At 38.6% G+C, this 144,179-nt stretch overlaps 2 protein-coding genes across 12 annotated transcripts in view; both read left to right on the top strand.

Annotated features, from left to right (window-relative positions):
• The window catches only part of LOC139757171 (sodium-dependent neutral amino acid transporter B(0)AT3), a 242,905-nt gene extending 206,018 nt beyond the window's left edge, over positions 1-36,887 (top strand). For 2 of the 6 annotated variants that reach the window (XM_071677294.1, XM_071677298.1), the window contains 2 exons: positions 6,765-6,871; positions 32,472-36,887. In XM_071677294.1, coding sequence (XP_071533395.1) covers positions 6,765-6,857 — 93 coding nt within the window. In that variant the 3' untranslated portion in view covers positions 6,858-6,871; positions 32,472-36,887. Of the gene's footprint in view, positions 1-6,764; positions 6,872-30,682; positions 30,726-31,166; positions 31,226-32,471 lie in introns of those variants that run through there. The other 4 variants (XM_071677293.1, XM_071677297.1, XM_071677296.1 and 1 more) reach the window with 3 other exon arrangements.
• Positions 36,888-72,137: 35,250 nt separating this feature from the next.
• On the top strand, positions 72,138-137,876 carry LOC139757170 (DEP domain-containing protein 1A-like). Of its 6 annotated transcripts, none has more exons than XR_011714524.1 (13): positions 72,138-72,345; positions 75,197-75,378; positions 75,830-75,916; positions 82,685-82,844; positions 83,720-83,934; positions 100,723-100,913; positions 109,974-110,068; positions 110,198-111,971; positions 114,585-114,812; positions 120,103-120,272; positions 121,829-122,005; positions 131,572-131,699; positions 133,844-133,942. XR_011714524.1 is itself a non-coding variant. In XM_071677290.1 (13 exons), the coding sequence occupies exons 1-13, from the start codon at positions 72,298-72,300 to the stop codon at positions 134,527-134,529; spliced, it is 3,612 nt and encodes a 1,203-aa protein (XP_071533391.1). In that variant the 5' UTR covers positions 72,138-72,297; the 3' UTR covers positions 134,530-137,876. The 6 variants fall into 6 exon arrangements, 5 of the variants coding, with proteins under 5 accessions (XP_071533391.1, XP_071533393.1, XP_071533389.1 ...); XM_071677290.1 differs by lacking the exon at positions 131,572-131,699 and adding an exon at positions 134,389-137,876 and having other exon boundaries at positions 114,585-114,746; positions 133,817-134,026; XM_071677292.1 differs by lacking the exon at positions 131,572-131,699 and adding an exon at positions 134,389-137,876 and having other exon boundaries at positions 133,901-134,026.
• The last annotated feature ends 6,303 nt before the right edge of the window (positions 137,877-144,179 follow it).

Raw genomic sequence — 144,179 nt, 5'->3', positions numbered from 1 at the left:
CTCCATTTGACCAAACCATTTCAAAACACCCTCTTCTGCTCTCTCAATCACACTCTTTTTATCACCACACATTTCTCTTACCCTATTATTACTTACTTGATCAAACCACCTCACACCACATATTGTCGTCAAACATCTCATTTCCAGCATATACACCCTCCTCCGCTCAACTCTATCTATAGCCCACACCTTGCAACCATATAACATTGTTGGAACCACTATTCCTTCAAACATACCCATTTTTGCTTTCCGAGATGATGTTCTCGACTTCCACACATTCTTCAACACTCCCAGAACTTTCACCCCCTCCCCCACCCTATGATTCACTTCCGCTTCCATGGTTCCATCCGCTGCCAAATCCACTCCCAGATATCTAAAACACTTCACTTCCTCTAGTTTTTCTCCATTCAAACTTACCTTCCAATTGACTTGTCCCTCAAGCCTACTGTACCTAATAACCTTGCTCTTATTTACATTTACTCTCAGCTTTCTTCTTTCACACACTTTACGAAACTCAGTCACCAGCTTCTGCAGTTCCTCACCTGAATCAGCCACCAGCGCTGTATCATCAGCGAACAACAAATGACTCACTTCCCAAGCCCTCTCATCTACCACAGACTGCATACTTGCCCCTCTTTCCAAAACTCTTGCATTCACCTCCCTAACAACCCCATCTATAAACAAATTAAACAACCATGGAGACATCACACACCCCTGCCGCAAACCTACATTCACTGAGAACCAATCTCTTTCCTCTCTTCCTACACATACACATGCCTTACATCCTCAATAAAAACTTTTCACTGCTTCTAACAACTTACCTCCCACACCATATATTCTTAATACCTTCCACAGAGCATCTATATCAACTCTTATCATCTGCCTTCTCCAGATCCATAAATGCTACATACAAATCCATTTGCTTTTCTAAGTATTTCTCAAATACATTCTTCAAAGCAAACACCTGATACACACATCTTTACCACTTCTGATACCACACTGCTCTTCCCCAATCTGATGCTCTGTATATGCCTTCACCCTCTCAATACAAAACATGTAAACAGAAATATAGTTGGGCCATGCAAGATCAATATTGTCCAGGAATAGCGTTAAGGTCAGGTTAGGCTTGTCTTAATCTCTTTATCCTTCATAACCCAGAACCACACAAAGTGGAAGATACCAAGAGAGAAAACATTAGATGAAAAGAACTTGGAAAAAAACGTTTGTAAAGAGTGAGGTAAGATTAAGAGTTCATTAGAAAATAAAGAACATTGGTAAGAAGATAATGAAATCTAAAAGATAAGAAATAAGAACAGATGAAAATAGAGATATGCAAAATTAGAAAGAACCTGAAGTTTCCATTCTTTTACATGAACAAAGAAAAACAAGAAGCCAGAAACTAAACCCTTAAAGTGAGAGAAAATCACAAAAATGGCACTAAGGTAACCAGGATGTATTTAGCTGAAAATGCAAGGTGAAATCACGTGATGAACGATTAAACCAAATGTCATGAATATGCAGTCAGAGATACTGAGATGTAAGAAAATGATACAGAGTAATTCGATCAATTGATCACATGGAGAAAATTCAGCTCCAGGATTGGATGGAATCCCAGCCATCTTTGTAAAGAAGAAAAAAATTACAGTAATTAAACCAGTAAAGATAATGATGAGGCAAAGTTAGGATGAGAGCAAAATTACAGACATTCACAAAATGGCATATGGAGGATCTAAGCTATTACTAAAGCAGAATAAATCACTTAGCTTGACTTCACATGCAATAATTGTCTTTGAAAGGGTGATAAAGTTATACAGTGCAGAACGTCTGATCAAGAACACCTACATAAATGAAGGTCAACATGGACAAGGAAAAGTAGTCTGTCCCAGATTTTAGATCATTGCAGTGGCATAATACAAAGCTTTTCGCTAGGGAAGAGAATGGACACCATTTACTCAATTGTGTTAAGGCATATGATAAAGTAAGGCACAAAATTTCTTTTTTGAAAATAGCAAACAAAACATTGAGGGTAAGATTGGAAAATGGATCAGTTTTTGCATAATAGAAAATTAACTGTGATAGCAAATGGACTCATGACTGACACACATGTTTTGTTGAGGAAACACTGTCATCCTCATCTCCCTTTATAATGGTGATATCAAATATTGAGAGGGAAGTAAGAGAAATTATTGTCAGGTGCTTTTCCAAAGACACCAGAGTAAGCAAAATAATAGCCTACACATGGGCAAAAGTGAACTACAGGTACACCACTGAATTTCTGGCAACTGATGATTCGGCACCTCCTTTAGTCTGGACAAAATTACATGAGGGAACTTGAAATTACCGCGGCCCTAGACTAGTTTACTGGGCGGCCACAGATGGCATTGTGTGTAGAGCACACTTATTCATATTCTTTACACTGCACTTGATGGAGGTGATACTGCAATTCTGTGAAATTCTTAGCTTATTTTTATTAGATTTAACCTTAGCTATGGCTTCTAAGACATATGAGAGTGTCATTCATGTTGTCAAACATAAACACCAGTCCTTATCGATCCAAGATAAAGTAGAACTGTTGAAAAAATGGACTGTGGTGTTTCAGTGTGTAAGCTGTGTGACATCTACAGCATTGGTTCATTAACTGTTTATGATATAAAGAAGCAAAGGGAGAAAATATTTAGATTCTATGTAGACAGCGATGCCAAGAAGCTAATAATGATTAGAGAAAGTATGAAAGATGGTAAGAGTACTGAGCATGATTGAGTGATGATGGAATGGTTTCAACAGCGTCAGAGTGATGGATGGACTTGTTAGGTAGCATGATAATGGACCAGGCTAAGTTGTTCCATGAAGAACTTAAATCACAATATGAGTGTGACTATAGTGAAAAATGGCTTCAGAGATTCAAGAAGCCTCATGGAATTTCCATGAATAAAGTGTGCGGAGGAAAGTGGTCTGCAAACCACGAAGGAGCTGCCGAGTATGTGGACGAATATGCAAAACTCATAACTGACGAACACCTCAGTCCTGAGCAGTTGTATAATGCAGATGAAACTGCATTATTCTGGCATGCACAATTAGGAAAACACTAACAACACAAACAATCTAAGGACAGACTTACCATCTTAGGGTGCTCAAACATTTAATATTTGTTTGATTTAAATTTCTAGCAGTCCTTGGTATACTGTAGACACATGGAAGATGTATGATAAGTGGGTTAGAGGTGTGTTGATGAATTGTCATTACATGACCATGGTTGGTCCGGAAAAATGGTTAATCCAGTAAGGCTTTGGAACCAAGGGTGCCAGAAAATTGGTGGTGTACCTGTAGCTGGAATTTGAATCACAGAATTGAGTAAATAGGTGCAAGTAAAAATGCTTTGAAGAAACCATACCAAACCTAACAGGGAAAGTGATAGAAAGTGAAACAAACATCAAAGATTTAAGGATGTACATTGAGAAGATAGCACTTTGGAGCTAAGAGACAGATATTTATTGATAAAGATGTTTTATGTATGCATAAAAGCGAAATTGAATATTGCTGTGTGTGGTCACCAACCAAACAAATGGAAATAGGTAAGTTTAAATGAATTCATAAATACTTAATGAGCAGAACTAAGGGAATGAAATATATGAACTACCATGAGAGAGACTGAAAGTACTGGAACTTTTTCATCCTAAAAAGAAGAGAAAGATACATATTAATCTACATATTGCAACAAATTGATATGGTAAAGGAAAACTTCATGAACTTCAAATTCTTCCAATAAGGAAGAAACAAAGTTGACTGCAAGATACCATGGAATATATCAAAAAGATATCAGGTGGAAATATATGAGAGTCCTGTAGGAAAGTTGTTAGGGTTATTCTGTATTCTACCAGGAGAAATAAAATTCTCAGATGGAAGACCTATGGAAACATTTTAAAGAAAATTTGATATTTGATTGAAATCAATCTCACATGGACTCAGAATAGATTTTGATTTTATGAATTTGGCAGCAGAGTGAAATAGCATACTTCATGAAGCAAGATGTGTAATGAGCACTACATGCTAGCCTCGTCATTTTGGCAAAATCTCATCATAGGTATGTAGGTTGGATACAGATTGAAATCAGGTATGCAATAGTGGTGACATTTGAATTTCAGAAGCGTGCAAGTACTTTGAGGATTGTTAAAAGAAGTGTTACTGTTTAGTCTTTATATTTTTTAAGCAAATCAAACAAACAGCCTTCATTTAAGAATTAGAGTGTATACTAATCATTTGGATTTCTTGAAAGGTAGATATTCTATCTATTTATCTCTGTCTTTGACTCCTGCTCCCACCTGGAACTCTCTCAAGTGTGTGGCCACAGCAATAGTTTCCATAACTAGTGAACTCTAGTGCCACTCTTAAGCCTTTAGTGCGTCACCCTTAACAGACCACTGGCAGAGGGCAACTCTAATGCAGTGTTTGGAGAGGCTTCTTCCCTAATGTTCCTTCTGACTATGTCTTCCTAATGCTCCTGCCCAATGTTCCCACCTACTACATTCTACCTAATGCTCCTGCCTAAATGTTCCTACCTACTACTTCCATCAGTTGCTGCTACCAGTTTGCCAAAAGGCAGGGCTAGCACATAGTGCTCACCACAGGAAAATTTAAGAGTTATGAAGAATGATCTGTGTGAGTTAAGCATTGTCAAGAGTTATGCGTGACAAGGAGAGATTGTATGTTTCAGACGGAATGCCAGTAATCCATGTGTAGGTGAGGCAGAAAGAAAAGACAGTTACCTGGGTCAAAAGAGTGTAACTTGACAACCACTGGCTCACTTTTCACTCATCACTAATCCTTCTGATACCCAGGTGGGTAGTACTGGTGATATACCACCCTGGTCATTGGCTGCTTATCAACAACTATTGAGAGGTAGACATGATGCTTTTTTAGCAAATAGAGTTGATAATGATAATAAAGTAAGAATGCTGCATGAATATATAGAGAATGGAATTCACTTGTAAAGAATGACCGAGTGTGGGAAAACATGTACAACATACAATGCCTGCCCATGAAATAGGTGTGAGCGGGCCATCCTACCTAAGATAGTGATAGTGTATGCCAGTGAAGTTGGTGCCTACTCGCAAGCAGTGGCATCTATATGACATGCTGCTACATGAACCCACCTCATTAGCAGTTTAACTGTTGTTGGAGGAGGGAATTCCTAGTTGTACTCCCCACTTCTGCCCTAGATGTTTGTTTTTTTTTTTTCCCTTTTGTACCTCTGCCACCTGCTATAGTTGGAAATACTGATCTTACATGTGACAGAATAGCTTCTATAGGTGCACTTTACATGGGAAATAAAACATTTATGGAAATTTCGTATATTACCTATGTAAGCTAGAGATCAGTACAGCAATGTGTGAAGAAATTTAATGATGGTGGCAGCACCACTATACCGACCCATGTGAAACACTTTGGGAAGGCCAGAAAAATCTCTCTGTGTACTTTGAATGTTCTTAAACATCAAGTTATTGCAGAGCCATGCTTTAGTGCAAAAGAATTAAAAGAAAAAATCCTGGGCTGCTCAGCGATATGTCAGTAAGGACAAGTCATCACTGCTTCCACAACGACCTTAAGCACTAGAGCATCAGGTTGCGTCCCAAACTGTTCACAACCCATAGACACCAGAAGATAAGAATTGATTTTTGCAAAAAACATGTAGTGTGGGATATGGCTATGTTCAGATGTCTTGGAGAGTGATGTATCCACCATTTCTATGATAGGTAGCCTTGGCGGACATGTATACAGTCGACAAGACTGTGATGCATTTGACCCCAGGTACATTACAGTGCTGTAAAGTGTCCTACTTCACTTATGGTCTGGAATTTTTTCAGATATCTTAGTGTTAGGAACCTTGTAGTGTTGCCAGAGAATGAAACTATGAACAGACAGTTAATTCAAGCTACTGTGTGACTATCTTACAGACTCATTCAAAAAGTGCAAGCCCGAAAGTTCATGCAGGATTGGGCTCCCTGCCACACTACCATATTAGTCACTGATTGGCTTAAGGATTATGTAGTGGAGTTTTCAGTGAATTCACTGGATCTGAATCCAATAAAAAACTTGTGGGCACTTATGAAGATGAAATTATGTAACATGGATACTTTGTTGCTACTTAAGCTAGAGGTATCCATTCTTAAAATTTGGGCAAATATGGATCGTCAGTGGCTTCAGAACCTTGCTGATTCAGTTCTTGGTCATTTCAAGAGTATATAAAAAGAAAAGGGAAAGTAACGAAATACTAGTTGGTGGTGAATACACATTTTTATGGTTTCATTTCAAGTTTATCATTGATGGTTGTACCATAGCCCCCTTGCACCCACTTCATTGGCAGGCACTGTCTGTACACATTTTTGGGTGAAATGAGTGTATCAAAAGAAAGATGGAGGGACAGAATGAGGAATATATTTGTGAGTTGGGTATTAGCATGGTTGAGTGTGCGTTAACCATGTTCAATTGAGGTTCTTCATAGACGACCTTGGAATTCTTTGAGAAATGGCACAAAGAATAAAGTAGAATACACAAAAAAAGTTTTTAGGGTAGCAAAAGAAACTCCAAAATAACTTGCAAGAAATAAAGAAAAATTTGAATTTTTTCTCATGAATCATAACTTTTTGATAACCAACCCTATATATATTCTTTTGCCGAGAATGTATTGATAAAAGAAAGAAGATATCAAGGCTTATGCCATACCTTAATCAGAAGTTAGTATAGAACGTACCAACTCTTTCTTACAGCCAATGCATCGAAGTGACACTTCTGATAGCGAGTGGACTCGTCTCTTCCTTGATAGGGTAGACTCATCCAACAGCCTTGATGATAACCTCTAGTCAGAGAGGTTGAGGTGTGTGGGGAAACTGTAGATGATAACACCTAGCAATTTTTGTCTTGAGGACATGAAGAAGTGATGCAGTTAGTGAAGTGCCGAGCTTACAGAGATTTCAGCCAATCAGTTATGGAAAAGTACTAAAGTATTTTTCAGACATTAGGTGAAAGATTCCCAGGTGTAGGACCCTTGATTTATTCTTTAAATTTCCTTACTGAGGATGTTGTTATGATTGGCTGTGTAATGTAGCTTGGTTCCTCACATGAAGCCAAATCCTCACATAAGATGCTTGCTTAAAGTGTTCTAATCCTAGATAAGCTTATTGTGGCTGTTTTCCTCACAAAAGTGTTGAGGCACTCACTGTAAGTGTTTTGCAATAAGATCTGACTTTTTAGTGTAGTAATAATCATAACTCTTTATTCAGATATGTTACTCCACCCACACCAAATAATTATATATCATATAGATTTAATGCTGGCAAATGATGACTTACTTTGATATTTCATTTAGGTTTGTTTTAACATAAGCAATGGCTCCCTCTACTAATATTTCTGTATATGTGTATGTGAAATCAAACTTAATTAATTGCACATGAAATGAATGTGTGTGTGTGTGTGTGTGTAATACTTGTTTCTGTATATTTGTGATTACCAAGGTTATGTGGGTGTGTGTGTGATACTATATGTGTATCATAAGGTGAGAGTGTATATACCATGTATTAACCCTATTTATACACACATATACACACCCCAGTTCATATGAGGTACCTATTCATTGACTAGCCCTTGAGGGGAAGATAAACACCTGGGTTAGCTGTAAGTCAACTCCCCTGTCTGGGATTTAAACATGGGCCTGTTAGGGTGATGTGTTGTAACACTAAACACTGCATTATGGAGGCTCATGTGTAATTACCTATTTTTAAATACAGAGGGTTATTGGCTACCATGGTTTTGCCAATGACAGCTAAGAGTACACATGCTTAGAATAATGTTTACCATTTACTGTCCATGGTATAACTTTTGAGTATCCGTGGATTTCCGCAGCACCACCAGTATTTTTTCTGCACATTGGGCGAGTATCACATGGCTTCAGGCTGCTTATAGTCCAGCCCAGCAGACCACCATTGCTAGAGAGAGGCTGTAGGATTATCATAACCAGTTGGTGTTGCAAGGATGAGTTTCAGAGTAGCCCTTTGTGTAACATAGCTAGCTGGCTACTTTTTGGGAGTATGGATGTGTGGCATTACGGATACCATGCTGCCATCATATTATTGAGTAACAATTTTGTATATCATTTCTTTGTACTTTTGTAGAATAAGCATAACATGCTCAAGGCTCTCAAGAACCCAAACCTCCCATTTCATATATGTCTTCTACCTTGCCTACCACAGTTATCCTGACCATGGAGTCTCTTAGGAGCATAACCTCAATGGTTGGCAAGAGACTTCTCATCCTGTGTGGGGAGGGTATTTTACACTGTTGGGGCCCCAATCTCTTGAACCTTCTCTACTTAACATTTACTGCATCCTCATCCAATCTATTCCATTAATTTGTCATTCATGTATTATAAAAGTACTTATGTATATGCTTTCTTTAACAATTTTCCTGCTTAATTTCTTATGTCTTTTGTGTGTTTTATCTCTACTTCTTTTGAAGAAGGTTCAGTGTCTACATCATCAACCCAGTTTGAAAATGTAAAGTTTGTCATCAGGTCACTCTGCTTTGTCATTGTGGGCAAATTAAAGGCCTTTAGCCTTTCCCTATAACTCACTTTTTTAATTCTGGCATTATATTCGTTGCCCTTCTTAAGACCTTTTCTACTAGCTATTTGTGCTTCTTTACAAGCAGTGACCAACCTTGAGAAGCATTTTCTAGTTTTGGCTCTCCATAGGATGTGAACAGCTCGCTGAATATTTTCTGTTTTGTGAACTTGAACATAGTTACGATATTTACTAGCAGACAGTCGGTCTCCTTAACTATTCTAAGGTGGGACTTTCACAACAGGTTAGGGGTAATGTCTTCTCCCAGGTCTCTGTCACACACAGATTCCAGCAACTTATTTCCTGTTAGGTGATATTTATAGCAATGCCTTCTGTCCTTGTGACCTATCCTCATTGCATTACATTTATTTGGGTTAGATTTTATCAAACATGTAACAGACCAACTGTGGAGTCTGTTTAGGTCTCTTTGTCAGTTGGTTCAATCCTCCTCACATTTCACTTCCCTCATGACCCTTATGTCATATGCAGACAAGAATAATTATGGTCCCAGCACTGAACCCTGTTGCACTCCACTGTTGACCACAACCAGTTTCAAAAACCTCTCCCATGACATGCATCCTTTCTACCCTTTCACCAAGATAATCTCTCCCTCGGAGAAGCCTTCCCCTTATACATGCATGGTAATCCAGCTTCCTAATCAGCCTTCCATGAGGAACAATGTCGTATGCTCTCTGCCAAACACAAATGGTCCATCCATTTTTCTCTTTTGTCTGAAAAAAGTTCATTATGTCATAGAAATGTGAGAGATTTGTTGTGCTTGGCCTCATTTCCCTACACCCTTGTTATCTCTCACTTGTTAAGGAGACCAGGCTGTAGTTCAACACCTTTTCCCAATCTCCTTTCAGGTAGAGAGGTATCTCATATGCCCCTTTTTCACTCCCTTGTCACTTTGCCTTTCTCCAGTGATATCTTGAATGATGTTTTAAGAGGTTTGTCAAGTGATTCTGATGTATTATATTTGATCTATGATGTATATAGCACAGTATTTATAATTTCATAAATGCTGTAGAACGATACACAATTCATGTGGTTGAAACATTGTTTACATTTGCTGCATGCCCTTTAGCTTTTGCTGTTTCACTGCCATGCAGATGAGGTATCCCAAGAGCACTCTCAGGCATGAGTAGTGAGATATGTGATATTTTTGGATTTTTCTTTGTCACAGACTAATATCATTACTTTGGGTTTTCATCACCAACATGTATGTTCTTGTGAGAGTGTCAAAGCTTCTCAAAGTATTACATAACGTAGGGCCACATATCTCCAGCAGGTCTCCGTACCATCTCTATGTAGAGTGACCAGCATAGGGAAAAATTTGGGGTTTTAGCATCTAACAATAATGCATAGGATGCTGTTATAAGCATAGCTGGTTTTATGGGGATAGGGGAGAAAGAATACCTCACACGCATTCCTCACGTGTCGTAGAAGGCGACTAAATGGGCCGGGAGCGGGGGGCTAGAAACCCTCCCCTCCTTGTATTTTAACTTTCTAAAAGGGGAAATAAAAGGAGTCACGCGGGGAGTGCTCATCCTCCTTGAAAGCTCAGGTCGGGGTGTCTAAATGTGTGTGTATGTAACCAAGATGAGTAAAAAGGAGAGATAGGTAGTATGTTTGAGGAAAGGAACCTGGATGTTTTGGCTCAGAATGAAACGAAGCTCAAGGGTAAAGGGGAAGAATGGTTTGGGTATGTCTTGGGAGTAAAGTCAGGGGTTAGTGAGAGGACAAGAGCAAGGGAAGGAGTGGCACTACTCCTGAAACAGGAGTGGTGGGAGTATTTGATAGAGTGTAAGAAAGTAAACTCTAGATTGATATGGGTAGAACTGAAAGTGGATGGAGAGAGATGGGTGATTATAAGTGCTTATGCACCTGGGCATGAGAAGAAAGATCATGAGAGGCAAGTGTTTTGGGAGCAGCTGAGTGAGTGTGTTAGTAGTTTTGATGCATGAGACCGGGTTATAGTAATGGGTGATTTGAATGCAAAGGTGAGTAATGTGGCAGTTGAGGGAATAATTGGTGTACATGGGGTGTTCAGTGTTGTAAATGTTGGAAATGGTGAAGAGCTTGTAGATTTATGTGCTGAAAAAGGACTGGTGATTGGGAATACCTGGTTTAAAAAGAGAGATATACATAAGTATACGTATGGCCAGAGAGCATTATTTGATTACATGTTAATTGATAGGCGTGTGAAAGAGAGACTTTTAGATGTTCATGTGCTGAGAGATGCAACTGGAGGGATGTCTAATCATTATCTTGTGGAGGCGAAGGTGAAGATTTGTAGAGGTTTTCAGAAAAGAAGAGAGAATGTCGGGGTGAAGAGAGTGGTGAGAGTGAGTGAGCTTGGGAAGGAGACTTGTGTGAGGAAGTACCAGGAGAGACTGAGTACAGAATGGAAAAAGGTGACAACAAAGGACGTAAGAGGAGTGGGGGAGGAATGGGATGTATTTAGGGAAGCAGTGATGGCTTGTGCAAAAGATGCTTGTGGCATGAGAAGCATGGGAGGTGGGCAAATTAGAAAGGTTTGTGAGTGGTGGGATAAAGAAGTAAGATTATTAGTGAAGAGAAGAGAGAGGCATTTGGATGATTTTTGCAGGCAAATAATGCAGATGACTGGGAGATGTATAAAAGAAAGAGGCAGGAGGTCAGGAGAAAGGTGCAAGAGGCAAAAAAGAGGGCAAATGAGAGTTGGGGTGAGAGAGTAACATTAAATTTTAGGGATAATAAAAAGATGTTTTGGAAGGAGGTAAATGAAGTGCGTAAGAGAAGGGAACAAATGGGAACATCAGTGAAGGGGGATAATGGGGAGGTGATAACAAGTTGTGGTGATGTGAGAAGGAGATGGAGTGAGTATTTTGAAGGTTTGCTGAATGTGTTTGATGATAGAGTGGCAGATATAAGGTGTTTGGGTCGAGATGGTGTGCAAAGTGAGAGGGTAGGGAGAATGATTTGGTAAACAGAAAAGAGGTAGTAAAAGCTTTGCGGAAGATGAAAGTCGGCAAGGCAGCGGGTTTGGTTGGTATTGCAGTGGAATTTATTTAAAAAAGGGGGTGACTGTATTGTTGACTGGTTGGTAAGGCTATTTAATATATGTAAGACTCATGGTGAGTTGCCTGAGGACTGGCGGAATCTTGCATAGTGCTATTGAACAGAGGCAAAGGGGATAAAAGTGAGTGCTCAAATTACAGAGGTATAAGTTTGTTGAGTATTCGTGGGAAATTATATGGGAGAGTATTGATTGAGAGGGTGAAGGCATGTACAGAGCATCGGATTGGGGAAGAGCAGTGTGGTTACAGAAGCGGTAGAGGATGTGTGGATCAGGTGTTTGCTTTGAAGAATGTATGTGAGAAATACTTAGAAATGCAAATGGATTTTTATGTAGCATTTATAGATCTGGAGAAGGCATATGATAGAGTTGATAGAGATGCTCTGTGGAAGGTATTAATAATATATGGTGTGGGAGGTAAGTTGTTAGAAGCAGTGAAAAGTTTTTATGTAAGGCATATGTACATGTAGGAAGAGAGGAAAGTGATTGGTTCTCAGTGAATGTAGGTTTGCGGTAGGGGTGTGTGATGTCTCCACGGTTGTTTAATTTGTTTATGGTTGTGGTTGTTAGGGAGGTGGATGCAAGAATCTTAGAAAGAGGGGCAAGTATGCAGTCTGTTGTGGATGAGAGAGCTTGGGAAGAGTCAGTTGTTTTCTGCTGATGATACAGTGCTGGTGCCTGATTTGGGTGAGAAACTGCAAAAGTTGATGACTGAGTTTGGTAAAGTGTGTGAAAGTAGAAAGCTGAGAGTAAATGTGATTAAGAGCAAGGTTATTAGGTACAGTAGGGTTGAGGGACAAGTCAATTGGGAGGTAAGTTTGAATGGAGAAAAACTGGAGGAAGTGAAGTGTTATAGATATATGGGAGTGGATTTGGCAGCGGATGGAACCATGAAAGCGGAAGTGAATCATAGGGTGTTGGAGGGGGCGAAAGTTCTGCGAGTGTTGAAGAATGTGTGGAAGTTGGCTTTCATCTTCCGCAAAGCTTTTACTACCTCTTCTCTGTTTACCAAGTCATTTTCCCTAACCCTCTCAGTTTGCACACCACCTTGACCAGAACACCCTATATCTGCCACTCTATCATCAGACACATTCAACAAACCTTCAAAATACTCACTCCATCTCCTTCTCACATCTCCACTACTTGTTATCACCTCCCTGTTAGCCCCCTTCACTGAAGTCCCCATTTTTCCCTTGTCTTACACACTTTATTTACCTCCTTCCAAAACATCTTTTTATTCTGCCTAAAATTTAATGATACTCTCTCACCCCAACTCTCATTTGCCCTCTTTTTCACTTCTTGCACCTTTCTCTTGACCTCCTGCCTCTTTCTTTTATACATCTCCCAGCCATTTGTATTATTTCCCTGCAAAAAAGTCCAAATGCCTCTCTCTTCTCTTTCACTAATAATCTTACTTCTTCGTCCCATCACTCACTACCCTTTCTAATCTGCCCACCTCCCACGCTTCTCATGCCACAAGCATCTTTTACGCAAGCCATCGCTGCTTCCCTAAATACATCCCATTCCTACCCCACTCCCCTTACGTCCTTTGTTCTCACCTTTTTCCATTCTGTACTCAGTCTCTCCTGGTACTTCCTCACACAAGTTTCTTTCCCAAGCTCACTTACTCTCACCACTCTCTTCACCCCAACATTCTTTCTTCTTTCCTGAAAACCTCTACAAATCTTCACCTTTGCCTCCACAAGATAATGATCAGACATCCCTCCAGTTGCACCTCTTAGCACATTAACATCCAAAAGCCTCACTCTCACGTGTCTATCAATTAACATTGTAATCCAGTAACGCTCTCTGGCCATGCTCACTTACTCTCACCACTCTCTTCACCCCAACATTCTTTCTTCTTTCCTGAAAACCTCTACAAATCTTCACCTTTGCCTCCACAAGATAATGATCAGACATCCCTCCAGTTGCACCTCTTAGCACATTAACATCCAAAAGCCTCTCTTTTGCGTGTCTATCAATTAACATTGTAATCCAATAACGCTCTCTGGCCATCTCTCCTACTTACATATGTATACTTGTGTATATCTCTCTTTTAAACCAGGTATTTCCAATCACTTGTCCTTTTTCAGCACATAAATCTACAAGCTCTTCACCATTTCTGTTTACAACACTGAACACCCCATGTACACCAATTATTCCCTCAAATGCCACGTTACTCACCTTTGCATTCAAATCACCCGTCACTACAACCCGGTCTCGTGCATCAAAACTACTAACACACTCACTCAGCTGCTCCCAAAACACTTGCCTCTCATGATCTTTCTTCTCATGACCGCATGCATATGCACCAATAATCACCCATCTCTCTCCATCCACTTTCAGTTTTACCCATATCAATCTAGAGTTTTCTTTCTTACACTATATATATATATATATATATATATATATATATATATATATATATTTTTTTTTTTTGACGCTGTCTTCCGCGTTTGCGAGGTAGTGCAAGGAAACAGACGAAAGAAATGGCCCAACCCACCCCCATACACATGTATATACATACGTCCACACACGCAAATATACATACCTACACAGCTTTCCATCGTTTACCCCAAAAGCTTCACATGCCCTGATTCAATCCACTGACAGCACGTCAACCCCGGTGTACCACCTCGATCCAATTCACTCTATTCCTTGCCCTCCTTTCACCCTCCTGCATGTTCAGGCCCCAATCACACAAAATCTTTTTCACTCCATCTTTCCACCTCCAATTTGGTCTCCCACTTCTCCTCGTTCCCTCCACCTCCGACACATATATCCTCTTGGTCAATCTTTCCTCACTCATTCTCTCCATGTGCCCAAACCATTTCAAAACACCTTCTTCTGCTCTCTCAACCACGCTCTTTTTATTTCCACACATCTCTCTCACCCTTACGTTACTTACTCGATCAAACCATCTCACACCACACATTGTCCTCAAACATCTCATTTCCAGCACATCCATCCTCCTGCGCACGACTCTATCCATAGCCCACGCCTCGCAACCATACAACATTGTTGGAACCACTATTCCTTCAAACATACCCATTTTTGCTTTCCGAGATAATGTTCTCGACTTCCACACTTTCTTCAAGGCTCCCAGAACTTTTGCCCCCTCCCCCACCCTATGATCCACTTCTGCTTCCATGGTTCCATCCGCTGCCAGATCCACTCCCAGATATCTAAAACATTTTACTTCCTCCAGTTTTTCTCCATTCAAACTTACCTCCCAATTGACTTGACCCTCAACCCTACTGTATCTAATAACCTTGCTCTTATTCACATTCACTCTTAACTTTCTTCTTTCACACACTTTACCAAACTCAGTCACCAGCTTCTGCAGTTTCTCACATGAATCAGCCACCAGTGCTGTATCATCAGCGAACAACAACTGACACTTCCCAAGCTCTCTCATCCCCAACAGACTTCATACTTGCCCCTCTTTCCAAAACTCTTGCATTCACCTCCCTAACAACCCCATCCATAAACAAATTAAACAACCATGGAGACATCACACACCCCTACCACAAACCTACATTCACTGAGAACCAATCACTTTCCTCTCTTCCTACACGTACACATGCCTTACATCCTCGATAAAAACTTTTCACTGCTTCTAACAACTTTCCTCCCACACCATATATTCTTAATACCTTCCACAGAGCATCTCTATCAACTCTATCATATGCCTTCTCCAGATCCATAAATGCTATATATAAATCCATTTGCTTTTCTAAGTATTTCTCACATACATTCTTCAAAGCAAACACCTGATCCACACATCCTCTACCACTTCTGAAACCACACTGGTCTTCCCCAATCTGATGCTCTGTACATGCCTTCACCCTCTCAATCAATACTCTCCCATATAATTTACCAGGAATACTCAACGAACTTATACCTCTGTAATTTGAGCACTCACTCTTATCCCCTTTGCCTTTGTACAATGGCACTATGCACGCATTCCGCCAATCCTCAGGCGCCTCACCATGAGTCATACATACATTAAATAACCTTACCAACCAGTCAATAATACAGTCACCCCCTTTTTTAATAAATTCCACTGCAATACCATCCAAACCTGCTGCCTTGCCGGCTTTCATCTTCCGCAAAGCTTTTACTACCTCTTCTCTGTTTACCAAATCATTTTCCCTAACCCTCTCAGTTTGCACACCACCTCGACCAAAACACCCTATATCTGCCACTCTATCATCAAACACATTCAACAAACCTTCAAAATACTCACTCCATCTCCTTCTCACATCACCACTACTTGTTATCACCTCCCCATTTGCGCCCTTCACTGAAGTTCCCATTTGCTCCCTTGTCTTACGCACTTTATTTACCTCCTTCCAGAACATCTTTTTATTCTCCCTAAAATTTAATGATACTCTCTCACCCCAACTGTCATTTGCCCTCTTTTTCACCTCTTGCACCTTTCTCTTGACCTCCTGTCTCTTTCTTTTATACATCTCCCACTCAATTGCATTTTTTCCCTGCAAAAATCGTCAAAATGCCTCTCTTCTCTTTCACTAATAATCTTACTTCTTCATCCCACCACTCACTACCCTTTTTAATCAACCCACCTCCCACTCTTCTCATGCCACAAGCATCTTATATATATATATATATATATATATATATATATATATATATATATATATATATATATATATATATATATATCTTTTTTTTTTTTTATACTATTTGCCATTTCCCGCATTAGCGAGGTAGCGGTAAGAACAGAGGACTGGGCCTTTGAGAGAATATCCTCACGTGGCCCCTTCTCTGTTCCTTCTTTTGGAAAATTAAAAAAAAATGAGAGGGGAGGATTTCCAGCCCCCCCGCTCCCTTCCCTTTTAGTCGCCTTCTACGACACGCAAGGAATACGTGGGAAGTATTCTTTCTCCCCTATCCCCAGGATAATATATATATATATATATATATATAAAGGCAGACTGTGTGAATTGTGTGCATGTGTATATATATATATATATATATATATATATATATATATATATATATATATATATTTTTTTTTTTCATACTATTCGCCATTTCCCGCGGTAGCGAGGTAGCGTTAAGAACAGAGGACTGGGCCTTTGAGGGAATATCCTCACCTGGCCCTCTTCTCTGTTCCTTCTTTTGGAAAATTAAAAAAAAAAAAACGAGAGGGGAGGATTTCCAGCCCCCCCCCCCGCTCCCTACCCTTTTAGTCGCCTTCTACGACACGCAGGGAATATGTGGGAAGTATTCTTTCTCCCCTATCCCCAGGGAAAATATATATATATATATATATATATATATATATATATATATATATATATATATATATATATATATATATATATATGTATATATATATATATATATATGAAGTGAAGTGAGTCAGATGTTGTTCGCTGATGATACAGCGCTGGTGGCTGATTCATGTGAGCAACTGCAGAAGCTGGTGACTGAGTTTGGTAAAGTGTGTAAAAGAAGAAATTTAAGAGTAAATGTGAATAAGAGCAAGGTTATTTGGTACAGTTGGGTTGAGGGTCAAGTCAATTGGGAGGTAAGTTTGAATGGAGAAAAACTGGAGGAAGTAAAGTGTTTTAGATATCTGGGAGTGGATCTGGCAGTGGATGGAACCATGGAAGCAGAATGAATCATAGGGTGAGGGAGGGGGCGAAAATCCAGGGAGCGTTGAAGAATGTGTGGAAGCCGAAAACATTATCTCGGAAAGCAAAAATGGTTATGTTTGAAGGAATAGTGGTTCCAACAATGTTGTATGGTTGCGAGGCGTGGGCTATGGATATAGTAGTGCGCAGGAGGGTGGATGTGCTGGAAATGAGATGTTTGAGGACAATATGTGGTGTGAGGTGATTTGATCGAGTAAGTAATGTAAGGGTAAGAGAGATGTGTGGAAATAAGAAGAGCGTGGTTGAGAAAGCAGAAGAGGGTGTTTTGAAATGGTTTGGGCACATGGAGAGAATGAGTGAGGAAAGATTGACCAAGAGGATATATGTGTCGGAGGTGGAGGGAACGAGGAGAAGTGGGAGACCAAATTGGTGGTGGAAAGATGGAGTGAAAAAGATTTTGAGTGATCGGGGCCTGAACATGCAGGAGGGTGAAAGGCAGGCAAGGAATATAGTGCATTGGATTGATGTGGTATACCAGGGTCGATGTGCTGTCAATGGATTGAATCAGGGCATGTGAAGTGTCTGGGGTAAACCATGGAAAGTTGTGTGGGGCCTAGATGTGGAAAGGGAGCTGTGGTTTAGGGCATTATTGCATGACAGCTAGAGACTGAGTGTGAACGAATGGGGCCTTTGTTGTCTTTTCCTAGCATTCCTTTTCCTAGTATTCTTTCTCCCCTATCCCCAGGGATCAGGGGAGACACAAGAGAGAAATATAACAGTCAGTTGATGTACATCAAAGAGACGAAGCTAGGACGCCATTTGGTAAACATGTTATTGTCCAATCACATGTTTACCAAATGGCGTCCTAGCTTTGTTTCTTTGAAGTATATCAACTGACTGTTATATTTCTCTCTTTTGTCTCCGCTGATGATGTGATTATTACACGAAAGTGCACTTGGGAACTTTTCGTGTTTCATTTTCCCCATGGACTCATAGGAATATATTCACATGTACATAATTCATACTGTCTGCCTTTATTCATTCCCATCGCCACCTCACCACACATGCAATAACAACGCCCTCCCCCTCATGTATGCAAGGTAGCGCTAGGAAAAGACAACAAAGGCCACATTCATTCACACTCAGTCTCTAGCTGTCATGTAATAATGCACCGAAACCACAGCTCTCTTTCCACATCCAGGCCCCCAGAACTTTCCATGGTTTACCCCAGATGCTTCACGTGCCCTGGTTCAATCCATTGACGGCAAGTCGACCCCAGTATACCACACCATTCCAATTCACTCTATTCCTTGCACGCCTTTCACCCTCCTGCATGTTTAGGCCCCGATCACTTAAAATCTTTTTCACTCCATCTTTCCACCTCCAATTTGGTCTCCCACTTCTCCTCGTTCCCTCCACTTCTGACACATATATCCTCTTGGTCAATCTTTCCTCACTCATTCTATCCATGTGACCAAACCATTTCAAAACACCCCTCTTCTACTATCTCAACCACACTCTTTTTATTGCCACACATCTCTCTTACCCTGTTATTACTTACTCAGTCAAACCACCTTACACAACATATTGTCCTCAAACATCTCATTTCCAGCACATCCACCCTCCTCCGCACAACTCTATCCATAGCCCACGCCTCACAACCATATAACATTGTTGGAACCACTATTCCTTCAAACATACCCATTTTTGCTTTCTGAGATAATGTTCTCGACTTCCACACATTCTTCAACGCTCCCAGAATTTTTGCCCCCTCCCCCACCCTATATGTATATATATATATATATATATATATATATATATATATATATATATATATATATATATATATATGTGTGATCGGGGCCTGAACATGCAGGAGGGTGAAAGGAGGGCAAGGAATAGAGTGAATTGGAGTCATGTGGTATACAGGGGTTGACGTGCTGTCAGTGGATTGAATCAAGGCATGTGAAGCGTCTGGGGTAAACCATGGAAAGCTGTGTAGGTATGTATATTTGCGTGTGTGGACGTGTGTATGTACATGTGTATGGGGGGGGTTGGGCCATTTCTTTCGTCTGTTTCCTTGCGCTACCTCGCAAACGCGGGAGACAGCGACAAAGTATAAAAAAAAAAAAAAAAAAAAAAAAAAAAATATATATATATATATATATATATATATATATATTTTTTTTTTTTTTTTTTGCTATGTCGCTGTCTCCCGCATTTGCGAGGTAGCGCAAGGAAACAGACGAAAGAAATGGCCCAACCCCCCCCATACACATGTATATACATACGTCCACACACGCAAATATACATACCTTCACAGCTTTCCATGGTTCACCCCAGACCCTTCACATGCCTTGATTCAATCCACTGACAGCACGTCAATCCCAGTATACCACATCGATCCAATTCACTCTATTCCTTGCCCTCCTTTCACCCTCCTGCATGTTCAGGCCCCGATCACACAAAATCTTTTTCACTCCATCTTTCCACCTCCAATTTGGTCTCCCTCTTCTCCTCGTTCCCTCCACCTCCGACACATATATCCTCTTGGTCAATCTTTCCTCACTCATTCTCTCCATGTGCCCAAACCATTTCAAAACACCCTCTTCTGCTCTCTCAACCACGCTCTTTTTATTTCCACACATCTCTCTTACCCTTACGTTACTTACTCGATCAAACCACCTCACACCACACATTGTCCTCAAACATCTCATTTCCAGCACATCCATCCTCCTGCGCACAACTCTATCCATAGCCCACGCCTCGCAACCATACAACATTGTTGGAACCACTATTCCTTCAAACATACCCATTTTTGCTTTCCGAGATAATGTTCTCGACTTCCACACATTCTTCAACGCTCCCAGGATTTTCGCCCCTTCCCCCACCCTATGATCCACTTCTTCTTCCATTGTTCCATCCGCTGCCAGATCCACTCCCAGATATCTAAAACACTTTACTTCCTTCAGTTTTTCTCCATTCAAACTTACCTCCCAATTGACTTGACCCTCAACCCTACTGTACCTAATTACCTTGCTCTTATTCACATTTACTCTTAACTTTCTTCTTTCACACACTTTACCAAACTCAGTCACCAGCTTCTGCAGTTTCTCCCATGAATCAGCCACCAGCGCTGTATCATCAGCGAACAACAACTGACTCACTTCCCAAGCTCTCTCATCCCCAACAGACTTCATACTTGCCCCTCTTTCCAAAACTCTTTCATTCACCTCCCTAACAACCCCATCCATAAACAAATTAAACAACCATGGAGACATCACACACCCCTGCCGCAAACCTACATTCACTGAGAACCAATCACTTTCCTCTCTTCCTACACGTACACATGCCTTACATCCTCGATAAAAACTTTTCACTGCTTCTAACATCTTGCGTCCCACACCATATATTCTTGATACCTTCCACAGAGCATCTCTATCAACTCTATCATATGCCTTCTCCAGATCCATAAATGCTACATACAAATCCATATGCTTTTCTAAGTATTTCTTACATACATTCTTCAAAGCAAACACCTGATCCACACATCCTCTACCACTTCTGAAACCACACTGCTCTTCCCCAATCTGATGCTCTGTACATGCCTTCACCCTCTCAGTCAATACCCTCCCATATAATTTACCAGGAATACTCAACAAACTTATACCTCTGTAATTTGAGCACTCACTCTTATCCCCTTTGCCTTTGTACAATGGCACTATGCACGCATTCCGCCAATCCTCAGGCACCTCACCATGAGTTATACATACATTAAATAACCTTACCAACCAGTCAATAATACAGTCACCCCCTTTTTTAATAAATTCCACTGCAATACCATCCAAACCTGCTGCCTTGCCGGCTTTCATCTTCCGCAAAGCTTTTACTACCTCTTCTCTGTTTACCAAATCATTTATATATATATATATATATATATATATATATATATATATATATATATATATATATATATATATATATATATTTCTTTCTTTTCTTTTAAACTATTCGCCATTTCCCGTGTTAGCAAGGTAGCGTTAAGAACAGAGGACTGGGCCTTTTTTCGAATATCCTCACCTGGCCCCCTCTGTTCCTTCTTTTGGAAAATTAAAAAAAACGAGAGGGGAGGATTTCCAGCCCCCCGCTCCCTCCCCTTTTAGTCGCCTTTTACGACACGCAGGGAATACGTGGGAAGTATTCTTAATCCCCTATCCCCAGGGATAATGTATATATATATATATATATATATATATATATATATATATATATATATATATATCACCTTAAGGCAGACTCAATAATGTTAATCATATATGCACTGGCCACGCCAAACAAAAAAAATGCTAGTTCATGCATAAACTGGCTGCAGTAAAAGGGTTAAGAGCATCCATGTTGCACTCACCTCACTGTGCCTTTTCAGTTATATCTTTCACCTTGGAAGTTGTCTTTTCAGAACCCTTTTTTTTTTCTAATAAATTTCTTGTACTTAAGATTGGTATAAAGTGAAATAGTTTTGTCATAAATTCATGTAGTATTGTAAGTTGAGGTATCTGTCATACATTCAAGGAAAGGGATAAAACATGCTTTTTAATGTCAAATTCAATAAAGAAGTAAAATATTTTTACCTATTCATCAATAAGCCACATGGTTTTTCATTCATTTTGAATGTTCTCTTTAGTAACTACTACATACTGTGCTAAATTCCCTCAGTGCTGGATAAAAACACTGAGCAGCATTAGAGAATCCATTCAGATTTGTATTTTCTGAATTGATTTTATAATTGCTTTATTGTTTTTCATTACTTTGATTGAATTTTAATGATTGATTATTTCCCTGGGTCTTATGGATGTAGCATTTAACTAGAGACAAAACAAACAAAAAATGGCCTCATCGCTTATGTCCATTTCCAAGTTCTCAAACGGGAAGTCGGGGAAAAGGGGCATCTGTCTGGCAAACCTCTGACAGTAATATTTAGTTGTCATGTAGAATGTAGTGAAACCAGAGTTTTCCATCCATAGCCAGGCTCTACAAACTACTTCATGTGCCTTGGTTCAGCCCATTAACTTCATATCATCCCCATATACCATACTGCTTCATTTCATTCAATTCAATGCTCACCTCTTGGTCACTTTAATTTCTCAGGTCCTGTGACCCAGATACTTCATTTGCTGCATTTTTTCATCTCTTTTGTCTCTCCCTTCTCTATGCTCCTGCTACCTTTAATTCAGATCCTCTTGGTCTTCGGTTTTACTCATCCTTTCCATTTGCCTGAATTGCTTCCGCATATCCTGATTGGCCATGGCAGTTAGATTACATGTGGTACCACACCTCTCCCTAACCCTCTCCTTTTTAACAATTTAAAGCACTTAACTCCACAAATTATACTGGGCATTTTCAACACATCCACCCCCCTCCTTTCTTTAGCATTCAGGGTTCAAGCATTGCTTCTGTACAACACTGCTTTCAAATATACCCATTTATGTCCTTACAATTAACTCTTTCCTTCCACTAGCTCATTCTACCTAGGACCTTAATTCTTCTTCCATCTTATGACTCATTTCAGCCTCCACGATTCCCTTTATAGTCACATTCGTACACAGGTATGTAAAGCACTCCAAAATCCCATGTCTTTTTCACTTAACCTTGCACTCAAACCAACTTGTCTTACCTCCATGCTGCACCTCACTACCTTACTATGATCTCATTTTCTTTCAACTTTTTCCTCTTGAACACTTTCCTAGAATTTGTCAGAGTTTCTCTCTGAAGTCTGTCACAAGTGATTGGTCATTTTCAAGCAGTATCTGATTCACCTTTCTCTATGCTCTAAGACCCTCTCATTTTTGTCTCTTACCACCTGATGAACAGATTCACAGCCATGATGATATGATACATCTTTAACACACACCCATATTTACATGGAACCACTCACCCACTTCTTTTCCTTGCATGTATGCATTACTGTCCTAGAAAATTTGTCACCTGCTTAGTAATCATCAATTTACTCCATATATTTATAGCTCCTTCCATAAGACATCTCTGTCAACTTTATCATAACCTCTCCAGAAATTCCACATACAAGTTACCCTTGGTGTAAATAATTCTCACACAAATTCTTCAAAGTAAATACATAGTTCATACTCCATCTGCTTCTTCTAAAACCGTATTGCTCTACCCCAGTCTGCTGCTCTGTGCCTGACACCACCATCTCAGTCACTACTTACCCATCCTCCTCTCCAGCTATACACAAGAGAATCATTCCTCTAAACATGAACTCCCAGTTACTCGCACTCCTTTTTTATAACTCCCTTTTTATTAGTTCACCTTGTACTACCATTTGGCAGCTGTCATCCATCATCCATTAGCCAAATTTTTACATTTTAATTTTCTCTGAAATTGATCACTTTTAACTAAACTTGTTGACACCTTTCACCTATCATACCCACTCCAAATATTCTTTAAGAGTAAACATCTAGCATGGACCCTCTGTCTTTTTTGATACCACATTGCTCCTTTCCAGTCAGCTGCTGTGTTCACAACACCACTTTCTCAATCCCTCTCAATCACCAATCACCCATACACATCAGAATGATTCCTCTTCAGTTCAGACATTCATTTTTGTCCCCCCTTGCTTTTATATCAGGGGTCTATAAATGAACTTCACCAGTCTTCGGATACTTCAGTTAGGCCCAAAATATGTCAAGCATTGTAATCCATCAACATCACTGCTGCTCCCCTTTCTTGAGAAACTCAGCTGCAGTCCTACCCATGATGACACTTTATCACATTTGATTGTGGATTAGGCTTTTTCTTCCCTCTCTCTTTATGCCATCCCATTTCTTATGACTTACCATGTACCTCATTCCGACACACCATATCTGCAACCCTGTCATCTAACGCACCCAACATTACTTCAAAATACTTACTACAGCTCTCGCATGATTTCCTTGCCTATTATCACTTCCCCACCCACTCACTTTACTGTCATCCCTATTTTTTCTAACCCCCCCCCCCCCCCCCCCCACACACACACACACAGTATTCACCACCTTCCAAAACGTTTACTGATTCTCTCTCAAGTTCATTAGTACCTTCTTTCTTTGTCTCTCATTATCCTTTTTGTTAGCTTTCAAGCCTTCTCTTGACCTCCCACCACTTTTTTCTTGTACTACCAGTCACTCTCACTTCTTCCCGCACATATTTTCCATACAACTACCTTTTTATTATCTCATCAGGCCAAATGCCACATGAGCTTTTGCCATCATTTGGCATCTGTTGTCTTTCATCCATCATTCACCTGTTAACTCTTTACATTACAGTCATTTATGAAATTAATCAGTATTATGTCCTTGAGTGGTTCGTATCCAGAATAGTGTCTAGTGACTCCAGTTACCTACAGAGATGTCCAGTTTTGCTAAAACTAGCATATAAACTTTTCAAATTCCAGTCTTATCTGAAACTACTGAGCCAGTATAAGCTAAACGTGGGAGGAATATTCCATGGGTGGTCCCTATTCAGAATTGACCCTCACCATCATCCAAGATGACAGCTGTTACTTAAACTGAAAATTTCTTCACATACCCATGACTTCTTAATTTATACCATAAGTTGAAATTGGCTTATATTTAAAGAAAAAATGCTAAAGAATCTTAAATGATTTAACAGATGATGTGTATTTGTGTAGATTACATAAATGAGGCCTATTTTATGAAATTTTGAACAAATTTTTCAGGGATGGACCTTGGGTTAACCCTTATCAGATTTACCTTTGGTGACTCTGACTACCATCCAAGATGGCTACTGTTATAAGAAATAGAAATTTAATAAAATTGACATAAGTAGCTCTAATTTGAGCTGTAACTGCATGATTACCATGCAAGTTATTTGACATATGATGGTAATTTTTTGTCAGATATATAGTTATGACATTATTCATTTATTTTAAAATGTTGATGATATTTCATCAACAAAAAATTATTTTAAGCCAGGTGAGCGATACATACTAATTTTAGTCAAAACTGTTTGCACTAGTGCATAATTTTGTTATTCCAACATCCAGTAGCTTTTTTCATAAGTTCAAATCCCACCTTCCACATGTTACACATTTTGCCTGCAAGACTTAAGCACCTTCCACTCCCAAGTTTTATTTAGTGTCACACATATGCATTTTTATACTAGCATGCGGGCCTTTTTTCCACGTTTACTCTCTTTCATCATTTTTTTTTTTTTTTTTTTATACTTTGTCGCTGTCTCCCGCGTTTGCGAGGTAGCGCAAGGAAACAGACGAAAGAAATGGCCCAACCCCCCCCATACACATGTATATACATATGTCCACACACGCAAATATACATACCTACACAGCTTTCCATGGTTCACCCCAGACGCTTCACATGCCCTGATTCAGTCCACTGACAGCACGTCAACCCCGGTATACCACATCGCTCCAATTCACTCTATTCCTTGCCCTCCTTTCACCCTCCTGCATGTTCAGGCCCTGATCACACAAAATCTTTTTCACTCCATCTTTCCACCTCCAATTTGGTCTCCCTCTTCTCGTTCCCTCCACCTCCGACACATATATCCTCTTGGTCAATCTTTCCTCACTCATTCTCTCCATGTGCCCAAACCACTTCAAAACACCCTCTTCTGCTCTCTCAACCACGCTCTTTTTATTTCCACACATCTCTCTTACCCTTACGTTACTCACTCGATCAAACCACCTCACACCACACATTGTCCTCAAACATCTCATTTCCAGCACATCCATCCTCCTGCGCACAACTCTATCCATAGCCCACGCCTCGCAACCATACAACATTGTTGGAACCACTATTCCTTCAAACATACCCATTTTTGCTTTCCGAGATAATGTTCTCGACTTCCACACATTCTTCAAGGCCCCCAGAATTTTCGCCCCCTCCCCCACCCTATGATCCACTTCCGCTTCCATGGTTCCATCGGCTGCCAGATCCACTCCCAGATATCTAAAACACTTCACTTCCTCCAGTTTTTCTCCATTCAAACTCACCTCCCAATTGACTTGACCCTCAACCCTACTGTACCTAATAACCTTGCTCTTATTCACATTTACTCTTAACTTTCTTCTTCCACACACTTTACCAAACTCAGTCACCAGCTTCTGCAGTTTCTCACATGAATCAGCCACCAGCGCTGTATCATCAGCGAACAACAACTGACTCACTTCCCAAGCTCTCTCATCCCCAGCAGACTTCATACTTGCCCCTCTTTCCAAAACTCTTGCATTTACCTCCCTAACAACCCCATCCATAAACAAATTAAACAACCATGGAGACATCACACACCCCTGCCGCAAACCTACATTCACTGAGAACCAGTCACTTTCCTCTCTTCCTACACGTACACATGCCTTACATCCTCGATAAAAACTTTTCACTGCTTCTAACAACTTTCCTCCCACACCATATATTCTTAATACCTTCCACAGAGCATCTCTATCAACGCTATCATATGCCTTCTCCAGATCCATAAATGCTACATACAAATCCATTTGCTTTTCTAAGTATTTCTCACATACATTCTTCAAAGCAAACACCTGATCCACACATCCTCTACCACTTTCATCATATCTTTCACAATTTTATGTTTCCCCTTTTCGTAAACCCTACCACCAACTTTCATACTCAACTTCACAAAGAACGGATCAGACTTTCTGCCTGCCACCATTCCCAACACAGAAATACAACAAAAATCCAGTAATCTCTTTTTTTACACTTTTTCTTATGGCATTACTAGTATCAAAGGTTTTGTGTGTGGGATATTCTCAAATTATTCTTTACAATGTCTTAAGTTTGTTATTATGATTAAGTAGAATGCAATTTTCTAAAGATATTTACAGCTGAAACAGGTTAAAAACTATTTATGTCTGCTACACACCCTTGAACTTACATATGCTTTGCTGCTGGACAAATGAGGGACTTTACTAGTACTCTCAGGCATGTGAGGTGAGATTTGTGGTTTTTTTTGGAAATGTTTTAGTCACAAACAAATATGATCACATATGGTTTTTATCACAAATATCTTGTAAGAATCTATCCCTGGGGAGAGTGTACAAAGAATCTGCCCACATATTCCCTGTGTGGCATAGAAGGCGGATAAAAGGGGTGGGAGCAAAGGGCTGGAAATCTTTGCTTCCTGTTTTACTTTTCCAAAAGAAGGAACAGAGAATGGGGCCAAATGAGGATTTTTTTCCTATGAGGCTCAGTCATCTGTTCTTGAAATTACCTTGTTAATGCAGGAAATGGCAAATTTTTTTTTTTTTTTTTGCTTTGTCGCTGTCTCCCGCGTTTGCGAGGTAGCGCAAGGAAACAGACGAAAGAAATGGCCCAACCCACCCCCATACACATGTATATACATACGTCCACACACGCAAAATATACATACCTACACAGCTTTCCATGGTTTACCCCAGACGCTTCACATGCCCCGATTCAATCCACTGACAGCACGTCAACCCCGGTATACCACATCGCTCCAATTCACTCTATTCCTTGCCCTCCTTTCACCCTCCTGCATGTTCAGGCCCTGATCACACAAAATCTTTTTCACTCCATCTTTCCACCTCCAATTTGGTCTCCCTCTTCTCCTCGTTCCCTCCACCTCCGACACATATATCCTCTTGGTCAATCTTTCCTCACTCATTCTCTCCATGTGCCCAAACCATTTCAAAACACCCTCTTCTGCTCTCTCAACCACGCTCTTTTTATTTCCACACATCTCTCTTACCCTTACGTTACTCACTCGATCAAACCACCTCACACCACACATTGTCCTCAAACATCTCATTTCCAGCACATCCATCCTCCTGCACACAACTCTATCCATAGCCCACGCCTCACAACCATACAACATTGTTGGAACCACTATTCCTTCAAACATACCCATTTTTGCTTTCCGAGATAATGTTCTCGACTTCCACACATTCTTCAAGGCTCCCAGAATTTTCGCCCCCTCCCCCACCCTATGATCCACTTCCGCTTCCATTGTTCCATCCGCTGCCAGATCCACTCCCAGATATCTAAAACACTTCACTTCCTCCAGTTTTTCTCCATTCAAACTCACCTCCCAATTGACTTGACCCTCAACCCTACTGTACCTAATAACCTTGCTCTTATTCACATTTACTCTTAACTTTCTTCTTTCACACACTTTACCAAACTCAGTCACCAGCTTCTGCAGTTTCTCACATGAATCAGCCACCAGCGCTGTATCATCAGCGAACAACAACTGACTCACTTCCCAAGCTCTCTCATCCCCAACAGACTTCATACTTGCCCCTCTTTCCAAAACTCTTTCATTCACCTCCCTAACAACCCCATCCATAAACAAATTAAACAACCATGGAGACATCACACACCCCTGCCGCAAACCTACATTCACTGAGAACCAGTCACTTTCCTCTCTTCCTACACGTACACATGCCTTACATCCTCGATAAAAACTTTTCACTGCTTCTAACAACTTGCCTCCCACACCATATATTCTTAATACCTTCCACAGAGCATCTCTATCAACTCTATCATATGCCTTCTCCAGATCCATAAATGCTACAACAATCTTGCTTTTCTAAGTATTTCTCACATACATTCTTCAAAGCAAACACCTGATCCACACATCCTGTACCACTTCTGAAACCACACTGCTCTTCCCCAATCTGGTGCTCTGTACATGCCTTCACCCTCTCAATCAATACCCTCCCATATAATTTACCAGGAATACTCAACAAACTAATACCTCTGTAATTTGAGCACTCACTCTTATCCCCTTTGCCTTTGTACAATGGCACTATGCACGCATTCCACCAATCCTCAGGCACCTCACCGTGAGTCATACATACATTTAATAACCTTACCAACCAGTCAACAATACAGTCACCCCCTTTTTTAATAAATTCCACTGCAATACCATCCAAACCTGCTGCCTTGCCGGCTTTCATCTTCCGCAAAGCTTTTACTACCTCTTCTCTGTTTACCAAATCATTTTCCCTAACCCTCTCACTTTGCACACCACCTCGACCAAAACACCCTATATCTGCCACTCTATCATCAAACACATTCAACAAACCTTCATGGTTTTCATCATTGATATTTTGTAAGAGTGTCACAGCCCCCAAACTTATTGTATAACACGAGGACACAAGTTTTGTAAAGGCCTCCTAGACATGCCTTCATAGACTGACCTCGGTACAAAAAAATCAAAGCTGTAACTTCTGGTAACAACACAAGGAATGCCACCACAAACATTGATGGCTATATATTTCACCTTGAGGTACAGGCAGCAAATTCAAGAATTGAAATTGATGCAGCATGAAGTGTGGAGCAGTGAATACAGAATTTCTTGCAACTAGCATATGCAGTATGGAGCAGTTAAAGGGTTACATCCCTGTCAGTTATCACATAATACATTGATGCCCATTGACCCCAACCCTATTCACCCATGTATGATTATGTAAGCACATTTTCTGAAGCCCTTTATCCCCAATCACTATTCCCTTTCCAGTTCATAATTGGACAAGCTTTTCTCCCTTTTCACTTATGACAAGGGCCCTATGCCTCATATTATGCCCTCAGTTGCCTCATAACCCACCCTTGCATTTGGATCCACTGTTGTTACGATTCAATATCTTTTACTAAAATGTCCAAAGCAGTCACCTAGTTTTGTCCAAAAGGCATTCTTTTCTTCACTCTTCTCACTACCTTATGCATAAACATCAACAACCACCAACATTTTGCTGTCCACCATAAGCCTAACACTCATCAACCTTGAACTCATTTTTTTTGCACTCTTTAACATCCCCACAGCTCATTCATCATCAGAAGTGCCACTGCTTAATTCAGTGTTATCTTCTCAGTACCCTTGGACTTTACCCCATTGAACATTCCATATCTTCTCTATACCATTACTCATCAACTGTTTTCCTAAGAGCCATGACACCCTGGTTTCTCTCATAAAACAGCACTAATCTCTCCCTTCTCTTCATCCTAATTTAATCCATGCACATTCAGACCTCCAAATCAGACCCTTCAGTGAAAAGTCCCCACCTTGCCTCTTCCTTTGTTCCCTGTTTTTAGAAAGTGATGATACAAAAGAGGTGGATTTCCATCACCTCATTCCATCTCTTTTAGTCACTCTAGGACACAGAGGAGACAAAAGTAGTGTTCTTACTTCTGTATTACTAGGGATTAGTGAAAGAGAATTAATAAAAAAAGAGTCCTCATCTTATGGTTTATTTTTGTACACAGTATTTGTGTTTATTTGGCAATTGAATGTTCTTGATGTCAGTCATGCTTTTGCATCTTTCTTTTCACTAACAACGTGCTGTACTCTCTTAATTTCATGCACAGCTACCGCGTCCGGATTCTGGAATTTGGACTATATATAAGTCCAGTGAGTAAAAAAAGATTTTCATAAATATTATTTCTATTGCTTTTGTAAGTTCTTTCATGGCAGTCTCTTTCTCTCAAATTATACCCATTCACATATTTTAATCAGTTTATTCTGAGTTATTATTTTCTAAGCTAATTCACAGTTCCTTAATATATGTATTAACTTGATTTAGTCAGGTTTGTAAAAAGAATATTGGAAAAAACTGCCATGAATACTTTCTTGCAAATGTATTGATTATTTTCATGTTGCATACAAAAGTGTATGTAAGTCCCCATTCTTTCCCTTTCTTCTCTTCCCACTTGCATGTGACACTATCGTATGCATGTCCTTCAAAACACTTTTATCTTTAGGTAATGAATATACCTGGAAGCATTCTTATGGATACAAAATAGAGGAAATTAATGCTTGTGGACATTGTAGCTCATTAGTTTACTCCCACAGGCCTATCATTTCTGGAAGGGATTGTTTTTGAGGCTGACGATTAAAGTCCCAAACTTTATAGGGCAGAAGAGGTAACATTTGTAATTAGAAATAGAATATACATGCTGATTAAGCTTAATCAAGTAATTATTGATGGTATTGTATGTGATACTGCCTTTATAATTGCAAATATTGCAGTTTGATCTGTTGATGCTTTAACATTTATAGTACTGTATGTCATTATTCATGTACTATGTATATGCAGTATGGAATGGCTAAAGCTAAGTACCCATAACATCACAGCATTTGTTTATATGTATTTGATTGCTTACAAAACTATTAAAAATGATCACTAAACAGTAGACTCATTATGGGTTTTTCATATATAGTATAAAACCTCAACGTACGATAATTGAGAATAATCAAGGGAAATGGTGTTCATACTATTTTGAATCAAAAGCTTTCTAGTACAGTATTTCTATTTTCATGCTTGATTGTAAGCAGACCTATATGCCCAGACTTTATTTTTCATTTAGAAAATGGTATTAGCAGAACTATTGTGCTTTTACACTATCAGAATTTGTGTATATTTCCTTGTTATTTTATATCTAATTTATGCAGCAGAGTATTAGGACACTTCCTGTCTCAAAGAGTATAGAATGATTCACCTGCATTGATACATGTGTTCATCTCTCCATGATAATATGGAATGGAGAAATAACCACATGGATTTCATATATAACTGACACAAGTCTGAATTATTGTATGGGTATGAAATACATCAGTGCTTTATATCTTTGAACTCAAAGTCATTTTTATTGTCAGAAGTGGATTAAAATCCACACTGGAAATTAAGGGATGGCCACAACTGTCACACTTGAATTGATGGATAAATCAGCCTGTTTCCATCAGTATTGTGTTTGACCCAGATCTGTGCCATTTGTTTGAGAAATTCATACAGATACTTTCTTTTGGCAATTAGGGACATGCTAGTGTTGGATATGTATTGCAAAGCAGTTCTTAACAGCATGCTATTGTTTAGAATTAGTAGATATTTGGATGTATAGGTAACAAGAGGTAGAAATGTATATTTAGATATTGCATTTGATTAAATATTTCAGGTACATGAGGCTTGCTATGACTGTAATCTTATACAAAGTCCCATTTTTTCAGTCATGGTCATCCATTTTATCACATGGATTTATACATATGTGATGTAGTTAAGTTATTGGATGATTCATATGGAACGTAAATTATGTTTATCGACATTAATCCATTTTTTGCATGATTAGCAGGACTAGAAAATTTAATTTCAAAACTTTTCAGCTTGAGGAGTACCATGACTCTCCTGCTGGTGAAGATGATGATGATGATGGAGGTCTTGCAGTCCAGGGAGGCAAGTTCCGTATGGAGGTGATTGACTAATGGTTAGGTGCAATAGATTTTTTTTGTGGAAGCAGAGTTACAAGAAAATCTTGGCCTCAGCAGAGACTGAAGTGCAAGGCACCCAGTGACAGACAAATTTCAGCACTGAATGTGAATGATGCTTTATATTTATCTGCTGCACATGGAGAAAATTAACATGTGAAGCTCAGTAAAGCTTAGTGCCAAATTAAGTTGATGAAGCAGTATGTACAGTGACAGGGATATAGACAAAGAAATTGTGTACTGATTCATATGTAAGTATGGACTATGTTGTTTCATATATAAAGAGAGAAAATGCTGTTAAACATTTACTCTTCTCAGTTAGTGTATGATAAATAGATAGGAAAAATATTCATAAGATTTGTATACAGAATGAAATCTGAACATGGTATGAAATAGTGCTATGGTCCAACTTTCATAGACTCAGGCTTCAGTAATCAATTGATGAGGAGGTATTTCTTGTCAATATTTACACAACAAATATTATTTTGTTAGAGCTTTTTTTTAGGCTTAACCCAAGTGCTTTATATTGAAGTAATTCTTGGTATTATTTTATATGAAATTCACTGCAGAAATGGTAAATCACTAAATTTCTTTTGGTAGATCAATTGAATTGATGTTTTAAGTTTCAAACTAGGAACTCTAGAAAACTCAGAGGGAAAACTAGTTCATTACCATACTTCCTGAAATATTCTTTGATGATCAGTGTACTTGAATAATTCCAGTAAAATTTAAAGTAGTTAATTTTATAAAATGTGTTCAGATTGTAATTTTGTGTTGTTGCACCTTTATGTACATTAAGTGTTTGTTCCTTAAATTATTAAGCAAATATTGGTATGTGCCTGTGGATGTTTTGTTAATATTAGACAAGCCAAATCTTACTGATAAAGATGATATCTATTTAAACATACCAGTTTATGCACAGCAAGCACAATCTGTTAACAAATCTCAAACAGATTTTACCTAAAACAGTTACTCTAACACTAAACATTTTCCTGTATCTGTTATACAAGTGTTAAACATAAGACTGAGAGTGCCACCAGCAGGTAGATTAACTAATTTAGGTAAAAGAGTTATATGGTAATATTAAATGTAATTTCAAAAATTTTCATCAAATGACAGGTGACTAGAATTGAATCATTTACTCACTTAAGTTTAATATATCACATTTTCCACCTACATAGAAAAAGCATGAATAGAAAGACATCAGAAGTACATATTGTTTGCAAAGATTTATCAAGTTTGTAGTCATGAACTGTCAGACCAAGTAAGTTCAAGGAACAATTAAAGAAGTATTATTACTGTTTCATTGTTAGAGAACAGGTAGCTCATTTGTTTACATCTGGCCTTTTGCAGACCTCTGGGTCTGTTTTGTTGAAAGTATGTAATGCATTGATTTCTTTGTAAAATATGCTCCATCTTCTTACATCATTCTTTGATAATGTTTCCAACCTTGTCTTGAAATGTACTTTTAAATTTGATTGAATGATTGTAAGATCATATTTAGTCAGATGAAAAAGTAAGCAAAGGATATGACTTCATACATCTCCAGTACTATCATGTAGATGGTACATGATAAGTCAGACATACACTTTTTGTTTGTTTGCTTTTTTTAAAATCATTCATGAATGGATTTACAGTCCTATTCAGCATATGCACCTGCAGTGAAAGTGGTTCCTGGATCTCATTCTCATTTTTCTCTAACAATAGAATATCACCAACCTTCTCTGAAAAGATATAATTGTCATTGAGGAGATAGAAAACAAATTTACTGATGGATTAGCTTTATTATAAATCTTGATTTGGTTAGGTAAAGGAGTAATGAGGGAGGTCTTTATATCTGATTCCTAATTTTCAAAATTCTTGTCAGTTTTGATAAGAGGATGTAATTGGTATATATCATGGAGAAAGCTGTAATATATTTCAGATAAGGCTTTAGATATTTTCTTAGAGTGATTAGAATTTTGGTTACAGCATGTTTGGTTTGCAAAATCTTTTTGATATTTAGGAAACTAACAAATCAATTTTTCTTACCTGATCATATTTAAGATTACTTACATTTTAGACTTCAGTCTTGCACTGCCTTCATTGTGAACTGTGACTTGTGTCTTTTGATGATTCTGGATTAAATTATGAGCAAATGAATCTCAGTATTGTGATATATTGCACTACTGCATCAGTAGCCTATCTCAGTTGTAACTGCATACAGCTTGAGAATCATTTCACTTAGGATTAAAATACCCTGCTCTAAGAGAAATTATGTTATTCATTCATCATGTCCCTAAGAAAACATTTTTCACATCTGTTTGTTTATATGTTTACATGTCTATCTCTGTTTCTCTTTTTTGGATCACTATCCATTTGTTAGCCTTTCTCATTTTCCTACATTTTAAGCAGTGTGGAAAATGCGGATTCTTTCTGAATCAGGGTAGTTGCTGACCATATTTTCATTCATAGGTACTGAAGACAGGACAGCATTGCTCATAATACCTATTTAAGATTTTTCCATGATGTTTTGGCATGTATTGATATTTGCTTGTAATAAGCAAAAGTGTGTGAAAAGAATGCAGCATGCGACAGGAATACTTGTACTCAAAGGAAGAAATGTAATTCAATTAAGCAAAGACAAAGAAAGGCAGAAGTAAGACGAAATAGTAAAAAAGAGATGGGAAATAGATATGCAGGATTTTATGAAATATGAACATATGTATCAAACCAACAAATAGCCTATTGTGTTGATATGGGAAGAAAACCTTTGGTAAACAGTTCTTCCTCATATGAATGAAACCAACCAGTCATGTGCCACTATCACATATTTAAATGTAACCTACAGTTTTTGACTTTTTCGATATTTTGAGATCTATGAATACTGTATTTCCTGTTTAGTGATGTTAACTGTAGTTTTTGATTATATTCTTTGAAAGCTATTCACTTTCCCTGTGCCACTTTATTAATGGGCTTACTTTCTTCAGTAAAAGAAAAGTTGTTTAGATCACTAAAAAATGTCATTTTTTGTGGGAGACAAAAGATAAAGATTTGGAATTTTCACATGAAATTCAGAAAAAATTAACTGCATGTTGAACGAGGAGACCACTTTTTTGTGTCTGTGCCATATTCCTAGAATTTTCCTTGTATACAGTTCAAATACCAAAAAGAGCATTTTTTTTTGTAATATCTTAAAGTTTTACCTGTTTATGTTTATATTATGGTTGTTATTTGGTAAATGTTATTAGTTCTTTGTTTTGTTTATCCTTTATTAATGCAAAAAAGGCATAACATAGGATTATGATGGAATTTTGATTGGTTAGCACATATGATTTTGAAATTAGGATCACGCACTTTTATTAATGCTATAATCATGTCAGATAGTTGTTTGCTTTTGGCACCATTGATTTGATTCATTGTCATTCATCAGCTTTCAAGATTGCTGCTAGGAAATATTTTGACAAACAGTATTCATACTGCAGAAAAAAGTGTCCAGCATGTCAGAAAACTGTGCTATAGTTTCAATTTTGTGATAGTGTTCAGAAAAACTGTGCTTGCCATAGTGTGATGCCATTTGTGCTGCCACTGTAATTTCTGTGCATTCACTGGTAGTTGCTTTCATAGCCTTCAATGCCAAATTAAGGTAAAAAACATGTTTTCTTACTTTTCATGAGTTGCACAAGAAAAGAATGGACAGGTATTTTAAGTTCACATCACTCAATCTTCATTCAGTTTAACGTATGTGGCTATTCCTGGCTAGGAGGCTTGGTTATGATTGTCATATTTGTACTACCATTGTTATATTCAACCCCAGATCTATCCTGATCTTCAAATGATTCCTCATTTTGTGGGATTCATCAAAGATTGTAGGATGAAGAAGGGGTATTGCTGATATTAGATGCAGCACTCATTTTCCTGTCACAAATACATTTTTCGCATATATTTTAATGCTTTGTGATTCTTTAAGGATTATGTTGCAGGAAAAGTAAATGATCAATAATTCTTCAACAACTTTTCGTGGTTTGTGTTACATTACAGCATCCCATGTGTTTCCACAGATGTTATTTGATACAGCACACATTCTGCATTAAGAAAATTAGATACCTGTATACAAATTCTGTTGAATATTGTATAGTTTATGTTGATATCTGAAGGATACAATAATATCACATTTATAAAGAAATGTGTAGAAATGTTTCAGCACATTTCATTTGAGTTTTTCTCAGTTAATAGGTTACAGATTCATCAGAAGCACAGTGTCATTAGTAGGAATGTAGGATTATGTACATAAAAAAATTGTACAGCAGAGATGTAAATAAAGATATTACTTAATTATTGTTCACATATTCACAAAATTCTGAAAAAATGTTATACCCTTTGATGTGAAAGTGAAAGGTAATTTTTTTTATTCCATTGTCTAACTCATATCATTTGATTTCAATAATGATTGAATTTTGTTCTCTTTTAATGTGAAATAGCAGTTAAATCTTATTAGTACTAGCCATTATTAACAGTCAAGTCTCTGTACTTGACCATAGAGAAAACTATTTTTCTGGTTACTGAACCTATGTCTTGTATATATCATTATTGTAGTAATATCAGCTCTCTGATCTATGTTAAGATAGAATGGGAAGTATTTGTTTATATCTACCCAACAGCACAGAATAACTTATACTAACCACTCATCATGTAAGTTTTTACATCTTAATAACTATCTCTTCTTTATAAGCTCTCACATTGAAAAATACACAGAGTCATTGTAATGGAAGGATATTTTCCAATTATGACTGATTAGCTGGAAGTACAATATCTCTCACATCTTGCCTGATTGTTACTGTCAACTATATTTTTCATAGTAAGCCCAAAGGATATAACAGTGACTGTTAGATTATTATAGGTTTCTAAAATTTGGTAGTTTACTTTTTGCAAAATAAGTAAGATTTTCCTTTTGTCTGAAGCCCTCCACTAGATGGTAGCACTTTTGCTCTAGTCAGTTTGTCCAGCAGAATTCAGAATAGTCTTGTCAATCATACCATCAACACTGAAACAGTGGTTTGGTGGTGTTTGGGAAGGGAAGTGTATACTTTCCTCGTACCTTAGCAAACAGATGTCAGCAAAAGTCAAAAGTTTTAAGTACCATGTTCTGCACTTCACTGTGGAGTTTGCAGTGGAAGAGCTATGAGGAATTGAAAGCAGCCTTTGGTTTTTGATGAACTAAGTTGGACCAAGCCTCAGTTTCAGATTAATTACAGCTTAATGTGGTTGTTACTTATGGTCAGTAGTCCTGGTCTTTCTTCTCCTCACTTCAAATCTGAGCACGGATTACTATTCAACATGAAAAGACACGAGAGTAATTTGAAAGTTGAAGCCATTAAATAGGTTGAGAAGCTGTATGTGTATATGAACAACTAGATGATGAAGTAGATGATAATGATATATAAAACTGAAAGAAAAAAATCAGAGTAAAAAACTCATGGATGAAATAGGATTAAAGATAGAATCTTTATAGTGACAGAGCAGAAATTCACAAAACCAAAGTACTGGAAAACATACAAATTTGAAAAATAATTCACTCATTTTCAAAAAAGTAGATGTCAAGCATGACATGATGAAGTAATGGTGGTGAAAGGAAACAGAGCTTGAAAAAGAAGCTAAGCAGATACACGAGAAAAGCAAGTATAGAAATTTTATATACACTGTATTCCATGGAAATGGCTCTTGAGAAGAATTAAGAAGGTTGGGGATAGAGCGGCTGGTGGACACTGTCTCATTACAATAAGGGAAGCAAGCAATGACTGGGTATATGTATAGTGATGTAAATGGCTTCCAAGGTTTGTTTTCAAATGGTGTTGTGATTTCTGATGATAGACTTAATGAACTCAAACTGTACTGACAAAATATGAAAGACAGACCATCAGACATTGAACAGAATGATTTCAGATTCTAAAGACTACTTGCTCAATATGGTATTGAAGGCCATGAATTAATTGCACATAACACTAAAAGTGAAGACTTAGGGAAAGAAATGGTGATGTATGAGGATTAGAACATTAAGTATGAGCAAGTCTCCTATGAAGAATACAAGCATTGAGATAAAAATTAACAGATAACAGTTAGATTCAGTTTATAGGTGTCCAAGCTGTGAAGAAACAGAGAATGTGAAATTGAAAAATCTATTTGAAACTGTAGTGGGGACTAAGCACAGATTGAAAACTGTGATTTTAATGAAGTTGAATATTTTTGTGAATGAATAACAAATGGCAGTGAAACGTTTTGTATCTAAAACAAGATGAAATTCATACATAGCATATGAAACTTAAATATCAAACAGAATTAATCAGTATGGTACAGATATATATATATATATATATATATATATATATTTTGGTAAAGCAGTGTGTGGAAGAAGAAAGTTGAGAGTAAATGTGAATAAGAGCAAGGTTATTAGGTACAGTAGGGGTGAGGGTCAAGTCAATTGGGAGGTGAGTTTGAATGGAGAAAAACTGGAGGAAGTGAAGTGTTTTAGATATCTGGGAGTGGATCTGTCAGCGGATGGAACCATGGAAGCGGAAGTGGATCATAGGGTGGGGGAGGGGGCGAAAATTTTGGGAGCCTTGAAAAATGTGTGGAAGTCGAGAACATTATCTCGGAAAGCAAAAATGGGTATGTTTGAGGGAATAGTGGTTCCAACAATGTTGTATGGTTGCGAGGCGTGGGCTATGGATAGAGATGTGCGCAGGAGGATGGATGTGCTGGAAATGAGATGTTTGAGGACAATGTGTGGTGTGAGGTGGTTTGATCGAGTAAGTAACGTAAGGGTAAGAGAGATGTGTGGAAATAAAAAGAGCGTGGTTGAGAGAGCAGAAGAGGGTGTTTTGAAATGGTTTGGGCACATGGAGAGAATGAGTGAGGAGAGATTGACCAAGAGGATATATGTGTCGGAGGTGGAGGGAACGAGGAGAAGAGGGAGACCAAATTGGAGGTGGAAAGATGGAGTGAAAAAGATTTTGTGTGATCGGGGCCTGAACATGCAGGAGGGTGAAAGGAGGGCAAGGAATAGAGTGAATTGGAGTCATGTGGTATACAGGGGTTGACGTGCTGTCAGTGGATTGAATCAGGGCATGTGAAGCGTCTGGGGTAAACCATGGAAAGCTGTGTAGGTATGTATATTTGCGTGTGTGGACGTGTGTATGTACATGTGTATGGGGGGGGGGGTTGGGCCATTTCTTTCGTCTGTTTCCTTGCGCTACCTCGCAAACGCGGGAGACAGCGACAAAGTATAAAAAAAAAAAAAAAAAAAAATATATATATATATATATATATATATTCTGTATAAAGATGAAGATATGTTTGAGAACTATTAAAAGCTAAGAGATTAGAGCAAGAGAATGACACAAAAAGATGTTAAGTAACAGCGTGGTTCAAAAGGTTAAAAATCCTAAAAGAATTCTTAACCTATGTGTAAAGTAGAATGAAAAGAAAGTCTTCATTTCAGTCTTGTAAGTCATTGTCATGGAAATTCTAACTTTGGTGTATATAGAAAAGACAGATGCATTAGCAGACTTTTTACATCACTGTTCACAAATGAAAATTCCTGACTTTTCCAGGACTGACATGTGAAGAGAATATTACTAAGTGTGGGCATTGATGAAACAATAGTTATGAAACTGTTGGAAAGTCTAAAGATTAGTGTCGAACCAAATATTAAAAGAGAGGTGACTGTAACTTTACCATTAAGCATCATCTTGAACACCATTTAAAAGTAGAAAGATATTAGAGAATTGGGAATGAACTAACTGTATGGTACTGTACTAAAAAGAGGAAACTATAGACCTGAAAGCCTGACATGCATTATATGTAAAATTCTAAAAGGTATTATTCAAGTAAACTAGGTAACACACATGAAAACCAATAAACTGAATGTTGATAGATAGTATGGCTTCATATTGGGATGATCATCAATAGTACAAATGACTTGATATTGGGATGATTATTGGTAGTACAACTAAATCATGTTCTAGGTGAGTGGGTAGAGATATTAGAGAAGTCTGTTGCGACCAAGCAAGCATTCAGCACAGTTCTCCATGAGAGACTCATCCTCATGCCTAAGGTGTATAACTTTGATGGTTATTGTGACCAAGCAAGCATTCAGCACAGCTCTCCATGAGAGACTCATCCTCATGCCTAAGGTGTATAACTTTGATGGTAAAATTTTTACTTGGACTGAATAATTTCTCTGTGGATGAAATTACAAAAAAAGTAGAAAATGGTGAAAAATCAGAATGTTTACCAGTCACTAGTGGGATCTCTCAAGGATTCATGTTAGAGTGAGTTTTCTTTCCTCTACGTAGATGACATACTTCTTTCAAAGGAGAACAGTATCAGTCATTTGCTGGTGATGCCAAAGTATATGATGATGTAGATAGGAGTGAAGACTATGATGACTTTAAAGCGGATTAATACCTAATTTATGAATGTTCTGATAAATGAGTGATAAAATAATATCAGGATAAATGTTAGATAAAGAGAAAAGGACAAATGTTTGTGGAAAATAGCAGCTATAAACCACCTGAAAGTGGTAGATCACTGAAGCATACTGTAGGTAAAAGATTTCAGTGTTATGATAAACATAAGGCTTTGAAGAACATATATATGAAGAGGTTAATTAAGCTAATGTAGCCATAGGTGTTTTAAGGACATTTACATACCTAAACACTTAAACTATAATAACCTTGTAGATCCTCATCTTGAGAACACCAACTGGGTTGAAGCTCTTGCTTCAAAAACGATATTGACATGATTGAAGATGTCATGCAACAAAATTAGTATTTGAACTAATAGAACTTTTGTACAAAGATAGACTAAAGACTTTATGAATCATAAGTTATTATCTTGTACGTTGAGTCATGGTGAAACATGTAGTAATATGGGAAATATAACAAAGTAGTCTCACTTTTTATATCATTAAAAATTGACTCTAACACATATGAACACTAATATAAGCCTTTTTAAGATCAAGGGTAAACAGTAGGAAAAATTTGAAATGTTACCTGGAGGCATTGTTGAAACAGAAAATGTTCATAAGTTTGAAAGACATGCATTGATGAAGTATGGACAGATCATCCCAAGAAGTAGGAGAACAATTAAGATGTCTAGTTAACCAAACGTGACAAGCTATAGGAGTAAAGCTGGTCCAATAGGTACATGTTTACCTTTTACCAAAAGAGTACCTCTAAGTATCTGTAATTATTTACCTAACTTATACCAGTTTATTTACAACTTTTTCAATTTGCCATGTGGAAGAAAAGTTGTTAGAAGTATTGATAAACAATTGAATTGATAAGTTGAGAAAGGAAATCATGATGCTGAGTCATCACTATAAACTTGGATTAAATTCAGCATGAGAAACTTCTGCTTTGATCTTGTGTATGGTTCCACCAATGGTTAGATTCTATATAAGACAATGTTCAACTGCAGAAATCTCTCTCGTGTTCTTAAGAGATTTCTTGTTGATTTCTTGCATGACTTTTTGAATATTTTCCATGTTATATTTTGTATTTGTATTTGTTTGCTACTTATTGCCATAGTGAAGTAGTATCTGGAACATGTGAATGATCACTTGATATTTTTGAGAACAATTTTACAAAGTAATAGATTTTATATTTTTTTTCTTTGGCACATGCACTGTTATTCCATTGCTCATAGGTTTCTCCACTTATGGTAGATCACTGTTGGCATGTTATTGTTAATTGCAACAATCCTCCTAGTGTTTCTTGAATATCTAGACTAATTACCCATCATTTGTTTCACCACCAAATGTCTGTGTGTAGCATATTATTTACAATATGTTGTGATTAGTGGCAGAAATTGTGGGCCACAATGTGGTAGATTTCCATTGTCAGTATACTTTAAAATCTGTAAATGGAAATATGCTAGTATTACCATTCAGATGTTTTTTCCACACTATATAACAATTCTACATGAGACTACTTAGTGTGTCCACAAGTGCCCTGAAACCTTCCCCAAGTGAAATTAAAGGAAAAGAAAAATGAAAGTATGTAATTTGCAATATAACTTTCAGAACATGTAAAGTACACCATAAAGCTTATGAAGCAGTGGAGAAACTAATAAAACATATATACAATATTTCATATATGCTCCAGAAACAGTCACTAACTAAGCCCATGACAATGGAAGGGGAGTGGCAATATTGCACAATTGTTGACATTCAGCCCACTAACAAACACATCTGCATGTTTAAAGGACCATACATCCATCTGTCTATATGTCTTTAATGCATTTTCCCTTCTGGAACTCCCATTAAGGTGGTGGCCATAGCAAAAGAGTCACCATTTATTCCTGTCCTTACATGCCTCCCTTGTATACTTCCACCATTTCTCTCCCTCCAGTACCCTTCCAATCTGTTTCTTCATGTCACAGATGGTCTTTCACACCTTTCCCTTTAATCTTCGTGTAAAGTCCCTGTCTTGCATTCTTTCCAAATCCTCAAACTACCCTCAAAGCATTAACCCATTGCACTCCACAATTCATTCCCATTGTATTCCCTGTCATATCAGGAATAAAAAGTTTATCTGAACTATGAAACAATGAAAACCAAACCATAGTCAACCTATTATGTGTCAAGTTATTGGTGATTAAGGAGGGAATGGGCTGAAATACTTACTTGGTAAATCTCTGGACATCTTGTGCTGTTGTAAGGCCATTGTCACCATTTTATCCCGTCACTGGTTTTTAATTACTCTTCTGCAGCTCTTTATGATCCACCAATACCCTCATATAACTTCTACATCTGTATATGAATTGTAAAATTTGAATGATGTAACACAAAAGGTGGCCACTTTGTGTAGCAAATTATGAATGAGGTAGCTCTTTATTTTATAGTTGAATATATCATGGATTGTAGCATCTTAGGGTAACCATAGCAACTCAGTGGTGTGCTTTTAAAAACACTAGGTTTAGTGGAGAAGGGGCAGACCCACAAAAGCTGTGTTCTGCAGGGAAAGAATTTAATTGGAAAGAAACATTGATTCCATTTAACCCAAACCAAACCAAAGCTAACCTTGCATTTGCTAGGCATGGCTTGCTTGTATAGATCTAAAGAACATATGACGAACACACCTAACTTTGCACAGCAGTTGAGAGTCTGTTCTGTGTTATTCAAAAACAGAATGTGAATGTTTTGTCTTTGTGTTTCTATTCAGATTCAAGGACATTCAGGCACTTTCTTATTATGCTTTCAGTCTAACTGATCCTAGTAAATGCAACCACTTTTAGTGAATGATTTTGATCAGGCTGTGAGAGAAAAAATGACAAAATTGTTGTTATATTTTGACTATTACAGAAAACCAAAGTAAATCTCAAACCCTGACAAAGTTAGGTGAGGTTTTTATATATCTTGGGCCTTTCCAATTATTGATTACTGTAGATTAACAAAAGGAATGATTCAATTCATCCTACACCACTCTTTTATTTTATTTTCCAGTAGATTAACAAAAGGAATGTTCCAAATTTTCATCCACCACTTATTTGTTTTCCATACACTGCACTACTATTGCAAAAGAAAATCACTCATATTCTCAAGTTATTTCTGTAGTTCACCTAAACTGGACTATTTGTGCATGTGGAAGGGGGCCATACACTTGAGACTGCACCTCTTATCTTGGCATTTTTGCATATATTTCCTCTTTTCTTTGTATGTTTTGCATGTCCACAACTCTGTTGCTGAAAAGATGCTTCCTCACATCCCATCATGCACTATTTTCATTAAATTTTAGTCGTCCCTTCTTTTTTTTCATTCTCTGTAGATGTAGAGAATTGTTTTAGCATTATTTTTGCCTTCTACAAATTTCCACGTGGTTATCATGTTTCCTCGTAGCATTCTGTGATCCAACTGGGGGTTCTCCCCTCATCTCTTTGTAATTTACTTCATACACTTTGGGTATGATTCTTGTTGGAATCCTTAATACCCTCTCCAATGACTCCTAATATACTTGAACATTTCACTGTAGATGTACCTCAAGGTAATTTGAATCATTGAAATACAGTGCATTCTCTTCTAACATGTTTTGGTAACAAGTTTGGCAAAATGTCAACGTATAGGTTCTATTCATAATTGTGCTTGAGTGATTACTATTTGTGTGTTGCAGGGAAAGAGTTTTCAGTTGTATTGCCCAATCGATTAACCTTGTCTATATACACCACGTCTGTAGTCTATGTATGTATGCACACACAAACACACACCTTAGCCTATGCTAGTTACCCATTTTATTGACTACCTCCTAGGATTCGAACCTATTTGGGTTTGATCCCAGGCAGCCCATGCGTGTGTGAGTCGGTAACACTAACTGCTACATCATGGGGGTTGTGTTTTTGTGTGTGGCATATGTATTCATATATGTTACTATTACTTATTACCTGTTTGTGTATATGGAAAGGAGATTTATATATCTTGGGCCTTATCCTGTATCTACCACGGGGGTCTCTGAATTTTTTATTGTTGCTGCATTTACTAGATTTCTCTTCATTAAGCTTATTCAACAAATCCACAACTCTGTTACTAATGAAGAAATTTTTCCTCATATTCATCCATAAATTTCCCCTAGTCTAACTTCCAGTTATGCCCTCTTGTTCTGGACTCTCATCTAGTATCAAAGAACTGTTCTATGTTAGCACTCTCATGGCTTCCTAAAAACCTATGCAGTTTGTAGTTATCATGTCTCTCCTTAATGCTCTTTCCAGTATGAGCAGATTGAGGACACCTCTACTTTCCCAATAGCTCTTTCCAGCAATTCAGTGTGGCTTTAAATGAGAAGATAAAACTTACAGTGATTGTACACTAGGTAAAAATGTATCAGTACACAATGTGTGTTAAACATCGTGGTCCAACAGATACGGAGAAATTTGTGTCTTTGCTGCACGATGGTAGCCCTTATGTTAGGAGGGTGCAATATTGATGCTTGTTTCAACATGTTGCCGAATCCACTGCGCTGCTGTGCTTTAATGAATACCAAGCTGCCGGGCAATATCACAAATGCTGTTACCCTCGTTATGCATGTTACCTGTGAGGTTTACATCATGACTAGCATGACCATGATATTGGTAGCTGACAGTGACTATGTAAGCTGAAATGCCACAGTGGCAAGTTCTATGAATTCATAAATGAAACTGTGAACCTTATATCAGATCTCGTAACATTCAGAGTGGTTCAAACCTGAATGGGCATATCAACCCTTCCACAGTATAAGGAGCTGATCAAATCCTCATGGAAGGCATCGGACCCATTGCACCAATACTTTTTTACCCAGTGTACATTGTGTATGTGAATGTGTGTGTGTGTGCATGAGTGTACCTAAGCACGTCTGAAATACCACGATCACAAAATGTGCCAAAGTGAGCCAGAGATTAATATTAACACAAATACAAGGTGTGTTTTAAGAATTTGGCAATTTTGGATCCGAAGAAAGCATAGGATAGGGTTGATAGAGATGCTTTATGGAAGGACTTAATGAAATATGGTGTAGGAGGAAATCTGGTAGAAGCAGCAAGTTTTTGTCAAGGGTGTAAAACATGTGCAGAATGATTGATTCCAAGTGAAGACCAGTCAATGGCAGGATTGTGTGATGTCACCATGAATGTTTAGTTTGTTTTTGGTTAGGGTGGTGAGGGAGGTAAAAGTGAGAGTCTTGGAGATAGGGGTGAGTTTGCAGTTTGTTGGGGTTGAAAGGACCTGAGAAGTGAGTCAGTTCTTGTTTGTTTATGATACAGCACTGTTGGCAGATTTGAGTTAGAAACTGTAGATGGTGACTGAGTTTGGAAAAGTGTTTGAGAAGAGGAAGTTGAGAGCAAATGTGAATAAAAGGAAGGTTATTAGGTTTAGCAGGGTTGAGGGACAGGTTAGCTGGGGTGTGTCTGAATGAGGAAAAATTAGAGGAAGTGGTGTTTTAGATACTTGAGAGTGGACATGGTGGTGGATAGAACCATAGAAATGGAAGTGAATCATAGGATGGGTGAGGACATGAAGGTTCTTGGAGCACTGAAAAATGTGTGAAGAGAGAGATCGTTATCTGGGAGGACAAAAATATGTATGTTTGAAGGTATAATAGTCGTAACAATATTATATGGATGCAAGGTACAGGCTTTAGATGAGGATGTGTAGAGGAGGATGGATGTGTTGGAAATGTTTGAGGACAGTATGTGGTGTATGGTGATTTGAATAAGTAATAAAAGGGTAAGAGAGAGAGGTGCAGTACTAAAAAGAGTGTAGTCAAAAGAGTTGTGGAAAATGTGAAGAATGATTGAGGAAAGTTGACAATGAGGATAAATATGACAGAAGTGGGGGGAACAAGAAGGGGGATCCAAATTGGAGATGGAAGGATGGAGTGAAAAAGATTTGAATGATCTGGGTCCAAACATGAAGGAGGGTGAAAGGTGGGCATTGGATAGAATGAATTTTAATGATGTGGTATACAGGGATTGATGTGCTGTTGGTGGACTAAACCAGGGCCCGTGAAACAGCTGGGATAAACCATGGAGACCATGGAGCCTTGTCATGGATAGAGAGCTGTGGTTTTGTTGCATTGCACATGATAGCAAATGTGACCTTTCTTTCTTTGTCCCTAGTGCCACCTCACTAATGTAGGAAATGGCGATCAAGTATGAAAGACAAAAGTTTTGAAATTTACAAACTTTGCATTACCTAAATATTGTTGATGAAGTGGACTAGACAAAATCTTCATAATATGCAAGAAAAATTAAAGAACATCTCAAGTTTTTGTAAATGTTTCAAGACCTTTTGAGGGGAATGACACAAGAAAGTACAGTTAGTTACTAAAGTAAAATAGGGCTCCTTGCCTGATCCACCTTTACCTAGAGAAAAAGGTTTTACACCTGCATTACCAGTACCTGAGGAATAAAGCCTCTTCCCTGACCTTGCATAGGGATAAAACCATGTTCTTTCGGTACTGGTGGTCAATTGTAGAAACTTGTTCTCTACCTTAGTGAATCAGGTAAGGAAGTTGATCCTTATATAGTGTAGTGCATATAACTCTTCTTGTTTTATTGCCTCACAAGAGGTCTTGTGAGTCATGACAATCATCACAGTGGTTTCACTTCAAAAATGGCAGCCAATAACATGGCCTCATCAAGCATTGCCAGAGAAAACCCGCAGCAAAATTACCAACAAAGAGAGAACTTAGAAACAGTCTGAATAATTAGATCTACCTAAGAAAGTGCTCAAGTGAATCAGGAAATATAAGAAATTGATATTGTCAAAGATGATATGCAAATTAAATTGGTGAATACTATTTTTGCTGGATTAAGCGTTGCAAGAGTAAATTCACCACAAGATTATTGGCTGGATAAGAAATATGTATTTAGAAGGATAAAACTTAAAGTGAACTAGGAAATGCAAAAAGTTCAAAAGTTTTGAATATAATGTTAAAAGTAAACCAGAGAGATGAAAAAAGCTTGTATGTTTTGAATATAAAATCATAAACTATTAGTAATTTCACTTTTAATGTGGTTACTGGATCACCATCAAGGCACTACATCAGCATTACCAATCTTATCACAAAGTGATTAACAGAAATCTAGATTAGAACTACATAGTCACAATGATGAAGTTGAAAAGAATTAAGACAAAGAAGTGAATGAACATTTTCAGATTTTGTGAAGGGATATGATAATTGCAAAGAACTTTTGTTTTTTTAAGTTCTGACTCCATGTAGTATGCATGGAAGACCTCTGAATGAAATTAAGACCTTTTATGACAGATGCAGTGTATATATGAGGGTTCGTGGTAGTATGACTGGTGAGTAGTTTGAAATAAATGTGGTATTATGCCAAGAACTTGTGTTGTCACAATATATGTCTGTTGTTATGGATGAGGCATGACATGAGATTAGAGCAAGGTAAGATGATAGTTGTGTATTACAAAATTATGGTAAAACAGAATGGAAGTTAAAACAATTGTTGTCTATAGATCATACAGTGTTGTTAGCTAAATCATAGGAGTTGGGTAGAATGGTGGGCCACTTTTCCCCATAGTAGGCAGGAGGAGTCAAAGAAAATTTGAACATGAGATGGAAGTCACAGTGTAATAAAAGAATGACAGAAATGGTAAAAAAATGCAAGTTAAGGTAAAATCTAAGGTATTTATGAATAAAGATGAGTGAGGATGGCTGTGGGAAAGCTGAAGTTGAGAATTATTGCAAGGAATGATAATTAAAGGTACATTGAAAGCTTTGAAGAAATAAAGAAAATTAAGAGCAGAATGTGTAGAAAACTCATACTCTGAACTTCTTGTCCAAACTTTCTATGTATGGATGTGAAACCTAACATTACATATGAGAGAAGAGATGAGGAATAAAAGCAATAAAGATGGATAATGTATGTAGTATAATTGTCATTAGGAGGATCAACAAAGTAAGGAATGATTATGTTTAAAGGATATGTGGTATGAAGAAAGCATTAGAAAGGAACAGGCAAAAAAATTTTCTCTATATGTTTATGTAGAATGCATGGTAGATGATTGATAGTTTGATCAAGAAGATATTTTGTTGGAGGCACTAGGAGGAGAGATAGACTCAAAAGAGATATATGAATGTAGTGAGAGTTGATGAAGGCTTAAGATATTGGAGTTGAGGATGCCAGAGGAATTATTTAGGATTGAAGTTAGTGCAAGTGTTTTATGTTTATAGTTAGAATGAATGAAGAAGTTGATTTCAATCACCCTTATGCAGACTGAAAATTTAAGAAAAATTTATATGATTAGAGAAGTTCCCATTTCACTAAACCACTCAGGGCATGGATTGAGGCTGTTTATAAATGACTTGAGAGGCTGTGTAGACATGATCTACACTTAGAATTAGGTACAGGTGGTAGACAAATTCTAAATTAGGTGTGGAGTTTCATCATCCAAAATGCTTGCATCTTGTTTACATTCTCTACTCTTTCTGCTGAAGTTAACATTTTTCCAGCTCTGGGAAAAAGATGAAAGAGAAACACTTAAAGGTTATCCTGCTGTGAGAATATTGGTTAAACTGGTCCTGGTTATTGCACTCATTTGAAATGCCATCAGATCTGGTAAACTGCAGTATGACTTTCTTTCCATATGCAGAATTCTAATCTTTCATGCATTTTCCTTAAAAATGAAAACTGTATATCTGCACAGTATAAAGCAGTCTTGGCATTTCTTTGAAAGTTTTATGTAATTTGAATTATGAGTCCAGTTTTGCATATTTATTTGTGAAAGGTGATTTGATATGTAAATCAGTTAGAGCTAAGGTTTTTCTACTTTCCTCCACACAGCCTTATCTATTGCCCGTGTCTTGCATCCATATGAAATTGTTAGGACTACTGTACCTTCAGACATACATAGTTTTGCCATCCCAGATAGCATTCTCTCATTCTACACATTCTTTAGCACTCTCAGAACCTTTGCCCACCTCATCTATCCTATGACTCACTTCTGCTTCCATGGTTCCATTCACTGGCATGTCCACTCCCAGATATCTAAAACACTTCAGTTACACCAAGTTTTCTACAGTCACACTCACATCCCAACTAAACTGTCCCTCAACCCTGCTAAACCAAATAACTTTGCAGTTATTCACAATTCCTCTCAACTTTCTTCTCTTACACACTCCAGACTGTCATCAATTTCAGCAGTTTCTCACTTGAATCTGCCAACAACAACTAACTCACTTCCCAGGCTTTCTCATCCCTCATAAACTGCATACTCGTCCCTCTCTCTAAGACTTGCAGGTACCTCTCTCACCACCCCATCCTTAAACAAATTAGACAACCATGGTGACATCACACACACCTGCTGCAGACCAACCTTCACTTGGAACCATTCACTCTTCTCTTTCCTACTCAAACATGCATTTTATACCCTTGATAAAAACTTCTCACCATTTCTAGCAGCTTTGCTTCCACACCATATATTCTTAAGACCCTCCACAAAGCATCTTTATTATTGTAACTTATGCCTTCTCCAGAACCATGAATGCCATATACAGATCTTTGTTTGTATAAGTATTTCTCACAAATATTCTTTAAAGCAAACACCCGATCCTTCCATCTTCAGCCATTTTTGACACCATACTGTTCCTCTCCAATTCGATGATCAGTACATTCCCTCACCTTTTCAGTCACTTCCCTCCCATGCAATTTACCAGGTACACTCAACAAACTTATGCCACTCCCATTTATCCCCTATACATGCATTCTGTTGATCCTTAGGCATCTCACCGTGATCCATACATAAATTGAAAATCCTTACCAACCAATCGACAACACAGTTACCATTTTTCTCAGAAAATGTAAGTGCAATACCATCCACTCCAGCCACCTAGCCAAATTCCATCTTGCTTAAGACTTTCATCGCCTCTTCTCATCATCAAACCACACTCTATGATGCTCTTTCTTCAATACCATTCTGATCCAAATACCCTACATCTGCCATCCTATCATCAAGCACATTCAAAAGTCCTTCAGAATGCTCACTCCACCTCCTAACTTTATCACTACTTGTTACCACTTCTCCTTTTGCCCCTTTCACCAGTTTTCCTAATCATTCTCTTGTTTTTCATGCATTATTAGCCTTCTGCCAAAACATCTTATTCTTGGTAATGTTTACTGATACTCATGCACCCCAACTTTCATTTACCCTCTTTCTCAACCCGTGCACCTTCCTCTTGACCTCATGCACATTCTCTAATACATCCCCTGATTATTTGCACTCCTTTTTAAGTGCTACCCAAATGCCTCTCCTTTCTCTTTCATTAGCATCTTTACTCACTTTAAAACAGTTCCTGGCTTTGTTGTCATTGAAAACTAACAATATTCCGTTCAAAGAATGCCTTTCCCCTTCTTAGATGATTGCTCCTTTTATGTTATTCAAAATGTGTTTCATTTTCAGTTTTGATTGCATGATCCAATGAGGCATTCATATGATGATGACCCATATTAAGTTTAATTGGTTTTCTGGTGAGTAGCTAAGGGAGAGGTTAAGTGAGTGGCAGGCATCCCCATGTATTGATCAGCTTGTTATGTATATAAGCTCTTGCACTTTTGGCTTATCAATCAGACTAAGCGATATTGTATTAAACTTTTAAATTTCTTTCGAACCAAACACAGTGTGATGAATCATCACACTACTTTTCCTTCATGGCATTTGTTCATTTATGGCACGAAAATTTTTCAGCTGATGGGCATAGGGACCTAAAGTAACTTTCCTGCAACAGTTTTGTCAACTTGATAGAGAGGAAAATATTGTTTACAATGTATTTCAAGAGTTAACTACCAGTGACTTGTATCTTGTGTCAATTTGATAGTTAAGTCCCATGATTTTACACTTACTGTATAACATAGCCCAAAACTGTGTTGGATAAGATATGAGAGCAGTTTTACCTTCAGCTTGGCTCCATCTAGCTTAAATAGAATGCATCTTGATTCAAAAATCTTTTCAGACAGAATCTCAAAAATACTTGCAATTCTTATATCTTAAATCATGATTAGTAGTAAATGAGAAGTCACATGTTTATAGTGCATTACATTTGAGTAGGGTTACCTCATACTTTATATGTAAATAGAAAATGCACTTATGATGATTTTCCTTATTTCTTATATATCTATACATTAGTGATAGCACCAACGCATAATGTACATGCTAGTTCAAACTAATGACAGTACTATACCCTTTTTGTGATGACTGTACAATGACACATTAATCTGATTTATCAAGCTTTGTACAGAACCTAGTATTTGTAAATGTTTATTTCTCGTTATTGTGAGTTAAAGTTGATGTGTACAGTGATACATTGTATTTGGTTTTTACTCTTAGACTAAATGTATGAAAAATAGTTTTTATGAACTTTTACTCTGATGCAGGAGACATTCTGACATGTATTAGATTTCTTCTGAATATTTCCACTTTGATTGTGGAGACCTCAGGCCTTTGTTCATGCACAGTGCTTGAAATTACTTGATATTCTATCAGTCATAGCAAGTGATTCTGATACTACATTTGTTACAGAGATGAAATCTTTTTGACTCTTTTCATAAACACTCTGTCTCATTTACCATTGAATACATTCCTGGTTCTGCAGGGTGGATCAGATACATAAAACCTTTCATGATGCCATAATGTTCCTTTTATAGGATATATATGCAGAACCAGGTCCCCAACCCTAACCCAATAAGCTAGCAAAAGGGCATTGATGCCCAGCTCCCTGAGGTAAATTTGTCATATTTGCTATCCTTTAAGTGCTCTCATTCATAAAAGTATGATACCTGCTCCTATCTCTCATTGTGTAAAAGCCACTTTAAAGTGGTTTTGATATTTTTCTCAACATTAGCTATGGTATGATACAGGAATACTGTAAGGTAAATTTGCCCTCTCTCAAGTCTTGGTTGAGAATTTAGCTTAATGCCAGCAGATTAATGCTATCCACATCTTGGTGTCACTAATACCTTAAGCAAGTGGTGATAATGAAATCGTAGCACCCAGGATATCGAAGTGAATCTGATATCATGCCAGTGATGCATGGACACCTATTGAAATTACTTGGTAGTTCTTTGGGAAATAACACTTAGTTAACACATGAGATAGCATATACCTAGACAATACCTGGATAATCTAAAAAAAAAAAAGATAAGATTTTATAGATGAAAAAGCTGGTTTGCATGATATTCCACTTACTAGTATCATATGCAGTTAATTCTGCCCCAGTGATGTTTTCTATGTGTAGTTGGTAATTGGGGGTGTTTGTATATCTTAATTCTTGCTCATTATTGGACTCCATTTAGATTCACACATACTTGAACATTATTGACCTTATCATATAATAGATTACTGTCACCCCATGCACTAAATAGGTGATCATACTCGGTAATTGTTACAAAATTATATTTTCTATTGTATCTATATTACTCATTATTTTAGCTTTCAAAACTTGTTCTAAAAATGCCAATATGATTAGAAACATCTTATAATAATCAGTGACAACTATATTCACAGAATACTACAATATTATTAACAATGACTTGATTTATCCTTGTGACATGTTAAATTTGGAGAATTCTTTTCCTTTCATAATTTTCACTGTATATCAAAGTCTAGTTCAGATATTTCTGCTGAGTTCTTATGAGTTAATATAAGTTAGCAACTAAGAAAATGTGAATAGCAGTGATCAGCCCCTTGCATACCACAACCAGTATCACTGTTTTCATGACATACTGAGGATCAGATTTCATTTCTCCATTTTCTAATGTAGCATGGAAATGTATGTAGCCATATTTGTTTCAGAAATGAAGATTTTTAGGAACAGATATATCAGATGTGATTAAAGTAAAGTACAGTATAGTAATCATATCAAAAACACTATTGTTGTATATGCTTCCTCAAGAGAAATAGCTCATTATATTCACCCTAAAAAGTGTCTATTCATGGGAAGAAATTGTGCCTTTATGACCCTAATGGTATGTTATTCTGATCTGGAAAAAATGCAATCAGTTCCAGCATAAATTTCTTAGACTCTTGAGAAAGCTAAGAATTAGTTCTTCGCTCAATAGATGCTAGTCGTTGGTTATTTTTGTCCATTATTTAAACTTTGTGATTCCGTGACAGGTAAGATTTTCTTTAATCTATATACAGATTTATCTTTATATCTTGCAAGTATGGCATTAAATTTAAAGAAAAATTTATTTTTGTTATTTAAGTTTTATGCACAATATGTATTTATCAAAAATAAAAGGTGGATTAAGTCCAATTGGTGTGAAATGCATTACTTACATGAGGCTTTCAAATGAATGATGAGATTTTTGTGTGGACTCTAACATAGACAATATGTGTAATGAATGACAGGATTTAATAATTAGATCTTTGTCTTTTAGAAATTTAGTTGGTCTTAATCTCACTGTTAAGATTTATGAAAGTTTCATAACCGTACCTAACATACATTTAGATTTCATTCATCTTTTTCTGTTATTTTGCAGGGTGTCAAAATTTTATGCATACTTCATTTTCTGTTATTTTGCAGGGTGTCAAAATTTTGTGCATACTTCGTGTCTATATGTACATTAGATATTTATATATAGAGAGAGAGAGCAAGAGAAAAAAAGTATAATTTTTGCAATTTGACAGGCTGTAGATTGTGATCTACTGATAATTTATGTCACTAAAAGTGTTATCATTTAGGTATGTAACTCTTAACCCTTTGGACGTGTATTTCGTTTCAAGGGCTGGTTCCCTAAAAATGTCATTTCACCGTGAAAAAATGAAATTGTTCATATGACCTTCTCCATTACTTATTTTATGTGTATATAAAATAAATTTTCCAAATCAAGCACTGAAATTCTTTGAAACCAATATTTCATGGTTTTTTATAGAAGTAAATATTGGAAAATTGCATAACAATATACTGAAATAAGGTATATGATAAATGGCACACTAAACTCCAAGGTCAGAAGATATTCAGAAGACTAACTTGAGCATTTTTAATATCATAAGTCCCGCGTTTGCGAGGTTGCGCAAGGAAACAGACGAAAGAAATGGCCCAACCCACCCCCATACACATGCACATACATACACGTCCACACACGCAAATATCCATACCTATACATCTCAGTGTACACATATATATACACACACAGACATATACATATATACACATGTACATAATTCATAGTCTGCCTTTATTTATTCCCATCGCCACCTCGCCACACATGGAATAATATCCCCCTCCCCCCTCATGTGTGTGAGGTAGGACTAGGAAAAGACAACAAAGGCCCCATTCGTTCACACTCAATCCTCAGCTGCCATGTAATAATGCCCGAAACCACAGCTCCCCCTCCACATCTAGGCCCCACAGAACTTTCCATGGTTTACCCCAGATGCTTCACATGCCCTGATTCAATCCATTGACAGCACGTCGACCCCGGTATACCACATCGATCCAATTCACTCTATTCCTTGCCCGCCTTTCACCCTCCTGCATGTTCAGGCCCCGATCACTCAAAATCTTTTTCACTCCATCATTCCACCTCCAATTTGGTCTCCCACTTCTCCTCGTTCCCTCCACCTCCAGCACATATATCCCCTTGGTCAATCTTTCCTCACTCATTCTCTCCATGTTCCCAAACCATTTCAAAACACCCTCTTCTGCTCTCTCAACCACACTCTTTTTATTTCCACACATCTCTCTTACCCTTACATTACTTACTCGAGCAAACCACCTCACACCACATATTGTCCTCAAACATCTCATTTCCAGCACATCCACCCTCCTGCGCACAACTCTATCCATAGCCCACGCCTCGCAACCATACAACATTATTGGAACCACTATTCCTTCAAACATACCCATTTTTGCTTTCCGAGATACTGTTCTCAACTTCCACACATTCTTCAAAGCTCCCAGGATTTTCGCCCCCTCCCCCACCCTATGATTCACTTCCGCTTCCATGGTTCCATCCGCTGCCAGATCCACTCCCAGATATCTAAAACACTTTACTTCCTCCAGTTTTTCTCCATTCAAACTTACCTTCCAATTGACTTGACCCTCAACCCTACTGTACCTAATAACCTTGCTCTTATTCACATTTACTCTTAACTTTCTTCTTTCACACACTTTACCAAACTCAGTCACCAGCTTCTGCAGTTTCTCACATGAATCAGCCACCAGCGCTATATCATCAGCAAACAACAACTGACTCACTTCCAAGCTCTCTCATCCCCAACAGACCTCACACTTGCCCCTTCTTTCCAAAACTCTTGCATTCACCTCCCTAACAACCCCATCCATAAACAAATTAAACAACCATGGAGACATCACACACCCCTGCCACAAACCTACATTCACTGAGAACCAATCACTTTCCTCTCTTCCTACATGTACACATGCCTTACATCCTCGATAAAAACTTTTCACTGCTTCTAACAACTTGCTTCCCACACCATATATTCTTAATACCTTCCACAGAGCATCTCTATCAACTGGAGGAAGTGAAGTGTTTTAGATATCTGGGAGTGGATCTGGCAGCGGATGGAACCATGGAAGCGGAAGTGGATCATAGGGTGGGGGAGGGGGCGAAAATTCTGGGAGCCTTGAAGAATGTGTGGAAGTCGAGAACATTATCTCGGAAAGCAAAAATGGGTATGTTTGAAGGAATAGTGGTTCCAACAATGTTGTATGGTTGCGAGACGTGGGCTATGGATAGAGTTGTGCGCAGGAGGATGGATGTGCTGGAAATGAGATGTTTGAGGACAATATGTGGTGTGAGGTGGTTTGATCGAGTAAGTGACGTAAGGGTAAGAGAGATGTGTGGAAATAAAAAGAGCATGGTTGAGAGAGCAGAAGAGGGTGTTTTGAAATGGTTCGGGCACATGGAGAGAATGAGTGAGGAAAGATTGACCAAGAGAATATATGTGTCGGAGGTGGAGGGAATGAGGAGAAGAGGGAGACCAAATTGGAGGTGGAAAGATGGAGTGAAAAAGATTTTGTGTGATCGGGGCCTGAACATGCAGGAGGGTGAAAGGAGGGCAAGGAATAGAGTGAATTGGAGCGATGTGGTATACCGGGGTTGACGTGCTGTCAGTGGATTGAATCAAGGCATGTGAAGCATCTGGGGTAAACCATGGAAAGCTGTGTAGGTATGTATATTTGTGTGTGTGGACGTATGTATATACATGTGTATGGGGGTGGGTTGGGCCATTTCTTTCGTCTGTTTCCTTGCGCTACCTCGCAAACGCGGGAGACAGCGACAAAGCAAAAAAAAAAAAAATATATAAATATATATATATATATATATATATATATATATATATATATATATATATATATATATATATATATATATATATATATATATACATATACTTTTTTATCTCAGGGAAAAATTAACATAACTATGTTGGTGTTATTTAGCTTGATTTTGGGTAAATCAACATACAGTGTACAATCTTATTAGAACAAACATGAAATACTATATTGACAAAATGTATTCTAACAACAGTGCTCCATTCCTTATAGAAACTTCACTCCAAGTGATGGATATGACATGAAAGAAAACTATTATCTTGTTACTCATTATCAATATACTAGTACAGTACTATACCACATGAAAAGAATACATATTTAAATGAAAAAAAATAACCATATTACTTGAAAGTTTTGCACAAAAAACACACAATAGAAAAATTAAGAAAATAAGAGCAATCTCTGTGCACATCAGCACTGCAACACGTATGTTTGGTGTCACAGTCAAAATTCCTCCCATGTGAGTACATGGCTGTACATTCAGTGTAGCATTCATTTCAAATTCTTGAGGGGTGTCAGTGAACACTGCAATAGTGGAAATATTTTTTTGCCATGGAGAAAAGTAATACATTTCTTTAAACATTTTTGGAAATTCATATGACTGTAGTTAAAGAGTGCGTCCAAAGGGTTAACGACACTGGAGGGAAGATGAAAAATTATGAGAAGTGATAATAACAGTAGAGAAATAAGTTGTTAAAACTAAAAGGCTGTATTTATATGTAAAGGATTGCAATTTCCCATGTCCTATGTTTTACAAAAACATTGGCCTTAAGAAACTTATTGGAGTATGGAAAAGATGCAATAGCCACAGTACCTCTTGAACTGCATACTATTTATGATTGAAGTCAGTGAATTTGTGTCTTACTCTATAAATTATATATGTGTATATATTTGTATATGAGCCCATGAAGATACAATTGAGGAATTGTTAAACTGTTTTGTCCATAGTTGACCGTGCATGTGATAGTACTTAATCAAGTTTTTAATTGTTTTCTAATGAAGTAATGTGATGAATGTAGAAATCTATAGAATATTAAGGAAGCTCCAGTGTAGGACAGAGTGTAACGTTATACAGGATGCTGTCTGATAGTAAACTAAATTAATAGTGATATTTTTATTGATAAAAAACCATAATTTGGCTTAACGTTTTTCAAAGCCCTAATTCTAATATGCTTTCATGTTTGTGAGCCATTTTGTTATACATTGGTGTTTTCTAATATTTGGTGATAAAAGCCAACTGGGTTAAAATTGTGGGAATATGCATTGTTAATATATGGGGTTCCTGAGACTATTTTTATAATGAAATGATGTGACTACAGCATTCATGTATCTGTGTAATAATATCTTCCATGACCATAAACTTGTCCATCAGCAGTTTATTATCACATATATAAGGTAAATGCATGTGATGAAGTTCCTTACCACTTCATGAGTTGGTTTCAAAATACAGATAATGAAATAGATTTAGTTGTGACTTACCTGTGTAGCTTAATTAAAATGATATAAAGATATTTGAAGGAGAATAAAGAAATTACAAAAAGATACTGGGTGTTGAAAGGAAAACTCAGAAACTTGAATGTTAAAATGTGATAAGAAGTAAGGGACATATCTAAAGATTTCAGAAGTTTTAAGGATTTATAAAATATAGATTATATACAGACAGTATTACAGAAAGGAAGGTAGTTTGACTGACTACATGGAGAAATAGTCAGAAATATGATTAGAATATGGATTAAACAAGGAAAGGTATATACTAGTGTAAGCAAGTGAGATAGTACTCTAATTGCATGCATTGTGAGGCTATGAAAGGGCAGTACAGGTAATGCACCTGTAGAATTGCTTGGTGCACTGATTCTTCCTTTTAATACAGATAGATTGCTTAAGAGATTATAAGGAAAGATGCATGATGCAATAATTGCAGAAACTGTCAAAAGGGTTATGTGTGATTAAGGTGAAAGTTAATGGGAAAATGTATCTCAGATCAAATTTGCAGTAGAAGCCATATTTTGAAAAGGCTCTGGCATATGAAAAAAAAAGAAATAGTGGCTCTTATTTGGAAGAGGCTGAGAACAAAGTGAGTGGGAAAGGATGAAGACTGAAATTTTCAGGTATTAATAGAAAGTTTTAAAGAATATAAAATGAGTCTGCAAAGAGATCAGGACATATTTCAAATTTAGTAAGGTTGTAATTATGTACTTTAAATCAGTATTAAGGAAGGGATGCTTTATACATTTTTTCTAATGTTTGTCAACACTTAATTTCTGTTCTTATTTTCTTGGAGGATCCATATGGATGAGCCTCCAGGTAAACATATTTCTGACACTAAGTAATTTCCTATAAGACTATTTGTAGACTTTGTAAACATTCTCCAGGTCTCCTTTAGTTTGATTTTTTTCCTTTTAAAACTGCTTTATCAGCATAGTTAACATTTCAAAAGTGCCATGTTTGTCATCTGGTTAACAGATGATAAAGAAATAGAGGCAGGCACTCCTGTACATACTGACCTTTGAAAATTATAGGAATTATCCATAGGAGGATTTGCTGTTTTTGTAAACTTAGGATGGGATAGGAGGGATAACCCTTCATGCCGCACCCCTGAGTAACTTAATGCATTCTGAATGCTTTTGCCCCTGTGACTCTCACATGTGATTTTCCAAGGTCAGAAACTAGGGTTCCAGAACTTCCAAAAATGGATCTTCATTGAGAATTTAGAATTGATATAATTGTGCTTGGCAGTTTCATAAGATTTCATGATATTGTTTCATAACATCGTCAATATACATTAAGTTGAAAAACATGTACAGTACCACTAAAGTACTCTTTTCATCATTGTCTTATGTGGATGTGCAAGCACTAATGCAGTACAGTCGCCTATTGAAGCAAACATTTATTGTCCACCTCATGCCCTTTGAAAGAGATGAGTGTCTGTCTTGATAACACTTACCTTAGTTCTGTATAGGTGTTAACAATGCCAAGTATTGCTAGTGAATGATTCCATTTTGCTTTGAGCCTGATGTAGGCATCCATCAACCTCTGTTGTGCCCCTTTTCATGAATGACCAAATTACAAAGACATTTAAACATCTCCAGGACCTGAGTGCTGTTATGATTAGTGCAGGTAGATCATGCAACATCCAATTGTTTTTATTCTAGTCAACCTTTTTAGAAGCCTGGAACTCTTAAGGAATAATTTCATCAGTAATTACTTCAGAAGGTAATACCAGGATCTTATATTCTTAGTCGAATTTGCTGCATTAATGGTGAGTTAAAGCCAATTTTATATATATCAAGTGATTTATACCAATAGGTAGAATAGCAACAGATGTCCATCCCCTTCCAGACATGTGTGACTAAATCCTATAAGTGGATTTGTTGTTACCTTTAATTAGGAAGATGCCACAATTTTCAAGCCTTTATCACAGCATTATAATTAATCTACTTTAACATTTTGCTGATACTGAACCATAGATCTTGTACATCTCTTCTAACTTTCAAATGAACAATGACCCTCCTTACATTTGAGTGATGGAGCAGATACATTAATGGTTGGTTTGGCAACCAGCATCTAAACAAGCAAAATGCAGTCATTAACTTGTTCTGCCATAAACAATTGTGTACATGATGTACCAAGCACGAAAAGCTCCACTCTCATCAGTGTGTAACATGTGCTGCCATAGGCTACTCAGACAAACTATTTCAGAGCTCAGTTCTTAGGATGATAACATACAGAAAAGTTAACCTTTAGTGCCCAACAGTGGCCCTAACATACCTCTCAATAACAGCTCTCAGGAGCCCCTCTCCATATCTAGATAGTGCCTAACATGCTTAATCACTGCCAAACAACCTGGCCATATGGCTCTCTTTTATGGGGGCCAGAATTTTTCTTTAAAAAAAATCTCTTCTTGACTGAGAGCTGAATCTGTGGCACACCTAGCTTTTGCTTTTCATATTTTTCAGGTTGAAAAGAACCCTGAAGGTAGCGATGACTGCAAAGAGGAATATGTTAAAAGAGTGTTGAAATGCAAGTGGTTAAGTAGATCTCCAAAAGAAAATAATGACATTGAAAATCATGTTTGCAGATATAGTTATGCTTGGTAGATGGAATAATGTAGCCATTATAATGAAAAGTAACATAGTTATGAATGGTTAAAGGATGCTTAGAAATTGTAGAGATAGATTTCAGTCAGTGGACAGAACCAGGACATACAAGGTGGCCCGGGAAATCCATGGAAAAGTCTGTGGTGCCTGTTCGTGGATAGGGGCCTGTGGTTTCGGTACATTGCACATGACAATTTGAGAATGGATGTGAGCAGTGTAGACTTCTTTTCATGTTCCTAGCACTACCTTTCTTAAACATGAAACATCAAACAAGTATGAAAAAAAGAAAGAAAGATTTTCAAGCAGTAGACATTGCATTAAGAGCCACACTGAAAAAAAATTGCTTAAAGGATTTGCCACCTATAGGTAGTTAGGAATGGATCCAAAGAAATACTTTGCAGAAATAGGATACTGAAGGTGTATGTATGGTGGGGTATTAGCATGGATGAATGTGATTGGTAAGTAGAATTATCATGGTGCTGAGATCATTTTTCAAGTACTGTACTGCCCTTCTGTAGAGCAGAGTATGAAAAAGAATTCAGTTTTCACCTTTCTAGGGATATTGTTGAAATTACAATGTTTAGAGATACTGTAACTTGAATACTGGCTCAAGACATTCCAGTTCCCAAACATTTAACTGGTAAAGTTTGAAAAAAGCCCTTGAAAGTACTAATGATCACAAAAAATGGATAGTGTAGATGCAGTTTAGATTAGCAAAATCTGTCTTTTAGTAAATATGATAATGATACAAAAAATTAGTTCCTACAACACATTTTTTTCATCTTTAAATCAATCAAAATGCTTCATTTTTAGCTACTATATATGTAAAATGCTTCATGGGCATGCAGAGATTCATGCCAGAAACTCTTGAGTACAGTCATGCTTCTTGAGTCAAACCTCAGGAAACTTTCAGTATCATAAAGTACTTAATAATCTGCAGATAGCCAAGTTTATGTATGGGACAATGAAACAGTGGTGGATTTGATGCGATTCATGGGAATCTTTATGGTTGTTAAAAAGTGTAAAATGTACTTTTTAAGTATATTCAATTTGTACTGTCAGTGTGATATCCCATAGTGTAGTTGTTTTTATTTTCACATAATTTGTTTTAATGAAATTATTTGTTATTACTCTTTGAAATATTGAAATTTTGGCATTTGATTTATAGATTTAGTTTTTGCAGTACATTGTATGTTTTCTTTGTTTATAGAATAGAACAAGTTTCTTATTATGTGGGACCTGGTTGACTAGAATCTGTCTATTGTTGACATGCAGAGAAAGTATTTCAATGAAAAACTAGTAGGATCATTCATAATTTCTCCTGGTCCTGTGGTCACCTCACATGTCAATATGGTTAATTCTAACCCTTGTTTTTACACATACAGCTTCTTTGTTTTGCCATCATACTTTTTGTTTTCTTTAAGCAAGCACCTCATCTTAATCAAAGCATTTGTGTAATCATTCTCAAATCTAGAATTTCCAGGAGGAGGAACTGAAGGGCACCTCAACATAGTTTCCATTCCTAAAACAGACTCGTGGGGACAAGATATCTAGTTACACAATAAAATTCCAAAACATTTGGAAACTTGTTAACCTAATAACCATCCAGAAACCCTCCTAAAAAGAAAGAAGTATTGTACAGTATTAGGAAACTCTTGAAAGATAACTTATGTAAATCCTAAACTGCTGTTTATAAATTGTAAAGAAACAGTCTTACAACTTACAACTTGTGCTAGAATCATGTCATTGATATTGCATATTTAGTGGTTCAGAGATGAAAAGAGTAGAGGATGACTGCATGATGACTGCTCAGTGATAAAACTTCTTGATAAAAACTTCTCTGCTTCTAGTAGCTTACCTATCACACCATATATTCCTAAGACCTTCCACAAAGCATTTCATCAACCCTATCATATGCCTTCTCCAGATTCACAGTTGCCACATATAACTCCATCTGTTTTTCTAAGTATTTCTCATATACATTCTTCAAAGTAAACACCTAATCCACACATCCTCTACCACTTCCAAAACCACACTGCTTCTCCCCAATCCAATGCTCTGTAGATGCCTTACTCTAAGTCAATACCCTCCCATACAAGTTTCCAGGAATACTCAACAGACTTATGCCTCACTAGTTTGAACACACACATTTATCCCCTTTGCCTTTGTATAATGGCACTATACATGCATTCTGCCAATCCTGTGGCACTTAACTATGATCCATACATTTATTGAATATCCTTACCAACCAGTCAACTACACAGTCACCCCTTTTCTTAATAAATTCAACTGCAATACCATCCAAACCCACCGCTTTGCTGAATTTCATCTTCTGCAAGACTTTCGCCACCTCTTCTCTCTTCACCAAACCATTCTCCCTGACTCTCTCACATTGCACATCACCCTGACCAATACACCCTACATCAGCCACTCTGTCATTAAACACATTCATCAATCCTTCAAAATGCTCACTCCATCTCCTCCTTACTTCATCACTACCTGTTATCACTTTCCCCCTTGCCACCTTCACTGATGTTCCCATTTGCTTTCTTGTCTTATGCACATTATTTACCTCCTTCCAAAACATATTTTCATTCTCCCTAAAGTTTAATGATGCTCTCTCAACCCAACTCTCATTTGTCCTCTTTTTCAACCCTTGCACCTTCCTCTTGACCTCCTCCCACTTTCTCTTATACATCTCCCAGTCATTTTCACTCTTTCCTTGGAAGTATTGTCCAAATGTGTCTCTTTTCTCTTTCACTAACAACTTTACTTCTTCATCCCAACACTCACTACCCTTTTTAATCTGCCCACCTCCCACCTTTCTCATGCCACATGCATCTCTTGCACATGCCATTACTGGTTCCTTAAATACATTCCATTCCTGAACCACTCACCTCACTTCATTTGCTCTCACCTTTTGCCATTCTACACACAATCTATCCTGGTATTTCTTCACACAAGTCTCCTTTCCAAGCTTACTTACTCTCACCACTCTCTTTTTCCCAACATTCTCTCTTCTATTTTGAAAACCTCTACAAATCTTCACCTTCACCTCTACAAAATAGTGGTGAGACATTGCACTAGCTGCCCCTCTCAGCACTTTACATCCAAAAGTCTCTCTTTTACATGCCTATCAATTAACATGTAATCTAATAATGCCCATTGACCATCTCTTCTACTCACATACATATACTTGCATATATCTCTTTTTAACCCAGGTATTCCCAACCACCAGTCATTTTTTCAATACACAAATCCATGAGCTCTTCGCCGTTTCCATTCACAACACTGAATACCCCATGTACACCAATTATATCCTCAACTGCCATATTACTCACCCCTGTATTCAGTTTTTTTCCCATGCATATTTGCCAGTCCCTACATTAGTGAGGTAGTGGAACAGATGACTGTGCCTTAGAGGAAAAATCCTCACTTGGCCCCCTTCTCTGTTCCTTCTTTTGGAGAAGAAAAACAGTAATACCAAACATATTCATAGAGTCAAGAGCTGGAATTACAGAACCATCAAAGGAGTGAAGAAAGTTGTGAGAAATTTCTGATAGAGAAATGGTTAGAAATTGGGCCTTGGAGGCTTTAAACCTAACCAGATTTTTTATACCCCACTGAGATATCCTGTTCAAGTCTGATTTTACTGAGGAAGTTTTGTGAAGACAAAATTAAGATTGAGCGAGAGAAGAAGGTGCAGAATTGAAAGATGTGATTGACTGTATAGTTGAGTTGTCAGCATTCGGTTATTTGTGGGAAAGAGGAAATTATTGACAAAAAGGAGGAAAAGTATAGGGGATAAGACAGAACCCTGAGAGACATCTCTGTTGGAGAAAAGGGGGAAGGCTGATCCATCAAAACGTTATTTTTTTTTATAATACTTAGTCACTGTCTCCCAGGTAAGCAAGATAGCGCAAGGAAACAGACAAAAGAATGGCCCAACCCACCCACATACACATGTATATACATGAATGCCCACACATGCACATATACATACCTACACATTTCAACGTATATATACATATGCATATACATATATACACGCATGTATATATTCATACTTGCTGCCTTCATCCATTCCTTTCACCACCCCGCCACACATGAAATAGCACCCCCTTCCCCTGCGAGCATGCAAGGTAGCGCTAGGAAAAGACAGTTTAGGCCACATTTGTTCACAATCAGTCTCTAGCTGTCGTGTGTAACGCACTGAAACCACAGCTCCCTTTCCGCGTCTAGGTCCCACAAAACTTTCCATGGTTTACCCCAGATGCTTCACATATATATCTATTCATATATTAATTATACTTTGTCGCTGTCTCCCACGTTAGCAAGGTAGCGCAAGGAAACAGACGAAAGAATGGCCCAATCCACCCACATACACTTGAATATACATACACATCCACACACGCACATATGCATACCTATACATTCCAACGTATACATATATATACATACACAGACATATGCATATATGCACATGTACATAATTCATACTTGCTGCCTTTATTCATTCCCGTCGCCACCCCGCCACACATGAAATGACAAGCCCTCCCCCCACATGCACATGAGGTAGTGCTAGGAAAAGCCAACAAATGCCACATTTGTTCAAACGCAGTCTCTAGCTGTCATGTATAATGCACCGAAACCACAGCTCCCTTTCACATCCAGGCTCCACAAATTTTTCCATGGTTTACCCCAGATGCTTCACATGCCCTGGTTTAATCCATTGATAACACGTCGACCCCAGTATACCACATCGTTCCAATTCACCCTCCTGCATGTTCAGGCTCCGATTACTCAAAATCTTTTACACTCCATCTTCCCACCTCCAATTTGGTCTCCCACTTCTCCTCATTCCCTCAACCTCTGACACATATAGCCTCTTTGTCAAGAGTAGTTTATATGTATGAATTTTCATTAAAGTGATAGCTGAAATAAATGTTTGATAGGTTATCTATAAAGTTCCTCAAATGGTCATACAATTAGATGATTGGAAAAGACCAGTAAAGATATTTAGTCACCCCATTTATAATGTAGTGTTGGGGAGTTTAAGCCATTGCTTCATTATTTCCTGAGTTGCTTAGATGCAGCATTTGAAAGAAAAATATACCAATTATCACTCTTTTTCAAAAATGTTATTCATATACAACTATGAATGAAGTATGGAGGAAATTGTTGTTCTTTGTAGTTGATTGCAAAGGCAATTGAACCATAGGTAGACAAGGACTGAGTGTATAGTACTTAGTTGTTTCTATACATAACTACCAGATTTGTGCATACAGTAATATAAAATGAACTGCTCAGCTGATTGCCCACCCACCATGACAACATGGACTTTGGAACTGCAAAGTCATTCTATTTATCTATCTGTATCTCTGATGCCTGTCCCAAATGGAACTCCCTCAAGGAGGTGGCTACGGCAATAGAGTTTTCATAACTAGTGAACTCCACTGGCAGAGGGCAACTCTAACACAGTATTTGCAGAGGCTCATACCTAATGTTCCCTCTGACTTCTACCTAATGCTCCTACTAACTACTTCAACCTAATGTTTATGTCTAAATGTTCCAACCTTCTATCTACTGCTCCTACCATTTTTAGAAAAGGCAGAGTTATCACGTTATATGATCAAAAGGGATAATTGTTTTCCAGACATGTTTTAATTTCATAATCTGCTTTATCCTATATCTTTCAATTTTGGGCAGATTTTCTCAGAGATTAGTAGATGCAAATATGTATCTATTCACTGTAATATTTGCACATGGTACATTCTTTTGCTGAATATTCATTGGCAATGCTAAGTCAGACTTTGTTAAATAACTCTTGCACATTTGCTATACCAACCAATGAGGCAGTAACTTTCCAGAATCTTTGTAAGATGAAAACTAATGTTGAAAGTAACAGGGATCTGATACCAAGTGAGGTAACCACGATGGATTGTAAACAGAGAGTGCAGATGATCTAACACTAACTAAATGATACCATAGGAACAACAGAACTATAAAAGTGGTGGTAATGAAAATAGAATAGAATTGTAGAAAACAGTGGTGGTTGATAGATTATACTAGCTTCTGAATGTGTAACAAGATTAATAAAGAGATGCAGTGTAATTCTGGCATGTGAAATGTACTGTTCTGATGTAAATGAATATTCAGACAAGAAAATAGGCAAGAGGTAGAGAATCTTCCTTGAGTTAACCACGTGCTTCCTCTGACCTAATGCTTCCATGGCATTTGAGGTCAGTAGCTCTACCACATTTTTTGTTAGATTTACAATAATACCAGTACTGTTTATCTTTCATAATCAAGATTATTGTTTACCAGGTCTTGTATAATGTAGGTATTACTGTCAGTTAAATTACAGTTGACCACTGTCATTCATAAAAATGGACCATGTTACTTTATGATGACTCTGTGTTTCTTATTTTTGTTAAATACTGTATTTCTCCTGTGTGTCCTATGTATTAAAACTTACAACTTTCCTTAATATAAAAGTATGGAAAATATAAATGAGGTAATTTTATTACCCTAATGCACTATAATGGCAGTACAACATAAAACTTTTAACCATGGCACTTTGGTTTCTGAGAAATATTGTCATGGAAGATAGTGACAAGAAAACGTATCATTCATTCATGTAAACTTAATCCTGAAGCTCAATTGAGTTCAGAAAAGGATAATGTCTTATGTCAGCAGAGAGGCTAATATGGCCACAAATTCAGCTGAGAAAAAAATCTAATGATATGAACAGGACAGGATTTTACTGGTTTAAATTGAGGAAAGTCTGTGTTGTTAATAATGATGTCAAAAATGTTAAACATTAATTGAGTCTTGCTACACCTGTCAAGTCATACAATAAGGTGTTTTGAAAATGTTCCATTTATATTTCATGTGATTTTTTTTTTTTTTTACATATCACAGAACTCAGAAGTCTTATCAGTGTGAACCCACAATAGACCCATTCTTTACATTTTCATTGTAATGTGACTTTGAACTTATATACTCATGCTAATTCCATATGTTCATGGTAAAGTTAGACTATTTTTTTCATACTTGTTGCTTTTCCTCACATTAGCAAGGTAGCACTAGAAACAAATGAAAAACGGCTTCATTTGCTCACATCCACTCCCTAACTACTACTTATAATGCGCCACCATAGACCTCTCTGTGGTTTCCTGAATGTTTCATATGCTCTATGCACAAAGGAACTTCACTCTATGATTCACTTCTGCTCCCATAGTTTCTTCTATGGTCATAACTATTCCCAGGTATCTAAAACATCCCACTTACTCTAGGTTTTCTTCAGTCAAACTCACACTGTAACCAAATTGTCTATCTCCCATGCTACTAAACATCATAACCCTAATTCTGTTAACATTAACTCTCTTCCTTTCACACTCACTCATGGAATGGCCCTGCCTCCCCACCCCAACCCAAACAAAATGCAGACTTTTGTATTTTATCTCCTTCATTATCCCATCCACAAACATATTAAACAACCAGTGACATCACTCACCCTTGATGCTGACCCATTTTTTCTTGGAATCTCTCATTCTTCTCCATTCCTACTCGCACATAAATACATTCCTCTCAATGAAATTTCACTGCTTCCAGTAGCTTTCCTCTTACGCTATACATTCATAGCACCTTCTGTCAACCTTATCCTGCCCTTTCTCTAGAACCATACATGCCATATAGGAATCCTCTTCTACTAAGTAATTTTCACACAAATTCTTCAAAACAAATACCTGACCCACAAATCATCTACTACCCCAGCAGAAGTCATAGTCCGCCCCCCCACCCAACTTTATGTCATATGCATGCTACCACCTCATCCCTCCCCAACAGTATGTTATATGCATGCCACCACCTCATCTTCCCAAACCTTAAGTTATGTGCATGCTGCCACCTCGCACAACTTTCCAGATATGCTCAGCAGACTTACACCTTTATAATTCAAGCATTTACTTCTGGCCCCCCTTGACCTTACATAATTGTTATTCATAGGTATTCTCCCAGTCCCCAGCCACCTCACCTTGACTCATATATACTTGCTGAAAATCCTGAATAACCAATTACCAACACAGTCACCCACTTTCATTCGAAATTAAGTTGCAGTTATCCCAACAACTCAATTTTTTTTTTGTCACACTTCAACTTTTGCAAGGCTTTGACCACCTCTTCTCTTTTCACCAAACTAATCACCATGACTTTCTTGTCTGTAACACCTCATATCTGCTACGCTTTCAACTAACATTCAGCAGTTTATGAAAAGACTCACTCCATCTTGCTTTGCCTGATGCCACTTCCTCATCTGCTCCCCTCATTGATGGTATTTTTCCTGTTCACTTCACCCTATTCACCTCCTTCTAAAATATTCTCTTATTCTCCTTGAAATTTACCAATACTTTCTCACCGTCTCTCATTTGCCATCTTTGTATCACTGGCCTCATTTTGATGCCGCATGCTGCTATATATTAGGGTCTTGGCAAGTCTTCAGTATTTGTAGACTTAAACTTGTACTTTAGTGAAAAGATGAGTTTAGCTCGAACATGATGATAGCGTGTTTCCATGAGACCCAATTCAAGGCAACTGGATATCAAGGTTAGTGCTTTGAATAATTTGGCTGCTTCCAAAATCAGTAGCATTCACTCCAGTCTTTGAGCAGGTGTCATTGCTTTGATCAGGATTTCAAGATCCTCAGAGGCAGGATTTATTATTTCTGTAATTTGGGATTTACAAAATAGGTTAAAATGATGCAGTGATACCAAGTGTGTTGAGATGGATTATGGCTTCATCAAAGAAGAGGGAGAAGTTTTGTTGGGTTTTAAGAGGAGGTTTCGGCAGATATTAGTTTTAAAGGCAGTAAATTTCACTGATTGTATCTATCCTACTGTGAACTCTTGTCCAAGTCTGATGAAAGTTGTGATGGGGTGAAACAGATCAAGAAGAGAAGATGAAGAAGATTTAAAGAAAGTGGAGGAATGTAGTTGGGTCTTAAAGTTATGAAGGCATACAATCAATCCTTTAATGAAAAGAGAGAAAAGTGCAGGAACTAATACAGAACCCTAAGGGACACCGCACTCAAATGGAAAGAAAGAAGAAGTTGATCCATCAACAATAACGACAATAATGGGAATCAGAGTAAGGAAAGATTACAGGAATCAGGGTGAATAAAGAGCCTTAAGAAGGGAGCTTCAATGATGAGACCCTGATATAAACCCTGTCAAACACCCTTGGTACATCATGGGCTGTTACATATGATTATTTAAGTCCCCCAGAGATCATGACCAGAAGCTCCATCCTTTTCTTTGCTCTATCTACCTAATCTTTCTCAGATATCATGACAAGAAGCTCCATCCTTTTCTTTGCTCTATCTACCTAATCTTTCTCAGATATCATGACAAGAAGCTCCATCCTTTTCTTTGCTCTATCTAATCTTCCTCAGAGATCATGACTAGAAGCTCCATCCTTTTCGTTGCTCTATCTACCTAATCTTTCTCAGAGATCATGACTAGAAGCTCCATTCTTTTCCTTGCTCTATCTGCACTAATCTTAGACTTTAACCCCTAACATTCTTCTTCCATTCCTGTCAAACAGGCGTACTAAAGATTATATATATATATATATATATATATATATATATATATATATATATATATATATAGAGAGAGAGAGAGAGAGAGAGAGAGAGAGAGAGAGAGAGAGAGAGAGAGAGAGAGAGAGAGAGATTGTACAGTAATTATCATTATATAAAATTAAGCATATTTTCAAATTTCTGTTAATTACAAGGATAGTGGGATCTTCTGATTATAATCCCCCCCACCTTCCATCCCCTTGGAATAATTTTTGGAAAAGCCAGTTTCCTCCTTCCATGAGGACCCTCCCAATCTGTCAGAACCTGCTGCTGCACCCCATGGCCTCACACTTTTTATGCCAGTTATTCAGGTTCCACCCACAAGATAAAGGGGGACGGAGCCAGTCAAGAAACTGGAAACTGGGCACATGTTAGAAAGGACATATCAAGATACTTCATAGCCATTGGGTAGTGGTTATATGGGCAACCTAAGGATAGAAAATTGCTGTTGGGTATATAATATTAATGTCTGCTTCATGTACTGTGGGATAAGAGTGGAACGCAAAAACTTGAGCTGAATCACATAGAATTTCATTCTAGAATACATGTATGCACCGATTAATATTATACTAATTATTTTTTTTTATATTAAAGCTTTATTAGCATCAAAAGGTTTGCTATATTTATTATACTGGTTGATAATTTTCCTCTCAGTTTACGCAGTCTCGAAGGTATTCTGCAGATATTATCAGTTTTCTTGTTTGTGAATATTGCTGCAAAATATATGATTTATATATATTCATAATACAGCGTTGAGGTTAACCATATTTATTGAAAGTTCAAAGATGTGCCACATTCTGTGGGGAAGGGGGGGGACTTTACTTTTTTTTCCAATATAAATAACCGATAAAAAAAAGACACCGGGAATATTCGAATACAAAGCATCTCTCTTAATAAGATACAGATCATGTTTATGTTGTGTATAAATTCCACGGAAAAGGTGGAATTTCAATATCAAAATTGTGATTACAGGAGAAATGTTGCAATGGAGGATGAGCCGGGCAGCCAATCAGGGAGGCGGGAGGCCGACGGCCCTCACGTTTGAATATTGTAAACACTGGGGGAGGTGAATGAGAGGTGGGATAGTGTCGGCAGTGCAGGGAAATGAGACATTTAACCTGGGATTCCTTTAATCACATTGGATTGACGTCATCTGGTCCAACATGAATGGCAAGCAGTCCATCTCGGGACCGTATAGGGCTACGAAACTGGTAAGTCCGTGACAAGAGGAACCGTTGGATGTCTCGCTCTCTCCCTCTACCTCGGTAGAGTTGACAGTTTTTACCTTATTTCGATGCTGAGACAGGATTTCAGGGACTCATTATCCTACCGGGTGTGGAGACAGATGTCTTTTAGAGTTGAGAAATGTCAGATTATGTCTTGGCGACGGTGTGAGATGCATGGGATTTAAATTGCCTCGTAGGATGACCCCGGTGGCTCAGAGGACTGGCAGTACGTAGATGGCATCCGAGGTAGTTATGAATAGTAGTAGTTTTACATTGCTGGTGGTGAAGAACAGTTCATTTTGAGGTGTTCATTGATCATATGCATGTAATTAGTTCTTTAAAGAGGGAACGGTAAGGGTAATTGCAGGCGCATGGTAAAGTTAAAGTAAGAATAATGGGATCTACCATAATGAGGATATATTCAGGAGCACAGTTGTATGATCTTCATTTCCGTTTAGTTATTAGTAGAGATCAGAAAACAGACGGCCCTTCCTTGCCCACCACCACCTCCAGCAATAAAACCCAGCTGGAAAACCTGTGAAAGAGCCATGAGAATCACAAAAAAGTGAGGATTTGATGTACCCAAAGTACTGCTAGAAGTTCCAGAGAAACTAGGTGTCTGTTGATTTATCCCAAATAAAGTGATAGTAGTGAGGGTTCTTTCTATTGGGGGAAATGTGGGATTAAGTTACATAAAAGTTAGACATGAAAAATTCAGCAAAGTCTATGGAAACATCAGCTAAGATACATTGGTCTCTTGCTGTAGATTCTGTGACATGGGTGCTTGTGGGAAGGTTAGGCAGTAGCGTGACTGGCTTCTCATTCTGTTTTCTGTATATTAAAAAAAATTTTGGTGGATGTGTAATGCTCAGTGATGAGTATGACTGGTATGCTTCAACTAGAATATTGTTTCCCCCATTTTTCCTTGATATTTATAACATTCACCCATCTTATTTAAGGCAAATTGATCTAATATGTTCTGCATCACTCTTCACTGTGTATGGTATTCTCAAAACATTGGACTAGCTTCGCAGGACCCAACTGATTAGAATCCAAATCTGTTTACCTGATGAGGATAAACTGATGAATTGCAAGTTCCAGTTAAAGGTACCTCAGAAATGATTTATGGATTTCAATGCAATGCATAACAGTAGACCTTATACTCAGTAGAAGTGATCCAGACCAGGTGAGTTGTGATTTGGAGTATCATTTTTACTATTGAATTATTTGTAAATGTCGGGATGACTATTTTGATGGGGAAGAATGTGGCGTTAAACTAAGTGAAAGTACTAGAAATCAACAGTACCTTAGAAAACCTCATCCAACATCACCTAGAGTTCAAGATTTGCTTTGATATCTATTGTTATAGTCAGAATATTCCTTGGAAGGAAACACACATTGCATGAGTACAGCAAACACAGTCAGTGAATAAACCTTGCAGCAGTTGAATACATAGACACCATAACATGCATATTTGCAACAAGTTGGTAAGGGAAGTGAAGTGAGGTTTTCACAGGTTTTGTTGATTCTTAGAAGTGCTTTGATTTTAAATCACAGTATCTTAACATCTTACCCCTTTTCACTAACAAATCTATTTTTATGGGATAAATCATGCTACTTCAGTCTAAATCTGTTCTGTGTACTTTGTAAGGAGTCCATTAATGTGTATATCTTCCACAAGTCATTTTTGTGATGCTTCTAAGTGGATCTTTACTGTACTGCTGTGGTGTTAAACTTTCGGGAGGAAATTGAAATGTGAAATGAGATAAGAGGATTTAATTTTGTGATGAGTTAATTATACAGGTATTTCTTCCTTACTGCAGTTGATTTAATTATTATTGGTATCATTAATGTATTTGTGTAGCCATGATTTACTCCTTGAATGGTGAAATTGGCTGTAAGTTCCTTTATGAATTTATAGTTAATCAACAGTTTTTTGTTAGTGTATTTTTTTCTCTCATCACGAGATATATTCCCTTTGAAAACGTGTATCAGGACCCTTCCATTCCTTGTGATTCCATTGAGAAGGCACCCGCCTTCGCTCACCCATTATGAATGATTCTGATGCAACTGTAGCTACTCTCTTGTTATTCAGGCCTGTCCTCAGCCAGTCAGCAACTGGCACCTGACTGACATCTACCCACACCCCTCCAGTTACTTAGAAGTCACTACTTAGAAGTCACAGTACTTGTGGATTGCTGCATTGGTATTTATGTCATGCTGTTGCTGTCGATTGGCTTGTTCATGTGTGGCTTTGGTGATTCTTGCTTTAGGAGTGTTCTTCCAATTCATCTCTGAAAGCATTTGTTTTAAACCCTCCTCTGTCATATGGGTATGATCTCATGCTTGCAGGGCAGACTTCAGAGGAGAGAAATGTAGGCTTTGAAAATTGAAGAACCTTTTCGCTCAAAGGCATTATCATGTAGTAATTTTTTGTGGTTTTCTTACTCTGTATCTTCTTTGAGTCTTAGGTTGACACTCAGTCTGAGGATTGTACTCTCTAAGTAGCTGAATGTGTTTTGGTTGATGACTTCAGAATAGTGGTGGTTGCTGATTGGCTGAATAACGAGCAAGCAGCTACAGTTACACTAGGGTAATTTGTAAATGGTGAGCAAAGGCTGGTGTTTCACAGTTATCATAAGGGCTAGAAGGGTCATGGCTCATGTATTCCTTAGGACTATACTTCATGCTTGGTGGATATTGATTCAGAAAGAAAAAGTTTTTCAGTTTTCAAAATATATAGTTTTATCACCTTTAAAGGTGTATCATGTTGCATGGTTACCTGTATTGGCTGTAATGTTGATTACTGTATTTGAATCATAATTTTATTTTTCAGTGGAATGATGCAGTACGGTCTTTTTACAATGGCATGCCAGTCTCTCGACATTGGCGGGGCTTGCGGCAATATGACAAGTGCTTTACGGCAATAGAAGCTATTGATTGGCTACACAATCACCTGCAAAATGACCCAAACTTTGGAAATAGTGTATCACGAGATCAAACTATTAAACTACTCAGGTATGTTTGAATTTCTGCATTGTATTGTACTATAAAACTATTTAGTTATTTACAGGGCTGTCATATCGAACTGCTTTTTGCTGAGTTGATTTCTCAGGTAAGACTTTAAGTGTCTTTTCATACACCCAGCTTTACTAACGAAAGAACTCAAGTGAACATGATTAAAAATGATGTGATTTTTAAAAGTTGTCTTTGTAGCATGTCAGTTATTGGATGAAAGAAAAGGTCATTAGTAAGCCAAGATACCACAAGGTGTAGTAGCCAGCTTGAGCCAGCCTTTGGTTGGTATGATGTGGTGATGCTGAAAACCTGATTTTTCACAACTAATGTATTCAGTGTTTTATGTGGTCATTAGATTATAGGATTTGTGGAAGTTTAGTTATATTTATTTTCTGATTTTTACGATTGAGATTATTAGGAATAATTAGGCTTTGATTTGTATCTTTTTCAGAAAATTCTTGAAGTCAGGTTTGATTGAAGATGTACGGGGGAGCACAGCACGACCTGATGACTTCAAGGACAATAGAGAACTCTACAGGTGCGTTAAGCTGAACAGCGAAAGGCAGCTGTATGGTAGAATTTTAATGATTTAGAATGTGAAATCGTATTTTTTTTATATATTTTTTTTAATGTTTACACCTGATATTGACTTGATTACAAATTTTCCATGCTTACTTAGAATAATGTTTTATTTGAGAGTATATGTTATAGCATAAGATGCATGGCTAGGCTATTGGTGCTATATTTCTGTTTAAGGAGAAAACCTCCAAACCAGGATATCCATAGTTGAAAGAATCCAAAGCCAATGCTAGTGCATTTGAAATTTTTGGTTTGAATCTGGGATAATAGTGTTTTCTGTTTTCACATTTAATTTTGCTGATTTTGATCTCATTTTGCTCTTACAATGGTAGTCTTACATCATCACATTCTTCCATCACTTGATCTAAAATGTAATAACCAGACTCAACAAATTTCAAGTGGAGACAAGGAAGATTTTGAGGTCAGAACAATAACTTTTACATGTTTTGTACATATACATTTTTTACACACAGTTGCATTTCCCATATTAACCTAGTCACATCAGGGGCATAATAACAAGAGCCTCATTTGCACTTTACAGTGCTCTGGCTGTCACATTCAGTGCATTGAAACCAGAGCCCTCCATCCGCAGCCAAGCCCCACAGGCTATTCCATGGTTTACCATTACTGCTTCCCATAACAGTGGAGGCATCTTCCCTAAACCAAGTATTTTTGATTACCAGTTCTCTTTCAGCACAGAACTCAGCACAACACTTGGTATGCCATCGATGCCACTAGCAGCATACCATCAAATCTGAAAAAATATCTGTCATTCAGAGAGTATTTGTTGGCACTTATTATTATAGTCAGTTTTAGAATGGGAAAAACAATTTATGATTTATGGTGGTATTAGAATTTTTTTTATATATTCATGTAATTAAAATTCCATGTGTGTAGGAAATATATAAGTAAGAAACTGTACAGTATGTGAAAGAAATACACATGTAAAAGATACATAGAAATGCATATGTATAGTATAAAGTCATGCCCTGAAAAGAAATAAAATATTGTGGGGATAGGGGAGAAAGAATACTTCCCATGCATTCCTCACGTGTCATAGAAGGTGACTACAGGGGATGGGAGCTGGGGGCTAGACACCCTCCCCTCATTGTATTTTAACTTTCTAAAAGGGGGAAACAGAAGGAGTCACGTGGGAAGTGCTCATCCTCCTCGGAGGCTCAGATTGGGGTGTCTAAATTTGTGTGGATGTAACCAAGATGAGAAAAAAGGAGAGATAGGTAATATGCTTAAGGAAAGGAGCCTGGATGTTTTGGCTCTGAGTGAAACGAAACTCAAGGGTAAAGGGGAAGAGTGGTTTGGGAATGTTTTGGGGTTGGTGAGAGGACAAGAGCAAGGGAAGGAGTAGCACTGCTCCTGAAACAGGAATGGTGGGAGTATGTGATAAAGTGTAAGAAAGTAAATTCTGGATTGATATGGGTAAAACTGAAAGTGGAGGGAGAGAGATGGGTGATTATTTGTGCATATGCAACTGGGCATGAGAAAAAAGATCATGAGAGGCAAGTGTTTTGGGAGCAGCTGAGTGAGTGTGTTAGTAGTTTTGATGCACAAGACCGGGTTATAGTGATGGGTGATTTGAATGCAAAGGTGAGTAATGTGGCAGTTGAGGGAAAAATTGGTGTACATGGGGTGTTCAGTGTTGTAAATGGAAATGGTGAAGAGCTTGTAGACTTGTGTGCTGAAAAAGGACTGGTGATTGGGAATACCTGGTTTGAAAAGAGAGATATACATAAGTATATGTATGTAAATAGGAGAGATGGCCAGAGAGCGTTATTGGATTGTGTGATAATTGATAGCACGAAAGAGAGACTTTTGGATGTTAATGTGCTGAGAGGTGCGACTGGAGGGATGTCTGATCATTATCTTGTGGAGGCAAAGGTGAAGATTTGTAGAGGTTTTCAGAAAAGAAGAGTGAATGTTGAGGTGAAGAGAGTGGTGAAAGTAAGTGAGCTTGGGAAGGAGACTTGTGTGAGGAAATGCTAGGAGAGACTGAGTGCAGAATGGAAAAAGGTGAGAGCAAAGGACGTAAGGGGAGTGGGGGAGGAATGGGATGTATTTAGGGAAGCAGTGATGGTTTGCACAAAAGATGCTTGTGGCATGAGAAGCGTGGGAAGTGGGCAGATTAGAAAGGGTAGTTAGTGGTGGGATGAAGAAGTAAGATTATTATTGAAAGAGAAGAGAGAGGCATTTGGACAAGTTTTGCAGGGAAATAATGTAAATGACTGGGATATGTATAAAAGAAAGAGGCTGGAGGTCAAGAGAAAGGTGCAAGAGGTGAAAAAGAGGGCAAATGAGAGTTGGGGTGAGAGAGTATCATTAAATTTTAGGGAGAATAAAAAGATGTTTTGGAAGGAGGTAAGTAAAGTGCGTAAGACAAGGAAACAAATGGGAACATCGGTGAAGGGGGCTAATGGGAGGTGATAGCAAGTAGTGGTGATGTGAGAAGGTGATAAAGTGAGTATTTTGAGGGTTTGTTGAATGTGTTAGATGATAGAGTGGCAGATATAGGGCATTTTGGTTGAGGTGTGTGAAGTAAGAGGGATAGGGAGAATGATTTGATAAACAGAGAAGAGGTAGTAAAAGTTTTGTGGAAGATGAAAGCCGGCAAGGCAGCGGGTTTCGATGGTATTGCAGTGGAATTTATTAAAAAAGGGGATGACTGTGTTGTTGACTGGTTGATAAGGATATTTAATGTATGTTTGACTCGTGGTGAGGTGTATGAGGATTGGTGGAATACATGCATAGTGCCATTGTACAAAGGCTAAGGGGATAAAGGTGAGTGCTCAAATTATAGAGAGATAAGTTTGTTGAGTACTCCTGGGAAATTATATGGGAGGGTATTGATTGAGAGGATGAAGGCATGTACAGAGCATCAGAGTGGGGAAGAGCAGTGTGGTTTCAGAAGTGGTAGAGGATGTGTGGATCAGGTGTTTGCTTTGAAGAATGTATGTGAGAAATACTTAGAAAAGCAAATGGATTTGTATGTAGCATCTATGGATCTGGAGAAGGCATATGACAGAGTTGATAGAGATGCTCTGTGGAAGATATTAAGAATATATGGTGTGGGAGGCAAGTTGTTAGAAGCAGTGAAAAGTTTTTATCGAGGATGTAAGGCATGTATATGAGTAGGAAAAGAGGAAAGTGATTGATTGGTTCTCAGTGAATGTCGGTTTCCGTCAGGGGTGCATGATGTCTCCATGGTTGTTTAGTTTGTGTATGGATGGGGTTGATAGGGAGGTGAATGCAAGAGTTTTGGAGAGAGGGGCAAGTATGCAGTCTGTTGTGGATGAGAGAGCTTGGGAAGTGAGTCAGTTGTTCGCTGATGATACAGCGCTGGTGGCTGATTCGTGTGAGAAACTGCAGAAGCTGGTGACTGAGTTTGATAAAGCTTGTGAAAGAAGAAAGCTGAGAGTAAATGCGAATAAGAGCAAGGTTATTAGGTACAGTAGGGTTGAGGGACAAGCCAATTGGGAGATAAGTTTAAATGGAGAAAAACTGGAGGAAGTGAAGTGTTTTAGATATCTGGGAGTGGATTTGGCAGCGGATGGAACCATGGAAGCGGAAGTGAGTCACAGGGTGGGGGAGGGGGTGAAGGTTCTGGGAGCGTTGAAAAATGTGTGGAAGGCAAGAACATTATCTCCGAAAGCAAAAATGGGTATGTTTGAAGGAATGGTGGTTCCAACGATGTTTTATGGTTGTGAAGCGTTGGCTATAGATAGAGTTGTGCGGAGGAGGATGGATGTGTTGGAAATGAGATGTTTGAGGACAATATGTGGTGTGAGGTGGTTTGATCGGGTAAGTAATAATAGGGTAAGAGAGATGTGAGGTAATAAAAAGAGTGTGGTTGAGAGAGCAGAAAAGGGTGTTTTGTAATGTTTTGGTGACAAGGAGAGAATGAGTGAGGAAAGATTGATGAAGAGGATGTATGAGTCAGAGATGGAGGGAATTAGAAGTGGGAGACCAAATTGGAGGTGGAAAGATGGAATGAAAAAGAGCGATCGGGGCCTGAACATGCAGGAGGGTGAAAGGCGTGCAAGGAATAGAGTGAATTGGAAAGATGTGGTATACTGGGGTCGATGTGCTGTCAATAGATTGAACCAGGGCATGTGAAGCATCTGGGGTAAACCATGAAAAGTTTTGTGATGCTTGGATGTGGAAAGGGAGCTGTGGTTTTGGTGCATTATACATGACAACTAGAGACTGAGTGTGAACGAATATGGCCTTTGTTGTCTTTTTCTAGCCCTACATCGTGCGCATGCAGGGGGAGGGGTGTCATTTCATGTGTGGTGGCGTGGCGATGGGAATGAATAAAGGCAGCCAAGAATGAATTATGTACATGTGTATATATGTATATGTCTGGGTATGTATATATATGTATATGTTGAAATATATAGGTATGTGTGAGTGTGGATGTGTATGTATATACATGTGTATGTGGGTGGGTTGTCCCATTCTTTCGTCTGTTTCCATGCGCTACCTCGCTAACATAGGAGACAGCGACAATGTATGATAAAATAATAGATAATAGTGTTGTGATAAGTGTGCAGAATTTAGAAAAGAATTACATCTTGATGAAGCTTATGATTATTATGTATTTACATACACAAGGGTAATCCTTACTGTCAGCATAGGCCCTCCACTATCCACTCAACATCCTTATACACCAGCATAATGGAAAGTATAATACTTATTCATTTTGATAAACATTTTTAAGGAAAAATAATCTTTAGACTTTTTCTGCATATAGGGAATCAATCATGGAGGCAAAGCTTGTTGTTTAAGGCTTAGGAATGTAAAACCCAAGTAAGACGATTGGTATCTATAATTAGTGAATATGCTTAACTCAAACACTGCTCATTCCCAGTGAATTTGAACTGGAGGTCTTTTACATGTATGATTTAATGTTATGTTCTGTGGTAAATTGGTTTAGTTTGTGTACATTGTCCTCAAAACTTATGGTCAGAAAAGAGTTTGAAGAGGAAGAAACACGTCCACAAAGTGAAAGTAGAGAAATGTATGAGATATCTGGATCAAAACCATATTTATTCCAAACTAGAAAAGGAGGATGTTAATCCAGAATGGAATGAAAAAAGTGGACACATGAAATATGGATTGAGAAGTAAATATGGCTTAAAGAAGGGATGGAAAAGTTGAAGCATGGGATAATAAGGTGATTTGGATGTATAGGAAGGACAGACGTGGAAAAGATGACTAAGAGTATGAAGGAAAGGAAAGAGTGAAAGGGAAGGCCAAGAATAGGTAGGACGAACAAATGGGGAGTATGTGGAAAAGAGGCATCAGCTTTGAGGGATGTTTGGATTATGTAAGCAGAGAAGACTGCACATATCTTTATCTTGGACAATAGGAAATGACTTTATTAATGCAGTTCATGAATATTAACGGTGTGTCCAGCTTGTTGTCTCCCACTTTCCTGTGTGGTCTTTTACAAAGTAAAGTGAATGCATATCAGAAGTGGAAAACTGAGGAGATGAATGGATATGATGAAATATATTTTGAGGGATTAGGGCCTGAACATGTAGGAGGGCGTGAGTTGTGAAAGGGATGGAGCAAATTGGAGAGATGTGAAGTACATAAGACAATGTGCGATCAGTGGGCCAAACCAGGATAAGTGAAATGGATGGGGGCAACCAAGGAAAGGTCTGTGGATAGGGTGTTCTGGTTTTGGTGCATTATACATGACAGCTGGAGAGTGGATGTGAATAAAGTGTTGGCACACTCTTGCAGTTGTTGGGAAAGAAACAAATTTCTGTTTGACCCTTTCATTAGGCAATTGAGTCGTATGGCCTCTCTGATTGTGAAAAAAAATTCCTTATGAATTAAGACAACCATTCTTGGGTTAGGAATAACATTATTTTACTGGATTGTCCAAGTATAATTTTGCATTAAGATCCATGACTATATGATTAAGTGCTCAAAAATCTATCAAAATCATTATTTTTCACATGAATTAAACCATTCTTGGCTTAGGTAAAACAGTTAGGGAGACTCTTTTGCCATGGTCACCCTCTTGAGGGGGTTCCCAAAGGGAACAGGCATCAGAGATAAAGATAGATAGATAGAAGTATGGGCAGTTGGAGGGGGTGTTATGGGTGGCAGATATCAAAAGAAGCATGTGACCATCCACTGTGGTCACTAGTGAGCTACTGAGGCCTCCTTATAGTTCCATTTACATATCCTTTGTTTGACTTCCCATCCCACATAGCCTAAAATGTGATTAGAATTCAGATTATGGAAGAAAAGTACACATTTAGAGTGATGCTAACAGCATCTTGCTGCACAAGGCAATCAGGTGATGCTCACAGTACCAGGAGAGTAAAGGAGGCATAAAATTCATCCTCTCCTGGTTTTGGAAATAGATTACATAAGATATAGTGTGTGGTTAATGAAGTCCTTTGTGTAGTTGGTCTTGCTGCAGCATTTAAGTATTTTTAGTATTTGTCTGGTTTGGTTTTAAATCAAAGATGCTTAAAATGAACTGGCATTAAACAGACCCCTAAAATGCTTAGACCAAGAATTGTATCTGGTCTTATTGTTATTTACCATTTTGATGAAAATACAGATTTATGGTTGAATATTAGTTTGAGTATTAAATGTATTCAGTCCATGTTTCTTATTTAGCAAAGCAAAGCTTTGAATAAACTTCAAGTTGATAATGATTGTGCTCATGGATGTTTTTGCCCCTTCACAGGTTCAGTAATAGATCACCTTTGAAAGCACTACGCACCCCTCGCACTCCTGGTAGGTCAGTTTTGGGAACTTTGAATTCCAATACTTCAAACAATAGACAAAACCAAGATGAGGGAGCCTCACCAGTGTTGAAAAGAAGGTCACATGGATCTGTCAGGGAGGTTAGTCACTGGATTAATCGTTTCAAGGTTAGGCATTTCTGAAGAGATTGATGATGGGATATGTTTGGCGAGATATGAATTACTACTGATTCATATTCGCATATTTATCTCTGAAAGATCTTGTATCGGGGAAGACCTGAAATACAAAAGAACGAGCAAGAAGCATGATAGAGTGCTTATTCCATCTCTCATGTATGTATCTGAAATGGCTTTTCTTGGTTCAGATAGGTCAAAATTAAGAGCAGTAGAAATGGATAACTTATACAGTATTATTAGAATCAGAGGTGTAGATAGGATGAAATTGAGAAAAACATGATGTAAAGAAATAATGAGGTCACAGTGATGAAAGACCCCTATGATGATATAGACAGACAGTGATAGGTTAGTAGTATAACTGGAGGTCCAGGAAGTTAGAGCCCGAAATAGATGGATAGATGTAGTGAGTGAATTAAGGCAAAGTATTTCAGGTGAGGATGTCAGAGGAATAATTTTTGATCTTGTACTGTGAAATTCATATTTCTGCTTGATAAAAAAACTAAATGTGAAGAAGCATGTATAGTAATGAAGAGGCTCGTTCGCTCTGACACAGTGTAAATATGGGGGTTGATGTGTGTGTGTGTGTCAGTAAGAGGTTGTATTGATGTGAAACCTTAATTTTCCTTGATCTTGCTGAGTGATGTAGTGATTTGCTCTTATGGCACATATTATTTTCACCATCAGTACATCATCATTGTTGGTAACGTAAAATTGAAAACCTTAGTAGTGAAGACTGCTTTATTATGCAAAGCAGACTAAACAACTTTCAGTAAATCATCTGTTGTTCACATGTGTCAGTCTTCCCTTCCTTGTAGCGTTTACCATTGATTTGATTTCAGTCCACCAAAGGCATTCGAAGTGAAGATGCAGAGAGAGAGCGAGGTGGTTCTCTCCGCACCAAGATCAAACCCAGAAGGGTAGAATCACTTCATTCTGGGGAGAATGCAGTCAATGAGGTGAAAGACCATGGAGGCATGCAAGAGTGTCACCTTATAGCCAAGCAGCTGTCCAAGGCTGAAATAAATGATGTGTGGAAACATGTGCTCCTTGGCAAGTAAGTTAGGGCCAGGATTCAATGCATGATTAATAACAGCTTAAGTTCAGTATTGCCATTCACATAGTCATGAATGTAGTCATTGTTGAAATACTTACAAATAAATAGTTATATAATCTTTAGCAATTTTCATTTAATTCCCCATCAATTAGATTAATTCACAGAGCATTTCTTAAAAGTGCATGCTACAAAATTTTTTATGTCTCCTTAGAAAGATGGGTTTTAGTGAGTTTTTTCATAAATTAGATACTGTAACTATCATTTCTTCAATTACTTCTTTTTACTTTAGAGTAGATTACTTCCTAGAGTAAGCCACTTTTGATTACTTACCTGCTATCTCGAAATGACATACCCTCTTTATATAGCATTAGTTTGCTTGGTATTTGAGAAAGGTGAGTGCCAGAGTACTAATGAGACTTGTTAACTGTAAATTGCACCATTAATGATGAATAGAGAATTGAGCCCTGTAAGCTCAAATCACCCGTAGTATCAGAGAACGTAGTCATAATATTCAGATACCCCTGAATGGATATGGATCATATTATAACAGTTATATAACTGACAATAACATACATTCAAATAGTAAGCATTTAGGGTAAGGAAAGATTTTCCTTAACCGTAAAGCATTTCAAGTGAGTAATTGTTGGATGTGTGTAGAGACCTTTATGTGAAGAGGAGGCTATACCATGTATAAAGAATATTTAAGTAAGAGGTTGAGATTTACCTTGGGACTGGTGGTAGACTGAATTCCTGGTTTGAAATTGAAGTTGATGTGACAAACAGTTTGCCATTGCTTACTGAAAGTATTGGTAACATAGAGGGAGAATAATGGGGTAGAGGGGAGAATGAATATCACATGCATATTACTGCATGTTGCAGAATGCAACAAAAGGGACAGGAGTAGGGGAATGGAAATCCTTTCTTCTTTTTTAGAAGGAATATGATATCTAGAGATTGGACATGTACAAATGAGATTGTTGTTCATTTGTTTTTGATGCTTGCTCAGTACTAAATTGGGAAAAGCCGTCATTTATAAAATAATGTCGGAATCAAAAGAAGGCGAGGGAGGAGTGTTCCCCTGATGCAAAACAAAGACATATAAATGTGCATGGTTGTAACCAGGATAAATTGAAGGGAAGGGTAGTTGCCATGATGAGAAAAACTTAGGTTTTGTAGGTCTTCCGAGCTAAGAAATATTGAAGAGTTATCCCCTTTCCACAAGAGAGGGGGTGACAGTGCTGTTTATTGGTTTGTCAAGATTTTTCAGTATATGTATAGCTTAAAGTAAGGTGCCTGAGGACTGATGAAATTCCTGTTTAATGCCAGTATATAAAGGCAAGGAGAAAAAACATGAATGTTTCAATTACAAAAGTACCAGTATGTTGCCTATACTGGTAAGTTGTATGGGAGGGTAGTAGCATGCACAGAGCATCAGGTTAGGAAGGAACAATGTGGTTTTAGAAGTTGTTGAAAATGTTTGGACCAGGTTTATTCTTTGAATAAGTTGTGTGAGAAATGTATGATAGAGGTTGATAGAGATTTGTTTTGGAAAGTGCTATGAATATATAGTGTGGGAGGAAAGCTACTAGAAGCAGTGAGGAATATTTATCGAGAGAGTGAGGAATGGAGGAGGGAGAGTGGTTCCAGTTGAAGGTGGGTTTGCTTCAAGGGTGTTTGATGTCACCATGGCTGTTTGATTTATGGATGTGATAGTGAAGGAGGTAACTGTTAGGGTCCTGGAGAGAAGGGCCGATCTACTGTATGCTTAGGGTTTAGGAGGCCTGAGAGGAGAGTCATTTAATATTTGCAGATGACACAACTCAAGTGGCAGATTTGAGTGAGAATTTGCAGAAACCAGTGTCAGAGTTTGGGAGGGTATGTAAAAGGAGGAAGTTGAAAATTTGTTGTTAGTAATAGGAAGGTTATTGAGTTTAACTGGGGAGTGAGGTGGGTTGGTCAGAGTGTGGACACAGTAGCAGATGGAACCATGGAAGCTGAAATAAGCCATAGGGTGGGTTAGAGGATTAAGGTCCTGGGTGCATTAATGAGTGTGTAGAGAAGGGTCACTGTCTGGGAGGGCAAAGATGGGTATGTCTAATAGTATAATAGTCCTGATAGTGCTGTAACATGGAAACATGGATGAATGATAGGATAAAGAGTGAATCAGAGATAGAGGGCTGTGAGACCATCAGAGCAAACAGAGATACAACTAAGGTGGCCTAGCAATCTGTCTATAAGAAGCAAACATAAGGGAGATTGCTTTTTAAGACTGTCACCTAAAATGAAAATTGACAGCTGTAAGAATATCAGTAACATGATGTCCTGGCCATGCAAGAGTATGTTAGATGAAGATGGTTAGCACAAAAAATTGAGTTGCTGAGATGTTGAGGTCTTGAACCAATAGTATTATGGTCAGGTGCCTTTAATTTTGATTTTGTAGAAGGGGAGACGAATAGATTATGGATGCAGGTGTGAAATGAAATCAGCAAACATTGCTTTGGCAGATGAAAGGAGCAGTTAAGTAAGTGAATAACATTGCATGAGACGTTTATCATAATACATACTTTAAACGTATCAACAAGAAACAACACCATTTTCCTGTTCTTCACAAATGTCATTTATCTCACATTTAGTTGAACAAAACCAGCATCTCAGATTACTTTATAGAAGTGGCCACTTATTGTAGCCTAGAAATAGGTGAAGGCAGAATGCTGGAGGGAATGACATAAACAGTCTAAAGAACCTAAATTTTATCATTAATCAGGAGATTGATAGTAAACATAAACTTATGGTTAAAAGTAGTGGGAAGTGAAATTGAGGTTTTCTACCTGAGTAAAGAATAATGATTAAAAGGGTAATACCATTTAACACTGTAACATTCACAAATGAAGATCTTTGCCACATGATCAACATCCATAGGTGAAGATCCTTGCATTGTGAATCCCTCCCACAGTTTCAAGGGTATGTTCTAGGTTGGGGTTGGAATGGGGCATGCATGGGTGTTGAATGCTTACACAGGACAATCACTCTGTCACCTTGCAAACATGACTGGGAGGAAAGTGCACAGTTAGCATTGATGTGTCCATGATTGGCTGTTTCTGCTGAAAACATGGCTACAACTGTATAGATGTTACTGATAAAGTCTCTTATGAAATACATTTATAAATTATGTGTTTTTAAAGGAATGAAAGCAAGACGACAATTATTTCATCAAAATGAAAGATAAAAAAAATTATTATGAAGACAAATTACAGGAATATTGCCCACCCTTATCTCTAGTAGCGATGGAGCAGTAGCTTACTGTTGGAATTACAAGGTTAAGCTTACTTTTATCCTTTCTTATATCATTTTGTAGGGACAAAAACATTTGTAAGGGTACAAAAGCCTTACATGTTTAGGAAGGGGGTTCCCAACAATGGATCGCCTGAGGTAGTGTTGGAGTGGTTAATCTTCAAGTGGAAGAAGTGGGGGAGGGGCAGAGAAACAGTCTTCAGGTGATTTCTATAGTCATATAGGGTGTGACTTCTTGGAGGTGGCTGTGACTTTTGCTTTACTTCCTCTAGACCTAATCCGACCCAACCAAATTCAACCTACCCTAGCCAAACATAACCTAACCAAACTAGCCCAGCATAATCTAACCAAACTAACCCAACCCAACTTGGGATTGTGGTTCTTTAAGTGTAGCAAACTGGAAGAGTGAATCAGCAGGTGAGAACTATGGGAGGATGATTCTTCAGATGAAGAAGAAAAAAATGTGGATGTTGCAGGCTTAAGAGTGGTAAAGAAAAATCTGTTATTAGGTACAGTAGGGTTGAGGGACAAGTCAATTGGGAGGTAAGTTTGAATGGAGAAAAACTGGAGGAAGTGAAGTGTTTTAGATATGTGGGAGTTGATTTGGCACCAGATGGAACCATGGAATAGGAAGTGAATCATAAGGTGGGGAAGGGGATGAAAGTTCTGGGAGTGTTGAAAAATGTGTGGAAGTTGAGAACATTATCTTGGAAAGCAATAATGGGTATGTTTGAAGGAATAGTGGTTCCAACAGTGTTATATGGTTGCAAGGCGTGGGCTATAGAGAGTTGTGCGGAGGAGGGTGGATGTGCTGGAAATGAGATGTTGAAGAACAATATGTGGTTTGATCGAGTAAGTAATGAAAGGGTAAGAGAGATGTGTGGTAGTAAAAAGTGTGGTTGAGAGAGCAGAAAAGGGTGTTTTGAAATGGTTTGATCACATGGAGAGAATGAGTGAGGAAAGATTGACAAAGAGGATAAATATGTCGGAGGTGGCGGGAATGAGGAGAAGTGAGAGACCAAATTGGAGGTGGAAAGATGGAGTGAAAAAGATTTTGAGTGATCAGGGCCTGAATATGCGGGAGGGTGAAAGACGTGCAAGGAATAGAGTGAATTGGAACGATGTGGTATACCGGGGTTGACATGCTGTCAATGGATTGAACCAGGGCATGTGAAGCGTCTGAGGTAAACCAAGGAATGTTTTGTGAGGCCTGGATGTGGAAAGGGAGCTGTGGTTTTGGTGCATTATACATGACAGCTAGAGACTGAGTGTGAACAAATGTGGCTTTTGTTGTCTTTTCATAGTGCTACCTCGCACACATGTGGGAGGAGGGGGCCTTCATTTCATGTGTGGTGGGGTGGCGACAGGAATGAATAAGGGCAGACTATGAATTATGTGCATGTGTATATATGGATATGTCTGTGTGTGTATATATATGTATACATTGAGATGTATAGATATGTATATGTGCTGTGTGTGGATGTGTATATATATACATGTGTATATGGGTGGGATGGGCCATTCTTTCGTCTGTTTCCTCGTGCTACCTTGCTGAAGTATAAAAGTATAATAGCTGTGGTTTCAGTGCGTTATACATGACAACTAGAGACAGTGTGAACGAATGTGGACTTTGGTGTCTTTTCTTAGCGCTACCTTGTGCACATGTGGGGGGGAGGAGGTTGTTATTTCATGTGTGGTGGAGTGGCGATGGGAATGAGTAAAGGCAGACAGTATGAATTATGTACATGTGTATATATGTATACGTCTGTGTGTGTATATATATGTATACGTTGAGATGTATAGGTATGTATATTTGCGTGTGTGGATGTGTATGTATATACATGTGTATGTGGGTGGGTTGGGCCATTCTTTCGTCTGTTTCCTCGCGCTACCTTGCTAATGTGGGAGACAGCGACAAAGTGAAATAATGATAGGAATAAAAAAAGTATAATGAATGGGGATAGGGGAGAAAGAATACTTCCCACGTATTCCCTGCGTGTCGTAGAAGGCGACTAAAAGGGGAGGGAGCGGGGGGCTGGAAATCCTCCCCTCTCGTTTTTTTTTTTTTTAATTTTCCAAAAGAAGGAACAGAGAATTGGGCCAGGTGAGGGTATTCCCTCAAGGCCCAGTCCTCTGTTCTTAACGCTACCTCGCTAATGCGGGAAATGGCGAATAGTTTGAAAGAAAGAATAAATATATTTCGCAATAATCTCACTAGAGCTAGCCAGTATGGATGTGTACCAGGTAAAAGCATACAAATGCAGCTATTAGTACTCCTAGTATTTGAAATGCCATGAAATATTGAAAGAGTTTGAATTTGGCTGTCCAAAAAGAAGAGAGGTATGTATAACACATGCACAGCAGCAGATGGAAGGCAAAGTTTAACATATTAAATCTAAAAACATCTCATCAAGGAAGATACAGAATTATCAAGCCTAGAAAGATATTGGGTAAAGATGTACAAATGTTTTCTCATTAAGAGAGTCGTGGGAACATTTAATGAGATACTAGGAGAAATAAGAAACATGCATGGAGTAATCACAGAAATATTCAGAAGGCACAGCTCTTGGCTGAAGTCCGTACATGATGAACCTCAATTTTATTATTATTTGAGAGGTGTGACAAAAGAAATAGTGTAATTCATCAAGCAGTGCATGCAGTGAGTGCTGTGCACTGGCCCTGCCACTTGGACAAATCTCTTTCTCCCTGGCATAGGGAAGAATGAACATACAGGAGGGAAGAATATCCAGTCCCCACTTTGCTCCTGTTACAGGTATAGGTACCTTCTATGGGTAACGATATTTCTTAGTTAATGCACAAATGATTCTCCTTATTGAGTAAGGTAGCCATAGAAACAGGCAGCCAATGGCATACATCCACTCTCCAACTGTTGAGTTTAATGCACTGAAACCAGAATCCACCATCCACACCCAAGCCCCACAGACTCTTCAGTGGTTTACCTTGATTTTGCTATACCCTGGTTCAGCCCATTCACAGCACGTTGTCTCCTGTATATTACATAGAACCATTTCATTATGTTCTGTGCATGCCATTCGTCCTCCAGAATGTTTGAACTCCAATACCCCAAAGCCTCCTGCAATCCATTTGTCAAACACATTTATTTTGAAATTTGCCTGCTTTCTCTGCCTTAGCAAGGTATTAGATATGGTACAGGTGAGTGAGCCTTTTGAGGAAATATCCTTACTTTTAGAAAATCAGAAAGAAGGGTCATTGTGTCCAGCCCCTCACTTCCACCTGTTTTAGTCACCTACAACACACAGGGTAATAATTACTCTCATCTCCAGGAAAAATGATAATGATAATATAGGGGCAGGTCTACAGGGATGGGGAGCATGGGAGGTTAATTAGTTGCTGTTTGCAGATGGTGGTTCTGGTAGCAGACTCAGAGACAAACTCCAATAACTGGTATTGGAGTTTAGGAGCATGTGTGAAAGGAGAAAGTTTAGTGGGAATGTGCACAAAAGCAAGGTAATATGGTGCAGCAGGGGAATGAGACTGGATAGTCTGAGAATAAATTTGAAGGACTTGGAGAAAGTGAAGAGCCTCAGATACATGGAAGTGGATTTTTCATTAGATGGAACCATTAAGACATAGGTGAGGTATAGGATGGGAGAAGGGGCAAAGATACTGGATGACAAGAGTGTATGAAAGGAGAGGTCAGTTTTGGTTAGGATAAAGTGGTTATGTTAAAGTTATAGTAGTGTTGTATTGATGCAAGGCTTGGGAAAAGGAAAAGTAGTGGATGTGTTGAAAATGAAATGTTTGGAAGCAGTATATGATGTGAAGTAGGTTAGTTGTGGAAGGAATGGTATTGCAAGAGAGAGTTGTGTAGTAAGCAAATTATGATTAATTGAGCTGACCAGTTTGTGCTAAAATTTGTCAAATATATTGAGAGAATGAGTGAAGAAAGACTGACTAAGATGATTTATGTGTCAGAAGTGGATGGAGGAAGGGAAAGGGGCAGACCAGGAATGAGATGGAAAGATAAGAGAGGCTGTAGGATGTCAGGGCTTGAACATTTATGTGGATGAAAGATTTGCATTGGATGGAATGAATTAGTTTGTTGTGGTATGTGGAGTGCAATATAATGTCATTGTGCTGAAATAGGGCATATGAGGTGGTCAAGGTAAAGTACAGAATAGTCTGTGGGGCTTAGCTATGGATGTTACACGCTGGTTTTGATACATTATACATGACTGCTGACAGTGGATATGTGCAAATGAATCTGGTGTTTGTCTGTTCCTAATATCATCTTTTTGAGGTGGGAGAAGAATTATGTATGAAGAAATATATGATAATAATAACTGGGATGAAGAGAGTGGTGAGAGTAAGTGAGCTTGGGAAGGAGACTTGTGTGAGGAAGTACCAGGATAGACTGAGTACAGAATGGAAAACGGTGAGAACAAAGGATGTAAGGGGAGTGGGGGAGGAATGGGATGTATTTAGGGAAGCAGTGATGGCTTGCACAAAAGATGCTTGTGGCATGAGAAGTGTGAGAGGTGGGCAGATTAGAAAGGGTCGTGAGTGGTGGGATGAAGAAGTAAGATTATTAGTGAAAGAGAAGAGAGAGGCATTTGAACGATTTTTGCAGGGAAATAATGCAGATGACTGGGAGATGTATAAAAGAAAGAGGCGAGAGGTCAAGAGAAGGATGCAAGAGGTAAAAAAGAGGGGAAATGAGAGTTAGGATGAGAGAGTATCATTAAATTTTAGGGAGAATAAAAAGATGTTTTGGAAGCAGGTAAATAAAGTGTGTAAGACAAGGGAACAAATAGCAACATCAGTGAAGGGGGCTAATGGGGAGGTGATAACAAGTTGTGGTGATGTGAGAAGGAGATGGAGTGAGTATTTTGAAGGCTTGTTGAATGTGTTTGACGATAGAGTGGCAGATATAGGGTGTTTTGGTCGAGGTAGTGTACAAAGTGAAAGGGTTAGGGAGAACGATTTGGTAAACAGAGAAGAGGTAGTAAAAGCTTTGCAGAAGATGAAAGCCAGCAAGACAGCGGGTTTCAATGGTATTGCAGTGGAATTTATAAAAAAAAAAAGGGGGGGTTGACTGTATTGTTGACAGGTTGGTAAGGTTATTTAATGTATGCATGACTCATGGTGAGGTGCGTGAGGACTGGCAGAATGCTTGCATAGTGCCATTGTACAAAGGCAAAGGGGATAAAAGTGAGTGCTCAAATTACAGAGGTATATTTTGTTGAGTATTCGTGGTAAATTATATGGGAGGGTATTGATTGAGACAGTGAAGGCATGTACAGATCATCAGATTGGGGAAGAGCAGTGCAGTTTCAGAAGTGGTAGAGGATGTGTGGATCAGGTGTTTGCTTTGAAAAATGTATGTGAGAAGTACTTAGAAAAGCAAATGGATTTGTATGTAGCATTTATAGATCTGGAGAAGGCATATGATAGAGTTGATAGAGATGCTCTGTGGAAGGTATTAAGAATATATGATGTGGGAGGCAAGTTGGTAGAAACAGTGAAAAGTTTTTTCTCGAGGATTTAAGGCATGTGTACGAGTAGGGAGAGAGGAAAGTGATTGGTTCTCAGTGAATGTTGGTCTGTGGCAGAGGTGCATGATGTCTCCATGGTTATTTAATTTGTTTATGGATGGGGTTGTCAGGGAGGTGAATGCAAGAATTTTGGAAAGAGGGGCACGCATGCAGTCTGTTGTGGATGAGAGAGCTTGGGAAATGAGTCAGTTGTTTGCTGGTTATACAGCGCTGGTGGCTGATTCGTGTGAGAAACTGCAGAAGCTGGTGACTGAGTTTGGTAAAGTGTGTGAAAGAAAGCTGAGAGTAAATGTGAATAAGAGCAAGGTTATTAGGTACAGTAGGGTTAAGGGACAAGTCAGTTGGGAGGTAAGTTTGAATGGAGAAAAACTGGAGGAAGTGAAGTGTTTTAGATATCTGGAAGTGGATTTGGCAGCGGATGGAACCGTGGAAGAGGAAGTGAATCATAGGGTTGGGGAAGGGGCGAAAGTTCTGGGAGCATTGAAAAATGTATGGAAGTCGAGAATGTTATCTTGGAAAGCAAAAATGGGTATGTTTGAAGGAATAGTGGTTCCAACAATGTTATATGGTTGTGAGGCGTGGGGTATAGATAGAGTTGTGCGGAAGAGGGTGGATGTGCTGGAAATGAGATGTTTGAGGACAGTATGTGGTGTGAGGTGGTTTGATCGACTAAGTAATGAAAGGGTAAGAGAGATGTGTGGTAATAAAAGAGTGTGGTTGAGAGAGCAGAAGAGCGTTTTTTGAAATGGTTTGGTCACATGGAGAGAATGAGCGAGGAAAGATTGACAAAGAGGATATGTGTGTCAGAGGTGGAGGGAACGAGAAGTGAGAGACCAGATTAGAGGTGGAAAGTTGGAGTTAAAAAGATTCTGAGTGATTGGGCCCTGAACATGCAGGAGGGTTAAAGGCATGCAAGGAATAGAGTGAATTGGAACAATTTGGTATACTGGGGTCGACATGCTGTCAATGGATTGAACCAAGTCATGTGAAGCGTCTGGGGCACACCATGGAAAGTTTTGTGGGGCCTGGATGTGGAAAGGGAGCTGTGGTTTCGGTGCATTATACATGATAGCTAGAGACTGATTGTGAGCGAATGTGGCCTTTGTTGTCTTTTCCAAGTGCTACCTCGTGCACATGTGGGAGGAGGGGGCTGTCATTTCATGTGTAGCGGGGTGGCGACGGGAATGAATAAGGGCAGACAGTATGAATTATGTACATGTGTATATATGTATATGTCTGTGTGTGTATATATCTATGTATACATTGAGATGTATAGGTATGTATATGTGCGTGTGAGGATGTGTATGTATATACATGTGTATGTTGGTGGGTTGGGCCATTCTTTTGTCTGTTTCCTTGTGCTACCTTGCTAATGCGGGAGACAGCGACAAAGTATAATAAAATAATGTAAAATGATAATAACTGCTGGTAGTAATAATTACAATACAGTAATGATAATGTTCCATGTTATAAAAATTGAAATACAAGGAGGGAAGGATTTCCACTCCCCATTCCTGCAACATGCTGTCAATGGACTCAACCAGGATTTATGAAGTTGCTAGGAGAAACCATAGAAAGGTCTGTGGAGCCTTGTTGTAGATAGGGGGCCGTGCTTTTGGTGCATTACACATTACAGATAGAGAATAGATTTGAGCATATTAGGTCTTTTCTTCATCTGTTCATGGCACTGCCTTGCAAATATGGGAAATGATGAACAAGTTCGAAAGAAAGAATGAAAGGTAATAATGATAAGTACAATAATGATAATGAAAATAACTAGTAATAGCAATGATGGTATTATCATTAAGAATAATATTTTTTTATGCTGTAGCAAGGCAGCATCAGGAACGAACAAATGCTGGTCTCATTTGCATACATCCACATTCTGTTTGTTATGTTTAATGTGCTGAAACCAGAGCTCACCATCCATGATAAGTGATAAGAATGATAGATAAAGGAAGATACTCATGGTCAACCAAAGATTTGTAAGTAGGTGAAGGAGGCTCTGAGTTATCGAGACTTGAATGTTCAGGAGGATGAAAGGTTTTCATAGGGTAGAATGAACTGGATAATTGTGGAATATGGGGTGGGGGCAATATGCTTTCAGTGGGCTGAACCAGAGCACCAGAGAAAGACCTGAGTAAAATGTTCAAATGTGAAACTGTCCTTAAAGCATCTGTGACAAGTTTAAGAATTTTTCCCATTTGGGGCAAAGTTTCAAAATAATGAAAAATATTGTTATGATTGATTGACTAGAGCATAATTTTTGGATCAAAATGATGTACAGCTTGACCTGCTGTGTCATTGTTTACAAGTGCTGGGCACTCTTCAACGTATGCTGCACACATCCATTTGTACAAGGTACGCCATGTGTATTTTCAAGAATGCTGAGTTGTGGGGTATATTTGTAAGTTTTTGTTAAGATGATTACTAATGGTTTTACAACAGAAATATGGGAATAGGTGAGAACAAAGGACGTAAGGGAAGTGGGGGAGGAATGGGATGTATTTAGGGAAGCAGTAATGGCTTGCCCAAAAGATGCTTAAAGCATCTGTTACAAGTTTAAGAATTTTTCCCACTTGGGGCAAAGTTTCAAAATAATGAAAAATATTGTTATAATTGATTAACTAGAGCATAATTTTTGGGTCAAAATGATGTACAGCTTGACCTGCTGTGTCATTGTTTACAAGTGCTGGGCACTCTTCAACGTATGCTGCACACATCCATTTGTACAAGGTACGCCATGTGTATTTTCAAGAATGCTGAGTTGTGGGGTATATTTGTAAGTTTTTGTTAAGATGATTACTAATGGTTTTACAACAGAAATATGGGAATAGGTGAGAACAAAGGACGTAAGGGAAGTGGGGGAGGAATGGGATGTATTTAGGGAAGCAGTAATGGCTTGCCCAAAAGATGCTTGTGGCATGAGAAGCATGGGAGGTGGGCTGTTTAGAAAGGTTAGTGAGTGGTGGGATGAAGAAGTAAGATTGTTAGTGAAAGAGAAGAGAGAGGCATTTGGATGATTTTTGCAGGGAAATAATGCAAATGACTGGGAGATGTATAAAAGAAAGAGGGAGGAGGTCAAGAGAAAGGTACAAGAGGAAAAAGAGGGCAAATGAAAGTTGGGGTGAGAGAGTATCATTGAATTTTAGGGAGAATAAAAAGATGTTTTGGAAGGAGGTAAATAAAGTGCGTAAGACAAGGGAACAAATGGGATCATCAGTGAAGGGGGCTAATGGGAAGGTGATAACAAGTAGTGGTGATGTGAGAAGGAGATGGAGTGAGTATTTTGAAGGTTTGTTGAATGTGTTTGATGATAGAGTGACAGATATGGGGTGTTTTGGTCGAGATAGTGTGCAAAGTGAGAGGGTTAGGGAGAATGATTTGGTAAACAGAGAAGAGGTAGTAAAAGCTTTGCGGAAGATGAAAGCTGCCAAGGCAGCGGGTTTGGTTGGTATTGCAGTGGAATTTATTAAAAAAAGGGGGTGACTGTATTGTTGACTGGTTGCTAAGGTTATTTAGTGTATGTATGACTCATGGTGAGGTGCCTGAGGATTCGCAGAATGCGTGCATAGTGCCATTGTACAAAGGTAAAGGGGATAAAAGTGAGTGCTCAAATTGTAGAGGTATAAGTTTGGGGCCTGGATGTCGAAAGGGAGCAGTGGTTTCCGTGCATTATACATGACAGCTAGAGACTAAGTGTGAGCGAATGTGGCCTTTGTTGTCTTTTCCTAGTGCTACCTCGCGCACCTTTGGGGGGAGGGGGTTGTCATTTCATGTGTGGCGGGGTGGCGATGGGAATGAATAAAGGCAGACAGTATGAATTATGTACATGTGTATATATGTATATGTCTGTGTGTGTATATATATGTATACGTTGAGATGTATAGGTACGGATATGTGCGTGTGTGGACGTGTATGTATATACATGTGTGTGTGGGTGAGTTGGGCCATTCTTTCGTGTGTTTCCTTTCGCTACATCGCTAATGCAGGAGACAGCGACAAAGTATAATAGATATAAATATGAATATTAAAATTATTATGTAAATGAGGGTGCAGATCTTGGGCAAGTAGCCTTGACATGTCCACATATGCTTTCCAGTATATGGAAAAAGTTTAGGCTGTAATGTCTGGAAACAGTGTATGAGATGCCACTGCAACTATTAATGACCATATATTAATAGCAAGGTTATTAGGTACAGTAGGGCTGAGGGACAAGTCAATTGGGAGGTAAGTTTGAATGGGGAAAACCTGGAGGAAGTGAGGTGTTTTAGATATCTGGGAGTGGATTTGGCAGCAGATGGAACCATGGAAGTGGAAGCGAATCACAGGGTGGGGGAGGGGGCGAAAGCTCTGGGAACGTTGAAGAATGTGTGGAAGTTGAGAACATTATCTTGGAAAGGAAAAATGGGTATGTTTGAAGGAATAATGGTTCCAGCAATGTTATATGGTTGCGAGGTGTGGGCTATAGATAGGGTTTTGCAGAGGAGTGTGGAAGTGTTGGAAATGAGATGTTTGAGGACAGCATGTGGTGTGAGGTGGTTTGATTGAGTAAGTTATGAAAGGGTAAGAGATATGTGTGGTAATAAAAAGTGTGGTTGATAGAGCAGAAGAGGGTGTATTGAAATGGTTTGGCACATGGAAAGAATGAGTGGGGAAAGATTGACCAAGAGGATATATGTGTCAGACGTGGAGGGAACAAGGAGAAGTGGGAGACCGAATTGGAGGTGGAAGGATGGAGTGAAAAATGTTTTGAGCGATCAGGTCCTGAACATGCAGGAGGGTGAAAGGTGTGCAAGGAATAGAGTGAATTGGAATGATGTGATATACTAGGGTTGACGTGCTGTCAATGGATTGAACCAGGGCATGTGAAGCATCTGGGGTAAACCATGGAAAGTTCTGTGGGGCCTGGATGTGGAAAGGGAGCTGTGGTTTCGGTGCATTATACATGACAGCTAGAGACTGAGTGTGAATGAATGTGGCCTTTGTTGTCTTTCCCTAGCGCTACCTCGCGCGTGTGTGGGGGAGGGAGGTGTCATTTCATGTGTGGCAGGGTGACAACAGAAATGAATAAAAGCAGCAAGCATGAATTATGTTCATGTGTATATATGTATATGTCTGTGTATGTGTATATATATGTATACGTTGAAATGTATAGGTATGTATATGTGCGTGTGTGGACGTGTATGTATATACATGTGTATGTGGGTGGGTTGGGCCACTCTAACGCTGGAGACAATGATGAATAATAGAAATATTATTTTGCCTCCAGAGTAGAGACAGCCATTTAAAGAATTTGTCTTTATATGATGTCAGCCATTCCCAGTTTGAGGAACTCAAATGAGGTCAGCTGCCTCTGAAGGGTTAAAATGATAGACAACTTTAAGGCATTTCATGCTGGATATGACATAAGTCTTGATAAACTTAATTTACAAATACAAATTTGAGGAAGTAAAAGCTACTCAGACTACAGTTCATGAAGAGGGTGTTTTTGGTTTGTCCAACAAACTATTTATTTTTACACCCCTAAAGAAACATAATATGAAATACACTCATGCCCATTAGATATAAGTTTACAAAGACATAACCTTTTCAATATAAAACCTAGGAACTACCTTACTGCTCAACAAACATCCATAACACATAGTAACTGACAGTACAAGAGGAATTTAAAGCACATATGATGAGAGAGAGTGATTGCTATGGGCTGTTGTTATTATTATACAATCCTAGGATCCAATTTGTGTTGCTCAGTAGTTTATAGGTCACATTTTAAGTAGGAATTGGCAATTTATGGACTACTTTTTTAGACTGCTCCTTTCCATCCATTAAGCAAGATATATCCTTATCCAAGGTGATTCTAGCTTACAGTGTAACCACTTACAGTTGGAGTTTATTAGCATGTGCTTTGGGACATAAAGCAGGGAACAGAGCAAGTACAGATGAGCTGAATGAGAAGACACATAAAGCAACTGAGGGGAAATCAGAAACATACCAGATATCATTTCAATCTGCAATATACTGTCAAGCACCACCTGGTAAGGATGGATAATGATGAGCTACAAACCAGTATAACCAAAGAAACAAAGTTAGGCAAACAAGAAAATTTTTTAGATGCAAGTTTTGGAACAAAAGTAGAAAGGAGAGAACTGTTTGAAGAAAACTAACATGCTGCCATTACAAGAAATTAAGGACAGTAATTTGGTTATTGGTACAACAAAATCTCAACTAACCACCATAACAGTTGAAATAGGGATGAATAATGGAAAGTAATTTAGAAAGTTCTCCTGATGACTGGACAACAAAAAATGTAACTTCATATTTGCCAGTATACAAGAACTTAGCACAAAACTAACAGAATCCATTTTATAAGAGGTATAAAGAAAGACACGTACATGCTTTACAGTTGCCATAGAAGCTCATATAAAGATGATATGGACAGGGAAGTTTGGATCCCAGATTCCAACTTAAACAGTGTGACTAGGGAAGATATGTGGAGATGTTGGATGATACTTAGAATCCTGTGTGTATAACCTTGAAACCCATTTCCAAATATACTGAAATGTGTTTCCATGGTTATAGAGGCGATATTTATCTGTTTTCTTAATTCCTGTCATTTGCCATGTGGTGGTGTACTTGAGGTGGAAGTAGCTAGGAAACAACATGCAGCAGAGAATCACAGTGGAAGTACAGTAACACAGAGTAACAGCTATGTTCAAGAGAAATATTTAGACTGTGTGACAGGTTCTATCTTTATTAGGAGATTAGCAAGAGCAGCTGAAATAAGCTTGCTGGATTTGCTTTTCTCATGATGTATTCTTGATATGCAGCATCACCATCTCAAATACATGTTACTGGACTTTTCCTGCTTGAGTTTATACCAAAAGTTGAAAGTCACCCTTAGTAAGGCTGTAATTTTAGGACTACTTATAACCATGCATCTTGCTGATGATTTAATGTTCTTTCTACCTATCTATCTGTATCTCTGATGCTTGTTCCCTGCTGGGACTCTCTCAAGGGGATGGCAATAGCAATTGAATCTCCATGGTTAGTGAACAACAGTGTCACTTCTTATCCTTTAGTGCCTCACCCTTATGTTACAGGCCACTGTGAGAGGGCAACTCTAGCATAGTATTTGCAGAGGCTCTTACCTAACGTTGCTACTGATTACATCTTCCTGATGCTCCTGCGTAATGTTCCTGTGTACTATTTCTACCTCATGCTTTTGCCTAAATGTTCCTACCAAACATTATTATCTGTTGCTCCTACCATTTTGCCAAATGGCAGGGCAGTATATAGTGCTCACCTATGGAAAATCACGAGTTATGAAGAAGGAACTATGTGAGACGAAGTTGTCCAGTGTTATCTGTGACAAGGAGAGACTGTATGTTTGTGGACAAAATGCCAGCTGTCCAAGTGTAGGTAAGGCAGAAAGAAAAGACACCTACCTGGGTCAGAGGAGTGCAACTTGACAGCCATTGAAATGCTGTCTCACTATGCAGCTGGCACTAACCCTCTTGATACCCAAGTGGATAGTACTGGTAATATACCTCCCTGGTTGTTGGCTGCCTACCAACTACTACCTACTACCTATGATTTAATGATTAGACCACATAGTCTCACATTTTCATTCTTTTTCTGTTCTCCTACTTTGAAATATATAAAGAAAATATTAAATTTTTTTTGCTTTAATTAGTGACCTATTTTCACTTTGACAAATTTAGGATCTGAATGAAACCAGTCTAGATAGATGAATATTGGTTATATTTGTATACCCTTGCAAGGTTAACCTGTCTCTTGAGAGTATTTCTATGATAATGTATTTTCTTTTGTTGCTTGTATATATTTTGTTTTAAACATACATATTACTTGCATTATAAAACAGAATTGTTTTTAATCAATAACAGGACAGATAGACACATAAATATACAGTACTTTATGTTACATCTGAATTTCACAGGCTGGATTCATTGTGTGAACGGTTATTGTTTGGTGAGGCATCCTCTGTGCTGGACCCGAAGTTAGTGGAAGGGGAATGGGTACACCACAATGTGACAAAAATTACACCCAGGGGTGTAGTACAAGCCCCTGAGAGTCATCCTGATGATCTACCTAACTGGATCCTCACTGCTATGAAATGCCTGGCTCATTGTAAGTATTTATCAATTCTTTCAGCTTTTCCTTTCAGTAAGATTGACAGAATTGACTATATAGTATTATACAGAGGATTAAAGAGACACAGGAAATAGGATGATATTGGTTATGCAGATTTAAGTAATTTTGTAAAATGATAATGGAAGAGGTAATTATAAATATAGGTTTCGGTGCATTATTACATGACAGCTAGAGACTGAATGTGAACGAAAGTGGCCTTTCTTGTCTGTTCCTAGCGCTACCTCACGCACGTTTGGGGGAAGGGGGTGGTTATTTTCATGTATGGCGGGGTGGCAGTGGGAATGAATAAAGGCGGACAGTATGAATTATGTGCATGTGTATATATGTATATGTCTGTGTGTGTATATATATGTATACGTTAAGGTGTATAGGTATGTATATATTGTATGCGTGGATGTGTATGTATATACATGTGTATGTGGGTGGGTTGGGCCATTCTTTCATCTGTTTCCTTGCACTACCTCACTAACACAAGAGACAGCGACAAAGCAAAATAAAATATAATTTTTTTTTTTTTTTAAACTATTCGCCATTTCCCGCGTTAGCGAGGTAGCGTTAAGAACAGAGGAATGGGCCTTTGAGGGAATATCCTTACCTGGCCCCGTTCTCTGTTCCTTTTGGAAAATTAAAAAAAAATAATGAGAAGGGAGGATTTCCAGCCCCCCGCTCCCTCCCCTTTTAGTCGCCTTCTATGACACGCAGGGAATATGTGGGAAGTATTCTTTCTCCCCTATCCCCAGGGATACAGGTATGTATGCATTGGGTTAGGGTTACTGACTGTGATAGGAGAAAATATGTGTTGTATAATGAGAAAATCAAAAAGCACACAAGAAATGTATGTTTACCCAGTTGACTGATATAAGATTATACCATCCAAAACTGGGTGGGGGGTGTCTTAAGTCCCATACATCAGAGTTTAAGGGACTGCAGGCAGATATAGTTGCCTATTTATAGAGTGGCAGATATAGGGTGTTTTGGTTGAGCTGGTGTGCAAAGTGAGAGGGTTAGGGAGAATGATTTGGTAAACAGAGAAGAGGTAGTAAAGGCTTTGCGGAAGATGAAAGCCGGCAAGGCAGCGGGTTAGGATGGTATTGCAGTGGACTTTATTAAAAAAGGGGGTGACTGTATTGTTGACTGGTTGGTAAGGTTATTTAATGTGTGTATGACTCATGGTGAGGTGCCAGAGGATTGGTGGAATGCTTCCATAGTGCCATTGTACAAAGGCTAAGGGGATAAAAGTGAGTGCTGAAATTACAGAGGTATAAGTTTGTTGAGTACTCCTGGGAAATTATATGGGAGGGTATTGATTGAGAGGGTGAAGGCATGTACAGAGCATCAGATTGGGGAAGAGCAATGTAGTAGAGGATGTGTGGATCAGGTGTTTGCTTTGAAGAATGTATGTGAAAAATACTTAGAAAAGCAACTGGATTTGTATGTAGCATTTATGGATCTGAAGAAGGCAGATGATAGAGTTGATAGAGATGCTCTGTGAAAGGTATTAAGAATATATGGTGTGGGAGGCAACTTGTTAGAAGCAGTGAAAAGTTTTTATCGAGGATGTAAGGCATGTGTACGTGTAGGAAGAGAGGAAAGTGATTGGTTCTCAGTGAATGTAGGTTTGCGGCAGGGGTGTGTGATGTCTCCATGGTTGTTTAATTTGTTTATGGATGGGGTTGTTAGGGAGGTAAATGCAAGAGTTTTGGAAAGAGGGGCAAGTATGCAGTCTGTTGTGGATGAGAGAGCTTTGGAAGTGAGTCAGTTGTTGTTCGCTGATTATACAGCACTGGTGGCTGATTCATGTGAGAAACTGCAGAAGCTGTTGTCTGAGTATGGTAAAGTGTGTGAAAGAAAGCTGAGAGTAAATGTGAATAAGAGCAAGGTTATTAGGTACAGTAGGGTTGAGGGACAAGTCAATTGGGAGGTAAGTTTGAATGGAGAAAAACTGGAGGAAGTGAAGTGTTTTAGATATCTGGGAGTGGATTTGGCAGCGGATGGAACCATGGAAGTGGAAGTGAATCAAGGCGTGCAAGGAATAGAGTGAATTGGAACAATGTGATATACCGGGGTCGACGTGCTATCAATGGATTGAACCAGGGCATGTGAAGCGTCTGGGGTAAACCATGGAAAGTTCTGGGGGCCTGGATGTGGAAAGGGAGCTGTGGTTTCGGTGCATTATACATGACAGCTAGAGACTGAATGTGAATGAATGTGGCCTTTGTTGTCTTTTCCTAGTGCTACCTTCGCACATGTGGGGTGTGGGGGTTGTTATTTCATGTGTGGTGGGATGGCGATGGGAATGTATAAAGGCAGACAGCATGAATTATGTACATGTGTATATATGTATATGTCTGTGTGTGTATATATATGTATATGTTGAGATGTATAGGTTTGTATATTTGCGTGTGTGGACGTGTGTATGTGTGTATGTGGGTGGGTTGGGCCATTTTTTCATCTGTTTTCTTGCACTACCTTGCTAACGCGGGAGACAGCGACAAAGTAAGATAAATAAGTAGATAAATTTATGAAAGTCTACACTTTATCTGAAAATACGTGTTCTGCATTATACTACTTTCTAAAAGTAATTTTTTTTTAGACTACATTGGATGTGAAGGTGTTATTGGAGTCTGCTTGCTTCAGATTACACATTGAGTGAAAAGTCACTTTTGATGAGGTGTCATCATCAGTTGATGAAGCAGAGCACAGCCTCATCAAAAACCTTTTTGCTTCAAAGGACTCCATCCTTTCCTTGCTACTAAGTGTAATGCAGCACTGAAGCTGAGTAGCAACTAGAAAAAAGATGCTATGGTAACACCAAGACATTTTTTAAAAGGGGTCCTGGTGTAATATAATTATATTTGAAATGTGTGTAATTTCCTGTATGGGTAAAACAGGGAGGGAGCACTGTATTCTGTACTCGAACCCATATCTCTTAACCTTTCTCCACAGTTATTCAAGGTTTTAGACATTTGTTGTTACCTCACAAAACTTGTTACGTTCACCATCATGAATCTTTAAATATTCATAGCTTTTAATTTGTCTGTCTTCTTTTTTATAAGCTAAGATTGCACAGGCATAAGTTTGCTCAAATCATGTTATGTTGATTTTAAAATAAAGGATGAGTATCAAGAAAGAAGAAAGAAATACCTTAGAGATTAATCAGAGCCCATCAGGTGTATGTGGACCCGTCTACTGAAGCTGGAAAGGGTGGAGTTGAAAGCAGGAAGAGAATTCCACAGCTTTGCAGTTCAAGGAAAGAGGGCTTGCCAACACTCGTATGGTTGCTCTTGTCCAGAGATTGTGGGAAGATGTCAGTCATGTGCTGTGGGTCCAGGTCCTAGGACCTGGGACATACAGAGCTCTCAAGAACCTTGGTGAAAATGATACCTGGAGAACAACTGTACAGAAGGGAGTGTGTTGCTCTGTATGTGAATGTGATGAGAGTGTGCTAGGTGAGATGTATGATCATTTCTGGGAGGAGGAATGTTTGAAAAAATTTTTGTGGTTTTAGGTTAAAAGGGAAATGACATTTGAAAGAAGTGGTGAAAGTGAGTGAACTTGGAAAAGAGACTTGTATGCAGTTAATACTTCTTGCCATCCCTTGGGATATGGAAGAAAGAATACTGCCCCCGTATTCCTTGTGTGTTGCAGATGACAAAGAGGGGAGGGACTGGGTGGCTGGAAATTGTACCTTCTTGTATTACAACCTTACAAAAGAAAGAACAGAGCAAGGAGTCAAGTGAGGATTTTTCCATCTAGGCTCTGTCATCTGTTCTTGACAGTACCTCACTCATGCAGGAAATGGTGAGCATGTATGAAAAATGAAGAATGCATTGGATTTCATAGAAAATAGAGTAGATTACCTCAAAAATGTATTAAACTCATTAAAGAGTGAAGAGAGGTGGAGTGAAGGATAGCAGAGTGTGTGAGTAGAGATGAAGCAAGGGCAGTGGGAGAGGAGTTGAAGATATTTATGGAAGCATTATTATACATGTCAGGATGAAATGTGTGGCATGCAAAAATTGGGAGGGGAATGTATGAGAAAGGGTTTTGAGTTGTGGAACAAGGAAGTTGAATTGCTAATGCAAGGAAAGAAAAGTGTGTATATGGTATCAGCAGGGAAGGAGTGAGAGTGATTAGGAGGAGTAAGTAGCATAAGGTCAAGAGAAAGAGGGCATATGAAAGGTTGCATAAAAGAGTATTGATGAACTTCAGAGAGAGCAAATGTTCTGGAGGGTGATGAGTGTGAGGAGAACAAGACAACAAATGGGAATGACAGTTGCAGATGGGGAAGCGGTAACAGGCAAACAAGAGGTAAAATGAGATAGCATGAGCATTTTGAAGGATTGTTGAATTTATTAGATGATAGGGTACTGATATGAAAAATGTATGAAAGAGTGTTGATTGATAGAGGGATGAAAGTGACTGACTGCAAAATGGGTGAGAACAAGGGGGTTCTAGGAAAAGTAGGGTAAGTGGAATTACTGTGAAAAAGGTAAGAAGCTTTATGCAACTTTCATATATCCAGAGAAAGCTTATGACAGAGTGGAGGGGAACAATTGTTTGTTGGTGTGAGAGCCCTCTATAGAGGAGGAAATGTATGGGTGAGAGTGGATGGAAAGTTGAGCAAAAGTTTCAATATGCATATGGATGTATGACAGCGCTGTGTAATGTCACCATGGCGTTTTAGCATATTTATGGATGGAGAAAGCTGGTACAAAGATGGAGTGTGTTGATGAAGTGGTATAGCTAGTGATGAGCATGTTTGTGGATGATACTTTGTTGTTTGATGCGAGTGAAGAGGTATTCTAGATTTAAGTGTGTTTTCTGACGTGTGTGAGCATAGGCAATTGAAGGTAAAGGCATTTAAAGTATGGGTTGCACCTCTTTAATCCAGCAATCTTTGGACTTGGCCATTGCCGGACCACAGAAAATGCCGGAAAACAAATTGACCCCTTTAAAGGCCCATAAGGGGTGAACATCCTTACTAATTACCATCAGCTTGGTTTTATATGTTCCTGCAGCATTGCCACAGCCATGAATTGTTACCCTATCTTTGGAATCCTTACCCCCAGATGAAGACTCCTCAGTATCTTGGGCAAGGGTTTTTCATGGCATACGATGCCTATACAGGGCAGATTCATCAGCATCATACGCTTGTTCTTGGGTTATAAGAAATTAAGTGGGCTGTTGATTTGCTTGGTTGCAACATAAACAGATTTTGGCGCCTTAGCACTGCTTACACAAAGTAATGTCCGCAGATTCAAAATGTGTTGGACTAGAGAGCACCGGATTAGATAGGAACAACCTGTAATGTTTGAAAGGAAACAGAACAGAAGTATAAATTTTGTAAAGCACTACAGAGTGGAAGAAAATGTATACTGAAATGTGTTACAGATATGGGGAGAGAAACTCTGGAAGAGGTGAGAGAATTTAAGTATTTATGATCTTTTTTTTTTTTTTCCGCTGTCTCCCGCATTTGCGAGGTAATGCAAGGAAACAGACGAAAGAAATGGCCCAACCCACCCCCATACACATGTATATACATACGTCCACACACGCAAATATACATACCTACACAGCTTTCCATGGTTCACACCAGACGCTTCACATGCCCTGATTCAATCCACTGACAGCACGTCAACCCCGGTATACCACATCGATCCAATTCACTCTATTCCTTGCCCTCCTTTCACCCTCCTGCATGTTCAGGCCCCCGATCACACAAAATCTTTTTCACTCCATCTTTCCACCTCAAATTTGGTCTCCCACTTCTCCTCGTTCCCTCCACCTCCGACACATATATCCTCTTGGTCAATCTTTCCTCACTCATTCTCTCCATGTGCCCAAACCATTTCAAAACACCCTCTTCTGCTCTCTCAACCACGCTCTTTTTATTTCCACACATCTCTCTTACCCTTACGTTACTTACTCGATCAAACCACCTCACACCACACATTGTCCTCAAACATCTCATTTCCAGCACATCCATCCTCCTGCGCACAACTCTATCCATAGCCCACGCCTCGCAACCATACAACATTGTTGGAACCACTATTCCTTCAAACATACCCATTTTTGCTTTCCGAGATAATGTTCTCGACTTCCACACATTCTTCAAGGCTCCCAGGATTTTCGCCCCCTCCCCCACCCTATGATCTACTTCCTCCAGTTTTTCTCCATTCAAACTTACCTCCCAATTGACTTGACCCTCAACCCTACTGTACCTAATTACCTTGATCTTATTCACATTTACTCTTAACTTTCTTCTTTCACACACTTTACCAAACTCAGTCACCAGCTTCTGCAGTTTCTCACATGAATCAGCCACCAGCTCTGTATCATCAGTGAACAACAACTGACTCACTTCCCAAGCTCTCTCATCCCCAACAGACTTCATACTTGCTCCTCTTTCCAAAACTCTTGCATTTACCTCCCTAACAACCCCATCCATAAACAAATTAAACAACCATGGAGACATCACACACCCCTGCCGCAAACCTACATTCACTGAGAACCAGTCACTTTCCTCTCTTCCTACACGTACACATGCCTTATATCCTCGATAAAAACTTTTCACTGCTTCTAACAACTTGCCTCCCACACCATATATTCTTAATACCTTCCAAAGAGCATCTCTATCAACTCTATCATATGCCTTCTCCAGATCCATAAATGCTACATACAAATCCATTTGCTTTTCTAAGTATTTCTCACATACATTCTTCAAAGCAAACACCTGATCCACACATCCTCTACCACTTCTGAAACCACACTGCTCTTCCCCAATCTGATGCTCTGTACATGCCTTCACCCTCTCAATCAATACCCTCCCATATAATTTACCAGGAATACTCAACAAACTTATACCTCTGTAATTTGAGCACTCACTCTTATCCCCTTTGCCTTTGTACAATGGCACTATGCAAGCATTCCACCAATCCTCAGGCACCTCACCATGAGTCATACATACATTAAATAACCTTACCAACCAGTCAATTTATGATCTATCTTGAGTAAGTTTGGTGATGTGGAGGGAGAGAGAGGTACTGGATAATAGAATAATGAAGGGTTGACATGTAAGTAATGAGGTGAAGGAAGGATTAAGAGACAGTATGGCCCTGACCCTGACCTATGCAACCAAAACATGGACTTGGAATGAGTCACAGAGGTCAAGAAGCCTGGCTGTGGAAATGAGCTATGTAAAAGGAGCTTATGGGAAGAATACATGGAATGATAAAAGAAATGAGGTGGTGTATGAGAGATTAGGTTTGGCAGGGAATGCAAAGAGAATGAATTGTGAAGTGGACAAGTGGATGAGACATCATACTTTAAGGTGGTTTTGGCATTTAGAAAGAATGCTAGATGGGGAGTTTCCAAGGAGAGTGTATGACTGTGAATAAAGGGTTGGTGCAAAGGGAAGACCGCCTGTGACAGGAAAGAGTGGAAGAATGTGTGGAATGGTATATGCTAGGGAGGCATGTAAGGACAGGGATAAGTGGAGACTCATTACCATCGCCACCCCTTTGATGGGAGTTCCCGGAGGGAATGGGCATCAGAGACATAGACTAGAGAGGTAGGGTACTAAAAGGAGCAGCTTTATTATCAGTATCCCTGATGCTAGTTCCCTTTGGGAATCCCCACAAGAGGGTGGTTATAGCAAAAAATTTCCATAACTGGTGAACTGCAGTGCCACTTCTTATCCTTTAGTGCCTCACCCATAACAGGCATTGGCAGAGGGCAACCCTAGCAGTGTTTTCAGTAGCTCCTACCTGATGTTCCTACTGACTAAATCTGCCTAATGTTCCATCCGACTACTACTTAATGTTTCCAGTTAATGTTCCTACATACTACTTCTACCTAATGTTTCTGCCTAATAATCCTGTCTGATGTTCCTATCTACTAATTCTGTCTATTGTCCATACCATTTTGCCAAAAGGCAGGGCTAGTGCATAGTGCTCACCACACGAAAATCTAGAGTTATGAAAAATGAGCTATGTGAGTTAAGTGTTACCAGATGGTATGTTTTACTAGGAGAGACTGTATGTTTGTGGAGAGAATAAAGTGCTGGCTCACCACACTGCTGCCACTATCCTTCCCAATACTCAGGTGGGTAATACCGGTGATATACCTCCCTTGTCATTGGCTGCCTACCAGTTACTGCTTACTGAAGAGAGAGGTGTAAATTGATAAAGCCATAAGAGTGGAAGAAAGGGTAAATTAAAGCAGTTATTGGAGATGCTTTTGGTTAAGGTCAAGAATGTATGGAGAGATAATAAAGAAAGACTGACAAAGGAGATCTACCCGTTAGAACCAGAGGGAGGAAGCAGGAGGGGAGATGAAGTAAAGGATAAGTGAGTTATAATGAAGGAGGCTTTGGGGTAAAATTCAAAGATTGGGACATTGTCCCTCAGAAACAGAGCTTGGGACTACATAAGTGCTGCAGTTGCCTTACTGTCCCAGACCATAGTGTCTACATCAATTAGGGCAACTTTGAAGGAAGGTCAGTATTGCACCCTTGTGTAACTGCATGACAAGACAGCATTCCAAAATGTCTCCCCTCTGGGTAAACATATTCTTTCTTGCACAGAGCATAAATGTTCCAATAGCAGTTACCAAGGATCTTCTCAAATTTTGGAGAATCTCCAGAAATCCGTACTGTGGAGATCTCCAGGAACTTCTTTGGTGTTTAGATAGATGCTTCAGGTCAAGGATGGAGCTTCCATTCATCAGAGGGTCATGTTCGGGATAAATTTATGAAACAATTTTGGATTATCACTTGTCTTTTCTTCAATTATTTTTCTCCTCTTATCCTGTCTTAAACTACTATAAATGTTTCTTGTTCTTTTTACTCTTTTTAACTGGTGCTGCCCGGTCGTTTTGCTTTCTATATCTGATTTCTTAGCTTTTTGACATTTATTAAGTGCAGCATTTTTTCCTGTTGAATCTTGCTTCTTTCTTTTGTTATATATTTTGTTTCCATCCAATTTATGTATGAGTGTTCATTTGTAAAGTACTGATCCTTTTTCTTTTTTTTAGGGCCCAGTCTTGCAGATTCAAGTTGCAACATTCCTAATTATCCTGGGGTTGAGAAAGATGTTTTCAAAATTGTTCGTGATTTCTTCACCAACTTGGTTTGTATTTATTTTGTCATACTGTACCTTTTGTTATTTGACCATTTGAGAAAAATATCTTTGATTGAAAGTCCAGTGAATATAGTTTTCCTTTATGAATATTAACTCAAAAATTTTGTATCTTTGCAGGTTACTCCCCTGATTCCCTATGAACTTTATGAGTCTTTCATTAGAATTTATATTGGTGCTGAGTTCCTAGATATTACATACCGATCTCCAAAATCTATTGATAGCACATCCTCTAGTGCTGGGAGTCATAATGGTAGCTATGAACCAGATTTGAATGATAATGATTCAGTGGATGATTTGATGCTGAATATGAGCATTTGTGGGCAGCAAAAGACATCCACACCAAATACAGAAAATGAAAATAATGTAAATGATGAAAGACAGGGAATTAGGAGTAGTGTCTTCAGACGGCAGGGGTCAAACAGGAGTCTTGGAAGTGCAAGAAATACTCCGTCTGTTAGATGTAACACTGAACTCAACTCTTCTAAACTGCAGAGTCTAAAGCTTAGGAGGTTGAAAAATTACACAGACTTTAAAGAAGATAACTTGTATCCAACGTTACTTGAGGGGAGTCGTGAAGGCAGTTGCTTAGGACTTTCTTCAGAGAATCAAGAAAATATGAAACCATTGAGACATCATTCAAGATTATCACAAGAACTTTTGATGCAAAAACAACCAGAAACAGTTCGATCTGTCAAAACTAATGATCATGCAAGGAGAGTGAGACGAGAGAATGATGGTAAGGAAGTGAATAGTGATGCTACTAGTTTTATTAGAAGCAAGCAAATAGATGGGTTTGCTCTACCAGAGAATTGTTGCTTTGAAACTGCATTTACATCTGATAGTCCAAAAACAAGGATTATTCCACAGAAGTCTGTTGATTCTTTACACTTCAAGAATGGAGACAGGTCAAAGATAACTCCTAAGCAAAGACCCAAAAGTATAGCTGTTCCTTCAGTGTCAACAGTTGAGACCAGGATAGTGACAGCCAACCTCTGGGATAATTCCAGAGAATTGAAAAATGTTTCAACTGTTTCAGATTTGTTTAAATCTAGTATATTATCAAACTCCTCAGGTGAATATGTGACAGCATCAGCTCTCTCACCTTTGAACCGTTCAAGGTCAGCTGGAAATTTGGAATCCCTTACAGAAGATGGTGTCACACTAAGGTCTTCAAATTCAGTGAGTGCCCACAATGTTAATGAAATTGTTCCATCAAGAAGTCTAGCCAGTAGAATTCGAGACTCAATTAAGAGGAAACACATACGAGATGATTCATTATCAAGAAAACGTAACAGTCGAGGCAGAGATAGCAGAGACCAGTGTAAAAATGATGATAATGAACAAGCTTTAGACCATTTACGAACAAAATCAGGGGGTTACATAAACCTTGTCCTTGCACCAGGAAATGTTAGTCAGGAGGATATAGGAAGCATCAGATCATGTACATCAGATTATCAGGAACTTGGCCCACGGTTGAATCATCTTCGTACTAAGTCTGGAGGTTTCCTGAACTTGGCTCTAGTGCCTTCCAATGATAGTGTTCACTTAGTTGATAATGTAAATACCTTCCCTGGTCCTCTCACTACACATTCAGATTTGGCATTGCCAGGTCATCAGCGGCAAACTGTTGCCTCTCTTCATGGTTATGCTAGAACTCAGGAATGTTCCGCAGCTCCTCGGACTGATTGTATTCGTCGGAGAATAACCACACCAGATGGGTGTTTAAGCCATAGTTTATCCTCCTCCTCCTCAGGGTGTAGTGGATATCATTCTGCTCTTTCACATTCAAGCAGAAACAGCACACCAAACCTTTTGGGTCCTCCTGTACCCCCGAGGGCTGCATGTCCCGTTAGTGGAATAGCAGACATTTATTCAGTATCACAATCACAAGGTAAGGGATGAATCCTTTTTTGTGGCTAACTGTGATCAGAAAAAATACTGTAATCATAAGAATGATGATTCCTTTAATTATATATTTTATTTATTTTATTATACTTTGTCGCTGTCTCCCGCGTTTGCGAGGTAGCGCAGGGAAACAGACGAAAGAAATGCCCCCCCCCCCCCCCATACACATGTATATACATACGTCCACACACGCAAATATACATACCTACACAGCTTTCCATGGTTTACCCCAGACGCTTCACATGCCCTGCTTCAATCCACTGACAGCATGTCACCCCCGGTATACCACATCGCTCCAATTCACTCTATTCCTTGCCCTCCTTTCACCCTCCTACATGTTCAGGCCCCGATCACACAAAATCTTTTTCACTCCATCTTTCCACCTCCAATTTGGTCTCCCTCTTCTCCTTGTTCCCTCCACCTCCGACACATATATCCTCTTGGTCAATCTTTCCTCACTCATCCTCTCCATGTGCCCAAACCACTTCAAAACACCCTCTTCTGCTCTCTCAACCACGCTCTTTTTATTTCCACACATCTCTCTTACCCTTACGTTACTTACTCGATCAGACCACCTCACACCACACATTGTCCTCAAACATCTCATTTCCAGCACATCCATCCTCCTGCGCACAACTCTATCCATAGCCCACGCCTCGCAACCATACAACATTGTTGGAACCACTATTCCTTCAAACATACCCATTTTTGCTTTCCGAGATAATGTTCTCGACTTCCACACATTCTTCAAGGCCCCCAGGATTTTCGCCCCCTACCCCACCCTATGATCCACTTCTGCTTCCATGGTTCCATCTGCTGCCAGATCCACTCCCAGATATCTAAAACACTTCACTTCCTCCAGTTTTTCTCCATTCAAACTCACCTCCCAATTGACTTGACCCTCAACCCTACTGTACCTAATAACCTTGCTCTTATTCACATTTACTCTTAACTTTCTTCTTCCACACACTTTTCCAAACTCAGTCACCAGCTTCTGCAGTTTCTCACATGAATCAGCCACCAGCGCTGTATCATCAGCGAACAACAACTGACTCACTTCCCAAGCTCTCTCATCCCCAACAGACTTCATACTTGCCCCTCTTTCCAAAACTCTTGCATTTACCTCCCTAACAACCCCATCCATAAACAAATTAAACAACCATGGAGACATCACACACCCCTGCCGCAAACCTACATTCACTGAGAACCAATCACTTTCCTCTCTTCCTACACGTACACATGCCTTACATCCTCGATAAAAACTTTTCACTGCTTCTAACAACTTTCCTCCCACACCATATATTCTTAATACCTTTAATTATTGTGCTATTTAAGTATGTGATAACTTTGACTATATCAGACAGGGTCTTTCCCATAATTATATTAAGGTGTTACCTTGTGTCATATACCGGACATAGTTGATTCACATTGTTTGCCATGGTTTGGTTTAGTTTGTCAGATGCAGATGAAGCTGCTACAGTTGCATTGTAAGAAGTAAGGCAGTAGTGTGTGTGAACTGACAAGCATTAATTAGCCCAGTACAGTATATATACCCAAGCTTAAGCCAGATACGCATTTATCAACGAGCCCCTAGGGGAGGACAAACAGCTGACTAGGCTGAGGGTCAAACCCAGGATATGAATCTGAGAGGGCCAGTGAGTGATTCATATTTAGCATTGCTAACCACTACTCCTTGGAGGCCCATTTTGTATATTGACTTTCACATCCCTTACTTATTGGTTTTGTAGCAGGGCAGTCATTTGGGGATTGCTTTTTCTATTTTCATTTTTGTTGTCTTTCGTCTTCCCTTTTTTCATCTTAGGCAGTCACACCTTGATTTAGTTAGGATGTATGCTTTAAATATGGCTGTATCCCAATCTAATAAATTGATTGGCATGAGACCCTTGACTTTTAGTTAGAATTTTTCGTGATTCATTAACTTGGCACATAATTATACATGACAACTAGAGACTGAGTGTGAACGAATGTGGCCTTTGTTGTCTTTTCCTAGCACTACCTTCGCGCACATGCGGGGGGGATGTTATTTCATGTGTGGCGGGGTGGCGACAGGAATGAATAAGGGCTGACAGTATGAGTTATGTACATGTGTATATATGTATATGTCTGTGTGTGTATATATATATATATATGTATACGTTGAGATGTTTAGGTATGTATATGTGTGTGTGTGTGTGGACATGTATGTATATACATGTGTATGTGGGTGGGTTGGACCATTCTTTCATCTGTTTCCCAGCGCTACCTCGCTAACGCGGGAGACAGCGACAAAGTATAATGAATAAATAAATAAAGAAAGAAAACTGCATGTGGCCATAGTGCTTTATGCAGATTTTTTTTCTCTTATATTTTTCAAACAAAACTCCACCCCTGTTTCTTTGCAGTACAGGAGACATATGTTCCCTGGAACCCCATTCTAGTTCTTTACTTAAGGATGTCTGTACAGTATGCAGATTTTTTTCTTGTGCATTTTTAGTAACTTACTTTTTTCCCTTCTTTTTTTGCTTTATGCCTTTGTTTCTGCATCTTCCTTTCCTTTTAATTTTTATGACAAAGTTTTAAAGAAAGAAACATTTTTCAGAACCACTCAAGATACCCAACTATGAAAATGTACCAGACCTCTCGAAACAGCTGTCATCATCTGCAAATGAACTGAGTGACCGATGGGCTGACCGGACTCCCTATGGCCAGGTGCCCCCTTATGCTCAGGGGGGAGTGTGGCGTCACTACCACTCCTCCCCAAGTAAGCGTCTGATTGGGCGCAGGAAAGGGATCGAGTTTTTCTATGGGAGCAAGGCTTGTCTGCCTGGTATGCTGCTGATGCTTGCATGTTCTTTTCACAAATGAACTAAGTTTATTTTGCAATGCTACTAATTTTCCTAATGGTATAATGTATTATTAAAAGATATAAGATAGAAGATACTATTGGCAAGGCTATTTTACCACTGAAGCTTATGACTGTAGTCTAATTTTACATACAAAATGAAACAGATGATGCATGAAAATAAGTGAATGTCTGCATGATTAGGTTAATCTGGAAACTCCTCACTTTGTGATACTGTACCATGACCAATCTGCATTCTTCAGGCTGAGAGCAGCAACATTTAGAAACTAAATAATGAAAAGGGTAGTTGAGTGTTTTTGCTTAACCGTTTAGTATTGCGCAGTGTTTTAAACTTTTTGTGCATGTACCCCCACTGTCATGCAGCTGAAATGCAGACATGCTTAACAATTCCTTAACATCTTGAATCCCAACATTCTTGTTGTTGGTTGTTTTGCATGTAAATGTAAGACTTGAACTTATTGTGCTGGTGACTGATGAAAACTTAACAGACAATGATGCTGTGCTTTGTACAACTTTTTGCCTGGCAGTATCACATATTCTGAGATGCTGAAAGATTTCAGCTCACTTTTCCCTTTTGAAAACAGGATTACTTTTAACATCAGACGTACATATGAGAGTCTGGATGTGGCTGGAGATTTATGGTGTAAACAGCTCCTCAAAGATTTGCCAAGTCAGGATGTTCTGGTAGATATGACAATTAGTGTGTAACGTCTGTTCTCAGTTGAGTACTTGGGTTATGTGTCTTCACTCTTTTTGTGTAGATATTCAGGAGTTTGCATAATAAGCTGAACATCAATGTGTCTGATGGTGCTTGACACCTTGACACACCATTTAGTATAGCTAGATCAGTTGTATCACCTGCTTTGTCTTCATCATTTGTGTGAATCACATTCACAGTTGATTATAGCTTCCTAGAACTATAAACATTTAATACAAATTTTACTGACCAGTAATCTGGTTTCATTACTGTGGCTCATTCCATTTCCCATAACACCGGACGATGCAGAATGAGTAGAACTTATGGTTGTTTTAAAGAGGACAGTAACTGTGTCCTAAGCTCTCAATCTATATAGAGAAGGGATGTAAAGCATAATACTCCTTCTAAGCCACCACTCCCTCCTTCACATCAGTTGATAGGAAAATAGATAAGAAGGATTAGCTTATGGGGAGAGATGTTAACATGTAAGTTTTGTAAGAGAGGGTGAAGGGAAAGCATAAGCCCGATAATCTGAAGAGGAGGCTCAAAGAGAGATGAATTTCTTGTATATAATACAGAATTTTTTGATGATTATCATCAAATGAAGTAATTTGTTCAGCTGTGTTTCACAGGTGTTGATAGTCTTCATCATGACACCTTGTGATAGATTATTTCAATATTTTTTAACTCCATAGAATAGTTCATTAGAAAATGTTTTTCCTACTTACATCTTACATCTTAAATTTAACTTTGTTATTTTTGGTCATTGCACCTCTTTCTAATGAGAATGAATTTTCGTAAGCTGTCAAAATTATTTAGTTTTCAGAACACTTCAGTAGATCTTGGAGTCAACACATTTTTAGAGGAAATGATTTTGGATCTCTGACTCTGTCTTCATAAAGTTTATTTCTGAGCTGCAGAAATAGTTATTTCTTGCACTTCTTTGTATATGTTCCAATAACAGTATTACTCAGCTTTGATCAAGCTTGGTGACCAGAACTGAACAGCCTAATTGAGAACTGATTTGGTATAGTAGAGTAAGTAGGGTCTCATTTATGATTTGCATTTCTAGCTGTAAAGTTTTGCATTCATTGTGCCATATTGTATTGCTTATTTTGTGTCACTGCTGATTATCACTGCGAGGTGATATTCTTCTTTCACTTATAATGATAATTGTCCCTCAGGATTGGCAAATAAGAATACTACCCATGGATCTCTTTTGTGTTATGTGAGTTGACTAACGGGCAAAGAGGAATGAACAAAGGCAGATTATATTTGTGGAAGTTGGGGCTTGGATATCAGTCTTCATGGCTGTAACTAGGATGAAAGAAGGGAGGTATGAGTGCTACATTTGGTGAGAGAAACCTTAGTGGCTCTGGGTGGAACTAAGTCTCTGGGGTATTGGTTTGAAGATTCAGGAGAGAGAGATTTATACATTGGATAGTATGAATTAGATTGATATGGTACATTGGGATGGGACATATTGTCAGTGAGTTGAACAAGAGCATGTGAAGTAAACCATGGAGTTAGTATGTGGGGGCAGAGCTGTAGGTGATAGGCTTTGGTTTCGGTACATTACACATGACTGCTAGAGAGTAGATTTATGTGAATTAGGTTATTGTTAGTTTTCTTTTTCCTTATGTTACCTCTATGTAAGGAGGGGCAGTTGGGTAGAAATAATTTATAATAATGGTATATTGAATATTCTGTGCTTGTCTACATTGAAGTTCCATTTTCACTGACCACTGCTTTTATAGTTATTTATTTATTTTACTTTGTCGCTGTCTCCTGCGTTAGTGAGGTAGTGCAAGGAAACAGACGAAAGAATGGCCCAACCCACCCACACACACATGTATGTGTATTCCTATGAGTCCACGGGGAAAATGAAACACGAACTTTTCGTGTTTCATTTTCCCCGTGGACTCATAGGAATATCTTGATCACGCGCAAAATTGTGATCCTTTCCAACATGTATGTGTATACATCTCAATGTATACATATATATATATATATATATATATATATATATGATTTGGTAAACAGAGAAGAGGTAGTAAAAGCTTTGCGGAAGATGAAAGCCGGCAAGGCAGCAGGTTTGGATGGTATTGCAGTGGAATTTATTAAAAAAGGGGGTGACTGTATTGTTGACTGGTTGGTAAGGTTATTTAATGTATGTATGACTCATGGTGAGGTGCCTGAGGATTGGCGGAATGCGTGCATAGTGCCGTTGTACAAAGGCAAGGGGGATAAGAGTGAGTGCTCAAATTACAGAGGTATAAGTTTGTTGAGTATTCCTGGTAAATTATATGGGAGGGTATTGATTGAGAGGGTGAAGGCATGTACAGAGCATCAGATTGGGGAAGAGCAGTTTGGTTTCAGAAGTGGTAGAGGATGTGTGGATCAGGTGTTTGCTTTGAAGAATGTATGTGAGAAATACTTAGAAAAGCAAATGGATTTGTATGTAGCATTTATGGATCTGGAGAAGGCATATGATAGAGTTGATAGAGATGCTCTGTGGAAGGTATTAAGAATGTATGGTGTGGGAGGCAAGTTGTTAGAAGCAGTGAAAAGTTTTTATCGAGGATGTAAGGCATGTGTACGTGTAGGAAGAGAGGAAAGTGATTGGTTCTCAGTGAATGTAGGTTTGCGGCAGGGGTGTGTGATGTCTCCATGGTTGTTTAATTTGTTTATGGATGGGGTTGTTAGGGAGGTAAATGCAAGAGTCTTGGAAAGAGGGGCAAGTATGAAGTCTGTTGGGGATGAGAGAGCTTGGGAAGTGAGTCAGTTGTTGTTCGCTGATGATACAGCGCTGGTGGCGGATTCATGTGAGAAACTGCAGAAGCTGGTGACGGAGTTTGGTAAAGTGTGTGGAAGAAGAAAGTTAAGAGTAAATGTGAATAAGAGCAAGGTTATTAGGTACAGTAGGGTTGAGGGTCAAGTCAATTGGGAGGTGAGTTTGAATGGAGAAAAACTGGAGGAAGTGAAGTGTTTTAGATATCTGGGAGTGGATCTGTCAGCGGATGGAACCATGGAAGCGGAAGTGGATCATAGGGTGGGGGAGGGGGTGAAAATTTTGGGAGCCTCGAAAAATGTGTGGAAGTCGAGAACATTATCCCGGAAAGCAAAAATGGGTATGTTTGAAGGAATAGTGGTTCCAACAATGTTGTATGGTTGCGAAGCGTGGGCTATGGATAGAGTTGTGCGCAGGAGGATGGATGTGCTGGAAATGAGATGTTTGAGGACAATGTGTGGTGTGAGGTGGTTTGATCGAGTAAGTAACGTAAGGGTAAGAGAGATGTGTGGAAATATAAAGAGCGTGGTTGAGAGAGCAGAAGAGGGTGTTTTGAAATGGTTTGGGCACATGGAGAGAATGAGTGAGGAAAGATTGACCAAGAGGATATATGTGTCGGAGGTGGAGGGAACGAGGAGAAGAGGGAGACCAAATTGGAGGTGGAAAGATGGAGTGAAAAGGATTTTGTGTGATCGGGGCTTGAACATGCAGGAGGGTGAAAGGAGGGCAAGGAATAGAGTGAATTGGAGCGATGTGGTATACAGGGGTTGACGTGCTGTCAGTGGATTGAATCAAGGCATGTGAAGCGTCCGGGGTAAACCATGGAAAGCTGTGTAGGTATGTATATTTGCGTGTGTGGACGTGTGTATGTACATGTGTATGGGGGGGTTGGGCCATTTCTTTCGTCTGTTTCCTTGCGCTACCTCGCAAACGCGGGAGACAGCGACGAGGTATAAAAAAAAAATATATATATATATATATATATATATATATATATATATACACACAGACATATACATATATACACATGTACATAATTCACACTGTCTGCCTTTATTTATTCCCATCACCACCCTGCTACACATGAAAATAACCACCCCCTCCCCCCGCATGTGCACGGGGTAGCGCTAGGAAAAGACTACAAAGGCCACATACGTTCACACTCATTCTCTAGCTGTCATGTAATAATGCACTGAAACCACAGCTCCCTTTCCACATCCAGGCCCCACTGAACTTTCCATGGTTTACCCCAGACGCTTCACATGCCCTGGTTCAATCCATTGACAGCATGTCAACCCCGGTATACTACATCGTTCCAATTCGCTCTATTTCTTGCACGCCTTTCACCCACCTGCATGTTCAGGCCCCGATCAGTCAAAATCTTTTTCACTCCATCTTTTCACCTCCATTTTGGTCTCTCACTTCTCCTCGTTCCCTCCACCTCTGACATATATATCCTCTTGGTCAGTCTTTCCTCACTCATCCTCTCCATGTGACCAAACCATTTCAAAGCACCCTCTTCTGCTCTCTCAACCAAACTTCTGTTTGCTAAAATATCTTTGTGCAAGGTCTCTTATATGTCCTTTCCATTTACTACTGTGTTCATCACCCTGTAATGGGTATTGGGTGACAAACATGGCATACTTTTAATGGTGTTTAATCCCAAATTCACTGTAGTACACTGGACATTAGCTAGCAGACTGAATGTATTTTTCTGATGTAAATGTATTTGAAAATATAGATGATATTTATATAATTATTTCCAGGGCTTTTAACTAAAGAGGGTAAAGATATTGCTGTCAGCTCTCTCCAGTTACTGCTGCTGCTCTTAGCTCCTGTACGTCGAAGAAAATTGCATCTTTTGCTTCGCATGATGAGCAAGATGTCTAGCAATGACAAGTTGACCCTAGACCCTGAGCAAACAACACGGGCTTTGGTTAGTTACCCCATCAATGATCCAGTCATCAGTGGTTATATTTGTCTTGTAATTTGAACTTTGAATTAAGGTGTATTGTAATATGAGGGTAATACTTGAGGAGCTTTCTACATATTCCATGTTTCTTGTGTTGCGGGCAATACCTTTTATATTTGAGAATAGACATTAGGTTGATGAGAGATTTGATATAATATTACACTTAATTGTTAGTGCTTGTTTCCTATCTTTTGTATCGCTCATTGTTAGTGCTTGTTTCCTATTTTCTGTATTGTGCATTGTTATTGTTAGTTTCTTGTTTTCTGTATTGCTCATTGTTAGCGCTAGTTTCCTAATTTTTTTGTACTGAATAGTGATCGAAAAGGTCTTTAGCCTTGAGCAAGTTGAAATATAAAGTAGGAATCATTTAGATTTTTCAGTCCAGGAAGGGGCTGGGGGAGTCAATCATATGTGTGCTAGCCTTTTATTTTGAAGGTTTAGGACTAGCAATTTGAATTAAAAGTTAAGAAAAATAGAAGTGCAAAAGTTTAAGAGTGGAGATGTGAAGCTTAACTTCCACCAGAAGTAGAATGGAATTCAGCATTAATATGAAGCAAAAATAAGAGATAAGGTCATGTGGAAGCAGTTTAATAATGCATTGATTAAGGCTGACATTGAGCTGTGCATTGCTGCATTTATAGGTTATGAAAAGACAGGGGTATAGTGGTGGGATGAAGATTTAAGAAGGTCGGTAAAGGGAAAGAAAGAATTTGAAAAGAGTAGCTTTATTTGCCAAAGAATAGGAATGAATGGAGGAAGTAAGTTTGGAATATAAAGTCCTGAATGGAAAAGTTATGGAGACAGTTTATATATGAATGAAATGGAAAGCAAGTAAGGACCTCGAGAAAAATAGGTAAGGATTTAAGGGAGAAAAACAAACTATTCTGGAAGGCGGCATATAGATGTAGAAGAGAGGTATGTGTATGGAGTACAAGTGCTTATTTTAATTCGTACATAATATTAGCAGTTGAGTGTTAGAGATTGGATTTGCACAAATAAGACCATTATTGATTTTTTCTCTCTACACAAGCTTGCTAAACTTAATAGGAAAGGCAGTTAGGTATTAGAAACTCACAGTCCAATTGATGCTGGTCACTTTTAAGTCCTACTGTAAAATAAAATGTCTCATGAAATCAACTAAGACTGTACCAACTGTAAAATTCAGATGCACTTGACTTGTAATGAATAAGTTCATCGTGTAGCTGGTTATGTGAGATAGATAGTAGGCATGTGTTTTTAGTGCATACATTGGCAAGGCAGAGAAAGAATACTTTCATGTACAAAATAGATTTGCTAATTTAAGTTGCTATTGATTGCTGTAGTCATGTGATAGATCTGCTTACATGCAGAGTATCTTTTTTCTTGAATATCTTTATGAATAGATGTAATTTGTTTAAAAGAAAAATTATTTAATTAATTTTCCATAACTAAATATCAACTCTTACTTTATTAGTAGTTGACATTTTCTTGTATGATTTTCTCTACATAGGTAATAGCTGTTAAATACATCTGTTAACCAGGTACTGAACACATTCACACGTAGCATCCTCTTGTGTGATCAAGAAGCAGATTACGATGAGATACTGTCTTTACGCATTGTCTCCTTTTTGATGGATAACCACGAGGAGATGTTACGTCCTCCACAAGATCTCTCTGTTCTTGTGCATCGCAGACTTAACCAAATTCAGCGGCGCCAGGTTAGTATATAATCTTACATTATGAGGTCCCATCTCTCCAAAAGTCTGTCATAAGTAAATGAGACAAAAGTAATCAGCTAGCTCTGCATAAGTAAATGAGACATAATCAGCTAGTTATGCAACCCCGAGACCCGTTTTATGGGACTGATGGAGCTTAGAGGCTGTGCTATATATGGGAACAGGGTAAGGTAGGCTCATTTATGCTGTACTCCTTTCTGCCCTCTGAAAGTGATACAGCTCCTTGAAAATGTTTTTCACTCACAGGATTACAACTTGCACATTCACGTACAGTATTCTTTTGTTTTACATGCTTATCATAAGTATGTAATCCAGTGAATTCCACTGAAGATATATTAAGCAAAATGAAATATTTTTCAAGGAATTTGCTATACTGAAGATTTAATTAGTTGTAAAGATAGAGTACATACTGATGAAATTCTTCATGATTATTGTCCTATTATTTGGAAGTTCTACAAACTTTGTGAACTACATCTGCAAGCCCTGTAAACCAGAGGGCATACACTCTATGTGGACTAGAGATATATATTTCAGTATGACGTTAGAAAAAACTTAAAGACAAGGACTGCTCTTTTCAGGCATTACAAGAGAGTAGAAGTTATGTTGAAATGGTTTAGACACATGAAGAGAATGAGTGAGGAAAGGTTGACAAAGAAGATATATGAGTGGAGGGAACAAGGATAAGCAGGAGACCAAACTGGAGGTGGAAGGATGGGGTGGAAAAGATATTGAGTGATTGAGGCCTGAACATTTGGGAGGGTGAATGGTGTACTTGGAATGGAGTGAATTAGAACGATGTGGTATACTGTGGTCGACATGCTGTCAGTGGACTGAACAAGGGCATGTAAAACATATGGAGTAAACTGTGGGACCTGGATGTGGATAGGGAGCTGTGGTTTCAGTGCATTACTCATGACAGCAAGAGAATGGATGTGAGTGGATGTGGCCTTTCCTTGTATGTTTCCTGGCACTTCCTTGCTGAGGCAGGGGTTATACTTGATTGCTGTTTCCCGCATCAGCATGGTAGCGCCAGGAAACAGAATAAGGAAGACCCATCCACTCATATACACACATATGAGTGGATGGGTACGCCCATACACATACATATACAGGCACACAAAAGGAAAAGAATGGGGAGACCAAATTGGAGATGGAAGGATGGAGAGTTAAGATTTTGAGCGATTGGAACCTGAATATGCAGAAGGTGAAAGGCAGGCACAGAATAGAATGGATTGGAACGATGTTGTATACTGGGGTCAATGTGCTGTCAGTGGACCGAACCAAAGCATGTGAAATGCCTGGAGTAAACCATGAAAAGGTCTGTGGGACCTGGATTTGGATATGGGAGCTGTGGTTTCGGTGCATTATACATGACAACGTAAGTATGGATGTGAGCAGATGTGGTCTTCCTTCTGTTTCCTGGTGCTACCATGCTGATGTTGGGGGGTTGTAATCAAGTATGAAGGAAGAGAAAATAATATATGTGTATCATTTTTTCTTTTTCTTTCGTGCATTTGTGCTGTTCCCTGTGTGGCAGGGTGGTGTTGGGAATAAATGACTGCAAATGAGTATGAATTTTACATGTGTAGGTATGTTCATATGAATGCTAGTACGTATACATTGAGTGTACTTGCATTGATTAGATTCTAGCTTTGCTGGTGTAGCTGGGAGAAGGAAAGGTTTAAAATCACTGATATCACCTCTTAGGTGATACATTTTTGTAACTTAGGATTTATTTATTTATTTATTTTAAGAGGTGTTGAAATGAATGAATTTTGTGGTATAAGGTAATATTGTTGGGAAGTGAGGCAGCATGAACCACCCTGTTGTTTAACCCCTTCACATTGGATTAATCCCGTAGACATTCACTGTATGGAAATAAAAAAGTTGACACTTCTTATGAAGTTGGGTATTAATGGGAAAGTTTGTGGGAAAATATTGTGGTAATGGTTATAATAATTTTAATCATTAAATGAAAATTCTTTGTGATGGCATATCTTTCCAAATATTCATTAGAGCATTGTAGATGGCATAAATAAATATGAACATTTCATTGAGAAAAAAATATATGATATACAAGCACAGTCATATTTTCTTTAGTTTCACAAGAGAAGAATGATTTTTTTTTAATGCATTCTACTTGCAGTTCATCACAAAGTTTTTTGGTGAAGAATTCAGTAGATGATCATTAACCCTTATTTTTCAGTAGTTATTAATTCATATCCTTATTTCCAGTGCTGTATTCATCATTTACTAATAAACATATTTATGTGTGCTTGTGCATATGTATGCATATGAACAGGTGATTTTTTTTTCCTTTTACATATTCACATTTTCCATTGGATAGCATCAGGTAGGTAATAGTTGGTAGGCCGCCAATGACCAGGGAGGTACATTACCAGTACTACCCACTTGGGTATCAGGAGAGTTAGTGACATCTGCTTAGTAAGCCAGCTCTTTAGTGGTTGTCAAGTTGCAATCCTTTGACCCAGATAGCTGTCTTTTCTTTCTGCCTCACTAGCATGTGGACTACTGGCATACTGACCACAAACACAATCTCTTCTTGTCATGTGTAACACATGACAACATAACTCATGCAGCTCATTCTTCATAACTCTAGATTTTCCTGCAGTGAGCACTATGTACTAGCCCTGCCTTTTGGCAAAATGGTAGGAGCATTAGATAGAAGTAGTAGGTAGGGACATTTGTGCAGGATTATTAGGTAGAAAATTAGGTAGGAGCATTAGATGAAGTAGTCATTAGGAATATTAGATAGGAGCCTCTGCAAACATTGTGCTAGACTTACCATTCTGCCAGTGGCCTCTTAAGGGTAAGCCATTAAAGGTTAAGAATCAGTGCTGGAGTTCTTTAGTTGTGGAGATTCTGTTGCCATGGCCACCCATTTGAGGGAGTCTCAATTAGAACAGGCATCAGAGATATAGGTAGATAGAACTAAGCCTTTAAGGATAAATCTGTGCGTTGTTCTGTCTTGTGTCTCTCCTCTCCTATAGGAAATGTGTTACAGGAGGAAGCTTTCAAGCCTCCTACTCCTGCTCTGCTGTGTTGACAAGTACTGTACACACAACATACTATATTCATTTATTTATTTTACTTTGTTACTGTCTCCCGTGTTAGTGAGGTAGTGCAAGGAAACAGATGAAAGAATGGCCCAACCCACCCACTTACACATGTATATACATACATGTCCACACACGCAAATATACATACCTATACATCTCAACGTATACATATATATACTCACACAGACATATACATATATACACATGTACATAATTCATACTGTCTGCCTTTATTCATTCCCATCGCCACCCCGCCACACATGAAATAACAACCCCCTCCCCCACATGGCAACAGGTAGCGCTAGGAAAAGACAACAAAGGCCATATTCGTTCACACTGAGTCTCTAGCTGTCATGTATAATGCACCAAAACCACAGCTCCCTTTCCATATCCAGGCCCCACAGAACTTTCCATGGTTTACACCAGATGCTTCACATGCCCAGGTTCAATCCATTGATAGCACGTCGACCCCGGTATACCACATCGTTCCAATTCACTCTCTTCCTTGCACGCCTTTCACCCTCCTGCATGATCAGGCCCCAATCACTCAAAATCTTTTTCACTCCATCTTTCCACCTCCAATTAGGCCTCCCACTTCTCCTCGTTCTCTCCACCTCTGACACATATACCCTCTTAGTCAATCTTTCCTCACTCATTCTCTCCATGTGACCAAACCATTTCAAAACACCCTCTTCTGCTCTCTTAACCTCACTCTTTTTATTACCACACATCTCTCTTACCCTATTATTACTTACTCGATCAAACCATCTGACACCACATATTGTCCTCAAACATCTCATTTCCAGCATAGCACATCCCCCTCCTCTGCACAACTTTATCTATAGCCCATGCCGCGCAACCATATAACATTGTTGGAACCACTATTCCTTCAAACATACCCATTTTTGCTTTCCGAGATAATGTTCTCGACTTCCACACATTCTTCAACGCTCCCAGAACTTTCGTCCCCTCCCCGACCCTATGATTCACTTCCGCTCCCATGGTTCCATCCGCTGCCAAATCCACTCCCAGATATCTAAAACACTTTACTTCCTCCAGTTTTTCTCCATTCAGACTTGCCTCCCAATTGACTTGTCCCTCAACCCTACTGTACCTAATAACCTTGCTCTTATTCACATTTACTCTCAGCTTTCTTCTTTCACACACTTTACCAAACTTAGTCACCAACTTCTGCAGTTTCTCACACGAATCAGCCACCAGCACTGTATCATCAGCGAACAACAACTGACTCACTTCTCAAGCTCTCTCTCATCCACAACAGACCACATACTTGCCCCTTTCCAAAACTTGCATTCACCTCCCAAACAACCCCATCCATAAACAAATTAAACAACCATGGAGACTTCACACACCCCTGCCGCAAAGCAACATCCACTGAGAACCAATCACTTTCCTCTCTTCCTACACATACACATGCCTTACATCTTCGATAAAGACTTTTCACTGCTTCTAACAAATTGCCTCCCACACCATATATTCTTAGTACCTTCCACAGAGCATCTCTATCAACTCTATCATATGCCTTCTCCAGATCCATAAATGCTACATACAAATCCATTTGCTTTTCTAAGTATTTCTCACACACATTCTTCAAAGCAAACACCTGATCCACACATCCTCTACCACTTCTGAAACCACACTGCTCCTCCCCAATTTGATGCTTTGTACATGCCTTCACCCTCTCAATCAATACCCTCCCATATAATTTCCCAGGAATACTCAACAAACTTATACCTCTGTAATTTGAGCACTCACTTTTATCCCCTTTGCCTTTGTACAATGGCACTATGCAAGCATTCCGCCAATCCTCAGGCACCTCACCATGAGTCATACATACATTAAATAACCTCACCAACCAGTCAACAATACAGTCACCCCCTTTTTTACTAAATTCCACTGCAATACCATCCAAACCCGCTGCCTTGCTGGCTTTCATCTTCCGCAAAGCTTTTACTACCTCTTCTCTGTTTACCAAATCATTCTCCCTAACCATCTCACTTTGCACACCACCTTGACCAAAATACCCTATATCTGCCACTCTATCATCAAACACATTTAACAAACCTTCAAAATACTCACTCCATCTCCTTGTCACATCACCACTACTTGTTATCACCTCCCCATTAGCCCCCTTCACTGATGTTCCCATTTGTTCCTTTGTCTTACGCACTTTATTTACCTCCTTCCAAAACATCTTTTTATTCTCCCTAAAATTTAATGATACTCTCTCACCCCAACTATCATTTGACCTCTTTTTTGCCTCTTGCACCTTTCTCTTGACCTCCTGCCTCTCTTTTATACATCTCCCAGTCACTTGCATTATTTCCCTGCAAAAATCGTCCAAATGCCTCTCTCTTCTCTTTCACTAATAATCTTACTTCTTCATCCCACCACTCACGACCCTTTCTAATCTGCCCACCTCTCACGCGTCTCATGCCACAAGCATCTTTTGCGCAAGCCATCACTGCTTCCCTTAATACATCCCATTCCTCCCCCACTCCCCTTACGTCCTTTGTTCTTGCCTTTTTCCATTCTGTACTCAGTCTCTCCTGGTACTTCCTCACACAAGTCTCCTTCCCAAGCTCACTTACTCTCACCACTCTCTTGACCCCAACATTCACTCTTCTTTTCTGAAAACCTCTGCAACTCTTCATCTTCACCTCCACAAGATAATGATCAGACATCCCTCCAGTTGCACTTCTCAGCATATTAACATCCAAAAGTCTCTCTTTTGCGCACCTATCAATTAACACGTAATCCAGTAACGCTCTCTGGCCATCTCTCCTACTTGCATACGCATATTTATGTATATCTCTTTTTAAACAGGGTATTCCCAATCACCAGTCCTTTTTCAGCACTTAAATCTACAAGCTCTTCACCATTTCCATTTACAACACTGAACACCCCATGTACACCAATTATTCCCTCAACTGCCACATTACTCACCTTTGCATTCAAATCACCCATCACTATAACTCGACCTCGTTCATCAAAACTACCAACACACTCATTAAGCTGCTCCCAAAACACTTGCCTCTCATGATCTTTCTTCTCATGCCCAGGTGCATAATAATCAGCCATCTCTCTCCATCCACTTTCAGTTTTACCCATATTGATCTAGAGTTTACTTTCTTACACTATCACATACTCCCATCACTCCTGTTTCAGGAGTAGTGCTACTCCATCCCTTGCTCTTGTCCTCTCACTAATCTATGAGTTTACTCCCTATACATTCCCAAACCACTCTTCCCCTTTACCCTTAAGCTTCATTTCACTCAGAGCCAAAACATCCAGGTTCCTTACCTCTAACATACTACCTATCTCTCCTTTTTTCTCATCTTGGTTACATCCACACACATTTAGACACCCCAATCTGAGCCCTCGAGGAGGATGAGCACTCCCGCGTGACTCCTTTTGTTTCCCCTTTTAGAAAGTTAAAATACAAGGAGGGTAGGATTTCCAGCCCCCTGCCCTTTAGTCGCCTTCTACGACATGTGAGGAATGCGTGGGAAGTATTCTTTCTCCCTTACAAAATACTTGGGTAGTATTCTTATACCTGTCTCCAGGAATAATACTTTGCCTTACCTTTTCCTTCTTGCTCCCAGGACCCCACAGTGTTCAATTAGTATTTTTGATGTGCACGTAGTGTAGTTGATTAATAATCCTCCAAAGGAATTTAATGATCCAGAACAGGTGTGCAGTGATAACAGTGAAGGAACAGTTAGAATGGTACATGAAATAGTAAAACATGCATTTCTCAGAGATGATGAAGTAGTGATAATGGGAAATTTTAATTATAAATAGATAGACTGAGGCTAATTAGATTCTCATGGTGGCAGAGTCACTGAGCACAATAAGATCAAAGGGATTAATACATCATCATTACTAGATATTATCATCAAACATGAATAAAGAGAACATCATATAATATACAGCAATGGGAGGAGACTAATCATGTAATGTTAAAGTTTGATTATATATGGTAAATGGTGGTGTTAAAAGAAGAGATGACACAAGATTTGAAAAGGAGAGAAATCAGAAACTACATCAACTCAGCAATTTCTATGGTAAGATAAATTGGTAAATGTAGTCGAGTTACTGGGAACCAGGGCATTATGATGCAAGGGTCTGTAAAATTTACAGTGAAATAAGAATGTGGGTATCTCTAGCCTCAAATACAGTAGGAAAGTTCAGAAAGTGAGAGGACCTAGGTTACTAGAAGATGTGTAGCATTCACAGGCCACCCAGAGTTGAGCACATAGGTTTGAGTCCTGGTTGCGGCAGTCAGTCCACAGTCAACCCAGCTGTTCGTCCACCCCTTGGAGTTGGTCGATAAAATGAGTACCTGGCTCAGGCTAGGATATATATATTATGTAGTCATCATGATTTATAGCCGTTTCTCACATTAGCGAGGTAGCACCAGGAAATAGACGAAGAAAGACCCATATATACATACATGCTTATACATGTACATATACATAACATATACATGCTTGCTTGCCTTCATCCATTCCCAGCTCCTTCTGCCCCACAGGGAACAGCATCACCAACCACAGCATCACTGAGGTAGCACCAGGAAAACAGGCAAAAAAGGCCTCAGCTGCTTGTGCTGCCTTGGCTAACATAAAAGAAAGTGAAAAAGGCAGGAGAAAATCCAAAACATTCCCATAAATTTATCAGGAGTCACTAGACAGTTAAAGAGCAACTAATCAAGTCAAGGGACTCAAAGGGAAGAGTTTTAGAGGATGATGCTAAGAAATGTAAGGAACTGAGTGACGAGTTCAAAAGTGTTTTCATTGTAGAAGACACTGTAGCCCCATCAACAGTGGGATGGAATGGGAACGAGGCCTTTGAAAATTTTGTGATATCCAGAAAAGACATTAACAGAGTATGATCCATTTAAAGACTCAAGGTCCTGATATAATTTTACCTCATATGCTGAAGATATGTGTTGATGCATGTGACAGACCTCTTTAAGTACTGTCGTAGATGTAACTGGAGAAAGGCAAAGTGCTAGAGTGGAAAAGGGCAAATGCCTTACCTGTCTGTAAGGATTAAGATCAAGAATGTGGTCTGTAAAGCACTGGAAAAGGTAATCCAAAAGCAGATGGAAGACTTTCTGCTGAAGAGAAATTATATAAGTGAGAGACAACACAGTTTCAGGGAAAGGAGGTTGTGTGTAATGAACTAATTAGATTTCAAAGAAATAGTGAGCTCTATCTTATATAAAAAAAGAAGGCTGATTGTATTGTGTTACTTGGACTATCAGAAAGCATTTGACATTGTACTACATGGAGAGCTTATTAAGAAGCTTGACTACCAAACATTAATGAGAGGTCAATTCCTTCAATGGATGGACAGTTATCTTATTGAAAAAGAATGAAAAACAAAGTCAGAGGAGCCTTCTTGATATAGCTGCAGGTTACTTGTGGAATGATGCAAGGTTCTGTTGTAGGACCAGTACTCTCCTTGTTTTATATAATTCTAAGGTATGGATTTCTACCAGAGTATGTTTACAGATGATGCAAAGGTCACAGGAGAAGTGAAAAGCAAGGAGAATGGCATCATCTTCCGAGGAGACCAAAACAAACTCCAAAGTTGGTCTGACACGTGGTAGATGGAATTCAGCCCGAGTAAGTGTAAAGTAATGGGACAGTGAAATAAGGCCACATTATGAATATCATCTTTCAGGAGATTAGCTGCAGGAATTTGCATGAGAATGACTTATTGTCCTTAGCCTGTTGCCAGAGTCCTGCATTGGGAGAAAAAGTACGCAGACTGTGTGCTGGCAATTATTGTAATAACATTCAAATGCTTGGAAAAGGATATATTCAGCAAGCTGTTCACATCCTACGTGAGGCCAGAACTAGAAAAATACTTCTTAAGTTTGGTCACTATACAAAGAGCAATAGATGAAATAAGGAGAGCAACAAAGATGATACCAGAATTAAGAGAGCTGAGTTATATGGAAAGGATAGAGCACAGGGCCTTTAAATTTGCGCACCTTGGAAGAGAGAAGAGTGAGGATGACCTGATCACAACCTTTAAGTTGTTAAGACAAGTTGATGATGTAGGCAGTGAACAGTTCTTCAAGAGATGTAAGGATAGGGCATCCAAAGAACACATTAAATTAAGTAAAGAAATGTAAAAAAGAAAAAAAAAGACAAATCCTTTTGTAGTAAGTAGAGAAGATAAAGAACTTTAATAGTATGAATGGTAAATGAATGGAATACGATGACTGAGGACATGGTTAGCGCAGACAACTTACATAAGTTTAAGAAATTACATGATAGAGAATGTTCTAGAGATTAAGCCCCACCAGTTTTAAACTCCCTCCCTGTACAGGACAAATAGTTACATATAGGTTATTACAATTACACATGTATGTATGTAGGTACATGTGATTTATATGTATTGCACTAATGGGAATTTTCACATTGCTTCCAGGTACCTTAGTTTTGAATCTATGACCACTAAAACTTTGATTTCTGGACTGATGTTTACTAAGGTGGTTTGAACTACCCTTTTAAAAATCTTTGAAATTGTAAAAAATTTTCTTCATTAATGTATGAATGGTGAGTCACTGTCAATCTTTACTCAGTCCTACTGTATAGAGAGAATAATTTAATTTGACTTCATATTTTTCTGCATGATTTTTTCTCTAGGAACCAGATCTGAACGGCACACAGGGTAAAGACATCTGTAGCTGTCCTCAGTAACATAGCCAGGCATTTGGTAGTGCTAGAAAATAATGGTGGTAGTGTGTGCTTCCGGTGCACTGTATATGCATGCTTTATTAATCGTTCTCTATGCAGTTCATTGATTTCTTTTAATTTTATCTGTAGGTCAGGTTGGGAAGCATTTGGTATTGTATAACAAAAATCACAGCTCATGCTTCATGATTATTTAGTGACATAATTTTCTTTTTTTTTATTTACTAGCATTGCTGCTTTTTGTGTACAGTATATTGTCATTTGTTGATAGTTGTGTCCAAGTCCATTTGTTTTACAGAATTTGTCCATTGTCCTAATTAGCATACTTAGAATTATTTGTAAATTATGGGAAGACAAGGACTCATCTATTGATCTTTTTTTTTTAATGTTTCATGCATAATGTGATGTATTTTATTCAAACTATTTGTATTTTATCTCATTTCATTGCTCCATTTCAAACTATGTATGTTTGGTAATGTGTCAGTGGTGTGTGATATCACTATGTTTGTGTAAAATTTTCATGGACTAGACCCATAATGAGATGAGTGAGGTTTATTGCTGAACCATGATGGAACTAAATGAAAGTTACAGCTGTTTGCTTTAAGCAAAGATGCTGTTCTGTTTGCCAAATCAGAGGAATAGTAGAATAGACTGATAAGTTATATTGATGATCTATTAGAAACTTACATGATAGGAAAGTAGTACATTGTAGATTTTCATAGTGCATTTTTCCTCCTCGTGTATTGTAAGACTGGGGAAGAAGTGGCTGAGTGTGCCTGCCTTCTTGAATGACAGCTATTAGTGGTAGCTGGGGTAGTGTTAGATGAACAGGTAGAACATATGCAGATTAATTAGCTAAGAAAACATAGTTGTACACGTGAAAGTCGGAGGAAAAGGAGGAGGTCAATCACATTCAGGAGATTAGTTATCAAAGTTTGAAGGCTTATCTGTAGGTGCTCCTATAGGATTAAATGCTTACCAGAACCATAGCGATGGAACTCTGGTGACAGGTGATTATATATGGAGCATGAAGAGATATGAAGATCTTGATTCACTTTACTTCATTCAGCATGACTTGTGGACATGCATGATTTGTAGATACAGTATGATTGTGATTATATCTAGATGATTATGTAGTTGCCAGTAAGATGCAAGTATAATTGTGATTACATCTTGATACTGAATTATGTAGCTGCTAGTAAGCTTTTTTTAGTGTTCTTTCCAAGTTTTATAGTTTGAGGTTATGACAGTTATGCCACAACACATAAAATAGGTTATTGGCAGGGGAACAATTTTGCCCCAGGGACCTAAGTGCCCCTGTCCATTATTAGCCTTCAGCAATGGGTTTAGGGACCTCTGTTCTATAAAGCTGATTCTCACAAAAGTGGCATAGTTATATAGATTCAGTTGCAAAGAAGGATTTTTTATGGTGTAATAGGGAAACTAGATGTAGTGTATAGTTTGACTGATTAACTTATTTGATTGATCTTCATTTCTTAGATATCTGACTTCTTTGTCTGGTGCAGATTATTGCATTCTGATCATTGAGTTCAGGGTAACAAGTTTACCCAAGGGAATTTAGGAACACCAGTACTGCAAAATTGATCCCTGCAGTTAACCACACCATGTATTTGAAGCTGTAGTCTCTTTTAATAGATAGATGAGGCACTTAATGAAAAGACTATAGTCACTGTTTTGGAATTCTATACTTTGATATTTGCCTAAATCGTATGCAACGTATCTGAAGTGAAAGATAATGGCAAGTTATGCAATATGCTGTGTTCTTTAGCAAAGAGTACATTATATTATGCTGTAGTAGTTGCTTGTTTTCTTACTCTTGCTCATTTGTATTGTATTTTGCAATATTTTCTTGGGATTTTCTAATCTGTTATTTGTAATATTGCAATATTGCCATTAACTATTGGTGGTGGTGGCATAGCTTTACTTCTTGGTCACATACAAGCTTATTGAGCAGACAGCCGCATGCTCCCTGTGTTCCGTTGCAGATTGTGTATGGTTCAACCATAGAAGACAGGAGCATGACATTCACTTACTGCCGCCAGGTATCACATGCTCAGTATGAACACCAGCGCTTGACCGGCTCTCAGCAATATCTGGCTCAGCTACTTGACCAGATTGTTGACAATAAAAAGCTGTCAGCCAAAGCAAAAAAGAAGAAACTTAAGGAAGTATGTCTTAATGATGTGTCATGATTTATATAATGATGTATACTATGATAAACAGAGGCACAGTCATAGTGTTTAGATTTTGAACTGATCACTGAAGAAGTAATATTTCAGACATTATAAGCATTAAAGTGATAAACTTTTTTCTGTGCATTACATTATAGGAAAAAGCTTAAGGAATTATGTCTTGTTTATTTCTTCTGTGATATATGATCATTAATGGAGGCTTTTTCTTCGTACATAATTAGTCAAGAAGTAACATTAGAGAGAGCTTATTATTTATGTATAGTGGTAAAGAACTTTTTTTTTCAGCATATTTTAGTAATATATATCATGTTATTAATATTTTCACTTTCTTCTTGTAGTTCAAGTCACTCTACCCTGAGGTATACAAAGTAAGATTCCCTGATGAGAACCGGAAAACAGAGAGTCGTAGCAAGATGCGAAGCTTGATGAAGTTGGCCTCTTTCTCCTCCCTAGGAAAAGGGCGTGCTTTAAGGGTGTGAAGAACACACACTAAATTTACCAAAGATGTTAGTGTGCAGAGTGGTGCAGCATTTCCAGTTTTTTTAAATTAGAGTAATTAGTGCCATTTAGTGCCAAATGTAAGTGGAGATGGTTCCACTTTGTTTTTCTGTGATTGGTAAGCTTTTGCCAAAAATCCTTGGCATTGGAAACAGGCTCATTTTGCCACTTGCAAGTCTCATGTACAGCTGAAAAAGTGCAGATGCACTCAAATAACATTAAGCTATCATGTAGGCTTTTGCTTTCTTCAGTATTGTGGTGCAATTTTAATTATTAAGGGAAAGGCAATATTTGTACCTCAGGAATATATACATCTGGCACAGACTTCTGATGCGTCTATCTCTTTTGTATATATTTTCAGTGAAAGGTGTCTTTGTAAAGAAATTTAAGATGAAATTGTATGTGATATTCTTTTAACCAAACATTATTTATATATCCTATATTTCTTAAGATAAAGTGTTTTATTAAAGTTCTATATTGTGCCTTCAATATCTGCATGCTTCTTGTCACGTGTAGTAGATAGGTTTGGAGAGTACCCCTGTATTCATCTATTTTATTTTCACAAAGATGTATTAATTGTATGTCCATTGATTTGGTTTTATTGTGATCTTTTCATGTTTTTATGATTGAATTTTTTGGCCCATTGATCATGTAATTTTGTCATATTGAATTTTTTGGCCCTTTGATCATGTAATTCTGTCATATTAATTTTTTTTCCCAAACACCCTTTTCTCCTTTTTCTTTCACATTTCTTCACCTGTCCTACATTAGTGAAGTACCACTAGGAATAGATGAAAAAAGGGCTCATATGTTTATATCCATATCTGTTTCATACTGAAAGGATTTTATGGATGTACAAACAGGGAGCTGTGGTTTCGGTGCATTATTACATGACAGCTAGAGATTGAGTGTGAATGAATGGGGCCTTTGTTGTCTTTTCCTAGCACTACCTCGCTCACATGAGGGGGGGAGGGGGTTGTTATTCCATGTGTGGCAAGGTGGTGATGGGAATGAATAAAGGCAGACAGTATGAATTATGTACATGTGCATATATGTATATGTCTGTGTGTGTACATATATGTATACATTGAGTTGTATAGGTATGTATATTTGCATGTGTGGACGTGTATGTATATACATGTGTATGTGGGTAGATTGGGCCATTCTTTTGTCTGTTTCCTTGCGCTACCTCGCTAACGCGGGAGACAGCGACAAAGCAAAATAAATAATATAAATAAATAGAAACAGGAATATAATTGTTATTGGTGTTGGCACATTGAAGGCTTTTACTTATGTTGTTTAGTATTTTTGGCTCTCGTTAGTTGAAGAACTAGAGGAAGAAATAACACAAATTATATCAGAGTGTAGCCTTAAGTGCCGGCACATAAGAATGAATGAAAAAATTGAGAGCTTTCATATCTGCCTTTAACATGAATCATCAATGTGCTTTTTCCCTTTATGTTCAGACCATTTCAGTACACCCTCTTTAGCTCTCAACTGTACTCTTCTTATTACTACACTTGTCTTTATATCCTATAATTGCTTACTCAAGGAACCCTCTTCACACCATATATTGTCCTCAAACATTTTATTCCCATCACATCCACCCTTCTTTGTACATACTTATCTGCAGCCCATGCTTTGCACTGTGACCACTGTACCCATTTTTGCCCTCCTAGATAGCTACCTCTCTTTTCACACACTCCAATTCTCCCAAAACCTTTGCCTCCTCTCCCACTGTGTTTTTTTTCACCATTTCCATGGTTTTATTTGCAGCTATGTCCACTTGCAGGTCTTTAAAAAAAACCATTTCCTTGAGGTTGTGAACCCCATATCTCACTTGCCCTCTTTTTCAGTCCCTGCCCCTTGACCTCTTGCTGCTCTGTCTTGTACATCAAGTATAGTCATTAAATATAAGAATAATGGTAAAAGTAGTTCCAAATTAAGTTTCACACATTTTGTTGTTGCATGTAGTGTCTGTTAATCTACCATGCTAAGAATGTATAACTTTTATGCTTAGCCTGAAATAAGTTGCACTTTATTGTTTAAATTATACCATTGTCATTGTGAAAAACTACTGAAAATATTACCTTAAATGGTGTTCTTAGGAGAAGTGCTTATTTTTAATCTATATATAAGAAATGTATTATTATTGTCAGCCAGTAGACAATGTTACCTATAGATTTTAGAATGAATGCAGTGTTTTGGCAGGAGTTACAAAAGGAATAAACACATGTCTTGCTGACAAATCAGCTAAGTGTGCAGCAATGATAATTTAGGAAATCCAGATTTACTGTATTTTACTCAAAGTTGACATATTTATTGTTTATATAGGTGCAGAAACATTGCACTCAAGTTACCCTCTTCCACTGGCCTATGAAGGGTGAGGCACTACAGGGTTAAGCAGCAGCAATGGAGTTCAGTTATGGAGACTTGGAGTTTCCAGAGGGAATGGGCACCAGAGAGATAGATATACAGTTGAAGATATATTTCAATCATTTTGCATTTACAGTTACCATTTTATGTTCATTTTCTTGAATATATTGAGATTGTGCACTTATTCCTTATGGGTATGGAGATAATCTAAAGGGAATGGTTTTACCTTCAGGTTGACAGTAGCATACACTGGTACCATGGTGTAATCCTGTATGAAAAAAATATGCTCATGTGAACTGAGGTAATATTTTATCATTTTTTGTGTATAAGTCAGCAAGTTGCTTCAGATTACTGAGAAAACCTCATATACCAGATTTAAAAACTTTTGGATTTTTTCCCCTTTTTTTCTTCATTGTCGAATGTATTTAGTGTATTGTGCTACACAAATGTTGGAATATATATCCTAATATTTTTGTGCCTGAAAAACAAATGGTCTGATGAATTTATATATGAATTGTTTCTAAATGTATTTACTTTAGTATACTCATTCAAGATGAATTCTGGTGGCATTAGCAATAAAGCATTATACTCTCATGTGTACATAAGGTACTGTCTGAATTAATAGAAAAGCAAAAGTGTACTTCATTAATCCTCTATGCTCTGTAACTGTAGTTCTATTTTCATCATCTTGGCCAATGTATTTCTGTCGGCATCTTAGAATTATTCTCTTGGCTTCATTTTGTGGGATTTATAAATTTTGTAGCCTCCTTTGGCCAACACAAGGGAAGAAGGCTGCTACTTTTTTGCATAAATGATCATACGGGACTAATATATGTCATTGTTAATATGGGTACTCAGTTTGTAATCTTGCAAGGACATATTTTACTCCTGCTGTTTCCACTCACAGTAATTAAATTTTGACAGTTTTCCATTGTCAGATTTTCAAAATTTATAGCCAGACCTTTTTTTTCCTGATAACCAGCTCGATTTCTTGATAAAGAGAACTAAAACGGAATAATTTGTACATATTTTTTTAGTTCCCGTGAGTTAGGATGTCGCCACCATAAGTCTTATTAATAATTCTGTTCATACACACTCGCCATTTCCCGCATTAGTGAAGTAGTGTTAAGAACAGAGGACTGAGCCTTCTAGAGAAAAACCTTCCTTGGCCCCCTTCTCTGTTCTCTCTTTTGGAAAAGTAAAAACTGGAGGGGAAGATTTCCATCCCCCTACTCCCTTCCCTTTTAGTCACCTACTACGACACGCAGGGAATACATGGGAAGTATTCTTTCTGCCCTATCCCCAGGGATAATATATTACTCAAAAATTTTAACTTATGGGGTGCCTGGTCCAAGTTTTCTCTCGGACAAATATCCCTCGTACCATAATAGGCTCTCCACACTTCAAGTGCAGCCTGTTCATTCATAACTGCGAGCTTTATCAATTGCTCCTCATAAATCCACAAAAACTCCACATCAGTCTGCATCATTTTGTATACATTTTGTAGCACAGGCTACAAAATGTATACAAATATGCATACCAGCTCAGCTGGTATGGTACCTTTTAATTACAAAACAAATTTCAAAATTATTCCCAGCATTATGCATGCACCTTGGAAAATCAAGATGTTCAATCTACTATAGGAACAGGAATGACTGCATCCTTCTAAAGCTTTTGGTAATTTCCCTTCCTTATTGAACTTACTGATTTATAAGATTTTAAATACTTGTGCAGTATCATGGGCAGATATGCTATATGCTATGAAAAAAAATAAGGAAAATCCACAGCACCAGGTGAAGATGGTGTGAATAATGAAATTTTAAACTGCTTAGCTGGTATGGTAAATATTCCTTTAATAGGTTTCTTCAATAAGCTCATATTGAAGAAACTTATTAAAGGACTGTTAACTACACCAACTAAGCAGTTTAAAATTTCATAATTCACACCCCATCTTCGCCTGGTGCAGTGGGTTTTCCACATTTTCTATAGCATTTATCTATATCTCTGATACTCATTCCAATTGGAACTCTCTCAAAGGGGTGGCCACAGCAACAGAGTCTCCATAACTAAAGAACTCCAGTGCCGCTTCGTAGCCTTTAGTGCTTCACCCTTAACCTGACAGACGGCAGGTCCAGTGCAGTGTTGGCAAAGGCTCCTACCTACTACTTATTCCTCGTGTTTATACCTAATAATCCAGCCTAAATGTTCCTACCTACTACTTCTGTCCACTGTTCCTACCATTTTGCCAAAAGGCAGGGGAAGTGCGTAGTGCTCACCCTAGGAAAATAGAGTTATGAAGAATGAGCTGCATGAGTTAGGTGTTGTCATGTGTTACATATGACAAGGAGAGATTGTATGTTTGTGGACAGAATGCCAATAATCCACATGCAAGTGAGGCAGAAAGAAAAGAAGGCTGCCTGGGTCAGAGTGCAACTTGACAACCGCTAAGTGCTGGCTTACCAAGCAGATGTCACTAACCCTCTTATACCCAGATGGGTAGTACTGGTAACATACATCCCCTGGTCACTGGCTACCTACCACTTCATATTATAAATCTTTCATTTTGCCACTCGTCTAAGGCTTCTCTTGTATTGCGAGGCAGGGAGGCATTTTTTTTGCGTTATAAATTGACTGACATAGCATGGGCAAAACATGCCTTAATCAAAGGCAGCTTTTTTTTTTGGGGGGGGGGGGGGGGGGCTCCTTTCTCTTCCATAACTAGATGGATATGAATAATACTCTTTTGGTTATATCTTGCCATATATCAGTATTCCTGGTAAATTATATGGGAGGGTATTGATTGAGAGGGTGAAGGCATGTACAGAGCATCACATTGGGGAAGAGCAGTGTGGTTTCTGAAGTGGTAGAGGATGTGTGGATCAGGTGTTTGCTTTGAAGAATGTATGTGAGAAATACTTAGAAAAGCAAATGGATTTGTTTGTAGCATTTATGGATCTGGAGAAGGCATATGATAGAGTTGATGTAGATGCTCTGTGGAAAGTACTAAGAATATATGGTGTGGGAGGCAAGTTGTTAGAGGCAGTGAATAGTTTTTATTGAGGATGTAAGGCATATATACATGTAGGAAGAGAGGAAAGTGATTGGTTCTCAGTGAATGTTGCTTTGTGGCAGGGGTGTGTGATGTCTCCATGGCTGTTTAATTTGTTTATGGATGGGGTTGTTAGGGAGGTGAATGCAAGAGTTTTGGAAAGAGGGGCAAGTATGAAGTCTGTTCGGGATGAGAGAGCTTGAGAAGTGAGTCAGTTGTTGTTCGCTGATGATACAGCACTGGTGGCTGATTCATGTGAGAAACTGCAGAAGCTGCTGACTGAGTTTGGTAAAGTGTGTGAAAGAAGAAAGTTAAGAGTAAATGTGAATAAGAGCAAGGTTATTAGGTACAGTAGGGTTGAGGGTCAAGTCAATTGGGAGGTAAGTTTGAATGGAGAAAAACTGGAGGAAGTGAAGCGTTTTAGATATCTGGGAGTGGATCTGGCAGCAGATGGAACCATGGAAGCGGAAGTGAATCATAGGGTGGGGGAGGGGGCGAAAATCCTGGGAGCCTTGAAGAATGTGTGGAAGTCGAGAACATTATCTCGGAAAGCAAAAATGGGTATGTTTGAAGGAATAGTGGTTCCAACAATGTTGTATGGTTGCGAGGCATGGGCTATGGATAGAGTTGTGCGCAGGAGGGTGGATGTGCTGGAAATGAGATGTTTGAGGACAATATGTGGTGTGAGGTGGTTTGATCGAGTAAGTAATGTAAGGGTAAGGGTAAGAGAGAGGTGTGGAAATAAAAAGAGCGTGGTTGAGAGAGCAAGCAGAAGAGGGTGTTTTGAAATGGTTTCGGCACATTGAGAGAATGAGTGAGGAAAGATTGACCAAAAGGATATATGTGTCGGAGGTGGAGGGAACGAGAAGTGGGAGACCAAATTGGAGGTGGAAAGATAGAGTGAAAAAGATTTTGAGTGATCGGGGCCAGAACATGCAGGAGGGTGAAAGGCGGGCAAGGAATAGAGTGAATTGGATCGATGTGGTATACCGGGGTCGACATGCTGTCAATGGATTGAATCAGGGTATGTGAAGCGTCTGGGGTAAACCACGGAAAGTTCTGTGGGGCCTGGATGTGGAAAGGGAGCTGTGGTTTCAGGCATTATTGCATGACAGCTAGAGCCTGAGTGTGAACGAATGGGGCCTTTGTTGTCTTTTCCTAGCGCTACCTCGCACACATGAGGGGGGGAGGGGATGTTATTCCATGTGTGGCGAGGTGGCGATGGGAATGAATAAAGGCAGACTGTGAATTGTGTGCATGTGTATATATGTATGTGTCTGTGTGTGTATATATATGTGTACATTGAGATGTATGGGTATGTATATTTGCGTGTGGACGATTATGTGTATACATGTGTATGGGGGTGGATTGGGCCATTTCTTTCGTCTGTTCCCTTGTGCTACTTCGCAAATGCGGGAGACAGCGACAAAGCAAAATATATATATCTTTAAGGATTTTACTGTCCCCAATGAGCCATGCATAGGCTTGCCGATATTTTTCCATATTCTTCCTTGCCTGCCACATGCTTTGGTTGCTTCAAATTGCCATATCTTCTTTTTTATTATTCTTCACCCAGTCTCCATATGCTTTTTTTTTTTTTGTAGCCTTGTTTCTCTTTTCAGTTCTATTCTGTGTTGAACTTATCAAATTTCTGTCTCAGTTAAAAAATCTTCATAAAACTATCCTCTTACAGTAGGATATAATTTATCTACAACTTCCCTATAGTTGGGGTATAAATTATTCTTTCATCCTTTTGTAGTTTCAAACTCTTCCTATATTTTACCCATCTCTTCTTTAATGGAAGATGAATATAGGGAGTAGTTGATAGGAAGCCACCAACCAGCGAGGTATATTTTCAGTGCTACCAGCCTGGGTATCAGGAAGCATAGTGACAGCTGCGTAGAAAGCCAGTACTTCAGTAATTGTCAAGCTGCACTCCTCCAACACAGAAAGCTGTTTTTTCTCTCTGCCTGACCCACATGTAGGCAGCAGGTGTTTTGCCAACAGACATACACTCCCTCATTACACAATATTCAATAACACTCAACTCACACAACTTATTCTTTGTAATCTAGATTTTCCTGTGGTGAGTACTGTGTTAGCTCTGCCTTCTGGCAAAATGGTAGGAACTATTGATAGTAGTAGGTAGGAGCCTCTTAAAACTGCTCTTGAATTGCCCTTTGCCAGTGGCCTGTTAAGGGTAAGGCACTGAAGGATAAGAAAGACTAGAGTTCAACAAACATGAAAACATCTGGAAGGGAATGGGCATCAGAGATGTAGAAAGAGAGAGTGAATTTACAGTGCAAGATGATCAAAGACCCCCCCCTTTTTTTTTTATTATATTCACCCTAAACTCACCGACTTCTCATCATACCAGAACAGTCTAGCCTTCGCCTTTCATGGGACATCCAATATCGGTCTCATTTAAGCCAAAATGACAATTTTTCTTAGGATTGCCTAGAGTGAATTCATCTAAGTAACATGAGTCATACTGATTGAAATAAGACCCAAGGTAATGGGTTTTCTGGGACCACAACAGGATTTTTATATTTTTTTCCTTGTGACTGCCTAGATAATATAAGTAAAATGTGTCATTTTGGCTGAGATAAAACCTGCCGAACATGGTGTTTCTAGCCAATATTCACCCTAAACTCACCGACTTCTCATCATACCAGAACAGTCTAGCCTTCGCCTTTCATGGGACATCCAATATCGGTCTCATTTAAGCCAAAATGACAATTTTTCTTAGGATTGCCTAGAGTGAATTCATCTAAGTAACATGAGTCATACTGATTGAAATAAGACCCAAGGTAATGGGTTTTCTGGGACCACAACAGGATTTTTATATTTTTTTCCTTGTGACTGCCTAGATAATATAAGTAAAATGTGTCATTTTGGCTGAGATAAAACCTGCCGAACATGGTGTTTCTAGCCAATCTATCACTAATTCTATTTCAAGTCAAGACAGGAATTTCAATAGATTTTCCTTACACTTTCTGATCACATTCCTCCTAAGTTGTATGTATCATTTTTTATGCAAGAAACCTTGAGAACAGCACTTGCCTCCAATGAGAGGATGTTGTCTAAATATCTCCTGAGCCAATATCATTCAAGTGGAATGTGGCCAGCAATCACAAGGTTCTTGACCACTATACAAAGTGGAGTGAGGCCAGCTACCACAAGGTTCCTGGCCTCTGTACCAAGTGGAGAGGCCAGCTAACACAAGGTTCCTGGCCATTGTACCAAGTGGAGAGGCCAGCTACCACAAGGTTCCTGGCCACAGCACTAAGTGCATGATGCCAATTACCACAAGGTTCCTGGCCACTGCACCAAGTGGAGAGGCTAGCTAACACAAGGTTCCTGGCCATTGTACCAAGTGGAGAGGCCAGCTACCACAAGGTTCCTGGCCACAGCACTAAGTGCATGATGCCAATTACCACAAGGTTCCTGGCCACTGCACCAAGTGGAGGGGCCAGCTAACACAAGGTTCCTGGCCACTGCACTAAGTGCATGATGCCACCTACCACAAGGTTCCTGGCCACTACACCAAGTGGAGAGGCTAGCTAACACAAGGTTCCTGGCCACTGCACCAAGTGGAAAGGCTAGTGAACACAAGGTTCCTGGCCACTTTACAAAGTGGAGTGAGGCCAGCTACCACTAGGTTCCTTGCCGCTGCACGAAGTGCATGATGTCAGCTACCACAAGGTTCCTGGCCACTGTACAAAGTGGAGTGAGACCAGCTACCACTAGGTTTCTGGCCACTGCACGAAGTGCATAATGTCAGCTACCACAAGGTTCCTGGCCACTGGACCAAGTGGAGAGGCTAGCTACCACAAGGTTCCTGGCCACTGTACAAAGTGGAGAGGCCAGCTTTCACAAGATTCCTGGCCACTGTACCAAATGGAGGGAGGCCAGCTACCACAAGGTTTCCTAGCCACTGTACAAAGTGGAGTGAGGCCAGGTTTTACAAGGTTCCTGGCCACTGTACCAAATGGAGTGAGGCAAGCCACCACAAAGTTCCTGGCCATGGTCATGTGACAAGGCCACCAGTGGGGATGTGGGCCAGAGAAACCCTCTCGTCTCATCATCTGGCACTAACCACCTGCTGTACATACTTTATCACATGGCCTGCAAGAGAGATGAATTGTGCTATAAAACATTTGCATAGAAAATGTGGAAACGTTTAAGCGAACTGTGGTCATTTTG

The sequence above is a fragment of the Panulirus ornatus genome, chromosome 25, assembly GCF_036320965.1.
Source record: "Panulirus ornatus isolate Po-2019 chromosome 25, ASM3632096v1, whole genome shotgun sequence".
Taxonomy (NCBI): domain Eukaryota; kingdom Metazoa; phylum Arthropoda; class Malacostraca; order Decapoda; family Palinuridae; genus Panulirus; species Panulirus ornatus.
This window is presented reverse-complemented; position numbering and strand designations above follow the sequence as displayed.

Bases quoted from the DNA above. Each gene is read 5' to 3' on its own strand.
- LOC139757170 (XM_071677287.1), top strand. From the start codon at position 72,298: ATGAATGGCAAGCAGTCCATCTCGGGACCGTATAGGGCTACGAAACTG. The intron at 75,379-75,829 runs GTATGTTTGAAT...TATCTTTTTCAG, and splicing joins CAAACTATTAAACTACTCAG to AAAATTCTTGAAGTCAGGTT. The intron at 82,845-83,719 runs GTTAGTCACTGG...ATTTGATTTCAG, and splicing joins CACATGGATCTGTCAGGGAG to TCCACCAAAGGCATTCGAAG.